Here is a 125,545-nt window from a genome sequence, read left to right as displayed (position 1 = left end):
AATCCTTACATATAGGTCTTTAATCCATTTTGCTGTACTTCTGTATATGGTGCAAGGCAGGGTCTAACTTCAGTTTACTCAATAAAGATAAAGATATCCCTTTGTCACAACATAATCTGAGTAAAAGACTATTCCTTTCCTCTACTGAACGGCATTGGTACTCTTGTCAAAAATCATTTGATTATAAATGTATGCATTACTTTTGGGTTCTATTCTACTCCATTGTTCTATATGTATAATTTTATGCTAATGCCACACTCTTCTATTTTAGGCTTGTAAAATTTTGAAATCAGGAAGCATGAGCCCTCCAATTTTGTTCTTTTTCATGATTATTTTGGCTACTCTGAGTCCTTTGCAGTTCTATATAAATTTTAAAATCAGTTTGTTGATTTCTACCAAGGAGAATTCTGATAAGGATTGTATTGACTCTGTAGATAAATTTGGAAAGTATTGCCATCTTTACAATATTAAGCCCTTCAATTCATGAACATGGAACATCTTTCTACTCATCTAGGTCTTTAATTCCTTTCAACAATCTTTTATAGTTTTCAGTGTACAATTTTTACACCACCTTAGTCAAATTTATTCCAAATTATTTTATCCTTCTGACATTAATGTAAATGGAATTGTTTTCTTGATTTTATTATTTATTTTATTTACCACTATTGTATAGAAACACAACTGATTTTTTTGGCTGATATTGTAACCTGCAACTTTGCTATAATAATTTATTACCTCTAATTGTTGTGGGATTTTTTTTTATGGATTCTTTGGGATTATCTACATTTAAAAGCAAGTATCTGCAAATAGACATATACATGCTCATCTTTCACCAAACTTGATGACATATTTAACCATTATTTTTTTAAATATTTTCCTGGGGCACCTGGGTGACTCAGTGGGTTAAGCCTCTGCCTTCAGCTCAGGTCATGGTTTCAGGGTCCTGGAATCAAGCCCCACATTGGGCTCTCTGCTCAGCAGGGAGCCTGCTTTCCCCTCTCTCTCTGCCTGCCTCTCTGCCTCTTGTGGTGTCTCTCTCTCTCTGTGTCAAATAAATAAATAAAATCTTTAAAAGAAATTAAGTCTCACCCTGGAATATCAGAAATAACAGAAAATATTTATTTAAAGTCCTATAAAATAAGAGTATGGAGAAGATAAAATATATTAAATACAAAATAAGAGGGACTTTGGGGAAATACATATGTGTTTGTTTTTCTTTTTTTTTTTTTTTTTTTTTTTTTAAAGACTTTATTTATTTATTTGACAGAGAGAGAGATCACAAGTAGTCAGTAGGCAGAGAGGCAGGCAGAGAGAGAGAGAGGAGGAAGCAGGCTTCCCGCTGAGCAGAAAGCCCGATGCGGGGCTCGATCCCAGGACCCTGGGATCACGACCTGAGCCAAAGGCAGAGGCCCAACCCACTGAGCCACCCAGGCGCCCCTGTGTTTGTTTTTCTAAATCTCTCTTCCACACAGAAAGAAAGGAAGAAGAAAGAACGAAAGAAAGAAAGGAAGAAAGAAAGAAAGAAAGAAAGACCAAGAAATAAAATTGTATTCCACTTGTATAGTCATATAAAATAGTTTCTTCAGGATGGGTGTAAAGCTCAGCTTATCCACAGAGAAATACCAATCTATAAAGTATTTCAAAATAAGGATGCAAGGCACCTGGGTGGCTCAGTGGGTTAAGTCTCTGTCTTCAGCTCAGGTCAATATTTCAGGGTCCTGGGATGGAGGCCCCTATCAGGCTCTCTGATCAGCAGCCTGATATGCTCTCTGCTAAGCAGAGAGCCTGCTTCTCCCTCTCTCTCTCTCTGCCTGTCTCTCTCCATACTTGTGATTTCTCTCTGTCAAATAAATAAGCCTTTATAAATAAATAAATATTTTCTCTGTCCCATTTTCTCTCTTCTTTCCCTCTGAGACTTCTATTATGCATATGTTCATATGCTTGATAGTGTCTCACAGGTCTCTTAGACTCTGCTCATTTTCTTCTGGTTTTTTTTTTTTTTTCCCCTCTTCTTGGTCCTCAAACCAAACAATCTAAATTGATCATGTTCCTTTTCATTGCTCAAATCTACTACAAAACTCCTCTAGTGAATTTTTCATTTCATTTATACTTTTCAACTCCAGAATTTCTAGTTGGTACCTTTTCATAGTTTCTTTCTCTGTATTGATATTCTCTCTTTAGCATAACACCATTATCCTGGTTTCCTTTTGCTCTTTGTTTTGGTTTACTATTATTATTATTAATATTATGTTAGTCATCATACAGTACATCTTTAGTTTCTGATGTAGTGTTCCAACATTCATTATTTACATATAACACCCAGTGCTCCATGCGATATATGTCCTCCTTAATACCCATCACCAGGTGAACATATCCCCCCATTCCTCTCCTCTCTAAAACCCTCCATTTATTTCTCAGAGTCCACAGTCTCTCATGATTTGTTTCCCTCTCTGATTTTCCCTCTTCATTTTTCCATTGCTTCTCCTAATGTCCTTCATGCTATTCCTGTGTAACACAAGTAAGTGAAACCATATGATAATTGACTCTCTCTGCTTGACTTATTTCATTCAATATAATCTCCTCTAGTCACATTCACGTCAATACAAAAGTTGGGTATTAATCCTTTCTGATGGCTGAGTAATATTCCATTGTATATATGGACCCACATCTTCTTTATCCATTTGTCTGTTGAAGGGTATCTCAGCTCTTTCCACAGTTTGGCTACTATGGACATTGTTGCTATGAACATTGGGGTGCAAATGGCCCTTCTGTTCTTTACATCTGTACCTTTGAGGTAAATACCCAGTAGGGCAATTGCCAGCTAATAGATAACTCTTTTTTAATTTATTGAAAAACCTCTGAGAAAGAGTCCTCAAAATGACTGCATAAACTTGAATTCCCACCAAGAGTGTAAGAGGATTCCCCTTTCTCCACATTCTCCCCAACACTTGCTGTTTCTTGCCTTCTTAATTTTGGCCATTCTAACTGGTGTAAGGGGGTATCTTAATGTGTGTGTGTTTTTAATAGACAACTTATTTTTATTTTATTTTTTCCTCATTATCATTTTTATTTTTTTAACTTTATTTTATTTTTTCAGTGCTCCAAGATTTATTGTTTATGCATCACACCCAGTGCTCCATGCAATACGTGCCCTCCTTAACACCCAACACCAAGCTCACCCAACACCCCTCCCCTCCAAAACCCTTAGTTTGTTTCTCAGAGTACACAGTCTATCATGGTTTGTCTCCCCTTCTGATTTCTCATATCTCCCTTCCCCCTCCTTTTCTCAGTGTCTTCCGTGTTATTCCTTATGCCCCCAAAGTGAAACTGTATGATAATTGACTCTCTCTGCTTGACTTATTTCACTCAACATAATCTCCTCCAGTTCCATCTGTTGATACAGAAGTTGGGTATTCATCCTTTCTGATGGGGGCATAATATTCCATTGTATATATGGGCCACATCTTCTTTATCCATTTGTCTGTCTGAAGGGCATCTTGGCTCTTTCCAGTTTGGTGACTGTGGTAATTGCTTCTATGAACATTGGGGTACAGATGGCCCTTCTTTTCACTACCTCTGTAACTTTGGGGTAAATACCCAGTAGTGCAATTGCAGGGTCATAGGGTAGCTCTATTTTTAATTTCATAAGGAATCTCCACACTGTTTTCCAAAGTGGCTGCACCAACTTGCATTCTCATTATCAGTGGAAAAGAGTTCCCCTTTCTCTACATCCTCTCCAACACATGTTGTTTACTGTTTTGCTAATTTTGGCCATTCTAAGTGGTGTAAGGTGGTATCTCAATGAGGTTTTGATTTGAATTTCCCTGATGGCTAATGATGATGAACATTTTTTCATCTCTCTGTTAATTATTTGTATGTCTTCATTGGAGAAGTGTCTGTTCATGTCTTCTGCCCATTTTTTGACATAATTATCTGGTTTTTGGGGTGTTGAGTTTGAGAAGTTCTTTATAGATTCTGTACTGTCTGTACTGTCATTTGCGAATATCTTCTCCCATTCCTTGGGTTGCTTCTTTGTTTTGTTGACTGTATCCTTTGCTGCGCAGAAGCTTTTTGTCTTGATGAAGTCCCAAAAATTCATTTTCACTTTTGTTTCCTTTGCTTTTGGAGATGTGTCTTGAAAGAAGTTGCTGTGGGCAATGTCAAAGAGGTTACTGCCCATGTTATCCTCTAGGGTTTTGATAGATTCCTGCTTCATGTTAGGGTCTTTTATCCATTTTGTGTTTATCTTTGTGTATACTATGGTCAAGTATCATTCTTCTACAGGTAGCTGCCCCTATTTTCCCAACACCATTTATTGAAGAGACTGTCTTTTTTCCATTGTATATGTTTTCCTGCTTTCTCAAAGATTATTTGACCATAGAGTTGAGGGTCCATAGCTGGACTCTCTACTCCATTCCATTGTTCTGTCTGCTTTTGTGCCAGTAACATGCTGTCTTGGTGATCACAGCTTTGTAATAAAACTTGAAATTAGGCAAACCGATGCCCCAAACTTTATTTTTCTTTTTCAACATTTCCTTAGTAATTTCAACATTTCCAGTTTCATACATATTTTAGGAATGTTTGTTAGAGCACTTTGAAGAATGCCACTGGTATTTCGAAAAGAATGAAAGTATAGATTGCTCAGAGAAGCATAGACAGTTTAACAATATTCATTCTTCTGATCCATGAGCATGGAATGTTTCCTATCTTTTTGTGCCTTTTCAATTTTTTCGTGAGTTTTTTGTAGTTTCTCAAGTATAGACCCTTTACCTCTTTGGTTAGGTTTTTTCCGAGCTATCTTGTGATTTTTTGGTGCTATTGTAAATGGAATCAATTCTCTAATTTCCCTTTCTACAGTTTCAATGTTAGTGTATAAGAAAGCAACTGATTTTTGTGCTTTGATTTTCTATCCTTCCACATTACTGATTTGCTCTATGAATTCTAGTAATTTGGGGGTGGAGTCTTTTGGGTTTTCCACGTAAAGTATTATGTCATCTTTTAAGAGAGAGACTTCTTCTTTGACTTCTTCTTTGCCAATTTGAATACATTCTATTTCTTTTTGTTTTCTGATTGCTGTTGCTAGGACGTCTAATACAATGTTGAATAATAGTGGTGAGAGTGGACATCCTTGTCATGTTCTTCAAGGAAAAAGCTCTCAGCTTTTCTCCACTGAGAATATTTGCTGTGGGTTTTTCATAGATGTATTTTATGAAGTTGAGGAATGTTCCCTCTATCCCTGTTCTCTGAAGAGTTTTAATCAGGAAAGGATGCTGCATTTTATCAAATGCTTTTTATGCATCAATTGACAGGACCATGTGGCTCTTTTCTCTTACTTATGTGTTCTATCACGTTGATTGATTTGTGAATGTTGAACTACCCTGAGATCCCAGTGATAAATCCCATCTGATTGTGGTATATAATCCTTTTAATGTACTGTTGTATCCTATTAACTAGGATCCTGTTGAGAATCCCATATTCATCTGGGATATTGCTCTGAAATTCTCCTTTTTGGTGGGGTCTTTGCCTGGTTTGTGGATCAAGGTAATGCTGGCCTCATAGAAAGAGTCTGGAAGTTTTCCTTCTGTTTCTACTTTTTAAACAGCTTCAGGAGAATAAGTATTTCTTCTTCGAATATTTTGTAGCATTCCCCAGGGAATCCATCAGGTCCTGGGCTCTTGTTTTTTGGGAGGTTTTTGATCACTGCTTCAATCTCGTTACTAGTTATTGGTCTATTCAGTTTGTCAATTTCTTCCTGTTTCAGTTTTGGAAGTTTATAGGTTTCCAGGAATGCATCCATTTCTTCTAGGTTGCTTAACTTAGGATATAGTTGCTGATAATAATTTCTGATGATTGTTTCTATTTCCTTGGTGTTAATCATGATCTCTCCCCTTTTATTCACAATTTTATTAATTTGAATCCTCTCTCTTTTCTCTTAGATTATTTTGGCCTGTGGTTTATCAATATTATTAATTCTTCAAAGAATCAGCTTCTAGTTTTGTTGATGTGTTCTACTGTATTTCTGGTTTCTAACTCACTGATCTCTGCTGTAATCTTACTTATTTCCCTTCTGGTGCATGGGTTAGGTTTAAATTTTATTGATTCTCCAGATCTTTAAGGAGTGGTTCAAATCCTTGATTTGAATGTCTGTTTCCTTTCCTAGGTTAGGAAAGTTTTCAGCCACTATTTCTGCAAATAAATTTTCTGTCCCTTTCTCTTGTCTCCTGAGAATCCAGAAACATGCTCTCCACTGAGCAATGAGCCTAATGCGGGACTCAATCCCAAGATGCCGGGATCACGATCCAAGTCAAAAGCAGACAATTAACCAACTGAGCCACTGAGGCATCCCACCATTGTTTTTCTGCATAAATTCCATTGCTTGATCTTCTAGTTTTTTTATCTACTTCTGTTTCATCGAGTGTGCTATCGAGCCCCACTAGTATATTTTTAAGTTCAGTTATTGAATTCTTAAACTCTGTGACTACTTTTTGGTATTTTCTTAAGTTTCTACATCTTTATTGAAGTTCTCATTGTGTTCTTCATTTACTCTTCCAAGTTCAGTGAGCATATTTATGATCATTACTTTGAATTCCTTATCAGGTACATTACTTATCTCCATATTATTTAGGTCTATTATTTAGGTCCTATTTCTTTTGTTTGGAACATATTTGTGTTTTCTCATTTTGCTTGACTCTCTTTTTATTTCTGTGTATTATGTGAAAGAGCTATGTCTCTCAGTCTTGAAGGCTTGTATAGATGATGACCTCATTCAACCTTACCCTACCTCTTGGTTCTCTCTTAAACCCTTGTGTTTGTCTAAATAGCTGATTTATTCTTGATAGTCCCACATCGCTGAGAGTGTTCTATGACCTGTCAGTGATTCAAAGGGAAGAATCTCATTTAGCACCTAGTTTTGGGCTGACCAGAAACCACACTCTCAGGCAGCAGTTTTAAAGTATGTAAATATATAGGTCTGGAGTCTCAATCATAATCCCTGCTAAGCTCCAGACCAGGAGATATGAAAGTGTCCCCTGGGTAATAGTTGCAATAATTGGGGCTCTAGGAGAGTGTATAAGCTCCTTTCCGGGAAGTCTCATCAACCTCTAGCAAGGCCAAGGGAGAGTGCAATGATGATGTATCCCTGCTTATATCCCTGGAAGCTCTCCTGACCATTTAGATGTGTGGGATACCTAAAGCCTGTCCCTCAGGCTGAAACTCCAAGCTAAATAAGTGGGCATTTTTTCATAGGAAGACTGGAGTTGTGTTTAAGTCTGATGTCTGTGCAGTGCCTTGGGGTTGATGACCTGCCAAAAACTGTCTTTCCATTTGTTACAGTCTTGGCGACCAGGGCCAGGCAATCAAGGAATGTCTCTTGTGTGGATTGTGTATACCCACTGACTTGGGCAAGGAAGCTAGAGAGTATATAGGTGGGCCACACTCACCAGCTTCAGAAATGCAGTGAACAAATGTCTTCACTGCACGCCCCCACAGCTTTCAGCAGTGCAGTGCAAGAGTACCTTGTCTGTGCGCACACACCAGTTTTGAGCTAAAAGCTGGAATGTGATAACTACTTGCTCTTGCCCACCCCAGCCAGAAAGTGAGAGAGCCCTACAACTACCTGTGCTCTCTGCCTCAGCACATGCGGTAACTTCTTTCTTGCTCACCCCCATCACAGCAAATGGGGGTACAAGGGTGGTGAGAAGGTGCTGCATCTGAGCTCACCTGCATGTTCTTACAGACTGTGTGAAGAGGAGAACAGTTGTGTCCACCAGCATCTTCATCTCTAGGAAACACCTCAGCTGTTCCCTGCCCCTCTGGCCAATGCTTCCAGAGCAATAAATGAATGTCCCTCATATAGTATTGGTTCTTTTCAAACTGCTGTTTTTTCACTGGGTCTTGGGGCAAGTAAGACTATATGTAAACTCTCCAAGAAGAGAATCTCAGTTTCTTATTGCATTCTCCAGAATGCAATCAGGCACACTGGTTTTTCTAAACCAGATTTCTGGGGGCTTGTCTTTCCAATGCAGATTCCACAGGCTGGGGCATCCAATATGGGATACCCTCAATCCTCTGGGAAAAGCACCTATCTAGTGACATCCTTCATGCTGGGTGTTGGCATTTTTTGAGATTGTGTCTCTGCCTCTCCTACCCATCTTGATGTGGTTCTTTTTTCTTTGCTGTATCCTTTGTTGTTGTTCTTTGTTGTGGAGAGCAGCTCATCTGATTTTCAGATCTTTTTCAGAGGGAATCGATTCATAGGCAGCTGTAGATTTGGAGTGTTCATGGGAGAAGTTCAGGAACTTCTCACTATCACCTTAAAACTCCCTCCAAGAATTTCCATATGAACAGTGCTGAAGGTGAACTTCAACTCTGAACAGAGCCAATATATGGCAGAGGCAGAGGAGGATTGTGAGTTGGAGATGGGAGTGGAGGTTACATATAAGATAATTCTGATGTGAGTTGGAAATAAAAAGAATAAATAAATCCATAATTTTTTTAAAAGATTTTATTTTATGTATTTGACACAAAGAGAGAGAGAGACACTGAGAGAGGGAACACAAGTATGGGGAGGGGGAGTGGGAGAAGCAGGCTTCCTGTTGAGCAGGGAGCCCTATGCAGTGCTCTTGGGTTTGATCCCAGGACCTGAGCCAAAGGCATACACTTAATGATTGGACCAGCCAGGCACCCAAAAATCCATAATTGTTGAATTACATTTTAAGATGGAGATGGGGAGAAGACAGAAAGTAGGGAATCTTGAATGTTGACAGGATTGTAGCTCTATTGGCTTTTTGCATGCAGTTAAAATCTGCCAAAATCTCATCCACTCAGATCTCCTTCTTACAGCGACTTGGTTCTCTGCCAAACTTTGGGTAATAAATAGAGTCTGCAGGCTCTCCAAACACAGAGCTGCAGCTTTTCGGAGGAGAAATCAAAACAAGATTACACGGTAAGAATAAAACTAATATTGTTGTACAGTTTTTGTCAGGTTTGGTAAAATAAGATCTTGGGAATCATGGAGAACTGGATTTTATTTCTATAAAATAAAGGATTAGGTTGGTTTGTTATTTAGTGCCGACACTAGTAAAAGTTGATAATTACAGTTGTTACTAGCTTATAGTTCCACTTTGATTTCCTTTGGATGATTTAGAGAACAATTAATAAATTGCTAAAATTGATTATAGTAGTCTTTATAGTAAGTTTCCATCCCCCACCACAAAACGTTATAAAACAAGTTGGTAATTCTACTTTATACTCCTAATGATTATCCAAAACAGACCTACTCACAATTGTTTACCAGTGGCTTCAAATAAGGGGGGCAAATAAAGAACTAAGAGGGGCAATCTCTTCAAAATCATCTGCTCAAAAAATAAATCATTTTTTAAACAATAAGAATTGGCATCCTAAATGAGTAAATTCAAAAGCTCATTAGATTTGCTACTATTCTTCATTTTGACACTGTCTTTAAAATACTCTTTTATTTTATTCTTTATTTCTTGCTGTCTCCCTTGTGGCAATTTTTTCTCCTTGTGCTTTTCTCTGCCTTATCTTGCCATACATAAATACTTGCCTCCAGACTATTTTAATAAAGAAAATGGTACAAATCCAAAAGTACTGTGGTTCACAAAGTTGATTCCGGACCTTTGGAAACTTAAGAGTTTAGGAGTAGGTGTGGTTGGATCTTCCTGACTCTCACTCCCTCCTCAGCTGAAGCTTGAATCATCCCTGTATGCCAATGTGGTTCAGTGCTGTTCTCAATATCCTTACCTATTGCTTCTCACATTTGTCTTTAGAATACTTTTTGCTCCTCTTTTAATTTTGTCCCCAAAAAGGCACAGTTCTGGGTTCAGAAAACATTAGAATCCTCTATTTCCCAAAGTTTGGAGTGCCTGAGAAGAATCACACAGTTGAGTAATATCCTTAAATAGTTAAGAACTCTCTGCATAAGCATCACTCCCTATAGCTCAAATTTCACATTTTTCACATTTTTCTCTGAAAAGATCTTAGATTTTCTACCAGTCCTTCACTGGCAGTTGCATAATTCATTTTCTCAGCAATGATCTAGATATTTTTCTATTTCCTATTGCTGTTTAGCTTACAATATCTACAGCCTAAATGTACCTCTTTCTCTTTCCCATTTATAAAGAAAGGAGAATTCTTAGGAGAACTTTTACTTCAGGTTTGAAACAGAGCTGAAAGTAAGGCGAGAGACTGAAAAATGGGAGCTGCCGCTCCTGGTTAGGGTCAGCAGAAGGTTAAAGAAACAGAGCTTACAACTAACTTCTGGGAATGTGTCTGAGATTTAATTGTAAAAAAATTCATCCACGGGGGAATTAAATCATTACAGAGATATACTGTGGGGTGTGTGTAAGTGTGTGTAGCACCAAAGGGAGGAAAAAAATAAACATCAAGGAATATTTATGCCAGTAAATTTGATAGCACAAGGCCTTTTTTGGAGATACACGTGCAGAATTAACTCTTTACAGAGAAGTTCTGCAGAACCTACTGGCATTGAGAGAAATTTTATGCCAGTAAATCTGATAGCATGAGGTCATTTTAGGAGATATGTGTGTGACTGTGCCAAAATCAATGTATCTTTTACTCAAACAAGTTGAAATTCTGGCAAACATGGTTGAAATCAAAAGTATCAGTAAGAATTTTTCTTCTTTATCTTACAGCTTGTACAGGGACATTTAGAAACATTAAGACCAAAAATAATCTCCTTGAATAGCAGAAAGAAATCTTAATTCCTTCCAACAAAATGATGCTTGGTTCAAGGATTTCGGGAAGTCATAGTAGAACCTCTTATCTTTGTTCAGTTTCCCTCTGGGTTCTCTGGTGCTGACATTTGCATGCAAAAATAAGATTTAAGGGAACATAGCCTCACAGGGCAGCCAAAGTTCATTGTTGCAGGATGGTAATGGGGAAGTAAAGAATTTGGGGCACTTCCTCCTTTTAACAGACTCCTGGCAGATACTCACATGTTGGCCTTGTTATTGTCAATAAATCATGCTGTATTTGGGAAAATTTCTGGTTTTGTTTTTGTTTTATGTGCAGAGCACAATATAGCATAATAGTAAAAATACACAGATTTTTTGAGTCAGACAGATCTTAAATCCATCATCTATCACTAACTACCTGTGTGATTTGGGATCTTACTTAATCTTCCTCACCCTGATTTTTTTTCCTCTGATACAAAATATAAAACAAAAAACAAACAAACAGTAACAATAACAAAACATCCTACCTTAGAGAGGTGTTCTGATACCTATGAAAATAAAGCAAGTCATCAGCAATCATTAAACGTAACTATTATTAATCACTGATCATGTACTAAATGTGAGATATTTTCCCCACATTATCCCATTTAATTCTCAGAGTATCTCCATGTGATAACATTCTCCGTTTATAAAGTTAAGCAAGAAAAATTTGGAAAGATTGTACTAACCCAAGATAATTCAGTCAGTAAATTTCAAATCTGAGGTTAAAACCCAGAGTTCAGTCCCATGTGGAAAAGAACCAAGAAGGAGGATGGATTCCAAAAACTTCATTTAATGAGACTTTAATCTTGTAAAGCCATTTTCTATTCAAAGTTTCCATAATTTTCAAACATAAAAATATTAGTGAGATCATATTAAAACCTTCCACCTATTGTTTTTAAGGTTATATTCATTGCCATCTGAGTAAAAATTTCCACTTCCTTATGTAATTTTCCTTCCCATTGGTATTGCCAGAACCAAGAAGGGTCCACCCACAAACTTGACTGGGTGCTTTCACTTTTAATTAGCACAACAGTTCACATCTAATTCTCTTCACTTTGAATACCTTATTAGTTAGTTGATTGCCACAATTTTCCTTAGCAACACTAAGGAACACTAGTGCATCTGAGACTTTTTGCAATTCTCTTAAATTTCCTAGCAAAGAGTCAATATTTTTTAAAAGAGTTTGATAGAATTTCATAGTTTTGCACATCTGCTGTGTTCAAATATCAACCACTCTAACCTCTTAGCCTGTTGGCTCTATCAGTCGCAGATGTTTAAGAAATGTTATCTAAGCAGTTAACTTTTTTTTCGTTAAGAGATTATGAGCTTTTTCTCTTGTGTTCTTTGGAGACTTATTATATACAAACATGAATATTCCTCTAGCCTGAATTTGTTTGTTCCAAAATTTTTCCTTTCTGAGGTTATATTTTTCCATTATCTTTTATGTATTAATGTATGTACATATATGTATTACTTGTCCACATTCTTTAGCAATCCTGTTTAAACAATACTTTATCAATAATCAGCATGACTGCTTCATATTGGTAAATCAGTAGTAGTTGTAGTATTCAGTTGCGGTGAGTAATATAATATTTCTTTCCAATCTTTTTAAAAAGTTTCAGCCAAAGGGGTGCCTAGGTGGCTCAGTTGGTTAAAGGTCCAACTCTTGATCTTAGCTCAGGTCTTGATATCAAGGTCGTGAGTTTGGGGCCCTCACTGGGCTCCACACTAGGCGTGGAGTCTACTTTAAAAAAAAATGTTTCAGCTACAGACATAGTTGTCAATATCTATTCTAATGTAATTTGGTAGATATATTCAGCTTCTTGTTTTTTTCTTTACTGTAACCTATATAAATCCATCTTACCTGAATGTAAATACAACACTCCTTTATCAAGGATGGCACATATTTCATCTTCACTGATTATTTAAGAATAATTGACATAATCATAATTGTCACAGTGTGGTGGTTAATAGAATATATTGGATATTATTAACTCAAAGAAGTACAAGCTCTTTTACTAAGAAAGTTTGGAGGGTCCTATGCTTAAGACATGGCATGTAATGCTTACATATGGTTGTCTAATTATTATTACCTGCATTATATTAAATAGTATGATTTCTTCTTGTTACTAAGAAGTCCATGAGATCAGACTCAGCATTTAAAGCATAAAAACAATTTGCACTGTGATGTGCCAATTGGAAAAAAACTGTTTTTCTAAATTCATAAAAATATAAAAATTAGATAGAAGTCTTTCACTTGCATGGAGCACTGGGTGTGGTGAAAAAATAATGAATACTGTTTTTCTGAAAATAAATAAATTAATTTTAAAAAAATTAGATAGAAGTCCATTTTTAGCAGCATCCAATTTTTTTTTCTGGTTATTTGTCATAAATGCTCCTAAAAGAGCATCTGAGTTTATTTAGACTACTATCTAGGCTGAACAGTGCAGTGACTCTTAACCGATAGGGTTGTTGTTCACTGTTAGGTTCAGATAACTTCTGTACCTATTATATGCAAGTCCTCTTCTCGGCAAAGGAAGGAACACCAGTTATAGTCTTTCACCCTGAATTACCCTGAATATACTCAGGAAGAGGTCCAAATCTTTACAAAGGAGGAAAACAATTAAGCATTATCTTGAAGAAGAAGAGAAGTGGTTAAAACAGTCTTTCCATGTTAGTAGCTTTCACCTCAAACCCAGCTACCAGGTAACCAAGGCTGAACCTACGTAGAAGCCCACATAATGAAGATGAAGTCAGCAGTTTGGGGAATAGCTGGAGCAGCCCATGAAGTAGGCAAAGTGGGAGACAAAGGCTTGTCATACCATCATGGACAAGTTTCCAGCCCTCTGAGTTATATTTTTTGATTGTTGCACAAGGAAGCTCTGTTTAAACTTGTACAGGAATTAAATATCCAGGGTGTGGATTGTAACTTGAGTTTTTTCAGGTCAATTGCCAGGAACCTCCACACCTGTGAGTGGCAAACTTCCAAACCCTTGGCATGGGTTGGGAAGCTTCCAGTGCCTTCTTCCTGCTGCACAGCTTGAGCATGGTGTAGGGCAGCAATTTCTAGTTGGTGGGCATGGGGGCTGTGTTGGCCATAAGGCTGCTCTGTGCTTGTGCCCTCAGTTTTTACATGGGTCAGCTGGAGCTAGATGTGAAATTGGTGCTCAAAGGAAGATGGGAAAGCCTCTGTTGAAGGCCCTGATGAAGTAGGCCAGCCACCACAGGCATGAGCACCTGGGCCATGAGGAATGGTTAGGCACTGGACAGCCCAGGGACCAAGAACTGGGACGTTAAAGTGTGACCCTTCCCTCATTCAAGGAAGGAAGGAAGTAAAGTAGGAATGAAGGAAGGGGAAAGAGAGAAAGGAAGGAAGGAAGGAAAGAAGGAACTTCCATACTCTTAATTTTTAAATTTCTTTTTAATAATCAAATTTAATATCATCTAATACATGACACAGTGTATTACTAGGTGGCTATTTGGTTGTGAAAAAAATATCCCACGGTTTATCCTGAGGTGATATTCTACAGCTGGTATGGCATAAACAGAGATAATTAGGAAAAGACCCAGCCACGTGGAGCCTGCCAGCTGAATACCAGCATGGGGAGGGACTCTCATTCTGGCTTTGGACTATACCAACTAATCTGGGATAACATGGTAGTGAGGATAGTGTGGAATATCTAAAAGTTCTACAGAACTTTTAACAACCTGACCAGTGTTTCTATTACTATTTGATAGGCATATCCCAAACATAGGAGAAAATTCCCATAAAAGTTATGCAAGGAGTAACTTCAGTCTTTGTATAAGGGAAAACTTTCACATATTATAAAAATATATTTACAATTAATTTTAATATATCATTTATATATCCATGTTATTATGCTATAGTTTTGTTTAAAATATAAAATTATTTAAATATTAAACTGTTTAAATTAGCTGATATAGAAAAAAGTATGATAATTCCTCAAAAAATTAAAAATAGAACTACTGTATGACCTTGCAATGCCACTTTTGGGTATATAGCCCAAAGAATTGAAAAGAGCATCTTGAAGGGATATTTGCACACTCATGTTCATCACAGTATTATTCAGAATAGCCAAGAGGTAACATCAGCCCAAATGTCCATTCACTGATAAATTGATAAAGAAAATGTGATATATACATACAATGGAATATTATTCTGTCTTTGAAAAGAAGGAAATTTTATTACATGCTTCAACATGGATGAACCTTGAGGACATTATGCTAAGTGAAATAAACCAGACACAAACATTCTATACTGTATTATCTCACTTATATGAGTGTCTATAGTAGTTAAACATATAGAAACAGAGAGTAGAACCGTATCATCAGGGGACTGGGAAAGGAGGAAACAGGGAGTTGTTGTGCAATAAATATAGTTTCAATTTTGCAAGATGTAAAAGTTCTAGATATCTGCTGCAGATCTAGTTAACATTACTGAATTTAATAAATTTAATAAAATTTGATAAATTTAATTAAACATTAAATTAAAGGGACAACTGTGTGGATTATTTGATTAAGTGTCGGTCTTCAGCTTAGGTCATGATCTCAGTGTCCTGCGATCCCCCTGCCGGAGTAGTTGTCAGGCTTCTTGCTCAGCAGGGATTCTGCTTCTCTCTCCCACTGCCCCTTATCCCTCTCATGTTCTTTCTCTCTCTCAAATAAATCAACAAAATCTTTTAAAAATAAAATAAAAATAAAAATTATATTAAAAGAGAAAAAGAAGCATTTTAAGCATGGATGGCAGGGGAAATGTTTAAATATCCCAGCTGTTTTTAAAGATATTATTCATTCAATGTCCAGAATGCATTAGTTGTTTGCCATTTAATTTTAGTGTTTAGAAAGAGCCAATGTAGATTACATTTAGACAAAAAACAAAGAGAATTTGTATCACTTGATATGCATTAGCTACAAAAATAGAATAATGAATTGAACATGGCTTAAAATATAAGCACACTTGTTGCTCACTGAACAAGAAGTTCTAAAGTGGGCAGTTCCACAAATGATGCAAAGAATCAAGGATATCACCAAAGATCCAAACTCTTCTCACCCTCTCCTCTGCAGTCCTCAGACTGTCCATGATCTCTGCCTTTATGGGAGAGCTCTGAGCTCTGAGCATCACATCCTCACAGAGGCCAAGTGAGTGCAAGTCAAAAAGTGCTTACTCTTAAGGAAAAAAAATTTCCCCAGAAGTCCCAGACATACCTCCCCTTTGTCTCATTGGCAAGATCTGAGTCACATGCCTACTCGTAAATGCATTATTGTCAGACAGATAGGATTACCATGAATGGCTTATGTTTCTGCATATCTAAATTTATTCTTTGGGGAAAGAAAAGAGATTTGTCAGCTAAAAAACAACATTCAACCCAGGTAACTTTCAACATCTTCCAATTCCCACAGAACTCCAGCCATTTTTGGTTTTTAAGAACTTATATATCCATCAGAAAGGATGAAGACCCAACTTTTGTAGCAACATGGACAGGACTGGAAGAGATTATGCTGAGTGAAATAAGTCAAGCAGAGAGAGTCAATTATCATATGGTTTCACTTATTTGTGGAGCATAACAAAAAGCATGGAGGACATGAGGAGTTAGAGAGAAGGGGGTTGGGGTAAATTGGAAGGGGGGGTGAATCACGAGAGACTATGGACTCTGAAAAACAATCTGAGGGGTTTGAAGCGGTGGGGGGGTGGGAGGTCGGGGTACCAGGTGGTGGGTATTATAGAGGGCACGGATTGCATGGAGCACTGGGTGTGGTGAAAAAATAATGATACTGTTATGCTGAAAATAAATAAATGAAAAAAAAAAAATTTATGGGGCAGGGGGCACTCCTAGGAAGGGCAGCCAAACTCTTTTCAAATTTACCATGAGGATTCTGCCTTATTTCAAAAACACCTCAAAAATCTCTTTTAATCTGAGCAAATTTCAATTCCTTCAGGTCAGAAAACTAAGTCTTTAATGAGGCATATCATAACCACTTATTTTGTACTAAGAGAAGAAGAGAATGTGTGCATTTCCCAACTGACCATTTTCCAGTCAGCTCAATGCATTCTTAAACACGGATGCTGACACTTCCTTAATTTTTTTTTTATCATGACGCATAGTGCTTACTTAATTCTGTCAATGAGTCTCTTTGACCACCACATTTAAGAATGTGGAACCTGTATATTTTAGAATTCACTGACAGCCTCTCTTTCTTTTAATTTAAAATTTTTCATTCATATAGCACACACACACACACTCAAAACTGCATGAGTCATGACTAGATATCTTAATGAATTGTCACAAAGTGAACAAACATAAGTAACCATTTAAAGAAATTGAAGTTTCTTTTGAAATTGAAGAAATTGAAGAACTCTAAGAGCCTCTCATGTCCTCTTCTAATCACCACTCTGTACCTTGAGAATAGCATTATGCTTTCTAATACCGTACATTCAATTTGCTTGTGGTGTTTTTGAACTATTTATAAATGCATTCGTCTAGCCTTTCACTCAACATTGCATTTGTGAGATCCATCCCTGTAGTTCCACATAGACGTAGCTTGTTTATTCTCATTAATAGTTAGAATTCTTCTAAGTAAATGTGCAACAATTTATCTATTATAATGTGGATAGACATTTTCAATGTTTCCAGCTTAGCATTATATGACTACTATTGCTATGAACATTCCCTTATTATGTATTTTGACATTTTTATGCCTTTCATATATTCCCTCAAATAGAATTGCTGGGCCAAAAGTATGCACATGTTCAGCTGTAGTGAATACTACCAAATTATTTCCCAAAGAGGGTGTAGCAATTTGTACTCTAATCAGCCCATGTATAATAATTCCATTTGTCCCAAATCTTTGCAGATACTTGATATTTTCTATCTTCCTCATTTTAGCCATTCTGAAAGGTGGGCATTGTGGTTCTCCTTTAATGCATGTATTTTCTTTACCTTCCCTAGAAATATGCTATGTCAGTCTGAGGAAGCTAGTAATTTTTCCCTGGAATTGAGTTAGCTAAGGAAACACAATTTAGAAAAAACATGACTTCACTATAATTGTAATTTTGGACTTGAGCCATTTGTCTATTGTTTATCAATTGCAAAGCAACATTAATTAGGGAATGAAACAAATCATCATATTGTATTTAGGTTTCAGAAAAAAAAGTCAGGAATCACTTTTTTTAAAGTATCATACCATAGTAGAAGAAGAAAAAGGATTATTCTCTTAGTTCCATAGTCATTTTGTTTTTATAGACTTTTTAAAAAACAAATCTATAGCTTTGTTTATTTACTTTTCAGTAAGTTTAAATCCTTCAGGGGTACAGAATAACATGGATTCTGTGGCTTCAGCAGAAACATTGCTTCAGAGTTTGGCATGAAACATGTCACTGGTTCCATGAGCATAAATTACTTTTCCCCAGGTTAGCCTGGTTTTCTTCATTTTGCTACCAGGAGTTACTGTATTTATCTTTTCTGTGTACACATAAGCCTATCTCTTGTCTAGATCGAATTCAATTTCATCTCAAGGATAAACACCTTTAATTTTAGTTTTTCCTTTTTTTTTTTAAACACCTTTAATTTTAAGAAGAGCTGTGTGCTCCCTCCAGTTCTAGAGACCCCACTTATAGCCAGCAAAAATGGTCTTGGACCACAGACTTCAGTCATTTTAGGAGTCCTGTTCCTGGCAGGCTTCTATAGGCTCCAAGATGGCAGAAAGAGCTGGTTTTTATAGACTTTGAATACAAAATACTTTCGAAAAAATTTTGTCAAGGTATTGTTGAATCATTATGAGTTAATAATAATCCACCCTGCTTAATGTCTTGAAGAAAACATTGTTCAAATGACATATAATTGAACACAATATTCGCTTTGTGTAATTTATTACAAGCATTTGGGGGTTGGTTTTTTTGTTTTATTTTATTTTATTTATTTGAGAGAGAGAGTGACCACAAGCAAGGGGGAGGGACAGAGGGAGAAGCAGACTCCTCGCTGAACAAGAAACCTGACATGGGGCTCAATCCCAGGACCCTGGGACCATGACCCAAGCCAAAGGCAGATGCTTAACTGACTGAGCCACCCAGGAACCCCTATCACAACTATTTGATAAACCAGATTATATCAAGGTTCTACATGTGACATCAAAATAAAGGCTGATTGACTGGTTTGTGTTTTAGCACAAGAACAATTCTCATCTTCTGGTTGGGTGTCAGGACCATGAAACTTATCTTTTGAAACTTATCTTTTACACCTATTTTTGAAACTTATCTTTAGTCTTCATAATACAATTAGCAAGAATTTGATGAAGCAGTAGTTGATTTCCACTCTTGAAGAGAAAATTTTTTTTATAATGTTTTTATTTTTAAAGAAAGTCTGCTACATTTATCTTCCACCAATACAAAGTTTTGTTACCTCCGCTGCTGCTTCAGGCTCCCTTCACTTGCTTCCAGATTTTAGAGACCAGAGCTCCTCTGTCCCCATTTCCATAAATATCTGGCTCATCCTTTTAGAAATTCCTCTTGCTATTCCTTAGTTTTCTAAAGCCTACTAGCTCCCAGGATCAATTCCAGAAGTATCTAAGTGGCATCCTTGTGCACTAGAAATTGAAGCTAGATATAACTTTCACTGGCTTTAAATATATATTGGTGGTATCTGGAAAAAAATTTCTCCTCATCAGTGTTTTATGTGGTTGAAAAATGTACCATGCCCAAGCCTGCCTCTTTACAAATGAGCCAATTTTAAGATATATATTTCATTCTACTCATTCTACTCTGAGCTTCAAAATTTAAATCTTTGCCTGTCTAAAGATCTCATGTTTCTCTTGAAAAACAAACAGCAAGTTACCTGATAAAGTTTAGGCTACTGTCCAGAGAATTGTATCCTTGTTAGGATTTCAAATTATACAAATATTAAAGTACGTCAGGGTTTGGAGTCTGGGCACTATTCCCAGAGCCAAAACTAACAATAACGTGCAAGTTTTCATGCTTGGTTAAACAATTCATGTTTCTTGTATTGTTGCTAATTCCAGATGTTCTTACACATGTTGGTATATATTTATAGAGAATTAGGCAAGACTCAGAAATAATTCTTCCATACATACATATACATAGATGCAATTACTATCTTTTAATGAGCAGAGATGATAGATTTTGATATATAAACAAATGATTTGTCTTGAGACACAAGCCTTGCCAGTTGTTTTCTGTTGTGGATCTCAGTATAAATAAACTTTTTAGAAAGTAAAAGAAGCTGGGTCTAAGGCAGTGAACTGAAACAAAACAAACTGTATTTCATCTCCAGTTTTGAGTGCTGATTTATGACTTAGTGACTCAGGTATATACACATCCTGTGGCTTGGTACCTGCTTTCCCTGTGTGTATTTCTCAAAAGACTTTCCCCAGATTGATATTTTTGCATCTATCCCTACTCGTTCTTTTGCCACCTTCTACAGAGTGCTATGCCAGAACTATTTTCTGTGACTCTGCTTTGATTACATCTTCTAAAACCTTTCTCATTCTACCCTCATGTTATCTTATAAGGTTAAAGGAAATGCTTTGTCTCCTTACCCCAAATGGAAAACTGAGCAGCTTCATTGGTTCCTAGTGATGGGACACTGCACTGTGTAAGAATGTATTAAAATAATTACTAAATTCCATACATGATACATAACAACAGTGCCAGAAAGTTCCCTAATAAACTGAAACTGTTCCCTATACTTTCTTCACACTTTGTTTTTCTTTGCTATTGTTTAGTATTTTAAAGAAACAGCCCCAGGTTAGAGAGGAAAGAGTAGTGACAGCTACCACTTAGTGAGTTGGGAGACCAGAGTTCTGGTCCTGACTCCACACAAAGCTCTCTGACTTTGAGTAAAGATCTGACTTAATGGCTCCAAAAACACCTAATGTTAATTTCTCAGGTTTGTGAAATTGGGGACTACTCTAGGACTAACAATCCATCCATAAGCCCTAACAAAATTTTCTTTTCCTCATCCCAATAGCTTCATTTTCCTCACCTTCTCTCTTTTTTCAAGGTTCTGCGGTTTCATAATTGATATATAAAAATATGGATTTCTTGAAATTTTTTAACTTAGTTGGGATTCTTAGACCCAAGACTCTTTAGACTCCTTAGAAAGACTCCTTAGAAATTGGAATCTTTCAGTAATTTTGGAAGTTCTCAGTCTTTATACCTTCAAATATTTTCCCTTCTCTATTTTATCATCCCCTTCTAAAATTCCAAATACATACACATTATCTGTCCTCGAAGTTTCTCACACCCTTTTCCATATTTTCCATCTTTACGTATCTTTGAATTGTATTCCAAAGAATATCTTCAGATATATTTTCTAGTTCACTGATTCTTCATCTAGTTCACTATGTCTAGTCTATTTAATCTGCTGTTTAATGAAGTTTTAATTTCAATATTACAATTTTTTATTTCTAGACATTCTATTTGGATCTTCTTTGAATCTAATTTTTCTTTGCTCCTGCTTTCAATATTTTTAGAATTCTACCTAAAGATATTAAAACTAAGTGTTTTATATGTCATTCCTGATTGTTCTAATACATACACCAACTTTGCAGTTTGGTTTCTGCTGTCTGCTCCTTCTGTGGTTCTCACCATGGTACCTACTTTTCTTGTTTGTTTTATAAATTTTAAATGCAAACTATTCATTTGGCCTGGAAATTTTTCTGTGCAAATGGATACTTTTGTGGCTTGGGCAGCAGCTGAGTTCAAGTTAAGACTTGTGTTTGCCTTTCCCATTTTTCTTGAGACACTACCAACCTAAAACCATTTTATATTTAATTCTCTATTTCAGACTTTTGGAAACACACAGGTAGTGTGATTCCAGACTATAAACCCATATGAGGGCTGACTTTTCATGAGGGGAGAAATCCTCAGAATTGTTTTCTTTCTATCCAGTGCCAGAGTTGAGTCAAACAAACTTCCTAGTGGTATCCTTCTGCAAGTGAGGTTTATTTATCTCAACCACCCTTCTACTGCAAGTGCAGGTTTTTGGATATTCAGGTTTAGGCCATGCATTATTAGAACCCCCATGTTAGGCATATCCAGGGATTTATCTCCTGAGGCCTGCATTTCACATAGTTGTTTACCCTGTCTCTAGCATTTGGTAGACAACTTTAGGAAAAAGCCAAGATTTCTTGCCTCCCAGTATTTTGAACACTATACATTCTTTACTTCCCCTCCAGTTCAACCATAAGTTTAAAAAGACATTTTTTTTTACTATTTCTTTCAATATTGCAAAAGTCAGAAGTACTTGTCATGGTAACTAATACACTATCATACTGAAAACAAAGTCTGATTAATTAACTTTATAATGGACAAACATTAAAATTTAAACATATAAACCATATTTATATTAATAAATAAATTAATGATTTTTTAAAAAATCTCTTGGGATTCTTTGCATTATTTCTTTTTCAGACAGGGTTTCTACTCCTTTTGGTGCTCCTAAATCTACTCACCAACTAGACTGCCAATGATGGTATATGAACTGGGCTTTAGTTTCACTCTCCCTTTACAAGGTTAAATAATCCAGATGACAGAGATTTATGCCATATTCTCAAAACTTTAATTTGTTTTCTTGTAGAAGAACCTTTTTGACCAAGTAAACTTTAAGCAGAAACCAAGTATGAATAAGGAGTTTCTGCTCTATGTGTGGGTAGGAATATCTGAAACCTGGAAGTTTACGTTCCTCCACCCCTATCTAGAGCACCTCATGAATCCTGAAAACATATGCGCTTCAGGTTTTAACCATGGATCCTTGGGCAAGTTACTTGATCTTTCTGTTCCCCAGTTTTCTCATATAAAATAGGGAAAATAATAATACCTCCCTGACAAAATTGTTGTAAATATATAAAGCGTATATATATACATATATATATCTATAAAACTTTTATTTTAAATAAAACTTTTATTTATATTTTATATATATAAAGCTTTTATTTTAACTCTGCATATGCTTATTGAATTTTTATGCTCCACTAAATTTTTATAAAATCCATAATTTATATATTACTTGACCAGTTTTACTCTAAAAATTGTAAGTAAAAGAAAAAAAAATGGATCTCAACTTCAAACTTCAGAATTAAACTAAAACCAAGGACCAGTTTGTTCCATGTTGTTTCTTTTTAAGTGCTAGTGTTTCTCTAGCAGTTATGAGTTTTCCAAATCCGTTTATGTATGCTACAGACTTAGTTTTTCTCTGTAATTGTGCCCTAAAACAGAATGTAGCCAAGTTCATGGTTTACTTGAATTTTAGATCTGCCTTTGCCAAAGACACGACTCCAGGTTACTTAACTCTCCCCTTGTCTGACCCTGTCATCCTATGTGCTGTGAGGCAGTGAAAGGAGAGGAGGGAGGCATAGGCAGAGTTTGTGCATTTTTCTGAGAATGACATCTTTTGTGGGCAAGGGACTGGTGCAGGCGCTAGTATTGAAGTAGCAAGCCCAGGGAAAGGGGATGGGAGGGGTTGAAGTGGGAGCCTGTATAGGAGCCTAAGAAAGTCAAAGGGATAGGAAGACCCTGGCTTTCATGCACCCTCTTCATTTTTGAGATGAGGAAACTAAGACCTAAAGAACTGAACAGCCCTGCAGGGAAGGAGAAAACCCTGATTGGAGGTCATTCTAACACTGCTTCTTAAAAAAAATCATCAATAAAGATTTGGATCAAAAGTATGTGAGGCATGGGGAGGGGCACCAGAGGGGAATAAAACAACACACTGAACTGACCAATTCGAAATGTTTGGTCACACTAAAACCACAGGGCCATGGCCAAGCAGAAAGTCAGCTTCTTTAAATGATTTAGAAAGACCATTGACCCAGGAACAAGAAGACCTGAGTTCTGTTCTCTGAGTCAAATAAAATTGTCATTTTGTATTACAGCCAATTCCGCACTGCTCAATTTATAGACTCAACTCCACCACTCAGTAGATCTTTGGGATTTGGACAGGGTCTCCATATCTGTTCAGTGGGAAATACTTGTCTAATCTATTATGTAGGGATTTTGCAAGGACAGATACAAAGTACACAATATTTACTGGGTGCCTGCTATCAATAATTGCTTGGGAAACAAAGATGACTAAGGTATAATCTTTGTTCCCAAGGAGCTAGAAGTCCAGCAGAGGGGATGTGAAATTGTATGTACTTGGATATGATAAGCAAGTAAGAAAGGAAGCAATAAATTCTGCTTGTGGGTCGTTAGGGAAACAAAAGCATTTGAACTGGGCTCTGAGGGTTAAATAGAAGATTCACAGACAAAGAGGAAAAGGGATCTCTAGCAAGAGGAAAAGCTTGAGCAAAAGTGTGGAGGTGTGCAAGTGTCTGGTGAATTGAGGAACAGCAAGCAATCCAATGGTGCAAATGTACAGTGGGGAGAGGAGGTGTTCTGTGATGTTAGAAAAGTTGAAGGGACAGGTAGTGCCAGTGAATAAAAATGATTAGGGAAACATGAATTTAGGAAAACTGTGGGAAGGCATAGATGTACTTTAATATGCTAAGTGAAGAACAAAAGTTTTCCTAAATACTCATAACATCCCTACCTCCTATTACATGGGTTTGGGTTGAGTCATATATTGATTTGCCAAATTTCTTCATACTCCTTCCTCTTTCTGGGAGAAATGTTCTCTCCTGGGTCCAGGTAAGGGGTATGTAGAAATTTTCAGAGTGTCAGTGACTCGGAGACAGGAAGTGATTGAGTTTGAGTAAGGACAAAGCTATCTCATTGTTCCCCAAACTTAAACCTCCTGTTCCTCCACATCATTTTTTCTGATCTCCCCCAAGAAAGAAGTGAAGCCAGTATACCCAAGGAAACAAAGGATAACGTGATCACTCTCCCATCTCACTCTCTCCCTCCTGCTCCCCTATAAAATATCCCAGAACGAAGTCATATAGTATTGCCAAGCTTAGTCATACTCCTCATCTCCTCTCCCTCCTACCAGCTAGGAAAGTTTGAGGACACTCTCTTCCTCCAGCAATTTTCTAGTACCCAACAATGGGTTTGTAAAATTGGACCATACCTTCATAGATCTTCTGACCATGCAAAAACATGCAAGCTTGACAAGGTGATGAATGGACCTTCAGGCTCAGGAATTTAATTATACCTCATTCCACCAATGATTACCATGGATTAAGAGAAAGAGCAAGATGGACTTGAGTTCAGATCCTAGCTTTGCTACTTACTAAGACATTTTTTAATCTCTCAATCTCTATTTCCTTACTTCTAAAATGAAAGCAATCATACTCAAATGCTAGGGTCATGATGACAATTAGAGATAGATGACCAAGATACTGTAACTGCCATCACTATTATCATCATCATCACCACCACTGAACTAATGCAGACTCCTTGCTGATTTCATTCCTTCCCTCTAATTGTCCTCTACCTGTTCCTCATACGGCAGCCAGAGCACTCTTTTGAAAACAAAATCCAAGTCACATCCCATATTAATTAAAACACTTCCTTGGCTTCCCATTGTATTTTGAATAGAATCCGAGTTCCTTTCCCTGGCCTTTTTGACCCAGCCCTAACTGGCTTCTCTCCCCTTCCATCACCGACCCCATGACATTATACTCTCTTCATTGTCCACTGAGTTCCAGCCACACAAGCCTGCTTAGTTCCGTAAATACCACAAGTTCTGTCATGGCCCTTGCCCTTAGGGTTTTCTCTGCCCAGAAGGCACCCTCTGTCCCCTCTCTTGCACAGATTTTTCACACGCTCAGAGTACAGCATAAATGCCACCTTCTGTGACCACACTACTTTAGTACTACTCCTTATCTTCATTACCAGACTAGTTCTTATTTATCACTGTTTATAAATTAATTATTTGTATGATTATTTGCTCCATATCTATCTCCCCAAAGAAAGTAAACTCCAGGAAGGTAGGAAAAGGTTTGTTTTGTTCACTACTATACCTCCAACACTTAGCCCAGCACTGGACAGTTGTTTGAGTTGTTACTATTACCATTACTAGGCAGCATTCTGTTGTAGTATAAATAGGTGTAAGCCCAGCATCATTTGGGACTTTGGGATCTTAGGAGGGCAGAATTTCCTTACAATGATTACTAGGTATCTTTCTTTCCAAAGCATTTAATTACTTTCTAGGGCATCAAATATTTTATATTCCAAATTTTCTATAATTAGCATGTATTTTAATAAAAATTTCTTACAAACTCTGTATGTTAACAAGAAGCCTCCAAACAGGAAATCAGTCTAATTAAATGAATTTATTTTAGAAGTAAAATTCACAGTAAGGAAAGAAAGACCAACAGGTTTAACATGATAAAGGGTATCAGTATTTTAAAAGAGGGAAACTGTTAATCAAAGGACATTGCCTGACAATTGAGAGTTGGTTAGTGATTTAATAACAGATTTTCCAGTTGATCAGATGTAGATAATAAGACAAAGTGAAATGAAAATTTTCATGCAGTGTTCCATGAACACTTTGATGCCTAGAAAGTAATTAATGCTGTTGGAGTACATTGTCTCTGACAAGTTATGTACACTTGATATTTGTTGAATGTAAGTTTCTGGAAGCCTTCCTGGGGCAGAGACAAAAACACATTGCAACTGTGGACATGATTATACTTCACACATTTTTTGTTGTTGTTCATATGTGAATCATCAACTAATGAATTTCTATGTAAGATATTACTTCTTGATAGATTAAAGTCTTACAGGTTGTTTGGTTTTTTTTTTTTTAATAATTTTTTATTTTTTATAAACATATATTTTTATCCCCCAGAATAAAGGTATGTGAATCACCAGGTTTACACACTTCACAGCACTCCCCATAGCACATACCCTCCCCAATGTCCATAACCCCACCCCCCTTCTCCCAACCCCCCTCCCCCCAGCAACCCTCAGTTTGTTTTGTGAGATTAAGAGTCACTTATGGTTTGTCTCCCTCCCAATCCCATCTTGTTTCATTTATTTTTCTCCTATTGTTTGGGGTTTTTTGTTTTTTGTGATTTAAATGTGTAACATTTTACCTGGAATGTCGTCTCCCTCCTTTTTTCTTTCTTTCTGTTTTTTTTTTTTAAAGATTTTATTTTTTTATTTGACAGAGAGAGATCACAAGTAGGCAGAGAGGCAGGCAGAGAGAGAGAGAGGGGAGTAGGCTCCCTGCTGAGCAGAGAGCCCGATGCGGGACTTGATCCCAGGACCCCGAGATCATGACCTGAGCCGAAGACAATGGCCCAATCCACTGAGCCACCCAGGCGCCCCTCCCTCCTTTTTTCTTAAAAATCTTCTTCTATTTCCCTTTATCATCTAAAATATGGCTTTCCCCTGGTGGTACCACTATCCTCAAAACCCAGCCATTTTCCTTGTGTATGCCCATCTCCCAGGGCCAACAGAGAAGTGGCACATTCTCATTTTCTACTTATGTTAATTTCTTTCCATTCATGTTGACAGAGACCCTCATGTTCTTTTCTAGTTAATGTTGCCTCTGCTGATATCAATCTTGGTGACTCCGTTGCCTGTTTTGATGACTCTTTAATACTCTTCCACAGTTCACCCACAAAACCTCATTGTGACAACCGTTAGCATCAGAACTTTTCTAACCTCCAAGATAGGGAACATTACAACTCCTTTACAAACAACCTTTCTCATTTTTCTCACTCCCATTTTGTAATCTTTTTTAAAATCATTTTTTAAATTATGTTAAGATTTATCATTTTAACAATTTTATGGATGTAGTGCAGTGGTATGAAGTACATTCATATTATTGAGTAACCATTACCACAACCCATGTCCAAATATTTTTTCATCTTCTAAAACTGAAACTCGGGTATGCCTGGGTGGCTCAGTTAGGTAAATGTCGGATTTAGCTTAGGTCATGATCCCAGGGTCCTAGGATGGAGTCCTGCATGGGGCTCCCTGCTCAGCTGGGAGCCTGCTGCTCTCCCTGCTTGTGCTCTCCTTCTCTCTGACAAATAAATACATAAAATCTTTTTAAAAATAAAATAAAAAATAAACTGAAACTCAGTATGCATGAACAGTAGTTCCCTATTCCTTGTAAATTGTTGTTTTTTTTTTTTTTACATTCTCCAAGGAACCACTTACCCTCAAAAATTAAAACTCATGCTTATTTCTCTTAATTTCTATAACTCTTCTCACAACCTACTTTATGAAGATTTCAGGCCACTTTTACAAGACTATCAAGTTCATGTCCCTTAAAATGCCATAATCTCTCCCATTCTCTTGCTCTTCCTCCTCCTCTAAAGAATTATACATCCTCCTTTTTAAAGCCAAACACTCCACTAGTATTCTTTCCCCTCTCCCTGTCTCCTCTGGGGCTTTATTACACCAGTCCTCTCCTTTTCATTTCCCTCTTTTCATTCTCCTTTTCTCTCTACAGTGAAACAAGCCTAAGAGAGCCATATTCCAATAAAAAAATCAATAATAATAATAAAGACATGTATTAAATTCCCACTATGTGCCAGCTTCTGTGCCAAAGGTTTAAAGTATGACTTCTCATATAATTCTTTCAATGAGCCACTGAATGGCTCATTTATTACATTTATTACTGCCCCATGTCAGATTCATTACCTGTGCCTGAAACTGAGAGCTTAGAAGTATCAAGTAACTTGCCCAAGGTCGTTGAACTAATAAGCAATATCTTCCATTCTCCACGGTACGGTCAAGATACAATTTTCTCTTTTTTTCCCTTTCATTATTGTATTTCTTGAAGAATTCTCAGTTCCTCCTCTCCACTGTGCAATCCACTGCAGTTTCTTGGAGATTCCCATGATTACTGGACTCTTTCCAAGGTCTCTAAACTCCACCTATGTCTCTGTAGTGATCATCTACCATATATTCCTTTTTGAGATGGTTTCTCTTTAAGCCTTCATAATATATGACTTCTTCTTTTTTCTAGTGTTCTTTCTGGTCTTCTTTGATAACTCCTTAGCTTCTCTCACCTCTTAAATGTATTCCCTATAGTTCCATCTAGACATAGCCTGCTCTTCCTGTTCCACACTCAGCTGAGACAATCTCATTTGTTCCTACATCATCAATTCTCATGCTGTAACAAATGAAATCCATATGTAGAAATCCAGATTGCTACTTCTGGCCTCCCCTACCCACCCATAACTTAATTCCAGCTCAGTGCTGAAATTTCCATATTTGTTCCTCAAGTATCTCAAACTCCATCTGCCCCATGTCAGATTCATTACCTGTGCCTGAAAAAGGGCACTGCACCTGAGTTTCCTACTCTAAACCACTGACAGCCCCCTCACTTCCCTTCATCTCTTCATTTCCCCAGTCCAGAGCTGATACAAACACTATCAAAAAGAGCCGTGGAGGCTCTGTGGTGGACACAACCCTGAGCTGAGAGTGAAACTTAGGTTCTAATCCTGATTCAGCCACTAACGACTAAGTGACTTAGTGGAACTGGAACAGGGATCTCTGGGGCCCTTTCTTACGCTAATATTTAAGGACTCTATGAAATGCCAGCAGGACTCGTCACCTTCATCTGCTCCTTACTGGCCTAACATTGCCCTAGTCCCTGACCTCACTGCTTTTTTGCCTAGGTATTTCAATTGGCCTTCTGACTGGGCTCTGTTTCCTGTCTTTCTCTTCTTTCATTCCTTCAGATATTCTTTCACACAACCATAAATTACATTCACAAAACACACTTTTTATAATACTTCTCACTTGCATAAAAAACTTTTAAAAGATTCCTGTTGACTACAGGATGAAATTCCAACTCCATATTGCTGCATTTACAGCCCTTTGCATGCTAGTCCCAACATAACATATGAAACTTCACTTTGTCTAAACTGGATTACCTGTGTGGTTGAGATAAGCGCTGGAAGGGAAAAAGTCCTATTCTTTATATACTAAAAATGATAGTGGGTTAATGATTTAGGTATGAAGTAGTAGACAATACAATTTTAGAAAATGGTGTGATAAATTTGTTTATAATTTTAGAGGAGGGGAGGTCTTTTGAAACAGGACACAAAATCCAGAAATTCTAAAACAATAATTAAATTTGACTACATGAGATTTGAAAATTTATATATTATCCAAAAAATGCCATTTATATAAGGACAAATGGTACTGGGGAAAATTTTCCAATACAGATAACACATGTTTCATTTCTTAATTCATAAAGAAGTCATATAAATCAATAATTTATAGAAACTGACAATAAATATACTTTTAAAGATGCTTAATTTCACTAAATATAATAAAATTCAAAACCATGAGATATTTTTCCACTCTTTAGAAAGGCAAATTTTTAAAAATTTTTATTTATTTAAAATCCAGTTAATTAACATACAGTATAAGATTAGTTTCAGGTATACAATACAGTGTTTCAACACTTCCATATATCACTCTGTTCTTATCATGACAAGTGGTGTACTTAATCCCCATTAACTATTTAACTCATCCCCCAATCCACCTCCTCTGGTAACCATTGTTTGTTCTCTATAATTAAGAGTATGTTTCTTGGTTTGTCTCTGTTTCCCCACCTTGGCTTATTTGTTTTGTTTCTTAAATTCCACTAGAAAAGCAAACATTTTAAAGGTGATGACACCCATTGTTGCTAAGGCAATGGTGAAAAGAACATTCCCTGGATCATTAAAAACCTATAAATCAATACAAACTTTTAGAAATTCAATAGAGTAACATTTTATCAATATATAAGGTACACAAACTCTTTGGTTCTGCAATCTTGCTACTAGGAATTTATGCTACCAGTGAACATGCAAAAGTTCACCAGGAATCACAACACACACACACACACACACACACACACACACACACATACAAGTGTCAGTTGTTGTGACAGTGGTAATTTTAGAAATAAAAGAAAAAAAAAGGAGAAAAACAGAAATAGTCAAAGTGTTAATCAATAAAAGATTTGTTATGCTATACTTACATGATTGAGGGTTTTATAAAGCCTCCTATAAAAGAATATTTGTGACATTAATTGGAAAATCAAAAAGGCAACTTACAAAATAATACTTGCAGTAGATTCTCTTTCTTATGAAAAATAGATATGCATAGTATTTCTGTATTGGAAAAAGAATGTCAGGAAATATAGCATACATGCTTTCCTATCATTTAACCATTTTCTGAGCACCCACACATTATTTTTACAATCAGAAAAAGTTATCTAAAGTTTTTGACTTCACAGTAGAAAAGAGAAAGGCAATGAAAGTCTTTGCCCTTATGCTTTATTTTGAGCAATAAACAGCACCTAGGGCCCATGTCATAGAGCTTTCATAAAAATTAAAGATTAACTGAGTATAACTCTTTGGAAGTGCTACAGTTAAAATAATCTAAAAGCTCTGTTTAGGATTTAGCTGTGGGAATAAGGTATACTCCCACTCAATCTAATCCATTCAACTGCTGCTATTTGCATTGCATCATTCATCAAACGCTGCCACCCAATATTGCTTAATCCAAGTGCGTATATAAGTAGAGTTGGAATATAGCATCAACCACTACCAAAATGCTGACAACAAGAAACTTCATTATTTGAGACGAGCCTTTCATACTCATAACTAAGGTAAGGTATCAGAACCAGTGTGCAAGAATATTTGCTTATATTATTGGGAAAAGCAGCATGAAAGAACTAGTGATTTTTATACTGCTATATATTCTGAAATGTTTCTGACTTAAAAATAGGAGAGTAGAGAGTAAATTTCAAGTCTGAAAAAATGGTGAAGAGTGATTGTATTTTTTTTTTAAGATTTTTGTTTACTTATTTGACAGACAGAGATCACAAGTAGGCAGAGAGGCAGGCAGAGAGAGGAAAGCAAGCTCCCTGCTGAGCAGAGAGCCCTATGCGGGGCTCGATTCCAGGACCCTGGGAACATGACCTGAGCCAAAGGCAGAGGCTTTAACTCACTGAGCCACCCAGGTGCCCCTTATCATTCAATTCTTAAAAAGCAGCTGACTTTTTCTGTGTCAATCACTCCATTGTAAATGTGGTATTTCAGTCTCTTATCTATGCTAATGTGGTTCTGACTTCAAAAGAAGTTGAATAATATACATAGGAACACTTCCCAGATTTATTTGAAAATGCAACAGTTTTTGGGTTAGGGGGTAGTTAATGTCCATCCAGGAGAACTTTTTTTCTGGGACATAAGGATTTTTGGATAAAAAAGGAAACAGAGAAACAAACAAAAACAACAATCCAGCATTACAATTTTCATGTTATCAGTAAAGTGCTACCTGGATACCTACTGTGTGCAGGGTATTATTTGAACTATTTTCTGAAAATTTAACTACAGTAAGATTACCTAACTGCACATGCTATTATTACATATTAACTATTATATTTAGAAATTCATTATTTCTAAAGAAGTTGGACAACTGGCCAAGCATTTGAAGTTAAATTGCCAGTTCTGATTATATTCTTCCTACAGCTGGAAGAAGGAGAGAGGAGACATGGCACAGAAGCTCTGGCATAAAGATGGATATCAGTAGACTAGATTCTCGCCCCAGTTTTGTTTTTATGATCCTGAGTAAGGCACTTCCCTTCAGTCTTAGTCTACTCATCCATAGATTTAGAGGCTCAGGAAAATGACAAATGACATCTAAGGTTCTCTGCTCCTAAGCGTTTTTCTACCTTTGAAAATTCTTGCTCATGAAACCAGTTGTAAATAGGATGGTTGTGTATAAGATTCTAGTTCCTTCTAAATAAGAAAATTTGGAATTTCAGTCCATTCAAGGTTGTTCAGAAACAAAAATAAAGTTGCGTGAAGTTTATCTTTCATGGAGTCCTCCAATGTAGTAACCAAATGTTCATCCCTTACCCTGCTAGAAGAGCTGATTCATATAAAGTTTGTAAGAGATTTAAATAGCAATCACCTCTGGAATACACCAATTTTTTTTTTAATCTAGGAAAAAGAAGACAAGGCTTAATGCAAATAGGAGTAAACTATTAGTAGAATTTCAAGCAATGTAAGGGAGAATTTAAGGCTGAAGAAGTCCTGCTCCCTTCACAAATCAAAGCACCACTACCTTACCTTGATGATGAAGCCAGACAATGGTACCCTACTGAATAAATATGGGGTATTCTGCAGTTTATAAGAGAAAATGCAATATTCTTTCAATAAGGTACTCTGACCCAGCTTGACATCAAGGCACAGCAACCATTGATGATCCTGGCTTGTATCAAGTATTACGCTGAGGGTTACAAGACTGTTATTTTTCTAACTCTACCATTCATTCTGTAATGAATAAATCCCTTGTTCATTCATTCTTAAGGAATGTTATGGACTGGTGGATTTCTTTTCACATTAAATGCTTAATAGTGAATTACCAAAAGAATTACCATTCTTTCTGATGCTCAAATTGTGCCAAATTTGGCCAGTGAGAAACCCTTTGAAGCGGATCCTGTGTTCTTTTGACACAAACACAAGTTTTTGAATGACCAACTGCTTTCTGGCATAACTGAATATTCCATATTCACTTTACATTCTCAGCCCAAACCTAGAGAGTCCTGGTTCCTTTTAGAGGAAAAAGTATCTAGAATCTAAGATAGGGGCACACTGATAGTTGATAGTACTGATTCAGATTTAACATTACAGAGATTTTCCCATGGCTTTTTATATTTTTTTATTTGTATCTCCTTTCCCTTGCAGTAAAAATCCTACAGTATCAACACATCTACTTATTTGTTCTGTTTTATAATACAGTAAAAATATTTCAGAATCCTAATATCAATATTACCAACAATAACCCACTATGTAAAGGTTTTTTTCCCACTATGTAAAGTTTAATACTTCTTTGAAGCTCTTTTTGTCCTCTGACTATATTTCAATATGGATATATTTTCAGAAACTAAATTCAAATTTTACTGAAATAATTGTTTTCTTTATGTGACTATGTTATTAATGTTATTTTGAGTCAGCCACAGTTATTTCTGTTTATTTTCAGGTTGAGGCATTTGAACTAATATTACATTTTAATCCACAGAAGCCTGAAAAATGAAGACTAAAATGAAGTATTCAACCACCAAAATCTCTCCTGCAAAGATGAACAGTTCAGCAAGCAAGGCTTTGGTAAAATCTCCCAAATTGAGAAGTAAGGACTTAGCATTTCTGATTGTTTTACAAACTATTTTTATCTGTTATCAAATTCTTATTCTGATGTTTATACATGCTACCTTGGCAAAAGCTACTAAGAATACAAGAGCTGAAATTAGAAGAGATAGCTCATAAGTTTGTAATACAGCAGTGTTTGTTTTTAAACAGACTATACATAGCTAACATTTGCTTATCTGATAAATCTCAGGACACGAATGGTTTAAGTATTTTAAACCCTTTAACAGTGATAAACATACATAGTCCTTCATATCCATCACTTTTCACTACCCACACCTCATTCCAACTAGTTCCAAAATCTTTTTCCTAGATTAATAAAATTTGAAATGATCTTCTTTTATCCAACATTTATTGCATATAAAATATACACCTTTGATGTATCAAGTTGTGGTTTTGACTTGCAACTTTTGAAAAAGGAGAGAACAGTAAGAGTGAAGATATTTGAATAATCCATGCCCCAAATAAAACAGAATTGATCAAATGATGCTCAAGTCTATCCAGTTGCAAACTCAAAGAATTGGGCATAAATTGAAGGGTAAATAAAGTCAGGTAGTAGTCATAGCTCTAAGAAGAAAGAGCTATATCTTTAATCCTGAAAATTATCCTAGGGGGCGGCTGGATGGCTCATTCTGTTAAGTGTCTGACTCATGGTTTCTGCTCAGGTCATGATCTCATACCTGAGGTTGAGATCAGGTCTCAACCTGAGGTCGTGACTTTGAGCCCCACAATGGTCTCTGTGCTCAGCAGGAAGTCTGCTTTAGATTCTCTCCCTCTGCCCCTTCCCCCACTGCTCTAGGACCCTAAGCAATAAAGCTAAATAAATAAATAAATAAATAAATAAATAAATAAAATAAAAGCTTGTTTTAGTTCCTTCTCCTCCTCCTTTGGGCTAGCAGGATCTGACACAATCACAAAGTCAAAAAACTCAATATTTACCCACTAGAGATATATATACACAATCAGCCTCCATATGAGTTTAGGTCACCACCAGAGTACTTCATCTATAGGACTAACAAAATACAGGACTTAATGAAATGGAGAAAAGCCTCTTCCCAAACTCATTCCCTTCCTAGTTTCCAGGAAGCTACTCCCAGAGTCAGGCCATCTTCCTCTGCTATTCCTCTCCCCTAAATCCATCAACACTTTCCCCCCTCTGACAATCCAGTTTCCTTATGTATCTAGCCAGAAGTCAGAATATGGGAACTTTGGGACAGATGATCCAGCAGAAGCTTTTGATTTGGCCTAAACAGTATTATGGTATTTTTTTTAATTGAGGAACTATTTAAAAATTAGAAGATTATGCATAAAAACCTGAATCTCTTGAAAAATCAGAAAATCTAGCAACACTGGGCACATATCCCTACATGGCAATAATTGGGCATAGAAATAAGTAAAGATCACACCCCTTAACTTGGGCCTGTCCATGAAATATCTTCTAAAGTTACAGTGACAGAACTTCAGATTTATCCTATAGGCAGTAAGCAACCATTGAAAACATTCAACTGGAGAATAACAAGATATTTTTATTTTAGAGAGATCACATGGATGGTGGTATAAAAATAGAGTGAGGGAGCAAGAATAGAAACCAAAACTGGTTAGAGGTCTACTGCATTCATCTAGGGGACAGAGAATGACCTAAGACAACAGAATGGAAATGAAGGACTAAAGGTCAGATACATTCAGAAACTGAAATCAATAAGATTTAATTACAGACCAAATAAATTGAGGGATGGACAGAAAGGGGAAAATAGGTGATTCTCAGCTTTCAGGATGACTTAAGATTTGGGCAGACAGTGTTAGAAAATGGTACTGGTTTTCAAGATAGATTGAAAATTTCAGGAGGAAAGTACTGTGGGTAGAGAAAAATAAATAATTTTTTTATTATGAGTATTTTTGAATTTGGGGTAAGTATAGGTCAACCAGGTAGAGATATCCAGAATTCTGGACACTCTTCATAAGTAGATATAGAGATGTCTGAAGCTAACTGAAGTGAAAATACCTTGTGGAGAAAGAGCAACAGACACAAAGCTCAGGAGAGAGACCTAAGGTAGAGTTACTTTTTGGGGAGTCATCAGCATACAAAAAGATGATTGAAGTCATTGGAGCAGGCAAGATTGCCCAGAAACAAAGTCTAAAGTGAAAGGAAAAGGCAAAGGACAAATCCTGCACAATGCCAACATTTTAGGAGCAGTCAGACAAGGAAAAACTAATAGAGCAACAGAGATGGATGATCAGAGAAAAACAAGGACCTAAGGAGACTGGTGACATGAAAATAAGGGAAGAATTGTTTCAGAGATGTGGTTCCAAGTCAAATGCCACAGATAAATCAAGGGTAATAAGCAGTCAGAAGAAACCTTGGTGAAATAGGTGTTCGGGAAAGAAATGAAAGATGAGTGATTCATTTATGTAGTTCCTCTCAGTCACAGTCTGGCTCTCTCAGTGGCAGAACTACAGGAAGAGTTCCAGGCCACTTCCCATGTACTCACCAGAAATGCGTGAGGGATTTTATCATGCTGTTGCTATGATGAAATCACTTGTGAGAATTTCCTTATAAACCATGTTGAGACACTACCTTCAGACATCAGGCAAGATAGAGACATAGGAAATGACAACAGTCCTTACATAAGCTTAAGAGGGGCCTTTCACCCCAGTTAGCATTCTCTCCCACAGAGTCCCCGAGGCCATGCCATGTTTATATTTCCCATCCGAGACCACAATCATCACACCACACTTTCAGCTGCTGCAAACACCAAAGTATACCTTCTGTTAGGTCCATCAATAATGGGTCCATGATTAAAGAAGCGAGTCTGATACAAAGGGAAGGTCAAGCAGAACTTTATTTCATGCCGAGCATCAAGAATCAAACTGACTGGCCAGGGCTGCACCTCTTACAGAGAGGCCGACCTCTCTCTGTTTCACAGACTAGCTTTTAAGGGCAAAGGCCATGCAGTTGGGCCTGGCCACCCACAGGTGGCCAATGAAATTGTAACACAGAAAGAAAGCTGCACAGTCATGCTAGGTGTCCAACTGAATTACAATTTACCTGAGTAGATACTTGAATTAGCCTATCACCTTGGTCAGAGTGGGTGCCCAAAAGCTGCCCAAAGGGTGGGACCCATACTCCTTGGTAACTAGGGAGACAGTATGCATTCCCCCACTGGTCCGATGTCTCCACCTGGCTTGACCCACCCTTGTATTTGGGCTTTGTTACCTGGGGCTGGTTTCTGGGACTTGTTTTTTAGTAAATCCCTCGGGGGAAGGGGCACAGGGAGAGTTTAAGGGTAAAACAACAAGGTTATTGTTTAACCTGGCTGGAAGCCTCTGGCTAAATAGGTCCTTACACTTCCATATTCTCCCAATGTGAAGTATCTTAAATACTTCAAATGTGATCACCCCTTGATATCCAGTGTTTGTCCCATTAAATGCGAGCCCCTATATCAATATCTTTAGCCCCTTTCTTCTTCTACATCCATAATACTTCCTTAATATAAGGACACTTACTCCTAGCTGCCCAGGACCCACATCCTGCTCCTCAGAAAGTCCATTTTCCATATTAGACATGTCTGTCAGTCATGTCCAATGGGATTCCGAATATAGCATAAAGTATATAAGGAGTGAACATCCTTAAAATATCATCTTATGCCCTTTATGTCTGGAGAGACAATGTGATACAGTTAATAAAGTATTGTATTAGATTACTTATTAGGAGACCAGGTTCAATGCTGGCTCTGGCATAGCTTTATAAATTTCTTTGTGATTGTAAAAGCACTACATAAAGGTAAGATACTATAGATGATATTTATAAGCTGTGATGCAATGTTGGAAAGTTTCAGGGTAGAGGTGAGTATAATTAAGTGGCCTCGCCTTGTTCAGACAGTAGAAAATACTTAAATGAAGGTGTCCATCTGAATTGGAGGCAAGATATGGATAATTCAAAATAGTGCCTAATGAAAGTTTACTCCACTTAAATTTGAAAAGCATATCAGGAAGGCAAATCTTTTAGAAAATTAAAAAAGAATCATAGAATGGGTTCCAAAGTCACAAGTAACTATTTTCATTTTCTGAATTACTATGAATAATTGAAATTTGGCTGTATTAAACAAATTGCTTGATAATTCATTTGCTATAATGTAAAAGTTTAGATGCCATGACTCAAGAGTTATGACTTTCTTTTCTATTTAAATTTGAAAGGCCTTTTATGAATTTCCAAATAGCAAATTTAATTTTTTACTTGAGACCTTTTCTTTGACTAAATGAATAAAAATTATTAAATAGGTGATGAAGTCCTTAACTGATATAATTTGTATTATGTTAGTTCACAAAATTGCAGTATAGCACACTAAGATTTGATGAGGGAGCCAAGAATACTCAAAGAAGAAACTAAAGTCTCTTCAGTAAATGGTTCTGGGGAAACTGGATATTCACATGTAAAAGAACTCACAAAAACTAACTTGAAAGGGATTCAAGATTTAAATGTAAGACCTGAAACCATGAAACTCCTAGATGAACATATAGAAAGCTCCTTAACATTAGTCAGTTATTTTTAGTATGAATAAACTCTAGAAACTATAGCTAGAATTATTTTTTAATTTAATTTTATTCTGTGTATGTGTGTATTAAAAAATTCATTGTTTATGCACCTCACCCAGTGCTCCATGCAATACATGTACTTCTTAATATCACTACCAGGCTCACCCTACCCCTAACCTCCCTCATCACCAAAACCCTCAGTTTGTTCCAAAATTATTAAAAGTTAATTCTAGATAGGTAAGAAATATTATAGATTTCATATGACCATAAAATTTCCTCCTCAGGCAAAGACTGATACATATTGGATGTAGATCCATACTCCCTTATATAGAATTTGGACAACGAAAATTTTTCTAGAGACCTAAAATTTTTCATAACTCATTTGGTAATAAGAAATTATATGAACCTCCATGACAGTTAAATCTTGATCTGAGCAAACATGAGGTGTTTATTTCACTTTGTGTAAATTTTCCTATATTTCACTATAAAATCATTAATTAATTTTTGATTATAAGAGTACTGCCCTAGTCCCTGCTGGAAGTACTACATATATATAGTATATACTTTACATGACAGTTCTAGAATCTTAAAAACTGTTAATTTTGAAACACACTGGTCCCAAGGTTTCTGGTAAGATGCTATAGACCTGAAGAGGGACAAGATGGTAAAAAAGTAGGAGACCCTGTTTCAACCAGTCCCCTTAATTGAGCTAAATATCTACCAGAACACTCTCGACACCCATGAGATCAGCCTGAGATTTAAGATTATACACTTCTGGATCTCTACAGGAGCAGAAGATCATCAGTGGAGAGGGACAGAGGAGTGAGAGTGTTTGGACTAATATCAGAGGATAAACAGAAGGGGGAGGGAGCCACCAGAAGCAACCCACTAAAAAATACTACCCCATTACAAAAGTACCCTATGCTTAGGGACCACCATTAGCTTGGAGACTGGTTAAAAGGATGGAAAGGAGAAGGGAGTTGGGGGAAATTGGAGGGGGAGACAAACCATGAGAGACTGTGAACTCTGAGATACAACTTTTTTTTTAATTCGTTCTCATGATTCTTGTTTTTAATTTTTTTAAACCTACTTACCATTATGGCTAGACATTTAATACAACATATTCCATAATAACTTTTTAACTTGAACTATTTTCATACATATACCTATGTTTTCTTTTTCCTTTTCTTTTAGATAGATAGATAGTTGATAGATAGATAGATAGATAGATAGAAGCTTCAAGGTACTCCTTTTTCCCTATTCAATACTGCCCCTATATATGAACCAGTATTAATTTCCCTGTATCTCTGTGATAGGTCTCCCCAAAAATGGGTCCGTGATTAAAGGAGCAAGACTGATATAAAGCAAAGATCAAGCAAAGCTTTATTCCATGCCAAGCATCAAGAATCAGACCAAACATTCAGGGACACACCTCTTACAAGAAAGGGCAACCTTTCTCTGTTTCACAGACTAGCTTTTAAGGCAAAGGCCATGCGGTCAGGCCTGGCATGCACAGGTGGCCAATGAGATTGTAACACACATAGGAAACTCCATAGTCATGTTAGGTCACACATAAGTGACCAATTGAATTACAATTTATCCTATAGTAGACATTTGACCTAGTCTATCACCTTGGTTAGAATTGGCACCCAAAAGGCTCCCAAAGGGCAGGGCCCATACTCCTTGGTAACTAGGGAGACAGTGTGCAACCCCCCACTGATCGGATGTCTCCACCTGGCCTGACCCACCCTTGTATCTGGGCTTTGTTACCTGGGGCTGGTTTCTGGAACTTGTTTTTAAGTAAGTCCCCTGGGGGAAGGGGAGCAGGGACAATTTAAGGGTTAAACAGCAAGGTTATTGTTTTAACCTTGATGGAAGCCTCTGGCTAAACAGGTCCTTACACTTTGGAAAGTTGAGTTCATTAACAAAGATAACATGATACACCCAGGAAGAACTGAGATAAATTTCCTCACCCACATTGAGGGTTTAAACCATCTTCCCATCTTATTCTTTTGTCAGTGTTTCTGTGTATTTATTTTTTTTCATTTATTTATTTTTTTCATTTATTTATTTTCAGCATAAGAGTATCATTATTTTTTCACCACACCCAGTGCTCCATGCAATTCGTGCCCTCTATAATACCCACTACCTGGTACCCCGACCTCCCCCCCCCCCCGCCACTTCAAACCCCTCAGATTATTTGTTTTTGTTTTTGTACTATTTTCTTATTCTTACAAGTCTTTTTGGCTGGGTTTTTTTCTTTTAATTTTGTTGACCCTTTTGTTTGCTCATTTTTGTTTTTGTACCTTATAAATCTTACTTTGGGGACTCATTTTGGCTGGTTTTCTTCTTTCTTTTTTTTTTTTCTCTTTCACACTCTTTTTTTCTTTTTTCTTTCTTTTTTTAATATTTTTTAAAATATTTTTTTTAAGATTATTTATTTATTTATTTGACAGAGAGAGATCACAAGCAGGCAGAGAGGCAGGCAGAGAGAGAGAAAGGAGGAAGCAGGCTCCCTGCTGAGCAGAGAGCCCGATGCGGGACTCGATCCCAGGACCCTGAGATCATGACCTGAGCCGAAGGCAGAGGCTTTAACCCACTGAGCCACCCAGGCGCCCTATTTTTTAAAATATTTTATTTATTTATTTGACAGACAGAGACCACAAGTAGGCAAAGAAGCAGGCAGAGAGAGAGAGAGGAGGAAGCAGGCTCTCCGCAGAGCAGACAGCCCAATGCAGGGCTCAATCCTAGGACCCTGGGATCATGACCTGAGCCAAAGGCAGAGGCTTTAATCCACTGAACCACCCAGGTGCCCCCTTTTTATTATCTTTTTGATGGTGACTTCCAATTGCTCTGAAACTTTCCAGAGTGCAATTTGCCTGGATTGCGGTTGATATTTTCAGCCATACCTCCTCTCAACCATCTCTCACCAAACTGACTAAAAGGAAAAATACACAATAGAGGAAAAATTCGGAGACTGTGACCTCTGCCAGAAAACTATTGGATATGGGCATAAACAATATGTCAGAAACAGATTTCAGGGTAATAATTATCCAGGAAATGGCTATGTTGGAGAAGATCATTAGTGGCAACATAGAATCTATCAGGGCAAAAGTGAGAGTTGACCTGACAAAACATTAAAATGCTTTCAGTGAGATCCAATCTAATCTAAATACTCTAACAGCTAGAGTAACTGAGGCAGAAGATAGAATTAATGATCTAGAGGACAAACTGATAGAGAAAAAGGATCAGGAGAAGGCATGGAACAACCAGGTTAGAAGCCATGAAAACAAAATTAGGGAAATAATTGATGCCATAAAATGTTCCAACATCTGAATTATTGGGATCCCTGAGGGGGTGGAGAAAGAGAGAAGACTGGAAAATATAGTTGCACAAATTTTCCCAGTCTGGGGAATGGAAGAAGTGTTCATGTCCTAGAGGCAGAAAGAACACCCCCCAGAATTAATGAATCTAGAAAGACCTAAAGGCACTTGATAGTAAAACTGACAAATCATAATTTTAGACAAGAGATTCTGACAGGAACTGGGGGAAGAGAGTACTTATGTACAGAGGAAGTCCATCAGAATAACATCAGACCTGTCCACAGAAACCTGGCAAGCCAGAAAGGGCTGGCAAAACATACTCAGGGCACTAAATGAGAAGAATATGCAGCCAAAAATATTTTGTCCAGAAAGGTTGACATTCAAAATGGACAGAGAGAAGAAGAGCTTCCAAGACCAGCAAGGTTTAAAAGAGTATGTGACCACCAAGCTGGCACTACAAGAAATACTAAGGGGGGTTCTATAAAAGAAGAAAGAACCTAAGAGTAGCAGAGACCAGAAATTTACAGAGACAATCTATAGAAACAAGGACTTTGCAGGTAACATGACATTAGTAAAAACATATCTTTCAATAACCACTCTCAACATGAATGGCCTAAATGCTCCTATAAAATGACACAAGGTCACAGATTGGATAAAATGACAGGACCCATCTAATATGCTGTCTACAAGAGACCCATTTAGAACCTAAAGATACATCCAGACTGAAAGTGAAGGGATGGAGAAGAATCTCCCATGCCAATGGGCCTCAAAAGAAAGCTGTGGTAGCGATTCTCATATCAGATAAATTAGATTTTAAACTAAAGACTGTAGTCAGAGATACAGAAGGACACCACATTATTCTTAAAGGGTCTATCCAGCAAGAAGCTCTAACCACTATAAACATTTATGCCCCCAATATGGGTGCAAACAAATACATGAGCCAACTGTTAATCAAAATAAAGAGTCGTATTGATAAGAATACATTATTGTAGGGGATCTTAATGCACCACTCTCAGCAATAGACAGATCATCCAAGCAGAAAATCAGCAAAGAAAAAAGAGCTTTGAATGACACACTAGACCAGATGGACCAGAACATTCCACCCTAAAACAACAGAATACTTATTCTTAAGCACACATGAAACTTTCTCCAGAATAGACCACATACTAGGTCACAAATCAGGGCTCAACTGATACCAAAAGATTGAGATTATTCCCTGCATATTCTTAGACCACAGTGCTTTGAAACTGGAATCTCAACCACAAGAAGAAAGATAAGAAAAAATCCAAACACTTGGAAGCTAAAGACCATCCTGCTCAAGACTGTTCAGAACAACCAGGAAATAAAAGAACTTAACAATTCATGGAAACCAAAGAGAATGAAGACACATCAGTCCAAAACCTATGAGATATGGCCAAAGAGGTCCTAAGGGGGAAATATATAGCCATCCAAGCCTCACTCAAAAAAATTGAAAAATCCTGAATACACCAACTCTCTTTACACCTTAAAGAACTGGAAAATCAACAACAAATTAAGCCAACCCTACACACAAGAAGGGAAATAATCAAGACTAGAGCAGAGGTCATTGAGTTAGAAACTAGTGATACAGTAGAACACATCAACAAAACTAGAAGCTGGTTCTCTGAAAGATTTAATAAGATTGATAAAACACTGACCAAACAAATCCAAAAGAAAAGAGAGAGGACTCAAGTTAATAAAATTATGGATGAAAGGAGATAGATCACAACTAACAGCAAGGAAATAGAAACAATCATCAGAAATTAGTATCAATAGTTATATGCCAATAAGTTAAGCAACCTAGAAGAAATGGATGCATTTCTGGAAACACATAAACTTCCAAAACTGAAACAGGAAGAAATTGACAACCTGAATAGACCAATATCTAGTAACAATATTGAAGCAGTGATCAAAAACTTTTCCCAAAAAAACCCCAAAAATCCAGGACCTGAAGGATTCCTTGTGGAATTTTACCAAACATTCAAAGAAGAAATAATACCTATTCTCCTGAAGCTGTTTCAAAAATGGAAATGGTAAGAAAACTTCCGGACTCTTTCTATGAAGCCAGCATTACCTTAATCCCCAAACCAGGCAAAGACCCCATCAAAAAGGAGAATTTCAGACCAATATCCCTGATGAATATGGATGTCAAGATCCTCAACAAGATCCTAGCTAATAGCATGGTACTGGCATAAAAACAGACACATAGACCAGTGGAACAGAGTAGAGAGCCCAGATATGGACCCTCAACTCTATGGGCAAATAATCTTCGACAAAACAGGAAAAAATATACAGTGGAAAAAAGACAGTCTCTTCAATAAATGGTGCTGGGAAAACTGGACAGCTATATGTAGAAGAATGAAACTCAACCATTCTCTTACACCATACACAAAGATAAACTCAAAATGGATAAAAGACCTCAATGTGAGACAGGAATCCATCAGAATCCTAGAGGAGAACATAGGCAGTAACCTCTTCGATATCAGCCACAGCAACTTCTTTCAAGATATGTCTCCAAAGGCAAAGGAAACAAAAGCGAAAATGAACTTTTGGGACTTCATCAAGATCAAAAGCTTCTGCACAGCCAAGGAAACAGTCAAGAAAACAAAGAGGCAATCCACGGAATGGGAGAAGATATTTGCAAATGACAGTGCAGACAACAGATTGGTATCCAAGATCTATAAAGAACTCCTCAAACTCAACACACACAAAACAGGCAATCATATCAAAAAATGGGCAGAAGATATGGACAGACACTTCTCCAATGAAGACATACAAATGGCTATCAGACACATGAAAAAATGTTCATCATCACTAGTCATCAAGGAGATTCAAATTAAAACCACATTGAGATATCACCTTACACCAGTTAGAATGGCCAAAATTAGCAAGACAGGAAACAATATGTGTTGGAGAGGATGTGGAGAAAGGGGAACCCTCTTCCACTGTTGGTGGGAATGCAAATTGGTGCAGCCTCTTTGGAGAACAGTGTGGAGATTCCTCAAGAAATTAAAAATAGAGCTTCCCTATGACCCTGCCATTGCACTCCTGAGTATTTACCCCAAAGATACAGATGTAGTGAAAAGAAGGGCCCTCTGTACCCCATTGTTTATAGCAGCAATAGCCACAGTCGCCAAACTGTGGAAAGAACCAAGAGGCCCTTCAATGGACAAATGGATAAGCAAGATGTGGTCCATATACACTATGGAGTATTATGCCTCCATCAGAAAGGATGAATACCCAATTTTTGTAGCAACACGGACGGGAGTGGAAGAGATTATGCTGAGTGAAATAAGTCAAGCAGAGAGAGTCAGTGATCATATGGTTTCACTTATTTGTGAAGTATAACAAATAGCATGGAGGACATGGGGAGTTAGAGAGGAGAAGGGAGTTGAGGGAAATTGGAAGGGGAGGTGAACCATGAGAGACTATGGACTCTGAAAAACAATCTGAGGATTTTGAAGGGGTGGGGGTGGGAGGTTGGGGTACCAGGTGGTAGGTATTATAGAGGGCACGGATTGCATGGAGCACTGGGTGTGGTGCAAAAATAATGAATACTGTTATGCTGAAAATAAAAAATAAATTTAAAAAAAAGATCCTAGCTAATAGGATTAACAGTACATTAATAATTTACATTAATAATAATTGATTATAATTAATAATAATCATTACTATAAATTAAGGATTATTATTATTTATAATTAATAATTAAATCATAACCAAATGGGATTCATCCCTGGGATGCAAGGGTGGCTCAGCATTCACAAATCAATCAATGTGATGGAACAAATCAACAAGAGAAGAGAGAAGAACCACATGGTTCCCTCAATTGATTCAGAAAAAGCATTTGACAAAATACAGCATCCTTTCATGATTAAAACTGTTCAGAGTATAGGGATAGAGAAAATATTCCTCAACTTCATAAATCCATCTATGAAAAACCCACAATGAATATTATTCTTAATGAGGAAAAAATGAGAGCCTTCCCACTGAGACCAGGAAAATGACAAGGATGCCCACTCTCGTCACTGTTGTTCAATATAGTACTAGAAGTTCTAGCAACAGCAAACAACAAAAGTAAATAAAATGTATTTTAATTGGCAAAGAAGTCGAACTTTCTCTCTTCACAATGACATGATACTTTATATGGAAAACCCAAAGAATTCCACCCCCAAATTACTTGAATTTATACAGCATTTTATACAGCAGGATGCAAAATCAATGCTCAGAATTCAGTTCCCTTCCTATACACTAACAAAGAAACTATAGAAAGGGAAATTAGAGAATTGATTCCACTTACTATAGCACCAAAAACAATAAGATGCCTTGGAATAAACCTAACCAAAGAGGTAAAGGATCTGTACTCAAGAAACTATAGAACACTCATGAAAGAAACTGAAGAAGACACAAAGAGATGGAAAAACATTCCTTGCTCATGGGAAGAAGAAACCTTGTTAAAATGTCTATTCTCCCCAGAGCAATCTATATTTTTATTCCATCCTGATCAAAATTCCTGATCAGGGACGCCTGGGTGGCTCAGTTGGTTAAGCAGCTGCCTTCGGCTCGGGTCATGATCCCAGCGTCCTGGGATCGAGTCCCATATCGGGCTCCTTGCTCCGCAGGGAGCCTGCTTCTCCGTCTGACTCTGCCTTCCACTCTGTCTGCCTGTGCTCGCTCTCGCTCGCTCTCTCTGACAAATAAATAAAATCTTAAAAAAAAAAAAAAATTCCTGATCAAAAATGGGAATTTTTCAAAGTGAAGGAACAAACAATCCTAAAATTTGTATGGAACCAGAAAATATCCTTAATCACTAAGGAAGTGTTGAAAAAGAAAAAACAAAGCTGGGGGCATCATGTTGTCTGATATCAAGCTTTATTACAAAGCTGTGATCACCAAGACAGCATAGTACTGGGACAAAAACAGACACATAGACCAATGGAACAGAGTTGAGAGTTTAGAGAAGGATCTGCATCTCTATGGTCAAGTAATCTTTGACAAAGTAGAACAAAATATCCAGTGGAAAGAAGACAGTCTCTTCAATAAATGGTGCTGGGAAAATTGGGCAGCTAAGTATAGAAGAATAAAACTTGAACATTCTCTTACACCATACACAAAGGTAAACAAAATGAATGATAAACTTCAAATTGAGAGAGGAATCCATCAAAATCTTAGAGAAGAACATAGGCAGTAACTTCTTCGACATTGGCCACAGCAATTTCTCTCAAGACATGTCTCCAAAGACAAAGGAAACAAAAGTGAAAATGAATTTTTGGGACTTTATCAAGATAAAAAGCTTCTGCACCACAAAGGAAACAGTCAACAAAGCAAGAGGCAGCCCATGGAATGGTAAAGGATATTTGCAAATGACACTTCAGACAAAGGGCTCATATATAAGGTCTATGAAGAACTTCTCAAACTCAACACCTCAAAACCAGATAACCCTGTCAAAAAATGGGCAGAAAACATGAACAGACACTTCTCCAAAGAAGACATACAAATGCCTAGCATACACATAAAAAAATGTTCATCATTAGCCATCAGGAAGATTCAAATCAAAACCACATTGAGATACCACCTTACACCAGTTAGAATGGTTTAAATTAACAGGAGAGGAAACAACAAGTGTTGAAGAGTATGTTGAGAAAGGGTAACCCTCTTACACTGATGGCAAGAATGAAAGTTGGTGCAGCCACTTTGGAAAACAGTGTGGAGATTCCTTATGAAATTAAAAATAGAGCTACCTGCAATTGCACTACTGGGTATTTACCCCAAAGATACAGATGTAGTGAAAAGAAGGGCCATATATACCCTGACGTTCATAGCCAAAGTGTGGAAAGAACCAAGATGCCCTTCAATGGATGAATGGATAAAGATATGATTCATATATGCAATGGATATTATGCAACCATCAGAAAGGATGAATACTCAACTTTTGTATCAACATGGACGGGTCTGGTGGACAGAGAGAATCAATTATCATATGGCTTCACTTACTTGTGGGGCATTAGAAATAGCATGGAGGAGACTAGGAGAAGGAAATTAAAAGTAAATTGTGGGAAATTGGGGGGGCAGGGAGAGGAACCATGAGAGACTGTGGACTCTTAGAAACAAACTGAGGGTTTGGGAGGGTAGGGGAGTTGGGGGATGCATGAGCCTGATGGTAGGTAGCAAGAAGGGCGCATATTGCATGGAGTCTGGGTGTGGTGCATAAAAAATGAATCTTGGAACACTGAAAAAATAAAATTAAATTTTAAAAAAGATGCTATAGACCTTTTTTTTAGCAAATAGATGTGCTTTTTAAAATATTTTATTTATTTGTCAGAGAGGGAGCATGAACAAACAAGAGGAGCAGAGGGCAGAGGGAGAAGCAAGTTCCTTGATGAGCAGGGAACATGATGTGGGATTCAATCCCTGGGATCATGACCTGAGCCAAAGGCAGATACTTAACCAACTGAGTCATCCAGATATCCCACTACTATAGACCTTTAGTTGCTTTCTTGGTCTCCTACATTCAGTGCTTGTAAATGGACAAAAATGGATGGAATGAAATAATATCAAAAATTTTCAATTGTTTAGAATCCCAACAGAAAGCTGAAGAAGTTTGCCAGATGTATTTTATGCAGCTGCGCTCTGGCCTTATCATAGAAAAGACGGCCTGTTATTTTAGGAAAGAAATCACCAAAAGGCATTCCCCAAGAACAGGTAAGGGGAAACTACATTTCCTGGTAACTCTTCAATATTGTAATGGGTTTCTCTCTGCCCTTATTTACCACATAGTGAATGTATAATTTTTTTCCCTTGAGCAAATTTTCCTTCTGAAAAAAAGTAAGGATGCTGAATTACTTTCTAGCCATTTTCAAAAGGACATATAAAACTTTTTTTATAGCATGGGAGAAATGGCATTGTTACAATATTAAGTGAAAACAGATGATATAAAAATTATAAATATGTTTATAGTATTTTAAGTTTTTTTTTATTTAAAGGAATTAAACTAAAATGTTAATAGCAGTTTTTTGGGTGTTGATTCCATGAGTAACTAGTTTTCTTCCACCTGGGCTCCAACGGGTATGCCCTACTGGGGTATAAGTGTGCCAGGAGGTATTGATACTTCAAACTATAGGGCAGCTAAAGCCCTGGGATCAGTCCCAGCAATCAGCTTTGACTGGGAATCCTCAAAGAGGAGTAAAAAAGTTTGGGCAGAGTGGGTACTGACAGTCCACTCCTACTCTCTCCCTGTCCTCGAGGTGGAAAGTACAAAGAGCAACGTCTGGTATTCACTGCTTGTCATCAGCAGCTAAAGGAAGACTTTGACTGTGATGTACCTAGGACCCAGAAATGTTTTAGGGCAACTAATTTTCCAAGTATCCAAGGTATGACTGGTGCTGAGGGTGATATGGGTGTGAGGAGGGAGGAAAGACACAGGACCAGAACCACTCTAGGAAGCAGCTCCAAGTCAATGCTTACCTGTGTAACAGAAACTTCTGTCCATTTGCAGCCCACAAATCTATTCAGTGGTATTCAAACTAGGTACAGAGTAGCTGCTCTAACAATGAATGTACACTTTAAAGTTAGCCCTCCATTATTATTTTGAAATACTTGTTATGAATTGTAATCCCATATCATTATTCCTGGGGAAAATAAGTTATCCTTTGGGGAAAAAATCCCCACATTCCCCTCCCGCAAATTCCAACATTGACAATGAAAGAAAATTAAGAACTATTATATTTTTAAAATATAATTTCAACTCCTAAAAATTTTAAATGTTCAAATGGATTTAAGTATCACCTACTCATGCAAATAAAGTCCAAATTGATGGTGACCATGACCATCAAGAAGTGAAGAGATCATTATGAAAATTTGACCAGGAGTTGCATGTTGCCATTTCAAGCATAATCCTGATATAAATGTCTTTAAGTTCCCAAAAGCATACTTAAGTTTCTCATTCATTAAGTATCTTTTTTATAATTTTTTTTTATTTTTTCTATTTCTTTTCAGTGTTCCAGAATTCATTGTTTATGCACTACACCCAGTGTTCCATGCAATACATGCCATCCATAATAACCAACACCAGGCTCACCCAACTTCCCACCCCCACTCCCCTCCAAATCTGTCAGTTTGCTTCTCAGAGTCCACAGTCTCTCATAGTTCATCTCCCCCTCCAATTTCCCCCAACTCCCTTCTCTCCATCTCCCCATGTCCTCCATGTTATTCCTTATGCTCCACAAATAAGTGAAACCATATGATAATTGACTCTCTCTGCTTGACTTATTTCACTCAGCATAATCTCTTCCAGTCCTGTCCATGTTGCTACAAAAGTTGGGTATTCATCCTTTCTGATGGAGGCATAATACTCCATAGTATATATGGACCATATCTTCTTTACCCATTCATCTGTTGAAGGGTATCTTGGTTCTTTCCACAGTTTGGTGTCTGTGGCCATTGCTGCTATGAACATTGGGGTACAGATGGCCCTTCTTTTCACTACATCTGTATCTTTGGGGTAAATACTCAGGAGTGCAATTGCAGGGTCATAGGGGATCTCTATATTTAATTTCTTAAGGAATCTCCACACTGTTCTCCAAAGTGGCTGCACCAACTTGCATTCCCACCAAAGTGGCTGCACCAACTTGCATTCCCACCAACCACCACTTCTCCACATCCTCTCCAACACTTGTTGTTTACTGTTTTGTTAATTTTGGCCATTCTAACTGGTGTAATGTGGTATCTCAATTTGGTTTTATTTGAATCTCCCTGATGACTAGTGATGATGAACATTTTTTCATGTGTCTGTTGGTCATTTGTAAGTTTTCTTTGGAGAAGTGTTTGTTCATGTTTTCTGCCCTTTCTTTTGACATGATTATCTGTTTTGTGTGTGTTGAGTTTGAGGAGTTCTTTATAGATCTTGGATATCAGCCCTTTGTCTGTGCTGTCATTTGGTAATATCTTCTCCCATTTTGTGGGTTGCCTCTTTGTTTTGTTGACTGCTTCCTTTGCTGTGCAGAAGCTTTTGACATTGATGAAGTCTCAAAAGCTCATTTTCACTTTTGTTTCCTTTGCCTTTGGAGACATATCTTGAAAGAAGTTGCTGTGGCCAATGTCAAAGAAGTTACTGCCTATGTTCTCCTCTAGGATTCTGATGGATTCCTGCCTCATATTGATGTCTTTATTCATTTTCAGTTTATCCTTGTGTATGGTGTAATAGAATGGTTGAGTTTCATTCTTGTACATATAGCTGTCCAACTTTCTCAGCACCATTTATTGAAGAGACAGTCTTTTTTCCACTGCATATTTTTTCCTGCTTTGTCAAAGATTATTTGACCATAGAGTTGAGGGTCCATATCTGGGCTCTCTACTCTGTTCCACTGGTCTATATGTCTGTTTTTGTGTCAGTACCATGCTGTCTTGGTGATCACAGCTTTGTAGTAAAGCTTAAAATCAGGCAACGTGATGACCCTAGTTTTAAATCACTTTATTTCAGAAGTTCAGGAACAGACTCAATATTTAACATTCTTCTGTTTTGTACATTATTTTTCTTGGCACAATGCTATAACATAAAGAAAACATAACATTTTTTTTCTCAAGACCAACATAAATGGTCCCTAATTCTACACCAGTTTACACCAGCATGCCTTAGAAATACTTTACTTTTCTATGTGTGCTGGGACATTTTTTTTTTTTAAGTTGGGAATACTGTTCTAAGTGTCTCTGCTATTTAGCTAGAGGACAGAATGGTACTCACACTCTCCAGGATTGTTGGAAGTCTTTGAATAACTCCACACCTTACAGATTGGTATCCATTTAACCATGTCTATCAAAATACAGTCTCCTTGTCCACAGTCCCCCTGACTATAAGAAACAAGGAAACAGAGATGTCTTTAGGCAAAGTCTGTCACTTTTCCATCTTCTTTCTTTCCACCAAATCCTCCCCTAAACACACACATGACCTCCTATGGTTTTCAACCAAGAGACTAGCATCTCTAATCCCATTCAAGTGGTACACCTTACCCTTTGAGCTACATTAAGCTTGCACCCAACTTTTGTATCAACATGAACAGGACTAGAAGAGACTATGCTGAGTGAAATCAGTCAAGCAGAGAAAGCCAATTATCATATGGTTTCACTTATTTGTGGAGCACAAAAAATAACACGGAGGACATGGGTAGAAGGAGAGGAGAAGGGAGTTGAGGGAAATTGAAGGGCGAGATGAACCCTGAGAGACTATGGACTCTGAAAAACAATCTGAGCATTTTGAATGGGCCGGGGGTGGGAGGTTGGGGGAGCCTGGTGGTGGATATTACAGAGGGCACGTATGCATGGAGCATTGGGGTGTGGTGAATAAACAGTGAATTCTGTTCACTGAAAAGAAATAAAATAAAATATAAAATAAAAAGCTTGCACCAAAGGCTTTTATCTATCCAATGATGGTGGGCAAAGTGCAGCTCAAATTGTAAAGAAAAACAAAAATCAAAAACCTTTAAGGAAGCATTTCCTTTTGATTGCTGAAAGATTGTTCATGGGAAAAAGTGTGTTTGAATTCTTAATGACAAACTTTTCACTTGTTACAGAACATTCTGCTTCCCTGAGCACATACAATGATCAATCTATTACTTTCGTTTTTGAGGATGGAGGTTATGAGATCTATGTAGAAGACTTGAGAAAAGACCAAGAAAAAGGTAGAATATTTCTTTTGTCTATAATGATATAATGATGACTAGTAAAGTAAAAAATAAGTTTACCAAGGGGTGTCTGGATTGCTCAGACAGTTAAGTGTTCAACCCTTGATTTCAGCTCAGGTCATTGATCTCAGGGTCTTGAGATGAAGCCCCATATCAGGCTTTCACTAGGTGTGAAGCCTACTTAAGATTCTCTCTCACCTTCTCCTCCTGCTCTTGCCCCTCCAACTCCACCTCCCCCTAATAATAATAATAATAATGATGATGATGATAATAAATTTACCAAACCATAAACAGTGGACTACTTCAGACATAGCAAATAAATTCCATGCTGTGTACTAACTCCAATGCATTGGCAGCAGGTGCCTAAATACACTAAGTTGAGGAGAATTTAGAAGCTTTTAGGCCTTTCTTAAAATCACAAAAGTTTTGCTTTTATTGATATGTAACAAAAGAGGATATTTTCTGCTGTTAGGTATATGTTGAAATTGAAATCTTTTGATAAAATTGTATCTCGCCAAAAGGATTTTATGCATTCTCTTTCAGATAAGGTGCTATTCCGTTATTATGATTCCCAATCCCCCACTCATGGAACAGGTAATTTGGAGGGCTGGGCAGTTGTAGTGCTTGCATTCTTGAATTTGGGGGTAAGGACAAATCCAAAAATGCTCCACGTAAAAGACAGTCTCAGAAGGTTCTCTCCAGCCCACACTCATGGCAAAATCTTAGATTCTTACAGGATTTATTCCACCCATCCATTGCAGAATAATAGTGGCTTAAGCTACACAAAACTTTATTTTTATCTTAGCCAGTGCTGGAATAGCAGCTCTGTTCAACAAGTTGTACAAGGACCAAACTCCTTCTCTGTGACTCTGCCAACATCTACATGGTTCAAGATTACTTGCTACCATGACAATGCCCAATCAGCAGGACAAAGGAAGACATGACACATGAATTCTCTTTCCCTTTAAGGACAAAACTTTAAGTTGCAACTGACACTTCCATTCACCTCATATTTGTCAAAACTTAGTCACATTGCTATACTTTATTATAAAAAAACAGACTGGGAAATGTTCTATTATACAAGGAGGATAGTTGGATATTGGGAAACAACTATCAGTAGCTTTACATGCAGACAGGGAAGCTGACACCCAGATAAATACCAAATAGAGTCACAATTCTACAATTAGAAAGCAAATAAGGAAACCAAGGAGCTTAAAATTACCCCCAAATAATGGGGTGATTTTACTAAGTTTAATTTATTTTAATGGGGTAATTTTGCTAATTTTACTAAATGGGGTAATAACTAAGGAGCTTAAAATTACCCCAAATTGTCCAATAACTCTTTAGGAAACTAAACTTAATCCCATATTGTCCAATGATTCTTTAGTTTCACTTGGGTACACATACTTCTAAAAGACATGTAGGTTAATGAAACAATTATTTTACATCATATCTTGGACTCTTTTCCTATGTGTTAAACTCATTTAAATTAAAATGAGCTAAATTCTCAACTTTATAATTTAGATTTTTCAATTTTTTATTACTTTTTAAATTTACTTTTTTTTTTTAATTGCAAGGTGATGGTGTTGATGGCCAGACATTATTGGTAAACCTGAGCCCTACAAAAGACAAAGACTTTTTGCTGCATGCCAACAACAAGGAACACTCTGTGGAGGTAAAAGAAATATGCACTTAACTGTCATAACTAACTCCACTCACTCATGCAGATTTGGGTGTCTGGCATATTTCAAAGAAATTTTGCTTCTGCTATTGTACCTAAGACACGATCAGTTACTGCTAATAACTTGCTTCTAGCGTAGGAAAGGGAGATAAAGGGCATGTATAGCCTTGCTACAGAAATTCTGTTCTCTGCCAGCAGTGCACCTGGGAGCTATGCAGAATTTCAGGTTTCCTCACAATTAAAGCAGAATCATAATTTTAACAAATCTCCAGGAGATTCATAAGCACATTGAAGTTTGAGAAGCACTGCTGTATACAATGATCTCAAATCCTTTCCATTTTACTTCAGGAACTACTTTGTTCTTCCAGGAAGTGTTCCTGATAAAATATAGTTTTCTTAGGCAAATGTAAAAACAAGTTTACACTCTGACCCTGCTAAAGGGAAAGTCATAAACGTTTCTATATGCCAAGATTTAGGTTACAATGTTGTTACAAAAAAATGTAAATGGAAGTATATAGGTCATTGTGAAAATTTATAAACATCTTCAGGAATAAACAAGCCAAAGATAGAGACCAGAAAGAAAACATAAAGACTATAATATAGATGACAAATGACATAAATACAAAATTATGAATCTAATACAGTCATATAAGGTATTATCATAAACACTGGATGGTAACCAGCATCTTTCTTAACAAACATTCCTAAATGTATATAGTGTTGGATGTATATAATTATTCAGTGATAAGAGCTGACCCCATACAGAGCTCTGTTACATGCCAAATACTATGCTAAATATTTTACAAGCAGTCTCCTTTAGTTATTGCAGTAATTCCATAATAGAGTTGTTTTATTAGTCAAATATTACTATAATACAAACCATCCCTACCACTTATTGCCCTAAAATAATAATCACTTACATCATTCACATATGTGCTGGAAAGTTGTTGGTTGACTGATCTAGAAAACTGATTAGACTAAAAAATTGAGGTTTGAGAAGTAAAGCAATGTGCACACGTCTCAGAGATAGTACATGGCAAAAGTCAGGCACAAATCCTGAGCTGCTGCATCCAAACCCAGTCACTCTAAGCTACATTTCTCAACTATCAATGAATCAAATAAGACAACCCCCCCACTTTAGCCCTCTACCCATTTCTTCCTACTACACCCACCACTCCCATCCCCTACTTAGTAGCATCCTTGCTAGAAATACTAGTTATAATTATTCCCTTTTAGTTTCTATTGCAGGGAGGTAAGGTTGATTTTGGACTTCCCTCTTACATGATGGTTGCTTGCTTTCTTTTTTCCTCAGCTACAAAAATGTGAAAACCAATTGCCAGACCAGGCCTTCTTCCGCCTTCATAGAAAGTCTTCTAAATGTGTTTCTTTTGAATGTAAGAATAATCCTGGAGTGTTTATAGGAGTAAAGGATAACCACCTTGCTCTAATTAAAGTAGGGGACCCAACTGAGGATTCAAAGAGTATAGAGAATACCATATTTAAGCTCTCTTAAACTTCATGTGATTAAAAGCTGTGGAGCCTCGGTTGGGTAATCCAAATAACCAGTGCTGGAGAAATGTTGAGAGATAAAGAAAGAGCCAGACAATGTTTAAGAGAAATGAAGGGTACTTAGTATGCTATGGAATATTTTTCTTATTATTTGTAAAAATGTGTTTTTAATATATTCTGTCTGTTTTTTACTAACCTTTGTCTCACTACATATTCAAACGTGTATTGTTACATAGACCTCAGAAAATATACAACCTGACTTCTACTTTTTTCTACTTTCAGCCCAGAAAACTTGATATTTAGAGCTGATATCTTTGGGGAGAAGCAAGGGCCTTAATCCAAGTTTCATTTTAGACAGGGATCCATTTTAAAAAGCTACATAGAGACATAATTTTCCCTGGTTCCAAACAACAAATTCAAACCTTAGAGCTTTTGGGAAAAGACAATCAGATCTACTTAGATTGACCATTTCACAAGTGGAATAAAACACCAAATTTGTTTGAAGATGCCCCAAACCAAGACACCTGCTTGGCTCAGCTGGTTAAGCAGATGCCTTTGGCTTAAGTCATGAACCGGGGTTCCTGGGATCAAGATCAAGTCCTGCTTCAGACTTCCTGCTCAGCCAGGAGCCTGCTTCTCGCTTTGCCTGCCACTCCCCCTGCTTGTGCACTCACTCTCTCTTGCTCTCTCTCTCCCTCTCTGACAAATAAATAAATAAATATAATCTTTAAATAAAATGCCCAAAACTTCAGACACATTGATAGGTAGGCAGATAATATGAGAAAAGAGACAGGTAGTTGAAAAATTAAGAAAAATAAATGTAGTATTTGTAAAGTAAATAATTTTACATCTAATTATTTCATTTAAAAAATGCTGATTCTTATAGAATAAGGTAAATTTAGCAGGGCATTCTTATATTACAAAGTAAAATAAATTTTAGTTCAGACATATAATTGAAATCTTTGGGAATATCTAACAAACTAAGTACCATGGTGAGGCCACAAGTCCTTTAAACTACTAGAGCCTAGGTGGGACACATAATTAACATTGCAATATCAATAACTGACTATTCCTTATGTTTGTGTTATACAATGTCCTTCTGACATTATGCTCCAGGGATCTATGACCTGATATACATGTCACCCTGGACAAAATTTCTTCTAATCCTTTCTTCCCATGTGTACAGTGTTTTCCTTGTCTAGCTTCCTGATTAGCGTGCCTACTATAGAATGTTTTTATGACTTTTCTTCTTTCTTTTGACCAACTGTGCTCTTGATATACATTTTGTGATCCCTGAGCTTTATTCCATATTACCTAACCTCTGGATGGCAACATCTTTTTCTACTTTGTCTACCTGGTGTAGAATTTCACATAAGCGTAATGATGGCAATATTTTTTATTAAACACCTTTGCATTTTACACTACTAAGGTAGTAAAATTTATACTTGACTATATAATAAAATTTTTCAACCACTAAAGCAATATTTTTTGCTTACTTAAGGCTTCAAATTCTACTATAACTTTTTCATAGGTTTAATACTGACAATAAATGCTAAACTAAACAGTACCTATGAAATACAACTTTTTCTGAAAGTGTAGGCTTTTAAATTTCTAATTTGTTGAGATCTATTGGATAAAATGCTGGCAGAACATAAGATTAAAAAGGCTAAGAATTACTGTGTGAGGGTAAAAAACTGTAAACAACAATATATCTTTTATTACATTGTCAGTTTTATTATGGAGACAAAAATAAAGCAGAATATATATCATCTTTTCTGAAAAACACTAAGTGTTAATCATATTCAGCTGTATGATATACTTAATATACTTTAAAATAACCTATCTATTACATTGTTTAAGTTCTTGAATAAACTGTATTTTTAAAAAGTGTGTGAGGCCATAATGGTTTTATCATAAAATGACTATTGTGAAATTTTTATTTTTATTTTTTTAAAGATTTATTTATTTATTTGACTGAGATCACAAGTAGGCAGAAAGGCGGGCAGAGAGAGAGGAGGAAGCAGGAGGCTCCCCACTGAGCAGAGAGCCCATATGGTACTCGATCCCAGGACCCTGGGATCATGACCCGAGCCGAAGGCAGAGGCTTTAACCCACTGAGCCACCCAGGTGCCCCTATTCTGAAATTTTTAAGTCAAAATAAGCATAGCTTAATCCACTAATGTTACTATCTGGAGTAAGTCATTTGTCTGGTAATTCAAAACTAAGTAAGATATTCCAGAGAATATCTCCCAGAGCCCATCATAGGGGCCAGCACAAAGGACCTATTCAGCAACTTTTACCTGAGATCAAACAACCAAAATACACCTGCAAAAGAAAATTTAACCTGACTTCTGACTCAGCTAAGTATCTTTCAACCTGATTATTTCTGCTGTTCAATTTTCTTTTCCTAAAAATACTTTCTACCATCACTATGGTGATTTTTATTTGATTAAAATATACAAATGTGTGGTGGTCTTTTGCTATTCGTTTTTATGTGTTTTGTGTTATGTGTTTGATAATGTAGATTATTGGAAGGAATTTGGTCATTTCTTTTTTTCTGGAATAACAATTATGTTAAAACTTACTTTTCCCTCATTTTATTTATATTTGTTAAATTTTTATGTATTTATTAGATACCTTGAAATACGGTCAAGAAAATTTTATTTGAATGAGTAATGTGCCTTAGAATTGGAAAAGAACAGTAAAAATTGAGATTCCGGGGATTTTGAAAGAAAATTGCTAGTTATAATACAGTAACTTGGTTAAAGTCTAAAAAGATTAACTTATAACCCCCACATCTGCAAAACAAGTCAAAAAACAAAAACAATTTCAACCTTTGTGCTGCATGCCAAGAAATTGTATGATAGAGAAATCTTAAGCTAGGGTATCAGGTGGGAATTGAGCCAGGCTTGTCCCAAAATTCCTTTCCCCCATCGTACAGTGACCTGTACAGCCCAGAAATCTTGTCTTTTAGCACTGGTTTCTTAAACATATGCCATGTATATTGGACTTTGCTAAGTACCATGAAAGCACCAAACAAAACAAAACAAAACAAAACAAAAACCCAAGCTATGCTTCTTGTCCGCATAGAACTTGAAACTTGTACAATTTATGTATTAAAACTCCAACACCGCAGTACACAGTTGCACAAGGGTAAGAGACGTCAGTGTGAGTTTCTCATTAGAGAAAGAAATAGGACTGAAGACTCTATCCCCATACCCTAATACCCACCCTGATTGATTCCTATATCCATTCTCAAAATCATGTTAAATAGGTTCCCTGTGCAGGTGCCGGGCAAAATCAGTTCAATTCAACCAGGTCAATTCAGTTGCTCCAAATTCCTTAATACTCAGGGTTGGGATTAGGGGGCTTAGGAATCTGAGAAACAGATGCAAGAGATAAAAGTTAAAGCCAATTGGTAGAGTTACAATCAATGAGCTGCTTCCTGTTGAGATGCCAAGATGATGAAATATTTGTCCAAGTTCAATTGTAGTCTCTAGCCCATAGGATACTCCCATAAGAGGACACATGAATCACAATCTAGCATATTAAAAGCATAGGTTTGCCTCTTGCACTGTTAATGGGAATACAGACCGGTGCAGCCTCTCTGGAGAACAGTATGGAGGATTGTCAAAAATCAAAAAATAGAACTACCCTATGATCTAGCAATTGCACTAATCGGTATTTACCCAAAGGATACAAAAATGCAGATTCAAAGGGGTACATGTACCCCAATGTTTATAGCAGCATTATCAACAATAGCCAAACTATAGAGAGAGACTAAATGTCCATTGACTGACAAATAGATGAAGAAGATGTGGTATGTATGTATATATATATGTATATATACACATATATTGGATATATGTATATATAGGATATATATACACATATATAATATATGTGTATATAATATATACACATATATATGTATGTATACATATGTGGTGTGTGTGTGTGTATATATATATATATATATATATATATATACCACATCTTATATATAGGATATATATATATATATATGTATATATATATACATATACATAGTGATATTTTGATATATATGTATATCAAAATATTACTCAGCCATCAAAAAGTGATATCTTCCCATTTGTAACAATGTGGATGGAACTGAAGCATATTATGCTAAGTGAAATAAGTCAGAAAGACAAATAAATAACAGATGAACATATGGGAAGGGGGGGGAAGGAGAGAGGGAAAAATACCATAAAAGAGTCTTAATGATAGAGAACAAACTTAGAGTTGATGGAGGGAGGTGTGGGGAGGATGGGCTAATGGGTGATGGGTATTAAAGAGGGCATTGGGTGTTGTATGTAAATGATGAATCACTGAATTTTCCCCCTGAAACCAGTATTGCACTGTATGTTAACTAGAACTTAAATTAAAAATTTAAAATAAATAAAGAGGGGCGCCTGGGTGGCTCAGTGGTTAAGTCGCTGCCTTCGGCTCAGGTCATGATCTCAAGGTCCTGGGATCGAGTCCCGCATCGGGCTCTCTGCTCAGCAGGGAGCCTGCTTCCTCCTCTCTCTCTCTCTCTCTGCCTGCCTCTCTGCCTACTTGTGATTTCTCTCTGTCAAATAAACAAATAAAATAAATAAATAAATAAATAAATAAATAAAGAGATTATCCTGGTTGAAAAGAGTGAGTGAATGTAATCACAATGATCCTTTAAATGTGGAAAAAGAAGGCAGAAGAATCAGTCACATTATGATGTGAGAAACACTTGAACAGCCATCACTGGCTTGGAAGATGGAAAGGCACCATAAAACTAAAACTTGGGGACAACCTCTAGCAGTTGGAAAAAGCAAAAAATGAAAAAAAAAAAAAACTTCTCTAGAAATATATTAAAACATCTGCAACATATTCAGTTATGTTTTAAAATCTCTGTAATGTGATACTGATGAAGGAATGGACAGATAGGCAAATTGAATAGAAAAACATTAGGTAGTCTCAAATGCACGTGCAAATTTAGCATATGATAAATGTGACACCTCAGTTAAGTGTGGAAAAGTATAACTTTGTGATGCAGGTATGGGGTTAATTGGATATCCATAAGGGGAAAAGTAAAATTGCTGATACTAAGAGAAATCCCAAATGGGTTAGAGATCTAAATATAAGAAGTGAAACGATGGGAAAAAAATCAATAAAATCTTCTAATATCTGTTATTAGTAGAAGCTTTTGCTAACTATGACTCAAATTCCAGATGGGGTTAATCAAAATATTGTTAGACTGATTATATATTTTTAACTCAAGAGGTGTAAAATGTTATATGAGAAAAATAATTGCAGTTATACCATGAGTAGTTAATATGCTTAAAATATAGTTTCTAAAAATAGAGAAACAGTCAATAACCCTATAGAAAAAAATAAAACAAGATATGGGCAAGTCAAAGAAAAAAAGTGCAAATGGCCCTTATTCCAATCGTACTTCCAGAAATCACTTGTAAAGACACAATTTTATGTGTATACTACCCAAAGTGATCAACACATTTAAAGCAATCTTGACTAAAACATCAATAGCATTTTTTTTACAGAACTAGAAAAAACAATCCTAAAATTTATATGGAACCATAAAAGACCCCAAATAATCAAAGCAGTCTTGAAAAAGAAAAGCAAAGCTGGAGGCATCACAATTCCAGACTTCAGGTCATATTACAAAACTGTAAACAAAACAGCGTGGTAATGATACAAAAAGGGTACATAGATCAACAGAACAGAATAGAAAATCCATAAATAGACCCACAATTATATGGTCAATTAATCTTTGACAAAGAAGAAAGATTATCCAATGCATAAAAGACAGTTTCTTCAACAAATGGTGTTGGGAAAACTAGATAGCAGCATGCAAAAGAATGAAACTACTAACTTACACCATACACAAAAGTAAATTCAAAATGGATTAAAGACTTAAATGTGAGACCAGAAACCATAAAAATCTTAGAAAAGAGCACAGGCAGTAATTTCTCTGACACAGACCATAGCAACTTCTTTCTAGGTATGTCTCCTGGGGCAAGGGAAACAAAAGGAAAAAAAAAAAAAAAACTATTGGGACTTCAAAAGCTTTTGCACAGCAAAGAAAACAATCAACAAAACTAAAAGGCAAAAAATGGAATGGGAAAGGGTATTTATAAATGACATATCCAATAAAGGGTTAGTTTCCAAAATACATAAAGAACTTATCAAACTCAACTCCCCAAAATAAAATAATCCAATTAAAAATGAAAAGACATGAATATTTCTCCAAAAAGACATACGGAAGGCTAATAGACACATGAAAAGATGCTTATCATCACTTATCATCAGGGAAATATAAATCAAAACTACAATGAGATTGAGGAGTTCTTTATAGATCCTGGATATCAACCTTTTGTCTGTACTGTCATTTGCAAATATCTTCTCTCATTCCGTGGGTTGCCTCTTTGTTTTGTTGACTGTTTCCTTTGCTGTGCAGAAGCTTTTGATTTTGATGAACTCCCAAAAGTTTATTTTTGCTTTTGTTTCCTTTGCCTTTGGAGACATATCTTGAAAGAAGTTGCTGTGGCTGATATCGAAGAGATAACTGTCTATGTTCTCCTCTAGGATTCTGATGGATTCCTGCCTCACTTTGAGGTCTTTTATCCATTTTGAGTTTATCTTTGTGTATGGTGTAAGAGAATGGTCGAGTTTCATTCTTCTACATATAGCTGTCCAGCTTTCCCATTTAATGAAGAAACTGTCTTTTTTCCACTGTATATTTTTTCCTGTTTTGTCGAAGATTATTTGCCCATAGAGTTGAGGGACCATATCTGGGCTCTCTACTCTGTTCCACTGGTCTATGTGTCTGTTTTTATGCCAGCACCATGCTGTCTCAAACTCAACATACACAAAACAGACAATCATATCAAAAAATGGGCAGAAGATATGGACAGACACTTCTCCAATGAAGACATACAAATGGCTATCAGACACATGAAAAAATGTTCATCATCACTAGTCATCAGGGAGTTTCAAATTAAAACCACATTGAGATATCACCTTACACCAGTTAGAATGGCCAAAATTAGCAAGACAGGAAACAACATGTGTTGGAGAGGATGTGGAGAAAGGGAAACCCTCTTCCACTGTTGGTGGGAATGCAAGTTGGTGCAGCCTCTTTGGAGAAAGTGTGGAGATTCCTCAAGAAATTAAAAATAGAGCTTCTCTATAACCCTTCCATTGCACTCCTGGGTATATAGCCCAAAGATACAGATGTTGTGAAAAGAAGGGCCATCTATACCCCAATGTTTATAGCAGCAGTGGCCACGGTCACCAAATTGTGGAAAGAACCAAGATGCCCTTCAGCGGACAAATGGATAAGGAAGATGTGGTCCATATACGCTATGGAGTATTATGCCTCCATCAGAAAGGACGAATACCAAACTTTTGTAGCAACATGGACGGGACTGGAAGAGATTATGCTGAGTGAAATAAGTCAAGCAGAGAGAGGCAATTATCATATGGTTTCACTTATTTGTGGAGCATAACAAATAGCATGGCGGACATGGGGAGATAGAGAGGAGAAGGGAGTTGGGGAAAATTGGAAGGGGAGGTGAACCATGAGAGAATATGGACTCTGAAAAACAATCTGAGGGGTTTGAAGTGGCGGGGGGGTGGGAGGTTGGGGTACCAGGTGGTGGGTATTATAGAGGGCACGGGTTGCATGGAGCACTGGGTGTGGTGCAAAAACAATGAATACTGTTATGCTGAAAATAAATAAAAAATAAATAAAAAAAAAACTACAATGAGACACTTTACACCTGCAGAATGGTTAAAATCAACAACACAAGAAACAGCAGATGTTGGTGAGGATATGGAGACAGGAAAACTGTTGCGGTGTTAGTGGGAGTGAAAACTGGTGCAGCAACTCTGGAAAACTGTATGGAAGTGCATCAAAAAGTTAAAAATAGAACTACCCAGCAATCACAGTACTCGGTATTTACCCAAAGAATACGAAAACATTAATTCAAAGGGATTCATGTACCCCTATATTTATAACAGCATTATTTATAATGTCAAGATATGGAAGCAGCCTGAGCCTGAGTGTCCATCAATTGATTAATGAATAAAGAGGATGTGATACACACACACACGCACACACACACGGGAATATTATTCAATCATAAGAAAATAATGAAATCATGCCATTTGCAACATAGATGGAGCTAGAGAGTATAATGCCAAGTGCAATATGTCAGTCAGAGAAAGACAAATGCCATATGATTTCACTCATATGAAACAAAACAAAAGCAAAGGGGGAAAAAAGAAAAAGACACAAACCAAACCACAAAAAAAGAGACAAATATAGAGAAAAAATTGGTGGTTACTAGAAGGGAGGTGGTTGGAGGGATAGGTAAAACAGAAGATGGAGAGTAAGTAGTGCATTTGTCATGATGAGCACCAGGTGATTAAAATAAATACTTAAAAAATAAAAATGATAAATTTTAAAATAAAGATACATTTTAAATATAAAAAAAGATGTATTTTAACTGAAAACTGTTGGGGAAAAAAAACAACAATAAGGTTATAAAATCCAGGGACTATAAACATGGAATATTATACAACTGTATAAAGAATAAGGAATACAGGCACCTGGGTAGTTCAGCCAGGTGAGCATCTGACTCTTGATTTCAGCTCAGGTCATGATCTCAGGGTCATGGGATCAAGCCCATGTTGGGCTACATGCTTGCACATGGAGTCTGCTTCAGATTCTCTCCCTTCTGCTCTCTATCCTCCCCATTCACATGCACACACTATCTCTCTAAAGAGAGAAAAAAAGGAAGGAAGGAATGGAGAGAGAGAGAGAAGAGCTTCATGAAAAGGCCTTTAAAAAAAGAATGAGGGATATGTGCTACTATGGTGTCATCATAATGTATGCCTTAAAATAAAAATGGCAAGATGGCAAGATGACAAAACTATATGTTGTGTGCCACAAAAACAACAACAACAACAACAACAACAAAACCACTAAGTTTGAGGTACCTGGCTGACTCAGTTGGAAGAACCTGCAACTCTTGATCTCAGGATGGTGAATTTGAGCCCCATGCTGGGTATAGAGATTATATACATTCACACAGTACATATACACACACACACAAGAAAAAAAAAAAAACCTTAAATCTTCTTTATAAAAGAACATTAGTTTGGTTTACTGCTTACAGGCTCTGCAACTTCAGTAAATTATGTGACCCTGCTCAATCTCTCTATCCTCTGTAAAATGAGGAGGTATCAAATATTGCAGTTGTTTACCTTATATCTGTCACCACTATCCCTACTTTCTTATCAACAGAACCTCATTTTGTACTGGACACCAATATTCTGAACTTGAAATATACACCTTCCCAGAATCCTATGCAGTAGATATGGTAACCATTTGACGTTTTTCTGAACAATAAAATATAGGCAGGATAAGGGGTTGACAAAAGCTTTTGTAAAAGGGAGATATTCAATTAAAATGCCTTTTTTCAGTCTTACCCTACTTCCCTTCTTCCTACCTAGACATAGATATAAGGCTGAAAGTAGAACAGCCAACTTCTTTCCATGAGGCAATGAGCATGGAGAGAAAGGCCAATACTTTAAAAATGGTAGGAAGAAAATATGGAAGAACCCTAATGTGGTGAGCAATACTGATATTCTGCCCAAATACACTTAGATCCTTTTATACTGAATTATTTTATTACATTTCTGTATGTACACCTCTATAACCATTGCCACCACCACCTTCTACACACTTTCAATATCCAGCACTTGCAGCTCTTTTTACAAGGATTGTCTTTATGGTACTAATGTTGCTTTGCTGTCTTGCACAAGGAGATGAAAGTTTCTGTGAGTTTGCATTCCTTCATCAACCTCACAAAGCTTTTGCAAGTCCTTGTCTTGGATCAAACTATTCTGCCAATAATTCTCCTATAGGCTTCATGCTGCTCTGCCCAAATCCCTTAGCAGTCTCTCTTGGGGATAATTCTTTAGTAAATCACATGCTTATGAATCTCTAACTCAGGGTCCACATCTGAAGAATCCAATGCAAGACAGCAGGTGAGCTAGAGTTGGGTTTTCTGTTGAGTATGGCTTAAAGCAAACTTCAACCATAAAAAAGATGATAGTAACACCTGCTTCTGAGGACACTGATAAGAACTGCAGAAAGCAGTCAGTGAATGTTAGCTTTAAAAGGCAGGCAAATTTGACTTAATGTTAACTGAGAACAATTTTTCTTAGGTACAATTAGTACATAGAAAAACATAATCAAATTCCTCTACAACTTTTTTAAAGATTCATTTATTCATCTTAGAAAGAAGGAGAGAAAGTGCACAAGCATGAGTGGGAAGGCATAGGGAGAGGGAGAGAGAATTTCAAGCAGAATCCACACTTAAGTGAAGCCCACCATAGGGTTTGATCTTACAACCCTGAGATCAGGACCTAAGCTGAAACCAAGAGTCCGTTGATCAACCAAATGTGCCACCCTACTGCCCCCTTCTACAACTTTAATTGAAGTTACCCTGTAAAAGATGAAGGAGGGGAATCAGTATTAATAAGATCTGATGGGTATAGATATAATCCACTAAGGTCATAGGTGTTTATTTTATTGTACTTCTTTTTCTTTTTAATTTTTTTATTTTCAGCATAACAGTATTCATTGTTTTTTTGCACCACACCCAGTGCTCCATGCAATCTGTGCCCTCTCCAATACCCATCACCTGGTTCCCTCAACCTCCCACCCCCCGCCCCTTCAAACCCCTCAGATTGTTTTTCAGAGTCCATAGTCTCTCATGGTTCACCTCCCCTTCCAACATATTGTACTTCTAACCTACAAGTTACATACAGTCTTTCTAAAATATGGATGTTTATAATTAAAAATTTAATATTAAAAATGAAAAGGCTTATATTTCTTCAAAAGATAATGGATAAAATTAAAGAAGTTCCAGAATAATAAAAATGGGATAACTAAAAAAATTATGTAATAATTTATTAATATTAAGTAGTTCAGAAAAATAATAGATGAATCAATGAAAACAAAAGCTGTATATCAGAAAAACAATAATAAGGTTGATAAGACTTTAGCCAGACTGATTAGAAAAACAAAAAGAAATAACACAAATTACCAATATCAGTGATAAGAGAGTTGATATTATTATAGTGTATAAAGATATTAAAATGATGAAAAGGAGAATACCATAGACAATACTTCAGTAATTTTAGTGAAAAATAGAGAAATTCCTTAAAAGGCACCAAATATGATGACTCACTCAAGAGCAGGAGGGAAGAGCAAGATGGCAGAGGAGTGGGAGACTTAAATTTCATCTGGTTCCAGGAATTCAGCAAGACAGTTATCAAACCATTCTGAATACCTACAAACTCAACAGGAGATCCAAGAAAAGAATAATAGCAATTCCATGAGCAGAAAAGTGACCATTTCTGGAAGGTAGGATGTGTGGAGAAGTGAATCCCAGGTGATATTTGGAAAGATAGACTGAAGGAGGGAGGGAGATGGCTACTGGAAGGCAATAGAGATGCAGAGCACAAAATTCAAACTTTTAGAAGTGTGTTCCACGGAGAGACATCACTCCAGTGGCTAAGGGGTTGGGGTGGGGGGAGAGTGGAATCCTCACTGGGACAGTGTGGTCTAGGCATCCTCAGGGGGACAGGAAGACCAGGGGTGTCTGAGACTGACAGAGCACCCAAATATCAAGCAAGGCAACTGGCTGAAAAGATGAAGTCAAGGGGTGTGCTCCCACCTCGGGGATACTATAAAACATGATCCATGGCACAGTCAGGACACTGCTCTTCAAGCAGGGGCCCAAAAAGCAGCAGATCTGGGAAAACTCCCCTTCCTCCCCGAGGAAGAGCCACATAGGAGTGCACCACAGGGATCTGCTGGGTTTGAAACTCCAAATGGTGTCGTATACCAGAGATAGAAACACTTGGTCACAGGCCACGTGAGCACGGAGTGCTGCAAGACCAGGGAGACAGGAGTGATTGATTCCTTTTCTCTAAGGGCTCACTGAGGGCAGGAGGGCTAAGTTCTCAGCTCCTCCAGGGCCAGAGAGTGGAAAGCCACCATCTTCATTCTCATCCTCCAAAGCTATATGGAAAGCTTTCAAGGAACAAAAGCTACTGAGAACAAACCCAAGAAGATTGCTTAACCTGCCGCCTAGCAAGGACAGGGCAGTTCTACCTCAGGCAAAGACATTTAAGAATCATTGCAACAGGTCCCTCCCCCAGAATATCAGCAAGAATATCCAGCCAAGGGGCGCCTGGGTGGCTCAGTGGGTTGGGCTGCTGCCTTCGGCTCGGGTCATGATCTCAGGGTCCTGGGATCGAGCCCCGCATCGGGCTCTCTGCTCCGCAGGGAGCCTGCTTCCCTCTCTCTCTCTCTCTCTCTCCCTGCCTCTCTGCCTACTTGTGATCTCTGTCTGTCAAATAAATAAATAAAATCTTTAAAAAAAAAATATCCAGCCAAAACCAAATTTACCAATCAATGAGAATTGCAATATTCCAGCTCTAGGAGAATACAGCACATAGAATTCATGGCTTTTCCCCCCACAATTCTGTAGTCTTTCAACGTTAATTTTTAAAATTTTCATTTTTTTATTTTCTATTTTTCTTAAATTTTCTCCTTTCCTCTTTTAACCAATATCTTATCAATTCCTTTTTTTTTAATGTTTAAACTAAAATATAATGTATTATTAGCTCCAGGGGCACAGGTCTATGAATCACCAGGTTTAAACTTCACAGGACTCACCATACCACATACCTTCCCCCATGTCCATAACCCAACCACCCTCTCCCTACCCCCCCTACCCACAGCAACCCTGTTTGTTTTGTGAGATTAAGAGTCTCTTATGGTTTGTCTCCCTCCCAATCCCATTTTGTTTCATTTATTCCTTTCCTACCCCACAAACCCACCACATTGCCTCTCAACTTCCTCATATCAAGGTGATCATATGATAATTTTCTTTCTCTGATTAACTTATTTTCTCAGCATAACTTCTAGTTCCATCCATGTCAGCACAAATGGCAAGATTTCATTTCTTTTGATGGCTGCATAATATTCCATTGTATATATATACACACCACATCTTCGTTATCCATTCATCTGTTGATGGACATCTAGGTTATTTCCATAGTTTGGCTATTGTGGACTTTGCTGCTATAAACATTTGGTTGCACATGCCCCTTCTGATCACTACATTTGTATCTTTAGGGTAAATACCCAGTAGTGCAATTGCTGGGTCATAGGATAGCTCTATTTTCAACTTTTTGAGGAATCTTCATGCTGTTTTCCACAGTGGTTGCACAAGCTTGCATTCCCACCAACAGTGTAAGAGGGTTCCCCTTTCTCTGCATCCTCGCCAACATCTGTAATTCCCTGACTTGTTAATTTTAGCCATTCTGACTGGTGCGAGGTGGTATCTCATTGTGGTTTTGATTTGTATTTCCCTAATGCTGAGTAATGTGGAGCACTTTTACATGTGTCTGTTGGCCATCTAGATGTCTTCTTTGCAGAAATGTCTGTTCATGTCCACTGCCTATTTCTTGATTGGATTAATTTTTCTTTGGGTATTGAGTTTGATAAGTTCTTTATAGATTTTTGATACTAGCCCTTTATCAGATATGTTGTTTACAAATATTGTCTCCCATTCTGTCAGTTGTCTTTTGGCTTTGTTGATTGTTTCCTTTGCTGTGCAAAAGCTTTTGATCTTGATTAAGTCCCAATAGTTCACGTTTGCCCTAGCTTCCCTTGCCTTTGGCAATGTTCCTAGGAAGAAGTTGCTGTGGCTGAGGTCAAAGAGGTTGCTGCCTGTGTTCTCCTCAAGGATTTTGATGGATTCCTGTCTCACATTGAGGTCTTCCATCCATTGAGTCCATTTTTGTGAGTGGTGTAAGGAAATGGTCCAGTTTCATTTTTCTGCATGTGGCTGTCCAATTTTCCCAATACCATTAGTTGAAGAGACTGCCTTTTATCCATTGGACATTCTTTCCTGCTTTGTCAAAGATTAGTTGACCATAGATCCATTTATCTATATGTCTGTTTTTGTGCCAGTACCATACTGTCTTGATGATTACAGCTTTGTAATAGAGCTTGAAGTCTTCAATTGTGATGCCAACAACTTTGGCTTTCTTTTTCAACATTCCTCTTTTTTTTTTTTTTCGAACAGGTCTTTTCTGGTTCCATATAAATTTTAGGATTATTTGTTCCATTTCTTTGAAAGAAATGGATGATATTTTCATAGGGATTGCATTAAATGTGCAGATTGCTTTAGGAAGCATAGACATTTTCACAGTATTTGTTCTTCCAATCCATGAGCATGGAACATTTTCCCATTTCTTTGTGTCTTCCTCAATTTCTTTCAAGTACTTCATAGTTCTATGAATACATATTCTTTGCCTCTTTGGTTAGGTTTATTCCTAGGATTCTTATGGTTTTGGGTGCAATTGTAAATGGGTTTGACTCCTTAATTTCTTTTTCTTCTGTCTTGTTGTTGGTGTATAGAAATGCAACTGGCTGCTGTGCATTGATTTTATATCCTGACACTTTACTGAATCCCTGTACAGGTTCTAGCAGATTTGGAGTGGAGTCTTTTGGGTTTTCCACATAAAGTATCATACTATCTGCAAAGAGTGAGCGTTTGACTTCTTTGCAGATTTGGATCCCTTTAATTTCTTTTTGTTGTCTGATTGCTTAGGCTAGGACTTCTAGTACTATGTTGAATAACAGTAATGATAATGTACATCCCTTTCATGTTCCTGACCTTAGGGGAAAAGCTTTCAGTTTTTCCCCATTGAGAATGATATTCACTATGGGTTCTTCATAGATGGCTTTGATGATACTGAGGTATGTGCCCTCTATCCCTACACTTTGAAGAATTTTGATCAGGAAAGGATGTTGTACTTTGTCAAATGCTTTTTCAGAATCTATTGAGAGTATCATATCATTTTTGTTCTTTCTTTTATTAATGTATTGTATCACAATGATTAATTTGCAGATGTTGAACCAAACTTGCAGCCCAAGTATAAATCCCACTTGGTCATGGTGAATAATCCTTTAAATGTACCATTGGATCCTATTGGCTAGTATTTTGGTGAAAATTTTTGCATCCATGCTCAGGGATATTGGTCTGTAATTCTCTTTTTTGATGGGATCTTTGTCTGGTTTGGGGATCAAGATAATGCTGGCCTCATAAAATGAGTTTGGAAGTTTTTGTTCCATTTCTATTTTTTGGAACAGTTTCAGGAGAATAGGAATTAATTCTTTAAATGTTTGGTAAAATTCTTCTGGGAAGCCATCTGACTCTGGGCTCTTATTTGTTGGGAGATTTTTGATGACTGCTTCAATCTCCTTACTGGCTATGGGTCTGTTCAGTTTTTCTATTTCTTCCTGGTTCAGTTTTGCTGGTTTATATGTCTCTAGGAATGCATCCATTTCTTCCATATTGTCAAATTTGCTGGCGTATAGTTACTCATAATATGTTCTTATAATTGTTTGTATTTCTTTGGTGCTGGTTGTGATCTCTCCTCTTTCATTCATGATTTTATTTATTTGGATCCTTTCTCTTTTCTTTTTCATAAGTCTGGCCAGGGGCTTATCAATCTTATTAATTCTTTCAAAGAACCAGTTCCTAGTTTTGTTGATTTGTTCTACTGTTTTTGTTTTTTGGTTTTGTTGTTCTTTCTTCAGCTCCTTTAGGTGTAGGGTTAGGTTGTGTATTTGAGACCTTTCTTGTTTCTTGAGAAAGGCTTGTATCGCTATATACTTTCCTCTCAAGACCGCCTTTGCGGTGTCCCACAGATTTTGAGCAGTTTTGTTTTCATTTTATTTGTTTCCATGATTTTTTTAATTAAATTTATTTATTTTCAGCATAACAATATTCATTGTTTTTGCACCATACCCAGTGCTCCATGAAATCCGTGCCCTCTATAATACCCACCACCTGGTACCCCAACCTCCCACACCCCCAATTCGAACCCCTCAGATTGTTTTTCAGAGTCCATAGTCTCTCGTGGTTCACCTCCCCTTCCAATTTCCCCCAACTCCCTTCTCCTCTCTAACTCCCCATGTCCTCCATGCAATTTGTTATGCTCCACAAATAAGTGAAGCAGAGAGAGTCAATTATAATATGGTTTCACTTATTTGTTTCCATGAATTTTTAAAAATTCTTTAATTTCCTGGTTGACCCATTCATTCTTTAGTAGGATGCTGTTTAGCCTCTGTGTATTTGGGTTCTTTCCAAATTTCGTCTTGTAATTGAATTCTAGCTTCAGAGCATTGTGGTCTGAAAATATGCAAGGAATGATCCCAATCATTTGGTACCAGTCGAAACCTGATTTGTGACCTGGGATGTGATCTATTCTGGAGAATGTTCTATGTGCACATAGAGAAGAATGTATATCCTGTTGCTTTGTGATGGAATCCTCTGAATATATCTGTGATATCCATCTGGCCCAGTGTGTCATTTAAAGCCTTTAACTCCTTGTTGATCTTTTGCTTGGATGATCTGTCCCTTTCAGTGAGGGGGATTGTTAAAGTCCCCTAGTATTATTGCATTATTGTTGATGTGTTTCTCTGATTTTGTTATTAACTGGTTTATATAGTTGGCTGCTCCCATGTTAGGGGCATAGATATTTAAAATTGCTACATCTTCTTGTTGGACAGACCCTTTCAGTATGATATAGTGTCCTTCTTCATCTCTTATTACAGCCTTTGGCTTAAAATCTAATTTATCTAATATAAGGATTGCCACCCCAGCTTTCTTTTGATGTCCATTAGCATCGTAAATTTTTTTCCATCCCCTTACTTTAAATATGGAAGTGTCTTTGGGTCTAAAATGAGTTTCTTGTAGACAGCATATTGATGGGTTTTATTTTTTTTATCCATTCTGATACCCTGTGTCTTTTGATTGGGGTATTGAGCCCATTTACAGGGTAACTATTGAGAGATATGAACTTAGTGTCATTGTATTGCCTGTAAGGTGACTATTACTGTATATTGTCTCTGTTCCTTTCTGGTCTACACTTTTAGGCTCTCTTTTTGCTTAGAGGACCCCTTTCAGTATTTCCTGGAGAGCTGATTTGGTGTTTGAAAATTCTTTTAGTTTTTGTTTGTCCTGGAAGCTTTTTATCTCTCCTTCTATTTTCAATGATAGCCTAGCTGGGTCTAGTATTCTTGGATGCATACTTTTTTCATTTAGTGCTCTGAATATATCATGCCAGTTCTTTCTGGCCTGCCAGGTCTCTGTGGATAAGCCTGCTCCCAATCTAATATTCTTACCATTGTATGTCACAAATTTCTAGTCCTGGTCTGCTTTAAGATTTTCTCTTTGTCACTAAGACATGTAAGTTTTACTATTAGATGATATGGTGTGGACCTATTCTTATTGATTTTGAGGGCAGTTCTCTGCACCTCCTGGATTTTGATGCTTGTTCCTTTTGCCATATTAGGGAAATTCTCTACAATAACTTACTCCAATATACCTTCTGTTCCCCTCTCCCTTCTTCTGGAATCCCAATTATTCTAATGTTGTTTCTTCTTATGGTATCACCTATCTCTCGAATTCTCCCCTCGTAATCCAGTAATTGTTTGTCTCTTATTTGCTCAGCTTCTTTATTCTCTGTCATTTGGTCTTCTATATCACTCATTCTCTCTTCTGCTTCATTTATCCTGGCAGCAAGAGCCTCCATTTTTTATTGCACCTCATTAATAGCTTTTTTTTATTTCAGCTTGGTTAGATTTTATTTCTTTTATTTCTCCAGAAAGGGCTTTTATTTCTCCAGACACCTTTTCTCTAATATCTCCCATGCCTTTTTTTAGCCCAGCTAGCACCTTGAGAACCGTCATTCTGAACTCTAGATCTGACATATTACCAATGTCTGTGTTGATTAATTCCCTAGACTTTGGTACTGCCTCTTGTTCCTTTTTTTGTGATGAGTTTTTCCACCTTGTCATTTTATCCAGATAAGAATATATCAAAGAGAAAATACAATACTAAAAGGGGGAAAAAGAGCCCAGAAAAATGTGATTTAACTAAATCAGAGGAGATCCCAAATCATGTGGGGAAGAAAGAGAGTAAAAAGAAGTTCAAAAAAATTTTAAAAGAAAATCGGGGGGACAAGATGGCGGGGAAGTAGGAGAAGGCACCTTTTAAACCTGTACCCTAAAGTGAGCTGATTACCAAACAAAGAACTCTGATCACCCATGAAATCAGCCTGAGGTCAGAATTATACATGTCTGTATCTCTACAGGGGCAGAAGACACCAGTGGGCAGGTAAAGCAGAGTGGAAATGGCAGACTGATATCAGAAGATAAACAAAAGGGGAAGGGAGCCACCAGAGGCAACCGGTTGGAAAGTAATACCCCTAATAGGAGCAAGAGTGCCCTGCGTCTGGGGAACAGCATTAACTTGGAGACTGGTTGAAAGCACTTCAAAAGAGCAAAGGATCACTGGGGGGAAATTGTGGAAATCGGGGTGGCTAGGGACAGGGGCTTAAGTCCCCGGTCCCAGGACAGCCTCCCCTAGTGCTGAGCCAGAGAGAGTGTGGTGGAGAAACCAGGTCTTGGTCCCTAAGCTGCCAGCGCGCCCGAGAACACATGGGGTCCAGCTCCTGTGAGGGGCTGGAAGCCTCACCAGAGGACAGAACATGCAAGCCCTGCTATACAGCCTGAGATGCGCGTGCCCCTCATTCTCCCCTGAAAGAGGTACGCAAAGGCCCAGCCTGGTGCTTTCAGACCTGTGCCCCGTTCTCAGGGCATGAAACACGTGTGCGACCCACAGCCTCCCCTGAAAGAGATGCGCACAAGCTGGGCGCTCTTATACCCAGAAAGACCAGGCACTCCCAGCCTGGGCCAGCGGGAAAATCTCAGTGTGCAATCACTGCTTGGAACCTCTCTGGCAGTCTGGAGCTGCCCATACAGCCACTGCTGCCGTGGTTTTGGATACAAGCAAAAGATCCTGCGTCCCCAGGGACCACGACTTGGAACCTGCTCTGCCAGCGGCCAAGGGAGAACTTATATGGGTTATGCAGCCAGACTGAGGCTTCTCTCTGAGAGGGAGGTAGGAAGCAGTTTGTTTTCCTCTAAAACTACAAAAACCATCAAAAGTGGTCAAGGTGAGAGAAAAAAACAAACAAACAAACATAAAAACCGCCAGAGAACAGAAGCCTGAAAAAACCGGTTTCTTCAGAGCCCACTCCCTTGAAGGGGGGTGGGGGAACTTAACTCAGGGAACATCATTGACTGAAAACCCACGTGGCAGGCCCCTCCCCCAGAAAACCAACCAAGAAAGGAAAAAAAAAAAAGACTACAAGAGAACCACCACCACTACTTCATGGGACAACTTTTATTTTTAACTCATTCCCACTATTCTGGTTTTTTTTTTTCTTATATAGATAATTTTTTAACCTATTTACCACCACAGTGAGATGTCCAGTACATCAAATTCCATAATAACCTTCTAACCTGAACTTTTTGATACATACATCTGTGTTTTTCTTCTGGATTTCTATTTTTTGAATTTTTTTTAATTTTTAGTTTTTTATTTTTTATAAACATATAATATATTTTTATCCCCAGGGGTACATGTCTGTGAATCACCAGGTTTACACACTTCACAGCACTCCCAAAGCACATACCCTCCCCAATATCCATAACCCTACCCCCCTTCTCCAAGCCCCCTCCCCCTAGCAACCCTCAGTTTGTTTTGTGGGATTAAGAGTCACTTATGATTTGTGAATTTCTTTTTTTAATTTTAGTTTAGTTTAGTATAGTTTATTCCTTTTTATTTTTATTTTCTAATATTCATATAGAGTTAAACTTCAAAGTAATCCCCTTTCCCCAATCAATACTACCCCTATAGGTAAACCAATTTTTAATCCCCCTTTATCTTAGGAAAGTTGAGTCATTTAACAAAGATATCAAGATACACCCAGGAAGAATCAAAACAATCTTCCTTGCCCACACTGAGAATTTATAACCACTCTCCCATCTTTTTCTTCCACCACTGTTTCTGTGTTTTAGTGTTTGTCCTGAGTATATATATCTTACACTTGGGGTTCTTTTTGACGAGGTTCTTCCTTTATTTCCATATATATTTTTTTTCTCTTGTCATATACTTTTATCAATCTTTGTGCTGTCTGTTTTTGTGTGTATACTTCATAAATCTTACCTTGGGGCACATTTGGGCTGAACCTTCTCTTTCATCTTCCCTTTCTTTCTGATCTCTCTCTCTCTCATTTTCATTTTTTTTTCTTTTCTTTTGTTTCTTTTGTAGGGGTGGGGAATCCTGATTACTCAGAAGTGTTCCAAGGTGCACCATGGTCGATACATCCAGCTACATCTGTTCAGTCATCTCTCACCAAAATGACTAGGAGGAGAAATGCCCAACAGAAGGAAAAATACAGAGGAGGGACCTTCAGCAACAGAGCTTACAGCTATCAACACAGACAATATGTTGGAAAGAGAATTCAGGCTAACAATTATCCACGCAATAGCTAGGTTGGAGAAAGCCATGGATGACCAAATGGAATTGATTAGGGCTGAGCTGAAAGCAGCCAGAGAGGATGTTCAAAATGTTAGGGCAGAGTTAAAAGCTACCATGGCTCAGGTTCACAATGCTCTCAATGAGTTCCAATCTAATCTAAATTCTCTCAAAGCTAGGGTAACTGAGACAGGAAATAGAATTAGTGATCTGGAGGAAAAAAAGATAGAGAGAAAGGATCAGGAGGAAACCTGATTACAAAAACAGAATCAGGGAAATAAATGAGGCCATGAAATGTTCCAATGTCAGAATTTTTGGAATCCCTGAAGAAGAGGAGAAAGAAAGAAGTCTAGAAGATATAGTGGAACAAGTTCATGAAATTTTTCCCAATCTTGTGAATGGAACCAGTGTTCATGTACTAGAGGCTGAAAGGTATCCACCCAAAATTCTACATTCCAAAAAAACACCAAGGCACCTGATAGCCAAATTGAGGAATCATAATTGTAGGTATAATCTCTTGAAAGCCGCTAGGACAAAGAGGCTCTTTACCTACAGAGGAAAGACAATCAGAATAACGTCAGACTTGTCCACATAGACCTGGCAAGCCAGAAAGGGCTGGCAAGATATATTCAGGGCATTAAATGAGAAGAACATGCTACCAAGAATACTTTATCCAGGAAGACTAACATTCAAAATGATGGAGAGATAAAGAGTTTCCATGACCGGCAGGCTTAAAAGACTATGCAACCACCAAGCCCACACTGCAGGAAATATTAAGGGGGGTTCTATAAAAGAGGAAAAATACTAAGAATAGCATTGAACAGAAATAAAGAGACAATCTACAGAAAGAAAAGGCTTTAAAGGTAACACGATGTCAATAAAAACGTATCTATCAATAATCACTCTCAATGTGAATGGCCTAAATGCTCCCATAAAATGAAACAGGGTTGCAGATTGGATAAAACAACAGGACCCATCCATATGTTGTCTACAAGAGACCCATTTTGAACCTAAAGATACACTGAGACTGAAAGTAAGGGGATAGAGAAGCATCTTTCATGCCAATGGACCTCAAAAGAAGACTGGGGTAGCGATTCTCATATCAGATAAATTAGATTTTAAACTAAAGACTGTAGTCAGAGATACAGAAGGACACTCCATAATTCTTAAAGGGACTATCCACCAAGATGATCTAACAATTGTAAATATCTATGCCCCCAGGATGGGAGCAGCCAATTACATAAGAAAACTGTTAATCAAGATAAAGAGTCATATTGATATGAATACACTAATCGTAGGAGATCTTAACACGCCTCTCTCAGAAATAGACAGATCTTCAAAGCAGAAAATTAGTAAAGAAACAAGAGCATTGAATGACACATTGGAACAAATAGACCTCATAGATATATACAGAACATTCCACCCTAAAACAACAGAATACTCATTCTTCTCAAGTGCACATGGAACCTTCTCAAGAATAGACCACATACTGGGTCACAAATCAGGACTCAACAAAAGACTGAGATTATTCCCTGCATATTCTCAGATCACAATGCTTTGAAACTGGAGCTTAATCACAAGGAAAAGTTCAGAAGGAACTCAAACACCTGGAAGCTAAAGGCCACCTTGCTTAAGAATGCGTAGATCAACCAGGAGATCAAAGAACTGAAACAATTCATGGAAACCAATGAGAATGAAGACACTTCGATCCAAAACCTATGGGATACAGCAAAGGTTGTCCTAAGGGGGAAATACATAGCCATCCAAGCCTCCCTCCAAAAAATTGAAAATTCCAGAACACAGCAGCTGTCTCTACACCTAAAAGAACTGGAGAATCAACAACAAATCAAACCAACTCCACACATAAGAAGGGAAATAATCAAGATTAGAGCTGAGATCAATGGGGTAGAAACAAGAGATACAGTAGGACATATCAATGAAACTAGAAGCTGGTTTTTTGAAAGAATAAGATCGATAAACCATTGGCCACACTAATCCAAAAGAAAAGAGAGAAAACCCAAATTCATAAAATTATGAATGAAAAGGGAGAGATAACAACTAACACCAAGGAAGTCGAAGCAATCATCAGAAGTTATTATCAACAGTTATATGCCAATAAGCTAAGCAACCTAGATGAAATGGATGCATTCCTGGAAAACTATAACCTCCCAAAATTGAACTAGGAAGAAATTGACAACCTGAATAGACTGATATCTAATAACAAGATTGAAGCAGTGATCAAAAAACTCCCAAAAAACAAGAGCCCAGGACCTGACGGATTCCCTGGGGAATTCTACCACACTTTCAAAGAAGAAATAACACCTATTCTCCTGAAGCTGTTTCAAAAAATTGAAGCAGAAGGAAAACTTCCTGACTCTTTCTAGGAAGCCAGCATTACCCTGATCCCCAAACCAGGCAAAGACCCTACCAAAAAGGAGAATTTCAGACCAATATCACTGATCAATATGGATGCTAAGATTCTCAACAAGCTCCTAGCCAACAGGATCCAACAGCACATTAAAAAGATTATCCACCATGACCAGGTGGGATTCATCCCTGGGCTACACGGATGGTTCAACATTCTTAAATCAATCAGTGTGATAGAACAAATTAATATGAGAAGAGAGAAGAACCACATGGTCCTCTCAATCGATGCAGAAAAAGCATTTGACAAAATCCAGCATCTCTTCCTGATTAAAATGCTTCAAAGTATAGGGATAGAGGGAACATTCCTGAACGTCATAAAATCTATCTATGAAAGACTCACAGCAAATATCATCCTCAATGGGAAAAAGCTTGCAGCCTTCCCGTTGAGATCAGGAATACGACAAGGATGCCCACTCTCCCCACTCTTATGCAACATAGTATTAGAAGTCCTAGCAACAGCAATCAGACAACAAAAAGAAATAAAAGATATCCAAATTGACAATGAAGAAGTCAAACTCTCTCTCTTCGCAGATGACGTGATTCTTTATATGGAAAACCCAAAAGACTCCTCCCCGAAACTACCAAAACTCATACAGCAATTCAGCAACGTGGTGGGATACAAAGTTAATGTACAGAAATCAGTGGCTTTCTTATACACTAACAATGAAAATACAGAAAGGGAAATTAGAGAATCGATTCCAAGAACCATAAAATACCTGGAAATAAACCTAATCAAAGAGGTAAAAAATCTGTACTCTAGGAACTACAGAACACTCATGAAAGAAATTGAAGAAGACACAAAAAGATGGAAGACAATTCCATGCTCTTGGATTGGAAGAATAAACATTGTTAAAATGTCTATACTGCCTAGAGCAATCTATACTTTTAATGCTATTCTGATCAAAATTCCACCAGTATTCTTCAAAGAGCTGGAGCAAATAATCCAAAAATTTGTATGGAATCAGAAGAGACCCCGAATCACTAAGGAAATGTTGAAACACAAAAATAAAGCTGGGAGCATCACGTTACCTGATTTCAAGCTTTATTACAAAGCTGTGATCACCAAGACAGGATGGTACTGGCATAAACAGACACATAGACCAGTGGAACAGAGTAGAGAGCCCAGATATGGACCCTTAACTCTATGGTCAATTAATCTTCGACAAAACAGGAAAAAATATACAGTGGAAAAAAGACAGTCTCTTCAATAAATGGTGCTGGGAAAACTGGACAGCTATAAGTAGAAGAATGAAACTCTACCGTTCTCTTACACAGTACACAAAGATAAACTCAAAATGGATAAAAGACCTCAATGTGAGACAGGAATCCATCAGAACCTTAGAGGAGAACATAGGCAGTAATCCCTTTGATATCAGCCACAGCAACTTCTTTCAAGATATGTTTCCAAAGGCAAAGGAAACAAAAGTGAAAATAAACTTTTGGGACTTCATCAAAATCAAAAGCTTCTGCACAGCAAAGGAAACAATCAACAAAACAAAGAGGCAAATGACAGTACAGACAAAAGGTTGATATCCAGGATCTATAATGAACTACTCAAACTCAACACACATGAAACAGGCAAACATATCAAAGGATGGGAAGGAGATATGAACAGACACTTTTCAAATGAAGACATACAAATGGCTATCAGACACATGAAAAATGTTCATCATCACTAGCCCTCAGGGAGATTCAAATTAAAACAACATTGAGATATCACCTTACACCAGTTAGAATGGCCAAAATTAGCAAGACAGGAAACAACATGTGTTGGAGAGGATGTGGAGTAAGGGGAACCCTCTTCCACGGTTGGTGGGAATGCAAGTTGGTGCAGCCTCTTTGGAGAACAGTGTGGAGATTCCTCAAGAAATTAAAAAATAGAACTTCCCTATGACCCTGCAATTGCACTCCTGGGTATATACCCCAAAGATACAGATGTCATGAAAAGAAGGGCCATCTGTACCCCAATGTTTATTGCAGCAACGGCCATGGTCACCAAATTGTGGAAAGAACCAAGATGCCCTTCAACGGACAAATGGATAAGCAAGATGTGGTCCATATACACTATGGAGTATTATGCCTCCATCAGAAAGGATGAATACCCAACTTTTGTAGCAACATGGATGGGACTGGAAGAGATTATGCTGAGTGAAATAAGTCAAGCAGAGAGAGTCAATTATCATATGGTTTCACTTATTTGTGGAGCATAACAAATAGCATGGAGGACATCTATGACATTGCAAATGGCAAGATTTCATTCTTTTCTTGTAGATGAGTAATATTCCATTGTGTGTATGTGTATGTGTATATAAATTTTTTTTTTCTGCATCTTCTTTACCCATTCACCAGTGAATGGATACTTGGGCTGTTTACATAATACCACTATTGTAGATAATGTTGTTAAGAACATCAGATTGCATGTATCCTTTTGAATTCATATTTTTGTATTCTTTAGGTAAGTACCTATTCTGTAATTGCTAGATCGTAGTAATGTTTTACTTTCTCTCCACATCCTCTTCAGCTCCTGTTGTTTCTTGTTGCTGACTTTAGCTATTCTGTCAGGTGTGAGGTGATATCTCATTGTAGTTTTGATTTACATTTTCCTGATAAGTAATATTGAGCATCTTTTCATGTGTTTGTTTGCCATCTGGTTGTCTTCTTTGGAAACATGTCTATTCATGTCTTCTGCCCATTTTTAATTGGATTATATTTATTTGGGGGGTGTTAAGTTTGATAAGTTCTTTATATATTTTGGATACTAAACCTTTGCAAATATCTTTCCCCATTCTGTTGGTTGCCTTTTAGTTTTGTTGATTTCTCTCTGCTACTCACTAGGATGAAGTTCCATTTCTCAGCACTACATTTCCAGATTTATTTCTAGCCATCCTGTTCCCAAATACCTTCAACCTTGCACCATTCCCAACTGTGTTATATATTTTCATGCTCCTGTGACATTGAATATTTAGTCCTTCCCCTTGTCATATAACTAAGAATCCTAACCATTCATTCATTCAACCAACAATTACCAAGAGCCTAGAATGTGGCAAAAGTTGTGGTAAGCATTGAGGTTGCAATGGTGAAGAAAATAGAATTAGTCCCAGCATTTGTCACAGCTTCAGAGAAGATTTTGTTATGGCAGAGGAATAGGAGAAAGAATAGCACTATTCTAATTGTCTTTACATTTGCTTTGAGTTTTTATTGTAAACTGGGTTAACCATGCTGAAGTCCCCTCTCTTATCTTCACTTCTTATTTTAGTCAGGGTTGTCCAGAGAAAACAAGAGAAGCATAAATGTACTTATGTGTGTGCATGTATGTGTATACACATATATATGTATATATGCATAAACATATATGTACAATAAGGATGAACACACATGTGTGTATATATATATATATATACACACATATTCACAATGCACATATACATAGATGTGTATGTATGTATTCAGAGGGAAAGAAAGAGAAAGAGGGGAATTTATCTGAAGGAACTATACATGACTGTGAAGGCTTGGTAAGTCCAAAATGTGTTGGGTAGGCCAGCATGCTGGAGACTCAGGGAAGAATTACAGATTGAGTTTAAAGACAGCCTACTGGGGTCGCCTGAGCTGCCTTCAGCTCAGGTCATGATCTCAGGGTCCTGGTATTGAGCTCTGCATCAGGCTCTCTGCTCAGCAGGGAGCCTGCTTCCGCTTCTCTCTCTGCCTGCCTCTCTGCCTGCTTGTGATTTCTCTCTCTCTCTATCTCTCTCTCTCTCTGTGTGTCAAATAAATAAATAAATAAAATCTTAAAAAAAAAAAAAAGACAGCCTACTGAAAAAATTCCTTCATATTTGGGGAAGGGTTGGGGAGAGAGGTCAGTCTTTGTTCTGTTAAAGTTTTCAACTAATTAGATGAAGTATACCTAGTCATATTATAGAGGGCAATCTGCTTTACTCAAAAATCTACTACTTTTGCATCAACATCAACATGGATGGGACAAGAGGAGATTATGCTGAGGGAAATAAATCAAGCAGAGAAATGCAATTATCATATTGTTTCACTTACCAGTGGAACATAAGGAATAGCATGGAGGACATTAGAAGAAGGAAGGGAAAAATGAAGGGGGGCGAATCCAAGGGGGAGATGAACCATGAAAGACTGTGGACTCCCAGAAACAAACTGAGAATTTTAGAGGGGTGCAGGGTGGGGAGATGAGTTGGTCCAGTGATGGATATTAAGGAGGACACGTATTGCATGAAGCACTGGCTGTTATATATAAACATGATGTACTGTATGGTGACTAACATAACATAGTAAAAAATAATAATAATTAAAGAATCTACCAATTTAAATGTTAATCTCATTCAGAACTTATAAATGTTAATCTCAAAAAACATCTAGAATAAGATTTGACCAAATATCTGTGCACCATGACCCAACCAAATTGACATATAAAATCAACTTCACATTTCTGATTTTTTCTTTTCTTTCTTACACCCTTGAATTCATTTATTTAAGGAGAACTGAGTAGGAGGAGGAAAAGCGGGATAAAAGAAATAAGTGTTCACAGGCAGTAGTAGGATGACTCTGAGCTTGTCTTGTCCCTTGAACACAGCTAGATCAACATCCAACTATTTTGAATACCTAGGAAATTGATCTGAGGATTAAGAGAACAATCTGCGCAATCAGAGGAAGAGAATATGGCAGATGCAAGGTTCAGAACAATGAGCTGGAGGAGGGGACTGCGGGGCCATGAAGCAAGTAGGGGGGACCCTTTTTGCAGGGCAAAGTCAAAGAGAGGGATAGAGTGGGAGATAGCACAGTGGGTAGGGATCACACAATAACTGGCCTTTGGGAGATCCCTGGGTTATAATGAGAGAGATTGTTCCCCTCCCCAGAGTACATTAAGAAGAGTGTATTTTGCCTCCTAAAGGACAAAAGGTCAACTGGGAAACATTGAGCTGATGCTCAACAGCAGGGAGAGCTGTGTGAGCCACAATAGGGTTAAACCTCTGTGTTTGCCCTGAGTGGCTGCTTTTCTGGGAAGAAATGAGCCAAAAAACAGAGACCCAGACAGACTGAAGAGAATCTGGATACTGCTTGTTTTGCTGTCTGCCACAATAGATTTAAGTCTCCGAGCAACTGCTTTTCTGGGACAGAACAGAATAGATGACTGAGTCATGCACAGACAGCCAATAAATTGGTTCCAGCTTTTTGCTGAGCCTTACAATAAACTACAGCCTCCAAGAAAAACTATGCAACTGCTTCTCTGAGACAGTATGGTGCTGAGTATGTTGCAAGGCTCTCCTCCAGGGGAGGGGAGTGGGTCTTTACTTTGCCAGACCCTTTAAAACTTGAAGTTTTGAATCCAGCCACCAGCCAGAGATAAATTACAGATCTGTGGCACCAGGTGCATGGATGTCTCAGGAACAGACAGGTTAAGGACAGGAAACAGGAAAGCCGAGGGACACAAAAGATTGTTTATAGTTTTCTGGGAGGACCTCCTGAGTATCTGTGGCCAAGTGTTCCCCTCCCAGGGACAAGAGGGCAGAGTGATGTCAAATTCTTCCTCCCCCATCATCTGTCCTTTCCCCACCTCCCCCCCACAGCCCACCAGCACAGTCAGACTTCAGATAGAAAGGTAGTGTGTCCAGTGGAGCAAACATCAGGTTCTGTTGGATATCAGACCAGACTTCCTTCTATTATTTTTCTTTGTTAATTTTTAAATTTTTTTCACTTTAATTTTTCTATCTCTTATTTTTAGTTTTTGTCATTTATATATTTTTTCTTTTTTTTTTTTCTTGTTATCAGGCTTATAATTTTTTGTTCATTTGTTGGTTTATTTCCTATTATTTTTCAGATTAGGCTCCTTTTTTTTTCTCTTTTCTTCTTTGCTTACTCTTTTCCCCTTCTTTTTCCTTAGTCTTTGAAAGGACACTTAAAGTTATTTGTCTTTTGGCATTTTTTTTTCATTTTCCTTTTCTCTTGTCTTGGATCAGGCATTTTTTTTATTTTACTTTTCTTTTCCAAACTTATCTGAACAAACAAATCAAAGCACACCTAGTTAAAGTTCCAAACACCACCCACTACAAATAAGAAGGAAGTCTGTAGAGGACGAACCAGTGGGGAAAGCAGCCAAAAAACAATAGCAGAGTGTATAAAGCATACAAGAGAAACATTTCCTGAAGTTTTTGTTGGTGGTAGTGATGGTGGTGGTGGTGGGTTTTTCCTTTTTCTTTCTTCCTTACTTCTTTGGTCAAAATGACATGATGGAGAAATTCATCACAAAAGAGAGAACAGGAGGTAGTACCCACTGCCAGGTTCTTCATCAATATAGATATAAGTAAGATAAGTAAGATGTCTGAGCCAGAATTAAAACAATGATAACAAAGATGCTAGCTGGGTTTGTTAGGGTACCAACCACCCCTCAATTAGACAGAGAACACACTCGATAATGCAAGTCACACAGCAAGGTTTATTTCCAGCTAGCTGGGGTCCAAGTATCTGCCTGGTGCAGCGGGTTTCAACAAGGACCCCGAGCACTCAAAGCCAAGGATTTATATAGCATTTTTAAAAAACATCTGATCTCATAGTAATTTTCCATCACTTCAGAGACCATACATACTTTTGCCTTGCGCCACTCTGGTGGTTTAGTAAGATAAGTTGCTGCTGGGGTGTTGCAGGGTGGGGTACTTTCTTGGAACTAAAGTAGGGTGGGAGTCCATGGAACTAAAGTAAAGTAAAGGAAAGTTCAGCCCTTGGTCACAGAGGCCTGAGATGGCTGCTGAAGCTAAGATGGCTGTACTTATGCTAAGGCTAAACCTGAGGTGGGATGGCCTTAATTTTTCTCAGCCTCCACAGGCTTTAAAAAAGCATAAAAGACATTAAAGAATCCCTTTCTGTAGAAATAAAAGAACTAAAATCTAGTCAGGCCAAAATTAAAAATGGTATTACTAAGATGAACTCCCAAGTGGAAGCCATTAAAATGAAAATGAATGAAGCAGAAGAGCAAATAAATAATGTAGAAGTATTATAAGGAACTGAAAGAAGAGGAAAAGAAACCTTTTAGATCACAAAGGGAGACTTAGAGAACTCAGATTCCATAAAGTAAAATAATATCCATATAATAGGAGTCCCAGAAGATGAGTAACAGGGTAAAAGGCAGAAAGCTTAACTTAACAAATTATACCTGAGAACTTCCCTAATCTGGGGAAGAAAACAGACATTCAAATCCAGGAGGCACTGAGAACTCCTCCTCAAAATAAACAAAAATAGATCAACACCTCAGCATATTATAGTGAAGCTTGTAATTTACAAAGATAATGAGAAAATCCTGAAAACAGCTCAGGACAAGAGGTCCTTAACCTAAAAAGGTAGACACATAAGGCTAGCAGCAGATCTGTCCCAAGAGATCTGGCAAGCCAGAAAGGGCTGACATGATATATTCAACTTGCTAAGTGGAAAAAATATGCATCCAAGAATACTTTATGCAGCAAGGCTTCATTCAGAATGAAAGGAGAGATAGTTTCCAGGACAAACAAAAACTAAAGGAATTTGTGGGCATTATACCAAAACCTGAAAGAAATATTAAAGGGATCTTCTGAGCAAAGAAAGAACCCAAAAGTAACAAAGAACAGAAAGGAACAAAGACGATCTACAGGGCCAGTGACTGTACAGGCAATATAGTGCACTAAACTCATATCTTTCAATAATTACTCTGAATGTAAGTGCACTAAATACTCCAATCAAAAGACATAGGGTATCAGAATGAATTAAAAAAACAAGACCCATCTATATGGTGCTTACAAAAGACTCATTTTAGACTCAAAGACATCTTTAGATTGAGAGTGTGGGCACCTGGGTGGCTCAGCAGGTTTAGCATCTGCCTTCAGCTCAGTTCATGATCCTGGAGTTCCAGGATCAAGTCTGGAATAGGGAATCCCTTCTTGGCGGGGAGTCTGCTTCTCTCTCTCCCTCTGCTCCTCCCCCACTCACACTCCCTCTCTCTGTCTCAAATTAATAAATAAAATCTTTAAATAAAAGAAAATGAGGGTGTGGAAAATTGCTTATTATTCTAATGGACATCAAAAGAAAGCTGAAGAAGCCATCCTTTTATCAGACTAATTAGATTTAAATCAAAGACTATAATAAGAGATGAAGAAGGACACTATATCACAATGAAAGGGTCTATCCAATAAGATCTAACAGTTGTAAATATATGTATGCCCCTAATTTGGGAGGAGCTAAATACAGGTCTTTGAATGACCCATTGGACCAGATAAACTTCATAGATATATGCAGAACACTTCATCCTAAAGTAGCAGTATACATATTCTTTTTGAGTGCACATAGAACATTCTCCAAAATAGATCACATCCTGTTTGGGTCACAAATCAGGTCTCAACCAATACAAAAAGATTGAGATCATACATGCATATTTTCAGACCACAATGCTATAAAACTTGAAGTCAACCACAAGAAGATATTTGGAAGGCCACGAAACATAGAGGTTAGGGAAATTAAAGATGAATTTTAAAAATACATAGAAACAAATGAAAATGAAAACATGACAATTCAAAATCTTTAGGATACAGCAAACATAGTCCTAAGAGGGAAGTACATAGCAATACAGGCCTTCCTCAAATACACAACCTAAACTAACATTTCAAGGAGCTGGAGAAAGAACAGCTTATAAAGCCAAAATCCAGCAGAGGAAGAGAAATAATAAAAATTAGAGCAGAAAACATAATATGGAAATTAATGATATAAAAATTTTAAAAAATTAGAACAGAGCAACAACACTAGGACCTAGTTCTTTGAAAAAAATAGTAATATTGGTAAAACCCTAGCTAACGTTATCAGAAAGAAAAGAGAAAGACCCAAAATTAATAAAATCATCAATGAAAGAAGAGAGATCACAACTAATACCAATGAAATACAAACAATTATAAGAACATATTATGAGCAACTATATACCAAAAAATTAAGCAATCTGGAGGAAATGGGAGCATTCCTAGAAAGATATAAACTACCAAAACTGAAACAGGAAGAAATATAAAACCTGAACAGACTCTTACCCAGCAAGGAAATGGAAGGAGTAATAAAAAAAAAAAAAAAATCCCCCAGCAAACAAGAGTCCAGGGCCAGATGGTCTTCAGCAGAATTCTACTAAACGTTTAAAGAATTAATACCTATTTGGGAAGGGAGGCAAGATAGAAGATTAGGGGACCTCCTTTCATCTGGTTCCTTAGATTTATTTTTTTTAAGATTTTATTTATTTATTTGATAGACAGAGATCACAAGTAGGCAGAGAGGCAGGCAGAGAGAGAGGTGGAAGCAGCCTCCCTGCTAAGCAGAGATCCCGATGTGGGGCTCAATCTCAGGACCCTGGCATCATGACCTTAGCCAAAGGCAGAGGCTTTAACCCACTGAGCCACCCAGGCACCCCTGGTCCCTTGGATTTAGCTAGATAACTCAAATCATTCTGAACACCAATGTGAAATGTAAGAAAATAATTTCTAGAATTCTACAAATAGTAAAGTGAACACTTTTTGCAAAGTAGGAGATGCAGAGAAGTGAGGGGAAATATCAGGAAATAAACCGTGGGAGGGAGGGAACTTCTGTAAGCTAGTTACTGGAAAGGGATATAACTCCAGAGCACAAAATTGGAATTTTTATAAGTCTGTTCCAATGAAAGACAGTGCTGCCTGAAAGGTGCTCAGATGGTGAAGTAGGGCAGCATCCTTGGTGTGACAGTGTGACCTTAGGATCCCTGGAGTCATAAAAAGAATGGGGGTGCATGAGCTGCAGAGTTTACCAAGTATTGGAGTAGGAAAACTGGCTACAGTCAGGGATCCCAGGTAGGAATTCTTAGCTCAATTTGTCATAAACAGTGAACCTTGGCAAAATTGGGTGACTGCTTTCCATGCAGGGCCCTGCAAAGGGCAGAACTCTGGTGACCATCTGCTTTCCCCCAGGAAAATTGATGTGGGCACATATGGCAGGAGTCTGCAGATTTTCACCACACAAAAGTGAATACTATTACCCGAGAGTTTTTTTACAAGACAGGGCTGTGATCTTTCACCTTTGGGGCTGGAGATCAGAACATGGCCATTTTTGTTTCCACTCTCTAAAGCAGCTTGGAAAATCTTCAGGGAGTAAAGAAATTAAATATAGAGCTACCCTATGACCCTGCAATTACACTACTGGGAATTTACCCTAAAAATACAGATGTAGTGTAAACAAGGGCTCTCTGCACCTCAATGTTCAGCAGTGGCCACAGTCACCAAACTCTGGAAAGAACCAAAATGCCCTTCAGTGGACGAATGGATAAAGAAGATATGGTCCATATATACAATGGAGTATTATGCCTCCACCAGAAAGGATGAATACCCAAGTTTTGTACCAACATGGACAGGACTGGAAGAGATTATGCTAATTCAAGCAAGGAGAGTCAATTATCATATGGTTTCACCTATTTGTGGAGCATAAGGAATAACATGGAGGACATGGGGAGATAGGAGAAGGCAGTTGGGGGAAATTGGAGGAGGAGATGAGCCATGAAAGTCTATGGACTCTGAAAAACAAACCAAAGGTTTTGGAGGAGAGGGGAGTGGGAGGTTGGGTGTGCCTGGCGGTGTGTATTATGGAGGGCAAGTATTGCATGGAGCACTCAGTGTGGCTCGTAAACAAAAAATTTTGGAACACTGAAGCAAAATTTTAAAAAATAAAAATTAGGAAAAAGAAATTTGCCCAATGTTAAAATAAAATAAAATGGAAAAAGAAAAGATGATTTTAGGAGCATCATGCCCCATGCTGTAAAGTCCTTATTTCTATAGATTGTCTCTGCAAATTTTTAGTCTGTACTACTCTTGGGTTCTTTCTGTGTTTATAGACCCCCCTTAATATTTCTTGCAGGGCCAACTTGTTAGTCACATATTCTTTAGTTTCTGCCAGTCCTGAAAGCTCATTGTCTCTCCATCCATTCTGAATGACAACCTTGCTTATTTTGGGGTGCATGTTCTTTTCATTTAGTACCCTGAATATGTATTGCCAGCCCTTTCTGCCTTGTCAGGTCTCTGTGAACAGGTCTATTATTCTGAAGTTCCTCCCTCTGTAGGTAAGAAATCTCTTCTCCCTAGCTGCTTTCAGGATTGTTTCCTTGCATCTCAGATTTGTTAGTTTTATTATTATATGTTGAGGCATTAATCTTTTCTCCTTGATCTAGGGAGAGGTCCTCTCTGCTTCTTGGACATGAATGGTTTTTTCCTTCCCCAGATTAAGAAAGTTCTCAACTACGATTTGCCCAAATATGTCTTCTAGACATATCCCTCAGGGATGCCAATAACTCTGACATTGGAGTGTCTCATGGTACCATTAATCTCTCTCTGTCTGATCTCTTGGGCTTTAAGCTGTTATTTCCCAGGCCTCCTCAGTTTCCTTTTTTCTACAATCTTATCTGCTAGCTCACTTATCTATTCTTCTGCCTCATTGACCCTGTCAGTCAGAATATCCAGTTTAGACTGCATTTCATTTACACTATTTTTAATTTTGGCCTAATTAGATCTCATTTCTGCTCCTAGAGATTCTATATTTCCACTAATGTTTTTCTCAAGTGTAGATATCAACTTCATAATTGTTACTCTGAAGTTAATCTCTGACATCTTGCTTATATCCATACGCATTATGTCTGTGGCAGAGGCCATAGTCTCTGATTCTTTTCCCCCTCTTAGTCATTCTGTTAGGGGGTGGTTGAGGGAATGTACAGAGTCCAAAGTATTAACCACGACCCAAGCAAGATGGACCCGCTTTATAGGGACTCTAGGGTTGTCATCCTCTTGTTCTTCCAGCCTGGCTCTCAAGAAGGAGCCTGCAGAGCTATTACTCAGGACCCCTGTCAAAGGGAGGGGGGTAGACTCAGTGAAACCCAGTTGTTTTGAGCTTTTGTTCTCTGCTGGCTTTCCACATATTTTCCGAGAGTCATAGCAGAAGGGACCACACCAAAACCTCTCTCCCAGAACAAAGAAATTGCAGTCTGCTCTTCACTGAGCTCTCAAGCACTGCAACCACCCCAGTTGTGCACCCCATAGCAACTCTCCCAGAGGTTGATCACAAGGCTGGGCCTATCTCTGCCCTTTGTGCTTCTAGAACAGCAAGCCAAAATAATAAAAATAAAAATAAAACAGAAAGCCACCTCCAGTTTGAGCATGCACATGCCCCTCTTGAATCATGTCTGGGGGCTGGACTAAAATCCGTTCCTCACCATTACCAGTCCACAAGTCTGTGCCTGGTCCCCAGTGTGGGATGCTTTGGTGCTCTGGTGTTAATATCACCTTCCTGGTACCAGTTCATGGTGGCTCTCTCCCCCTTCTGTTTACCTTCAATATCTGCCCACAGAATCACCACTCCACCCTTCATACCTCACGACTACCAGAGATTTTCTGCTTATAGAGATCCAGATATGTATTTTTAACATCTCAGACTGATTTCATGGGTGTTCATAATGGTTTGGTAGATATCCAGCTAAATTCAGGGAACTGGTTGAAATAGGGGCCCTTACTCCTCCACCACCTTCCCTCCTTTCATTGCCCTTTTTAAAATTTTATTTCTTGGTTTCTGACCTCTTCATATTGTCTAGCATGTATTTTTGCTTTGTTCATGGTTGATATGGTTGCTATTTTTTATTTTTTTCTCTTTTCCATCCATTCTTCTCTGGGCAAAATGCCTAAAAGGAGGAACTCACAACAAGAGAAAGAACCAGAGATAATACTTTCTCCCACAAATATAATCAATATGGATATAAGTAAAATGTCAGAGGTTGATTTTAGTTAAAGTTATTACTTGGGCTCAGAACAGGCAAAAAGACACTAAAGAATCTTTTAGTGCAGAAATAAAATCTATTCAGGATGAAATTTAAAATTCTTTAACTGAGATGCAGTCTAAAATAGATACTCTAACATTTAGACTAAATGAGACAGAAGATTCCGTGACAAAGATGACAATATGCTGGAAAGGAAGAAATCTGAGGAAAAGAAAGAAAAACAAATAATGCACCATGAGGCTTCAAGAAATCAGTGATACCATAAAGCAAATCAATATTTTGAATTATTTATTTGAAATTATTATATTCAGAATTATTGAGGTCCCAGAAGAAGAAGAAAGAGAGAGGGATAGATGATATATTTGAAAAGATCTTAGCTGAGAACTTTCTTAATCTGGTGGTAGAAACAAGCATTCAAGTCCAGGAGACACAGAGAACCCACCTCAAAATCAATAAGAATATATCAACAGCCCAACATATAATAGTGGAGCTTACAAAGGCCTGAAAGCAGGTCAAGACAAAAGGTTCTTAATGTACAGCGGTAGGAACATTAGATTGGCAGCAGACCTATCCATAGAAACCAGGCTGGTCAGAAAGAGCTGGCATGATATATTCAGGCTACTAAATGAGAAAAACATGCAGCCAAGAATACTTTTTATCTAGTAAGGCTGTCATTCAGAATGGAAGGAGAGAGAAAGGGCTTCCAAGACAAACAGAATTTGTGATAAATTCTGTTTATCACAAATAAGTCTGATTACAAATAAAGGAATTTGTGATAATTAAACCAGCCCTGCAAGAAATATTAAAGGGGTTCCTGCACATGAAAAGAGAGCCCAAAGGTGACATAGAACAGAAAGAAACAGACAATATACAGAAATAGGGACTTTACAGGAAACAAATTTAAACTAAATTCATAAGTTTCAATAGTTACTCTGAATATAAATGGGCTAAATGCTCCAATCAAAAGACACAGGGTATCAGATTGAATAAAAAAGTAAGATCTATCTATACAAGAGACCCACTTTAGACCTAAAGACACATTCAGATTGAAAGCAAGGGGGTGAGGGACTCAGTGAGTTAAGCACCTGCCTTTATCTCAAGTCATGCTTCCCAGGGTCCTAAGATCAAGTCCCAGCTTCCCTGCTCAGCAGGGAGTCTGCTTCTCCCTCTGCCTGCTGCTCCCCCTGCTTGTTCTCTGTATTTCTCTCTCTCTCTCTCTGACAAATAAAATCTTAAAAAAAAAAAAAAAAGGAAAGAAATTCAGGGGATTCATGCTAATGGATATCAAAAGAAATATGGGGTAGGAATTCTCATATCAGACAAATTAGATTTTAAACCAATGACTCTAGTAAGGAATGAAGTGGGATATTATATTAATACATAAAAGGGCCTATTCCAAGGGCCTATCCACATAAGATCTAACAACTATAAATATTTATGCTCCTAACTTGGGAGCAGCCAATTATATAAACCAATTAATAACAAAATTAAAAAAACACACACAATGATACTAATACAATAATAGTAGAAGACCTTAATACCCCACTCACAGCAATGAACAGATCATTTAAACAGAAGCTTGATAAGGACACAAGGACTTTGAATGACACACTGGATCAGATGGACTTCACAAATATGTTCAGAACATGCCACTCTAAAGCAACAGAATACACATTCTTCTTGAGTGCACATGGAACATTCTTCAGAATAGATCACACACTGGGTCACAAATCACATCTCAACTAGTAACAAAAGACTTGGATCATTACCTGACTATTTTCAGACCACAATGCTTTGAAAATTGAATTCAATCACAAGGCAAAAGTTGGAAGGAACTCAAACACTTAGAGCTTAAATAGCATCCCACTAAAGAATGGATGGGTCAACCAAGAAATTAAAAAAGAATTTGAAAAATTCATGGAAACAATTGGAAATGAAAACACAACTGTTCAAAACTTTGGGATATATCAAAAGAGGTCCCAAGAGGAAGTACAAAGCCTTTTTCAAGAAACAAGAAAAGTCTCAAATACACAAGCTACCCTTACACTTCAAAGAGCTGGAGAAAGAACAGCAAATAAAGCCTAAGCCAAGCAGGAGAAGAGAAATAAGAAAGATTAGAGTAGAAATAAATGAAACAGAAACCAAAAGGGCAGTAGAACAGATCGATGAAACTAGAGGCTGGTTCTATGAAAGAATAAATAAGATCAATAAACCCTAACCAGACTTATCAAAAGAAAAGAGAAAGGACCCAAATTAATAAAATCATGAATGAAAGAGGAGAGATCACAACCAGCATCAAGGAAATATAAACAATTTAGAGAACATATTATCAGCAACCATAATGCCAAAATATTAGGCAATCTGAAAGAAATGGATGCATTCCTGGAAATTTATAAACTACCAAAACTGTTGGCTAACTGAATTTAAATAAAAATGTCCATTTTTCAACCTTAAAAAAAAAAACACCAAAACTGAAACAGGAAGAAATAGAAAACTTGAATAGACCCAAAAGAGACAGGAAATTGAAGTACTAATGAAAAATCTCCCAACAAACAAGAGTCAAGGACTCAATAGCTTACCAGTAGAATTCCACTAAACATTTAAGAAGAACTAATAAGTATTCTCCTGAAACCACTTAAAAAAATAGAAAGGGAAGGAAACTTCCAAACTCATTTATGAACCCAGCATTACCCTGATCCCAAAACAGACCAAGACTCCACCAAAAAGGAGAATTATAGACAAATATCCCTGATGAATATGAATGCAAAAATTCTCACCAAGATACTAGCCCATAGGATCCAACAGTACCTTAAAATGATTATTCACCACAACCAAGTGGGATTTATTCCTGGGCTGCAAGCATGGTTCAACATTTGCAAATAAATCGTGATAAATAACATTAATAAAAGAAAGGACAATCGCTTCTCTGCCTTTTGGCTAAGATCAAGTGTAGTATCTGTTCTTATCAGTTTAATAAAAGAAAGGACAAGAACTATATGATCTTCTCAACTAATGCAGAAAAAGCATTTGACAAAGTGTGGCATCCTTTCTTGATTAAAACTCTCTTGATTAAAACTTTCTGCAGTGTAGAGATAGAGGGAAAATACCTTAATATCACAAAAGCCATCTTTGAAAAGTCCACAGTGAATAGCATTATCAATGGATAAAAACTGATAACTTTTCCCATAAGTTTAGGAACATGACAGGGATGCCCATTCTCACCACTGTTTTTCAACATAGTGCTATAAGTCCTAGCCTCAGAAATCAGGCAACAAGAAGAAATAAAAGACAGTCAAATCAACAAAGAAGACGTCAAAGTCACACTCTTCCCAGATGACATGATACTCTATGTGGAAAACCCAAAAGGCTCCACCCCAAAATTGCTAGAACTGATACAAGAAATCAGCAAAGTGGCAGGATATAAAAATGCACAGAAGTCACTTGCATTGTCACTTGCATTTCTTTTTTTTTAATTTTTTAAATTTCTTTTCAGTGTTCCAGAATTCATTGTTTGTGCACCCAGTGCTCCATGCAATACATCACTTGCATTTCTATACACAATGAAGCAGAAGAAAGAGAAATTAAGGAATCAATCCCATTTACAACTCCACCAAAAACCATAAGATACCTTGGAATAAACCTAACCAAAGAAGCAAAATATGCATACTCTGGAAACTACAGAACACTCATGAAAGAAATTGAGGAAGACACAATGAAATGGAAAAATGTTCCATGCTCATGGACTGTAAGAACAGATATTGTTAAAATGTCTATGCAACAGTTAGAATGGCAAAAATTGGCAAGGCAGGAAACAACAAATATTGGATAGGACATGGAGAATGGGGAACTCTCTTACACTGTTGGTGGGAACGTAAGTTGGCACAGCCACTTTAGAAAACAGATTCCTCAAAGTGTGTGGAGATTCCTCAAAAAATTAAAAACAGAGCTACCCTCTGATGAGCAATTGCACTACTGGGTATTTACCACCAAAGATACAGATGTAGTGAAAAGAAGGGTCATATATACCCCAATGTTCATAGCAGCAATGTCCACAGTCGCCAAACTGTGGAAAGAACCGAGATGCCTTTCAAGATGTGGTCCATATATACAATGGAATATTACTCAGCCATCAGAAAGGATAAATACCCAACTTTTGCATCAGCATGGATGGGAGTGGAGGAGATTGTGCTGAGTGAAATAAGTCAAGCAGAGAAAGTAAATTATCATATGGTTTTGCTTACTTGTGGAACATAAGGAATAACATGGAGGATATTAGGAGAAGGAAAGGAAAAGTGAAGGGGGGTGGAAATTAAAGGGGGGATGAACCATAAAAGACTGTGGTCTCCCAGAAATAAACTGAGGGTTTTAGAGGGGATGGGGAGGAGGGATGGGTGAGCCTGGAGATATTAAGAAGGGCATGTATTGCATGAAGCACTGGAGTTATAAGTAAACAATGTATCTTGGAATACTACATCAAAACCTAATAATGTATTGTATGGTAACTAACATAATACAATAAAAGCTTAAAAAAAAGAAAACCTAGAAAAAAAAATCTAATACTATCCCAAATGTGTGACATGTATTCACAGTGCCTGGCACTTAACTCGATCTCCTGGTTTCCTTGGAAATAACAGGAAACACGTTTTAAGTTCAAATTTCTTTTTTACTTCCTTCATATGTCAATACCACAAAAATCTATTCAATAAAACTGGTTAGATAAAAAAAAAAAAAGTCCATGCTACCCAAAGCAATCTACACATTCAATGCAATCCCTATCAAAATGCCATCAACATTTATCAATGAGCTAGAACAAATAATCTTAAAATTTATTGGGAACCAGGAAAGACCCCGAATAACCAAAGGAATGTTGAAAAAGAAAACCAAAGCTGGAGACATCACAATCCAGGACTTCAAGCTCTATTACAAAGTTGTAATCATCCATGCAGTGTGGTACTGGCACAAAAACAGACACATAGATCAATGGAACAGAATAGAGAACTCAGAAATGGATCCTCAACTTTATGGTCAACTAACCTTTGACAAAGGAGGGGAAAAAAGACAGTTTCTTCAATAAATGGTGCTGGGAAAATTGGACAGCCACATGTAAAAGAATGAAACTGGACCATTTTCTTACACCTTACATAAAGACAAACTCAAAATGGATGAAAGACAGAAATGTGAAATAGGAATTCATCAAAATCCTAGATCAGAACACAGGAAGCAACATTTATGACCTTGGCTACAGCAACTTCTTGCTAGGCATGTCTCCAAAGGCAAGGAAAACAAAAGCAAAAATGAACTATTGGGACTTCATCAAGTCAAAAACCTTCTGCACATCAAAGGAAACGGTCAAAAAAATTAAAAGGCAAACTACAGAATGGGAGAACATATTTGTAAACAACATATCAGATAAAAGGCTGGCATCCAAGATCCATAAAGAATGTAACAAACTCAACACCAAAAAAACAAATAATCCAGTCAAGAAATGGGCAGTAGACATGAACAGACATTTCTCCAAAGAAGATATTTAATGGTAAATAGACACATGAAGAAATGCCCTCCCACTCCCCTCCACTCCAGCAACCCTCAGTTTGTTTCCTGAGATTAAGAGTCTCATGGTTTTTCTCCCTCTCTGGTTTCATCTTGTTTCATTTTTCCCTCCCCTCCACTATGATACTCTGTTGTGTTTCTCAAATTCCTGATATAAGTGAGATCACATAGCACATCATTAGTTTTTTTATGTAATATTCCATGATTCATTGTTTGCATAAAACACCCAGTGCTCCATGCAATCCATGCCCTCCTTATACCCATCACCAGGCTCACACTGTATGGTGACTAACATAATAAAATAAATACATACATACACAAATACATAAATAAACAAGGAGATTTAAATAAATCAGTGAGATCATATGATAATAGTCTTTCTCTGACTGACTTTCACTCAACATAATACCCTCCAGTTCTCTCCATGTCATTGCAAATGGCAAGATTTCTCTTTTTGATGGCTGCATATATATGATAACTCCTTTATAGCAGAATGGGTTAAAATTAACAAGCCAGGAAAGAAATAGATGTTGGTGAGGATGCAGAGAAAGGGGAACCCTCTTATGCTCCTGGTGAGAATGCAAGCTGGTGTGGCCACTCTGGAAAACAGAACAGAGATTCCTCAAAAAGTTACAAATAGAGCACCCCACAACATAGAACCCACTACTAGGTATTTATCTACAGAATATAAACATAGTATTCCAAGGGGCACGTGTACCCCAATGTTTATAGCATCAATGTTCACCATAGCCAAATTATGGAAAAAGCCCATATGTCCATTGACAGAGATGAATGAAAAAAAGATGTGGTGTATATATGCAAGGGAGTATTGCTCAGCCATCAAAAAGAATGAAATCTTGCCATTGGCAATGCTATGCACAGAACTACAGGGAATAATGCTATGCAAATAAGTCAGTCAGAGGAATAAAAATACCATAGGACTTTAGTTGTATATGGAATTTAAGAAACAAAACAGAGGATCATAGGGGAAGGGAGGGAAAAATAATATAAGACAAAATCAGAGAGGGTGCAAAACCATAAGAGACTCTTAACTATAGAAAATAAACTGAGGGTTACTAGAGGGGTGGTGGGTAGGGGGAATGGAGTAACTGGGTGATGGGCATTAAGGAGGGCACTTGATGGAATGAGCACTGGGTATTATATGCAATTGAGAATCACTGAATTCCACCTCTGAAACTAATACTGCAGTATATGTTGACTAAATTGAATGTAAATAAAATAAATTAAAATTTAAGGGGGGAAAAAAAAGAAGGAATAAGTGTCAAGGATAGCCATTTCATTCTCTTTTTCTTAACCTCTGAGGAAAGTGTAGTTAAGGAAGGGCTCAACTGTATAGTTCAACCCTGAAACCCCAACACCCAGCAATGTCTTTATGATCTCCTTCCTCAGAGGCTCCTGGTATAGGCATAGATCATTCTGCCAACCTTGCTGCAGCTAAGCAAAAAAAATCTTACAAAGCAGAATATTAATTTTCTTAATTAAGAGATAATAAATATAAAATTGTTGGGAGTTTTTATTCTTTTATGGTAGACCCAAAAGGGTTTGATTTCCCACATTAAAAGAAATTAAGTCTTGGGGCGCCTGGGTGGCTCAGTGGGTTAAGCTTCTGCCTTCAGGTCAGGTCATAGTCTCAGGGTCCTGGGATTGAGCCCCACATTGGGCTCTGTGCTCAGCAGGGAGCCTACTTCCCCTACTCTCTCTGCCTGCCTCTGTGCCTACTTGTAATCTCTCCCTCTCTCTGTCAAATAAGTACATAAAATCTTTAAAAGAAATTAAGTCTCAACCTGGAATATCAGAAGTAAAAGAAAATAATTACTTAAAGTCCTATAAAATAAGAACGTGGAGAAAATAAAATATATTAAGTACAAAACAAGAGGGCCTTTAGGGAAGTACATATGTGTTTGTTTTTTTCTAAATCTCTCTTCCACATGAAAAAGAAAGAAAGAAAGAGACCAAGAAACAAAATTGTATTCCACTTGTGTAGTCATATAAAATAGTTTCTTCAGGATGGGTATAAAGCTCAGATTATTCACAAATACCAACCTATAAATTATTTTAAAATAAGGATGCAGGGCGCCTGGGTGGATCAGTTGGTTAAGCCTCTGTCTTTGGCTCAGGTCATGATCTCAGCATCCTGGGATTGAGGCCTGCATCGGGAACCTGCAGGGAACCTGCTTCTCCTTCTCTCTCTCTCTCTCTCTGTCTCCCTCTCTGCCTACTTGTGATCTTTCTCTCTCTGTCAAATAAATAAATAAAATCTTAAAAAAATGAAATAAGGATGCAAATATACAAATCTGAATTCACCTTAGTTCAAGTGAATAGTCCACCATCAGAAGAGTTTATACCACCATCTAGTGGTTGCCTCAGGAAAAAGACATTTGTACCCTTCAAAATGTTTCAACTAGATAGACAATCTAATAGATATTAATAGATCTTTTTTCCTGAGAGAAAACAAGCTAAAAGCAATAAAATAAACACTGAAATATACAGTAGGCCATGACAGACAGGTTATTTAGTTAACAGTCTGAGACCTATTATGCTGAGCAAAATAATTCAAATCAGAGAAAGACAATTATCATACGGTTTCACTCATACGTGGAATATAAGAAACAGAGCAGAGGACCATAGGGGAGGGGAGGGAAAATAGAATGGGAAGTCAACAGAGAGGTAGAAAAACCATTAGAGAGTCTTAACTCTAGGAAATCAACTGAGGGTTGATGGAGGGGACATGGATGGGGGAGGGAGTAATTGGGTGATGGGCATTAAGAAGGGTATATAATGTAATGAGCACTGAGTGTTATACAAAACCGATAAATTATTGAACACTACATCTGAAACTAATGATGTACAATATGTTGGCTAATTGAATTTAAATTTTTAAAAATCCTGAGAACTGAGTTCTAGCTTTGACCTCTACTATTCACAGCTGTGTGATTTTGGACAAGTTTTACAACTCCAAGCTTGTTTCTCATCCATAAAATAAAGTTACCACACTTAATTGGTATTTCTCTAATGACATGGTGATCTTACAATCAATTTAGTGACTCATGACCTTGATTATTTTATTTAAATGTAACATCCCCCAAAATAAACAATCAAACAAAAACTATGAGAGTACACCACAGATCGTAAGAGTATTACTTGATGAAGTGAATAAATGTACACATTATATGTTGTGTCAGTGTGTCTGTGCATGTGTATGTTTCCTGGAACACAATATAAAGTGTTGTGACTATGGGTCACAAACAAAAAGGGTGGAAAGCCTCTAAGATTCCATGTTCCTATGAATTGTGACCAAGAGTACTCATCAGGGTACTAACACAGAGTTAGAGCCTATATAATTTACAGTTAGATGTCTGACAGACCTCTCTGCTGACAGTGGGATGTCTTTTTTTCTCTCTTACAGTAACTCAAAATGACTCCAACTAAGATAGAAATATTTTCCTGGTTTTGTTTAGGTGTTTTGCTTTATTTTATTTTCCTAAAGACTACTGTTCATGTTTCTAACACAATTTTTCAAAATAACTGTCCAGGGACCACCTGCATTGACTTTATGTCAGGTGCTTATTTAAAATATACTTTTTTGCCTCCCCTGTCCCACTCAATGCCAGACCTAGTGCAACAGAACCTCAGGGCATAGTAGTAATCTGCACAGCCTTCAAGTACCCCCAGTGACTCTTATATGTCCTGAAATTTGAGAAATATTAGTTTAAATTTTTATTTTTATTTTTATTTCTTTTCAGCGTAACAGTATTCATTGTTTTGGCACCACACCCAGTGCTTCATGCAATACGTGTCCGCCCCAATACACACCACCTGGTTCCCCCAACCTCCACCCCACACCCCTTAAAAACCCTCAGGTTGTTTTTCAGAGTCCATAGTCTCTCATGGTTCACCTCCCCTTCCAATTTCCCTCAACTCCCTTCTCCTCTCCATCTCCCCATGTCTGCCATGCTATTTGCTATGCTCCACAAATAAGTGAAACCATATGATAATTGACTCTCTCTGCTTGACTTATTTCACTCAGCATAATCTCTTCCAGTCACATCCATGTTGCTACAAAAGTTGGGTATTCATCCTTTCTGATGGAGGCATAATACTCCATAGTGTATATGGACCACATCTTCCTTATCCATTTGTCCGTTGAAGGGCATCTTGGTTCTTTCCACAGTTTGGCGACCGTGGCCATTGCTGCTATAAACATTAGGGTACAGATGGCCCTTCTTTCCACAACATCTGTATCTTTGGGGTAAATACCTAGGAGTGCAATGAAAGGGTCATAGGGAAGCTCTATTTTTAATTTCTTGAGGAATCTCCACACTGTTCTCCAAAGTGTCTGTACCAACTTTCATTGCCACCAACAGTGTAAGAGGGTTCCCCTTTCTCCACATCCTCTCCAACACATGTTGTTTCCTGTCTTGCTAATTTTGGCCATTCTAACTGGTGTAAGGTGATATCTCAATGTGGTTTTAATTTGAATCTCCCTGATGGCTAGTGATGATGAACATTTTTTCATATGTCTGATAGCCATTTGTGTGTCTTCATTGGAGAAGTGTCTGTTCATATTTTCTGCCCATTTTTTGATATGATTATCTGCTTTGTGTGTGTTGAGTTTGAGGAGTTCTTTATATATCCTGGATATCAACCTTTTGTCTGCACTGTCATTTGCAAATATCTTCTCCCATTCTATGGGTTGCCTCTTTGTTTTCTTGACTGTTTCCTTTGCTGTGCAGAAGCTTTTGATCTTGATGAAGTCCCAAAAGTTCATCTTCGCTTTTGTTTCCTTTGCCTTTGGAGACATATCTTGAAAGAAGTTGCTGTGGCTTATATCGAAGAGGTTACTGGGTATGTTCTCTTCTTGGATTCTGATGGATTCCTGGCTCACATTGAGGTCTGTTATCCATTTCGAGTTTATCTTTGTGTATGGTGTAAGAGAATGGTCGAGTTTCTTCTACATATAGATGTCCAGTTTTCCCAGCACCATTTATTGAAGAGACTGTCTTTTTTCCACTGTATATTTTTTCCTGTTTTGTCAAAGATTATTTGACCATAGAAGTTGAGGGTCCATATCTGCATCCATAAAATGACACAGGGTTGCAGATTGGATAAAACAACAGGACCCATCCATATGTTGTCTACAAGAGACCCATTTTGAACCTAAAGATACACCCAGACTGAAAGTGAAGGGATGGAGAAGCATCTTTCATGCCAATGGGCCTGATTCCCATATCAGATAAATTAGATTTTAAACTAAAGACTGTAGTCAGAGATACAGAAGGACACTCCATAATTCTTAAAGGAACTATCCACCAAGATGATCTAACAATTGTAAATATCTATGCCCCCAGGATGGGAGCAGCCAATTACATAAGAAAACTGTTAAAGATAAGCAAGTCAAGATAAAGAGTCATATTAATATGAATACATTAACAGTAGGAGATCTTAACACACCTCTCTCAGAAATAGACAGATCATCAAAGCAGAAAATCAATAAAGAAACAAGAGCATTGAATGACACATTGGACCAGATGGACCTCATAGATATATATACAGAACATCCCACCCTAAAACAACAGAATACTCATTCTTCTCGAGTGCACATGGAACCTTCTCCAGAATAGACCACATACTTGGTCACAAATCAGGACTCAACCGATACCAAAAGACTGAGATTATTCCCTGCATATTCTCAGATCACAATGCTTTGAAACTGGAGCCCAATCACAAGGAAAAGTTTGGAAGGAACTCAAACACCTGGAAGCTAAAGACCACCTTGCTTAAGAATGCTTAGATCAGGGTGTCAGGATGGCCGAGTGGTCTAAAGGCACCAGACTCAAGAATGCTTAGATCAACCAGGAGATCAGAGAACTTAAACAATTCATGAAACCAATGAGAATGAAGACACTTTGGTTCAAAACCTATGGGATACAGCAAAGGCAGTCCTAAAGGGGAAACACATAGCCATCCAAGCCTCCCGCAAAAAAACTGAAAAATCCAGAATACACCAGCTGTCTCTACATCTTAAAGAACTGGAGAATCAACAACAAATCCAACCAATCCACACATAAGAAGGGAAATAATCAAGATTAGAGCAGAGATCAATGAGGTAGAAATCAGAGATACAGTAGAATGTATCAATAAAACTAGAAGTTGGTTTTTTGAAAGAATCAATAAGATCAATAAACCATTGGCCACACTAATCCAAAAGAAAAGAGAGAGAACCCAAATTAATAAAATTATGAATGAAAAGGGAGAGATCACAACTAACACCAAGGAAGTCAAAACAATCATCAGACGTTATTATCAACAGTTATATGCCAATAAGCTAAGCAACTTAGATGAAATGGATGCATTCTTGGAAAAATATAAACTCCCAAAACTGAGCCAGGAAGAAATTGACAACCTGAATAGACTGATATCTAGTAACGAGATTGCAGCAGTGTTCAAAAACCTCCCCCCAAAAAAGGGCCCAGGACCTGACGGATTCCCTGGGGAATTCTACCAAACTTTCAAAGAAGAAATAACACCTATTCTCCTGGAGCTGTTTCAAAAAATTGAAGCAGAAGGAAAGTTTCCATACTCTTTTTATGAAGCCACCATTACCCTGATCCCCAAACCAGGCAAAGACCCTACCAAAAAGGAGAACTTCAGACCAATATCACTGATGAATATGGATGCTAAGATTCTCAACAAGATCCTAGCAAACAGGATCCAACAGCACATTAAAAAAATTATGCACCATGACCAGGTAGGATTCATCCTGGGGTAGTTTAATTTTCAATGACATTTTCAAAGAAAGCTCTTAGCAAGTAATTTTGTTGATACTTGTCTATCTTAACATCCTCTGTGCTTTCTTTGTCATTCCTCCCATTTATCCCTCCCAAAAGGAGGTAATTCTTTCTCATTCCCATCCCAAGAGGACAGATCTCTAATATCTACAGAGAATTAGGCTAATTGAAGCACTGGTAATTTCCAGGTATAAGATCTATAGTATCTAACATACTATCTTAGACAAAATATGATTTAATATATACTAAACATATATTATATATAATTTTATATATAATCTATACTGAACACATATTAGACAGCAATTGTTTGCATGTACTCATGTTTGATACTTTTTAAGCAAAATCCCAATTTTCCTAATAAATACTTCTGAGTATGTGTGGTTACATATATTCTTACCACTCACTCAAAGTGTTGTCCCTATTCCAGCAATATCAGCACTGCCTGAAAGATTGTTAAAAATAGATAAGCTCTACCCCAGAATCTGAATTATCTGCATTTTAACAAGATTCCACAAGATTAACTGAAGTTTAACAAGTACATAAGTAGTGGTCATGAAATAATCAATACATGCAAAGTAACTACAGCCAGAATTTTTGATGACACTCATAGGAAGAAAAAAAAAAGTAATGGCTTTTATGTATTGTTATGGACTGAATGTTTGTGTCTGCCCCAAATTCATACATTAAAGCCTTAAGCCCCCGGTATGATGGTATTTGGAGGTAGGGGTCTTTCAGAAGCAATTATGTTTAAATGAGGTCATGCATGTGGGTTTCTTTATTAAGATTAGCATCCTTAAGAAGAGACACCAGAGCTTTCTCTTCATCATGTGAGGATACAATGAGAAAGCAGTTATCTGCATACCAGAAAGACAGCTCTCACCAAGAATCAAATCTCTGGAACTTTGATCTGGACTTCTCACCCTCCAGAACTGTAGCTGTAAGCCACCTAGTCTATAGTATTTTGTTATAGTAGCCTAAGCTGTCTAAGACTATGCACTAAACTTTCTTTTTAAATCTGAAATATGCTCTTTTTTTCAAAAAGTAAGGACCCAAACACCCTCCTGTCTGTGTAGGAAAGCTCAGATTAAAGCATAAGATAGAGACAGAGCCTGAGAATATTTTAGAGAGAAACACAAATCTTCATGTAACTATGGAAGGCTCTGCACTAAATGAAGTGGTTGCAGATGGAGAGATGGAGAAATAGCTAATATCAATATGAAATCCTTGATACAAGGATGTGAGCAAATCAATCCAGGAAAAATAGACACAGAAAAAGATCAAGGCCAACATAAACCAGTAAGATGTCATAACAAGACTATAGTAATATTGCTTTAATTGCCAATTGCAGTCGTGATTCCATTTAAAAGTTGAGTCTGTTTGGGGGAACTATCTAGACAGAACAGACACAACTTTAAGACTTAAGGTTTAAGGGCTCAATGTTTTTGGTCCAAATGTATAGTGATAATAAAACCATAAGTATAATATCCTTGATATCAAAGGCCATTTGTTCTTAAGAAGTGAGGTATAAAGGACCTGTATAGGAATCAAATATCAATAAATACCCCTTCTACCCTGCTCAAACTACCTTTCAGGTCTGAATCCAGTTTTTACTTTCTTTCTGGTTTTATTTTGTTTCCCTAGTTTGAATTAACCTCCAACTCTACCAATAGTGTGAATCAGGACTTGAAACATTCATAAGTATCAGGTAATCTATCATTCACATCTTATTAAGTCTTTTCCAGAGCCATTTGAAATGCTCCATTCTGGGTTTGTTGCCTTCAAAGCCTTGGCGCATAACTCTCATCCTGGGATATTTCTTCATCATCAATCTCAGGAATTCCCTTGACCTCATCTGTATCACCCATTTCATGGACACTTTGTCTTCCTCCTCTTTGATTTAGTAGAACATATCCTCCAGTAACTTCTGGGGAAGGATGAATTGTAGATTAAATATATTAAAGTGTTTTTATTTTACTTTCACAGTTGATTAAGTTTGACTGGGACGGAATTCTACACTAAATCTTGAAGGCATTGCTCCATTTCCTTCTAGATTCCCCTATTGCTTTTGAAAAACCTGATCCCTTTCTGATGGAGGCAATATACTCCATACTGTCTATGAACCACATCTTCTTTATCCATTCATCCATTGAAGGGCATTTTGGTTCTTTCCAGAGTTTGGCCACAGTGGCCATTGCTGCTATAAACGTTGGGGTACAGATGGCCCTTCTTTTCATGACATCTGTATCTTTGGGGTAAATACCCAGGAGTGCAATTGCAGGGTCATAGGGAAGCTCTATTTTTAATTTCTTAAGGAATTTCCACACTGTTCTCCAAAGTGGCTGCACAAACTTGCATTCCCACCAACAGTGGAAGAGGGTTCCCCTTTCTCCACATCCTCTCCAACACTTGTTGTTTACTGTCTTGTTAATTTTGGTGGTGGGTTTTATGGAGGGCACATATTGCATTATGTAAGATGGTATCTCAATGTGGTTTTGATTTGAATCTCCCTGATGGCTAGTAATGATGAACATTTTTTCATGTGTCTGTTAGCCATTTGTATGCCTTCATTGATGAAGTATCTGTTCATGTCTTCTGCCCATTTTTCAACATGATTAGCTGTTTAGTGTGTGTTGAGTTTGAAGAGTTCTTTATAGATTTTGGGTATCAGCCCTTTGTCTGTACTGTCATCTGCAAATATCTTCTCCCATTCCATGGGTTGCCTCTTTGTTTTGTTGACTATTTCCTTTGCTGTGTAGAAGCTTTTGATCTTGATGGAGTCCCAAAAATTCATTTTCGCTTTTGTTTCCTTTGCCTTTGGAAACATATCTTGAAAGAAGTTGCTGTGGCCGATATCAAAGAGGTTACAGCCTCTGTTCTCCTCTAGGATTCTGATGGATTTCTGCCTCACTTTGAGGTCCTTTATCCATTTCGAGTTTATCTTTGTGTATGGTGTAAGAGAATGGTTGAGTTTCCTTCTTCTATACATAGCTACCCAATTGTCCCAGCACCATTAATTGAAGAGACAGTCTTTTTTCCACTGTATATTTTTTTCCTGCTTTGTTGAAGATTATTTGACCATACAGTTGAGGGTCCATATCTGGGCTCTCTACTCCGTTCCACTGGTCTATGTGTCTGTTTTTGTGCCAGTACCATGCTATCCTGGTAATCACAGTTTTAATGAATACCCAACTTTTGTATCAACATGGACGGGACTGGAAGAGATTGTGCTGAGTGAAATAAGTCAAGCAGAGAGAGTCAATTATCATATGGTTTCACTTACTTGTGGAGCATTAAAAAATAACATGGAGGACATGGGGAGATGGAGAGGAGAAATGAGTTGGGGAAATTCGAGGGGGAGATGAACCATGAGAGACTATGAAGTCTGAAAAACAATCTGAGGGGTTTGGAGGGGTGAGAGGTGGGACTTTGGGTGAGCTTGGTGGTGGGTATTATATAGGGCACATATTACATGGAGCACTGGGTGTAGTACATAAACAATGAATTCTGGAACACTAAAAGAAATTTAAAAAATAAATTTAAAAGGGTGCCTGGGTGGATCAGTGGGTGAAAGCCTCTGCCTTTGGCTCACTCAGGTCATGATCCTGGGGTCCTGGGATTGAGCCCCGCATTGGGCTCTCTGCTCTGCGGAGAGCCTGCTTCCTCCTCTCTCTTTCTCTTTCTCTGCCTGCCTCTCTGCCTACTTGTGATCTGTCAAATAAATATTTTTTTAAAAAAAATTAATTAATTAATTAATTAATTAATGGGGAAAAAAAGAAAAACCTGATGCCTCTCTGATTCCTAGCCTATTTATTTGACTTTCCTCTGCCTCAGCCCCTCCATGTTTATAGGATCTTCTCTTTGTCTCTGAGTACTAAAATTTCACAATGATGTGCCTTATAAAATTAGATTGAAACTGATTCCTTCAGTTCTGGAGAATTTTCTTCACCTATGTCACTGAAAAATTTCTTCCCTCAACTTTCTCAGTTCTCTTTTTTTTAAATATCTGACACTCAGCTACTATATCTGCTAGCATGACTGAAATGCTCTTCTATATCCTCTTTTATTTTTCATTTCCTTTATTTTTTATTCTATATTCAATATGTCTTCAATTTCATTGCCTAACCCTTCTATTGAGTTTATTATTTTTGTGACATTTTTTGTTTCTAGAAGTTCCTTTTTTATTCTTTAAATACTCTTTTTACAATGTTCTCTTTTTGTTTCATGATTATAATATTCTCTCTTTTTTAAAAGATTTTATTTATTTGTTTATTTATTTATTTGTCAGAGAGAGAGTACATGCAGGAGAAGCGGCAGGCAGAGGGAGAGGTAGGCTTCTCACTGAGTAAGGAGCCCAATGCAGGACTTGATCCCAGGACCCTGGGATCATGACCTGAGCCAAAGGCAGTCACTTAACCAACTGAAACACCCAGGCATCTCCCTTAATTATAATATTCTCTTATCTCTCTCTGAGAGAGAATTGATAACTTTATCAACAATTTTAATTGATAATTAAATAATCTCTCTCTGAGAATATTGATAATTTTAAAACTTTTTTTCTTCTCTCTATATTGTCTCTGATTTCTCCAAGTTATTTTTTATGTTTGTATGCTTTGGTATCTTTGTGTATACAGTTTTACTCAAATGTCTGATAATCTTTGGTTGTCTACTCATAGTTAAGAGAGGAGGACTAAAAAGCCCATTGGAAGCTGAGTATCTGAACACTTGCCCACTGTAAACTTCTTCATTAGACATTTTGGAGGACCTTTGAGTTGGGAATCTCCCATGCCAGTATGTGATATGATGGGCCAAAAGCTATTTGATGGATAACCACTCTTCCCTTCATCCTTGCTAATGGAACACCAATTTTTTCATAGTGATAAATTTGCTCAATCCAATGTATAAAACATAATCCTGTGGGATCAGCTGTACAGCCTATAATACATCATCCAGAGTTCACAGAAATACTTGGCTGTGGATTGGACAAACATCAATTTAATCTAGGAATAAAAATCAGCACAGAGGTGGCAGGTGTCCTCAAAGTTCCATAGGAGATTTATCATGATTCTAAGCTATATCTGTCCATTTGCAGCAAGAATACAGAAAATGAATGGGGAGAGGGGAATCAAAAGAAGTAGAATGTACCAAAAATTATTAGCTACCAAGAATACTAGGGAGGGAAACTGAGGCAGAATTCTACTCCACAAACAAAGCCAAGATTGGGATATGGAAGGGAAAACTACAAGTCAAGGATTACCTAGATAACCAGGGCTCGTGTTGGAAAGAAAGCACTAGGTTGCTGATGTTACTGACTACCACCATCTTCAGGATTGGTTCAGAACTGGTGACGGCCTGAATCTAATAGATGGGATCCATCATGTGTAGAAAGCTGGGAAAGATAATATGAAATAGGGAGTGGCAGGCAACATAGATAAAACATAGGTTAAAATAACATCTACAGCATCCCTGAGAGGATAAATAATTTACATTAGGGCCCCCCATGGTTGGAGGAAAAGGGAAAGGTTCAAAGTTAATAATTAATTATATATGCCATTGTGGCCTACCCACCATAAAATATGAAAATACCTCCATGCTAGTTGGCAAATAGTAGCTGCACTCAACCCTCAAAGTGTCCCCCTCTCTTCGCTGTGCCCTCTTGTAGGATTCTCCAGTGGCCCAATAATCTCATGATCCAGCATATAAATGGCCCAAATAAATAGGTCTCCTGGACCCTATTCTAGGCACTGACCATTCTGATTATCAGTGCTCATGTGTCAATTATTAAATAGTTTGTGGTAGTCTTAAGAGGCTTAACCTGAATTGTGAATATAATAAATGTGTACTTATCTGATGAATTAGGCTGCATGCAAATAAGCAACTTCACAAGTTTTTTGCATGAGCAAACCCATCTGTTTGATTCCTTTATAAATGTGAGTGCAAATATATTCTAAGAGGTCGTGACTAGAATTTTCATCAGTAGAGGAGATTTCATTATACTGATCTGGGGTAACTACAAGGCTCCTTGGTCTAAACAGCTATCCTTTATATCCCTTTTGAATCTATGAGACATCTATAGTATTTACTAACCTTACAAGGCCCACCAAAACACTTTCAACTTCAAGATACAAATTAAACTCAGGCCTTCCCTGTTAAAACTCCCTGTCCTCCAATAAACTCACTAAAATAACAGTAGAGGGGTGGCTCAGTGGGTTAAAGCCTCTGCCTTCAGCTCAGGTCATGATCTCAGGGTCCTTGAATCAAGCCCCGCATCTGACTCTCTGCTCGGCTGGGAGCCTGCTTCCTCCTACTGCCTCTCTGCCTACTTGTGATCTCTATCTGTCAAATGAATAAATAAAATCTTAAAAAATAAATAAATAAAAATGAAATAATAAAATAAAATAACAGTAGAGTGAAGTATATACTTTTAAGACATAATCTATAAGGGCAAAAGGAAGATGGTCTTGGGTCCCCCAATAATGGGTCCATTGTCAAAGGAGCAAGACCAATACAAAGCAAAGGTCAAGCGAAGCTTTATTTTGGGCCAAGCATCGAGAATCAAACCGACCGTCAAACTGACTGGTTGGGGCTGCACCTTACAGAGAGGGCGACCCCTCTCTGCCTCACAGACTAACTTTTATAGAGCAAAGACCATGTGGTTGAGCCTGGCCACACACAGGTGGCCAATGAGATTGCAACACACAGAGAAAGCTGCACAGTCATGCCAAGTCACACATGGATGACCACTTGAACTACAATTCACCCCATAGTAGCTATTTGAACTAGCTTATCATCTCGATCAGAATTGGTGCCCAAAAGCTGCCCAAAAGGTGAGGCCCACACTCCTTGGTAGCTAGGGAGACAATATGCATACTCCACTGATTGGAAGTCTCCACCTGACTGAACTCATCCCTGCATTTGGACTGTTACCTCTACCTGACCTGACCCACCCGGGCTTTGTTACCTGGGACTGGTTTCCTGAACTTGCTTTTAAGTAAGTTCCCGGGGGGGGGGGGGGGGTTAGTTTAAGTTTTACTGCATAAACAACAAAATGGCTGTTCAACTGAGGTGGGACCACTCTGGCTAAATAGGCCCTTACAATGGGAAACACAAGGGAGAACATTAACTTATTAGGAAGACCTGAGAAATTTGAATCTTAAGCTGGCAGTGAAGAAAGTCAAAAAACAAAGCAAAGTGCATTGCATAACCACCACAAAGCTTGGGAAATGGAGGCACCAGGTATCTCTGGAGGTACAAAGAGGAGGGTGGTGGTGTGAAATGGGGTTAAAACATTAAGATTGGTTGAAAATTCAGTTGAGGAGTTAAACATCTTTATAGCTCTCCCAAAAATCTAGTCGAGCAACTGTGGCAAAGATCATCACTAAATACCAAAAGTTTACTCTCTGGCAAGGGTAAAATGGAGGATCTATGGATTGAAGGACACTAGTACAAATGAGACCATAGAATATAACAAAACAAGACATCACAGCCACAGATGTTAAATGAATATCTTTTTTAATTTCAACTAGTAATCAAGAAATATAAATCAAAATAGTAAGATGTAATTTTTTCCCTGTAAATTGACAGAGACTAATGATAATACCTCATGTTAATGAGAATGCAGGGGAACAACCTCTCTCATATTCTCCTGGTGGAGGGTAAATTAAAATTTTTATGAAGGGGTTCTAGTCCAAGATGTCAATGTAGGAAGATTCTGAACTCATGTCCTCCAAGGACACATCAAATCTCCCCTAGTTACAGGAGAAATTCCTCCTGAAGAACCAACACAACAAAAGAAAACATCAAGAGAGAGAGGAGAAGGGAGTTGGGGGAATTTGGAAGGGGAGGTGAACCATGAGAGACTATGGACTCTGAAAAACAATCTGAGGGTATTGAAGGGGCGGGGAGTGGGAGGTCGTGGTACCAGGTGGTGGGTATTAGAGAGGGCACGGATTGCATGGAGCATTGGGTGTGGTGCAAAAATAATGAATACTGTCATGCTGAAAATAAAAAGTAAATTTTTTTAAAAAGAAAGAAAACATCCTTTGCACAACAAAAGAAAACATGAAGAAAGAGGCAAGGTAACAAAGGGAACCTCCACCTGTGATCCTGCAAACTGCAGAGAGTAGGAATAGTACTGAGAGATAGGATGGCAGAGTCCTATGCTCTGAGGCACAGGGAAAGAAAAAAAACCACCTTGGTTTAAGAGAAAAACTAGAATATAAAGGAACTAGAGCGCTGAACTAGATGGAGCCCGAGAGTCCTGCCAAACAGTGAAGGAACTACTGAAACCCTCTCCAAGTCAGAAAGGCTGGCAATTGTCACAGTTTATGTTCCCCTTCTCCCCTTGACAGCATGAATAAGAGCAAGGTCTGGAGACCCTCACTGACCTACTGCCTCAGTGAACCCTGAGCCCCTAGCTCACACCAGTCCAAGCAATCCTAAGGCAGTTGCATGGCAGTGTACACTGGAACACCACAGTCAGCACTCACTACAGCTCCAGCCATCCCCTCAAGGTAATACAGACATAAAAAACCTTGGATACTCCAGGCCCCACTTCAGTTTCAGATATCCAGGTTCCTAGGATACCCCCTGAAGTAGAGCACTCTGGGGCCTTTCAGCTGACACCTGCTTCAGTTCCATCTGCCCCACATCAGGACACCCCAGCTTGCATCCACTTCAGCTATTGTTGTCTTGCCAAGGCATCCTCCACACAAAGAGCCCTAGGACCACCTCGGTCTGCAACCACTTTAGCTATAGCTGTCCTGCAAGGCCCTCCTTATGCAGAGCACCCTGAGATCCCCTGGCCTGTGCCCCATTTTAGCTCCAATTGTCCCACTAGGGCACTCTCTATGCACAGAGTCATAGAACACCCAGCTTAAACACACCTCAGCTTTAGCTATCTTCCCTTCTGTACATAATGCCTTAGGATATCCCAGCTTATACCTACTTCAGCTTAAGCTGTCTTGCCCTCTGCACAGAGAACCTTCAAACTGCCTCTGGTCCATAACCACTTCACCTCTGGCCATCCCACCAGGGCAGACACATCACAAAGTGCCCTGCAACATGCACTGCATACCAGCAATAACTCCAACCATGAAAGTCAACAGGCAAACACAGTCTACACAGGGATGACCATACACAAGACCATTCTTCAAGTTTAGGAGAAGTAGATCTTCCACCTAATTCATAGAAACAATACAAAATCAAGCTAAATGGGAACAGAGAAATATGCTCCAAATGAAAGAACAAGACAAAATTTCAGAAAAACAACTAAATGAAATGGGGATAAGGAATATAGCTGATAGAGTTTAAAGTATGGGTCATAAAGATGCTCAGCAGACTAGAGAGGAGAATATTAGAACTCAGTGAGAACTTCAATAAAAAGATAGAAAATATAAAAAATAAAAATAAAAATACAATAAAAAATACACTAGAAGGAATCATCAGTAGATTAGCAGATGCAGAAGAACAGATCAGTGATCAGGAAAACAGGGTAGTAGAAAGCACCCAAGCTGCACAACAAAAAGAAAAAAGAATTTTTAAAAAATAAAGATAAGTTGAAGAATCTCTTGGGTAGCATTAAGCAAGCAAACATTCATACTACAGGGATTGTAGTAGGAAAAGAGAGAAAAAGTGGCAATTTTTTTTAAGATTTATATATTTACTTCATAGAGGGCATGAGTAGAATGAGGGACAGAGGGAAAAGTGAGAGAATCTCAAGCTGACTCCCCACTGAGCATGGATTCCAATGCAGGGCTTGATCCCACAACCCTGAGATCATGACCTGAGCCAAAATCAAGAGTCAGATGCTTAACTGAATGAGCCACCCAGGTGCCCCCAGAAGTTATTTGAAGAAATAATATCTGAAAACTTCTCTAACCTAGGGAAATAAATAGTCACCCAGGTTCAGGAAGTACAGAGAGTTCCAAACCTGATAAACCACAACATGATACAAAATAATTAAAATGTCAACATTTAAAGATAAAGAAATTTAAAAGTAGCAAGAGAGAAGCAAAAAGTTATGTACAAGGGAAACCCCATAAAGCTATCAGCTGATTTTTTAGCAGAAACTTATTCAAAGGAAAAAAAATTTATTTAAATGGACAGAAGACATGAACAGACACTTCTCCAGTGAAAACCTACAAATGACTACCAGACACATGAAAAAATGTTCATCATCACTAGCCATCAGGGAGATTCAAATCAAAAGAAAGATACCACCTTGCACCAGTTAGAATGGCCAAAATTAGCAAGACAGGAAATAACATGTGTTGGAGAGGGAGTGGAGAAAGGGGAACCCTCTTACACTGTTGGTGGGAATGAAAGTTGGTGCAGACACTTTGGAAAACAGTGTGGAGATTCCTCAAGAAATTAAAAATAGAGCTTCCCTATGACCCTTTCATTGCACTCCTGGGTATTTACCCCAAAGATACAGATGTCATGAAAAGAAGGGCCATCTGTACCCCAATGTTTATAGCAGCAATGGCCACGGTCGCCAAACTGTGGAAAGAACCAAGATGTCCTTCAAACGGACGAATGGATAAGGAAGATGTGGTCCATATACACTATGGAGTATTATGCCTCCATCAGAAAGGATGAATACCCAACTTTTGTATCAACATGGTTGGACTGGAAGAGATTATGCTGAGTGAAATAAATCAAGCAGAGACAGTCAATTATCATATGGTTTCACTTATTTGTGGAGCTTAACAAATAGCATGGAGGACAAAGGGAGATGGAGAAGAGAAGGGAGTTGAGGGAAATTGGAAGGGGAGGTGAACCATGAGAGACTATGGACTCTGAAAAACAATCTGAGGGTTTTGAAGAGGCGGGGGGTGGGAGGTTGGGGTACCAGGTGTTGGGTATTAGAGAGGGCACGGATTGCATGGAGCACTGGATGCAGTGCAAAAACAATGAATACTGTTACACTGAAAAGAAATAAAAAATTTTTTAAAAATAAAAAATAAAAACAAAAACAGGACTTATGAACAAGAATACTATATTCAATAAGACTATCATTCAAAATTGTAAGAGAGATAAAGGGTTTTCCAGACAAACAAAAGCTAAAGCACTTTATCACCACTAAACCAGCTTTACAAGAAATATTAAAGGGACTTCTTTAAGTGGAAAAAAGGCCATAATTAGACATAAAAAATGAATAAAATATATAAAATATGAAACATATACATAAAATGTGGAAGGGAAAAGTAAAAAGGGTTTTTTTAGAATTTGTTCAAACTTATATTTTTTTTTTTTTTGTGTATAATATGACCCTACTTTTTTTTTTTTTTTTAATTTTTTATTTTTTATAAACATATATTTTTTATATACATATATTTTTATCCCCAGGTCTGTGAATCACCAGGTTTACACACTTCACAGCACTCACCAAATCACATACCCTCCCCAATGTCCATAATCCCACCCCCTTCTCCCCAACCCCCTCCCCCCGGCATCCCTCAGTTTGTTTTGTGAGATTAAGAGTCACTTATGGTTTGTCTCCCTCCCAATCCCATCTTGTTTCATTTATTCTTCTACCCACTTAAGCCTCCATGTTGCATCACCACTTCCTCATATCAGGGAGATCATATGATAGTTGTCTTTCTCTGCTTGACTTATTTCGCTAAGCATGATACGCTCTAGTTCCATCCATGTTGTTGCAAATGGCAAGATTTCATTTCTTTTGATGGCTGCATAGTATTCCATTGTGTATATATACCACTTCTTCTTGATCCATTCATCTGTTGATGGACATCTAGGTTCTTTCCATAGTTTGGCTATTGTGGACATTGCTGCTATAAACATTCGGGTGCATGTGTCCCTTTGGATCACTACATTTGTATCTTTAGGGTAAATACCCAATAGTGCAATTGCTGGGTCATAGGGCAGTTCTATTTTCAACATTTTGAGGAACCTCCATGCTGTTTTCCAGAGTGGCTGCACCAGCTTGCATTCCCACCAACAGTGTAGGAGGGTTCCCCTTTCTCCGCATCCTCGCCAGCATCTGTCATTTCCTGACTTGTTGATTTTAGCCATTCTGACTGGTGTGAGGTGATATCTCATTGTGGTTTTGATTTGTATTTCCCTGATGCCGAGTGATATGGAGCACTTTTTCATGTGTCTGTTGGCCATCTGGATGTCTTCTTTGCAGAAATGTCTGTTCATGTCTTCTGCCCATTTCTTGATTGGATTATTTGTTCTTTGGGTGTTGAGTTTGCTAAGTTCTTTATAGATTCTGGACACTAGTCCTTTATCTGATATGTCGTTTGCAAATATCTTCTCCCATTCTGTCAGTTGTCTTTTGATTTTGTTAACTGTTTCCTTTGCTGTGCAAAAGCTTTTGATCTTGATGAAATCCCAGTAGTTCATTTTTTCCCTTGCTTCCCTTGCCTTTTGCGTTGTTCCTAGGAAGATGTTGCTGCGGCAGAGGTCGAAGAGGTTGCTGCCCGTGTTCTCCTCAAGGATTTTGATGGACTCCTTTCGTACATTGAGGTCCTTCATCCATTTTGAGTCTATTTTTGTGTGTGGTGTAAGGAAATGGTCCAATTTCATTTTTCTGCATGTGGCTGTCCAATTTTCCCAGCACCATTTATTGAAAAGGCTGTCTTTTTTCCATTGGACATTCTTTCCTGCTTTGTCGAAGATTAGTTGACCATAGAGTTGAGGGTCTATTTCTGGGCTCTCTATTCTGTTCCATTGATCTATGTGTCTGTTTTTGTGCCAGTACCATGCTGTCTTGATGATGACAGCTTTGTAATAGAGCTTGAAGTCCGGAATTGTGATGCCACCAACGTTGGCTTTCTTTTTCAATATCCCTTTGGCTATTCGAGGTCTTTTCTGGTTCCATATAAATTTTAGAATTATTTGTTCCATTTCTTTGAAAAAGATGGATGGTACTTTGATAGGAATTGCATTAAATGTGTAGATTGCTTTAGGTAGCATAGACATTTTCACAATATTTATTCTTCCAATCCAGGAGCATGGAACATTTTTCCATTTCTTTGTGTCTTCCTCAATTTCTTTCATGAGTACTTTATAGTTTTCTGAGTATAGATTCTGTGTCTCTTTGGTTAGGTTTATTCCTAGGTATCTTATGGTTTTGGATGCAATTGTAAATGGGATTGACTCCTTAATATCTCTTTCTTCTGTCTTGCTGTTGGTGTAGAGAAATGCAACTGATTTCTGTGCATTGATTTTATATCCTGACACTTTACTGAATTCCTGTATAAGTTCTAGCAGTTTTGGAGTGGAGTCTTTTGGGTTTTCCACATATAGTATCATATCATCTGCGAAGAGTGATAATTTGACTTCTTCTTTGCCGATTTGGATGCCTTTAATTTCCTTTTGTTGTCTGATTGCTGAGGCTAGGACCTCTAGTACGATGTTGAATAGCAGTGGTGATAATGGACATCCCTGCCGTGTTCCTGACCTTAGCGGAAAAGCTTTCAGTTTTTCTCCATTGAGAATGATATTTGCGGTGGGTTTTTCATAGATGGCTTTGATGATATTGAGGTATGTGCCCTCTATCCCTACACTTTGAAGAGTTTTGATCAGGAAGGGATGTTGTACTTTGTCAAATGCTTTTTCAGCATCTATTGAGAGTATCATATGGTTCTTGTTCTTACTTTTATTGATGTGTTGTATCACATTGACTGATTTGCGGATGTTGAACCAACCTTGCAGCCCTGGAATAAATCCCACTTGGTCGTGGTGAATAATCTTTTTAATGTACTGTTGAATCCGATTGGCTAGTATTTTGTTGAGTATTTTCGCATCTGTGTTCATCAAGGATATCGGTCTATAGCTCTCTTTTTTGGTGGGATCCTTGTCTGGTTTTGGGATCAAGGTGATGCTGGCCTCATAAAATGAGTTTGGAAGTTTTCCTTCCATTTCTATTTTTTGGAACAGTTTCAGGAGAATAGGAATTAGTTCTTCTTTAAATGTTTGGTAGAATTCCCCCGGGAAGCCGTCTGGCCCTGGGCTTTTGTTTGTTTGGAGATTTTTAATGACTGTTTCAATCTCCTTACTGGTTATGGGTCTGTTCAGGCTTTCTATTTCTTCATGGTTCAGTTGTGGTAGTTTATATGTTTCTAGGAATGCATCCATTTCTTCCAGATTGTCAAATTTATTGCCGTAGAGTTGCTCATAGTATGTTCTTATAATAGTTTGTATTTCCTTGGTGTTAGTTGTGATCTCTCCTCTTTCATTCATGATTTTATTTATTTGGGTCCTTTCTCTTTTCTTTTTGATAAGTCGGGCCAGGGGTTTATCAATTTTATTAATTCTTTCAAAGAACCAGCTCCTAGTTTCGTTGATTTGTTCTATTGTTTTTTTGGTTTCTATTTCATTGATTTCTGCTCTGATCTTTATGATTTCTCTTCTCCTGCTGGGCTTAGCGTTTCTTTCTTGTTCTTTCTCCAGCTCCTTTAGGTGTAGGGTTAGGTTGTGTACCTGAGACCTTTCTTGTTTCTTGAGAAAGGCTTGTACCGCTATATATTTTCCTCTCAGGACTGCCTTTGTTGTGTCCCATAGATTTTGAACCGTTGTATTTTCATTATCATTTGTTTCCATGATTTTTTTCAATTCTTCTTTAATTTCCCGGTTGACCCATTCATTCTTTAGAAGGATACTGTTTAGTCTCCATGTATTTGGGTTCTTTCCAAACTTCCTTTTGTGGTTGAGTTCTAGCTTTAGAGCATTGTGGTCTGAAAATATGCAGGGAATGATCCCAATCTTTTGATACCGGTTGAGTCCTGATTTAGGACCGAGGATGTGATCTATTCTGGAGAATGTTCCATGTGCACTAGAGAAGAATGTGTATTCTGTTGCTTTGGGATGAAATATTCTGAATATATCTGTGATGTCCATCTGGTCCAGTGTGTCATTTAAGGCCTTTATTTCCTTGCTGATCTTTTGCTTGGATGACCTGTCCATTTCAGTGAGGGGAATATTAAAGTCCCCTACTATTATTGTATTGTTGTTTATGTGTTTCTTTGATTTTGTTATTAATTGGTTTATATAGTTGGCTGCTCCCACGTTGGGGGCATAGATATTTAAAATTGTTAAATCTTCTTGTTGGACAGACCCTTTGAGTATGATATAGTGTCCTTCCTCATCTCTTATTACAGTCTTTGGCTTAAAATCTAATTGATCTGATATAAGGATTGCCACTCCTGCTTTCTTCTGATGTCCATTAGCATGGTAAATTCTTTTCCACCCCCTCACTTTAAATCTGGAGGTGTCTTCGGGCTTAAAATGTGTTTCTTGGAGGCAACATATAGATGGGTTTTGTTTTTTTATCCATTCTGATACCCTGTGTCTTTTGACAGGGGCATTTAGCCCATTCACATTCAGGGTAACTATTGAGAGATATGAATTTAGTGCCATTGTATTGCCTGTAAGGTGACTGTTACTGTATATGGTCTCTGTTCCTTTCTGATCTACCACTTGTAGGCTCTCTCTTTGCTTAGAGGACCCCTTTCAATATTTCCTGTAGAGCTGGTTTGGTATTTGCAAATTCTTTCAGTTGTTGTTTGTCCTGGAAGCTTTTAATCTCTCCTTCTATTTTCAATGATAGCCTAGCTGGATATAGTATTCTTGGCTGCATGTTTTTCTCGTTTAGTGCTCTGAAAATATCATGCCAGCTCTTTCTGGCCTGCCAGGTCTCTGTGGATAAGTCAGCTGCCAATCTAATATTTTTACCATTGTATGTTACAGACTTCTTTTCCCGGGCTGCTTTCAGGATTTTCTCTTTGTCATTGAGACTTGTAAATTTTACTATTATGTGACGGGGTGTGGGCCTATTCTTATTTATTTTGAGGGGCATTCTCTGAACCTCCTGAATTTTGATGCTCGTTCCCTTTGCCATATTGGGGAAATTCTCCCCAATAATTCTCTCCAGTATACCTTCTGCTCCCCTCTCACTTTCTTCTTCTTCTGGAATCCCAATTATTCTAATGTTGTTTCGTCTTATGGTGTCACTTATTTCTCGAATTCTCCCCTCGTGGTCCAGTAGCTGTTTGTCCCTCTTTTGATCAGCTTCTTTATTCTCTGTCATTTGGTCTTCTATATCACTAATTCTTTCTTCTGCCTCATTTATCCTAGCAGTGAGAGCCTCCATTTTTGATTGCACCTCATTAATAGCTTTTTTGATTTCAACTTGGTTAGATTTTAGTTCTTTTATTTCTCCAGAAAGGGCTTTTATATCTCTCGAGAGGGTTTCTCTAATATCTTCCATGCCTTTTTCGAGCCCGGCTAGAACCTTGAGAATTGTCATTCTGAACTCTAGATCTGACATATTACCGATGTCTGTATTGATTAGGTCCCTAGCCTTCGGTACTGCCTCTTGTTCTTTTTTTTGTGGTGAATTTTTACGTCTTGTCATTTTGTCCAGATAAGAGTAAATGAAGGGGCAAGTAAAATACTAAAAGGGTGGCAACAACCCCAGGAATATATGCTTTAGCCAAATTAGAAGAGATCCAAAATCGTGAGTGGGGAGAAAGGGGATAAAAAGAGGTTCAAAAAGGAAGAAAGAAAAAAGAAAAAAAAAAAAAAAGAAAAGAAAAGAAAAGAATTTTTTTTTAAAAAAGAAAACACCTAAGAAAAATGTAAAAATATATATATATATATATATTAGATAAACTATTAAAAAATCGTTAAAAAAGAAAAAGGTAACAGTTAAAAAAAATAAAAAATAAAAAATAAATAAAAAAAAATAAAATAAAAAATAAAATTTTACCTGAAGGCGAGAAAAAAAAAAAAAAATGAAGAAGAAAAAATTAAATTAACTGCAAGACTAAAAAAAATCACAGGAAAAAAGCCATGAGTTCCGTGCTTGGCTTTCTCCTCCTCTGGAATTCTGCTGCTCTCCTTGGTATTGAAACCGCACTCCTTGGTAGGTGAACTTGGTCTCGGCTGGATTTCTTGTTGATCTTCTGGGGGAGGGGCCTGGTGTAGTGATTCTCAAGTGTCTTTGCCCCAGGCGGAATTACACCGCCCTTACCCGGGGCCGGGGTGAGTAATCCGCTCGGGTTTGCTTTCAGGAGCTTTTGTTCCCTGAGCGCTTTCCGTAGAGTTCCAGAGGACGGGAATACAAATGGCGGCCTCCTGGTCTCCGGCCCGGAGGAGCCGAGAGCCCAGGGCCGCACTCCCCAGTGCACCCTCAGAGAACAGCGCCCAGTTACTCCCGTCTGCCTGACCTCCGGCCGTGCCCCGAGCTCACCGAGCCTGCGACCGGTTCAAGGTAACACGGAGCTGCGAGCTTACTGTCGGCTCTGCCTCTGTAGCCGGCTTTCCCGTTCCAATACCCGCAAGCTCTGCGACACTCAGACACCCCCGATCCTTCTGTGACCCTGCGGGACCTGAGGCCACGCTGACCCCGCGTGGGCTTCGCCCCGGTTTAGCCTCTGGAGCGATGTCCCTCCGCGGAACAGACTTTTAAAAGTCCTGATTTTGTGCGCGGTTGCTCCGCCGCTTGCCGGGAGCCGGCCCCTCCCCCCGGGGTCTATCTTCCCGTCGCTTTGGATTCACTTCTCCGCCGGTCCTACCTTTCAGAAAGTGGTTGTTTTTCTGTTTCCAGAATTGCTGTTCTTCTTCTCTTCGATCTGCCGATGGATTTTCAGGTGTTTGCAATCTTTAGATAAGCTATCTAGCTGATCTCCGGCTAGCTGAAGCAGTCTCAGCTTGCTACTTCTCCGCCATCTTGACTCCTCCCCATCCAAACTTATATTTTTAGAATAAGTTCAAACTAACTTAAACTAGATAGTTATCAAATCATTCTGAACACCTATGAAATTAACTGGACATCTGAGAAAAGAATTGCCGCAATTCTACATAGAAAAGTGACCACTTTTGGCAAGGTAGGAATTTCAGATAAGTGAATCAGAGGTAATACATCAGGAGATAAATCAAGGAGGGAGGGCTCTTCCATAAGTCAGGTACTGGAAAGTGTTATAAGCAGCAGAGCACAAAATCAGAACTTTTAGAAGTCTGCCTGAATGGTGCTCAGGCTATGAAACAGCATAATCCCAAGAGGGACATCGTGATCTCAGGATGCCCAGGATCACAAAAAGAATGGGGAGGGGAAGGCATAGAGGGGTGCCTGAGTGCAGCAGAATTTGTAAGCATTGGAGTGGGGAAAACAGTGAGTCCAGGTGGCACCTTCGCCCTCGGTGTTGTCGTAAACCACAAACTACTGCACAGCTAGGTGATGGCTCTCTGAGCCGGGGTCCAGCAGGAGGCAGAAATGCATTGAGACTTCCCTCTTTCCCCTGGGAGGAATGGTACAGGTGCTCACTGCAGGAGTCTATAAAGTTTAGAGGAGGAGGGGCAAGGTGATGGAGAAGTAGGAGACCCTGTTTCAACTGATCCCCTAAAGAGAGCTAAATATTTATAGAACACTCTGAACAGCCATTAAATCAGCCTGAGATGTAGGATTATATACTTCTGAATCTCTAAGGGGGCAGAAGACACCAATGGAGAGGTAAAGCGGAGTGGAAATGCTTGGACTGGTATCAGAGGATAAGCAAAATAGGGAAGGAGCCACTAGAAGTGACCCATTGGAAAGTAATACCCCAATATGAAAATGCCCTGTGGTTGGGGACCAGCATTAACTAGGAGTCTGGTTAAAAACACTCAAAAAGAGCAAAAGATCTTAAGGAGCAACTGGTGGAATTGGGAGCTCATAGGCATGGGCCTAAGCCCAGAGACCCAGGACAGCCACTGCCAGCAACCACCCATGCCAGAGGGAGTGAGGTGGAGCCTCCAGTTCCTGATCCCTGAGCCCACAGCTGTGTGCTGCTTGCACCACCACCAGTTTGGGTGCACTCCCACTTGCATGTGAGAGAGTCTGGTGGGCACTCTCTAAAACCATACCCTTTTGTGCTCTGCATGCACTGTGCAACTGGGGTCGGACCATGCTCCCCAACCATATCTAAGAGATCTTGGTGTAGGCGCTAGCCGGTGGTCTCAAGGACTGACTGAGGGGCTGGATGGTCCCAGTCTGCTCCTGAAGGAACTCGGGATGATCTCTAGTCAGGATCCCTCAGTGGCGGCAGCCTTCTGTGACCTGGGTGACTGAGCACACCCGGTGGCATGGGCCTGGTCCCCAGACAGCAGTCCCAGGAAAGGCAACCATGGGAAGCAGGCTCCCTAAACCAATATCGCTCCCAGTTTTAGTGGCATGGGGTTGCAGAATAAAGTGGGCGCTTTGGGTGACCCCTGAGACAGTGCCTGGGGGCACACACCATCTGTGGGAGGTTGAACTGTTCAGTGGAGTTTGCAGAGGGGGAGTCTGTGTATTCTGGACCACCAAGAGGGGAGCAGACTGAAGCTTCTCTCTGAGGCTGAGGTCTGGGTGCAGTTTGCTTTCCACTAAACCTCCAAAGAGCTGCAAAAGGCCACCAAAAAGACAAAAACCTCCAGAGAACAAAATCCTGAAAAACTTATTTCCACAGAGCCCAGCCCCTTAATAGGGGGCAGGACTACTAAACCCAAGCAAGACTGACTAAAAAACAACATGGCAGGCTCGTACCCCAGAAGGCAAGCCAAAATAATGAGAGGACAACCAACACAAGGTCCCCACAAAACTGGAAAGCCCCAACATCAGGAGAAAACAAGCTCCTGGTATTTTCCTAAACCTGTATATTTCATAGACACAACTTTTTTTTTCAGCATAACAGTATTCATTGTTTTTGCACCACACCCAGTGCTCCATGCAATCCGTGCCCTCTCTACTACCCACCACCTGGTATTCCAACCTCCCACCTGCCCCCCCCCGCCACTTCAAACCCCTCAGATTGTTTTTCAGAGTCCATAGTCTCTCATGGTTCACCTCCCCTTCCAATTTCCCCCAACTCCCTTCTCCTCTCTAACTCCCCTTGTCCTCCATGCTATTTGTTAAGCTCCACAAATAAGTGAAACCATATGATAACTGACTGTCTCTGTTTGACTTATTTTTTGATATGATTATCCATTTTGTGTGTGTTGAGTTTGAAGAGTTCTTTATAGATCCTGGATATCAACCTTTTGTCTGTATTGTCATTTGCAAATATCTTCTCCCATTCTGTGGGTTGCCTCTTTGTTTTGTTGACTGTTTCCTTTGCTGTGCAGAAGCTTTTGATTTTGCTGAAGTCCCAGAAGTTCATTTTCACTTTTGTTTCCTTTGCCTTTGGAGACATATCTTGAAAGAAGTTGCTGTGGCTGATATCGAAGAGATTACTGCCTATGATCTCCCTTAGGATTCTGATGGAATCCTGTCTCACATTGAGGTCTTTTATTCATTTTGAGTTTATCTTTGTGTATGGTGTAAGAGAATGGTCAAGTTTCATTCTTCTACGTATAGCTGCCCAGTTTTCCCAGCACCATTTATTGAAGAGACTGTCTTTTTTCCACTGTATATGTTTTCCTGTTTTGTCAAAGATTACTTGCCCATAGAGTTGAGGGTCCATATCTGGGCTCTTTACTCTGTTCCACTGGTCTATGTGTCTGTCTTTATGCCAGTATCATGGCATAAAATTGGTGATCACATAATCATTGGTGATCACAGCTTTGTAGTACAACTTTTTTTAAAATTCATCTCACGATTCTTTTTTTTTTTTAAGATTTTATTTATTTATTTTACAGAGAGAAATCACAAGTATATGGAGAGGCAGGCAGAGAGAGAGACAGAGGGAAGCAGGCTCCCCGCTGAGCAGAGAGCCCGATGTGGGACTCGATCCCAGGACCCTGAGATCATGACCTGAGCCGAAGGCAGCGGCTTAACCCACTGACCCACCCAGGCACCCTCATCTCACGATTCTTGTTCTTTTATTTTTTTCACATGCTTACCATTACAACTAGAGGTTTAACACAACATATCCCATAACTTTTTAACTTCAACTTTTTGCATATATAATACCTGTGTTTTTCTTTTTCTTTCCTTTTTCTTCTTTTTTAATACATGTAAATTTAAGCTTCAAGATAATTAAGCTTCAAGAAATTAAGCTTCAAGATAATCCTTTTTCCCTATTCGATACTACCCCTATATAAAATCCAGTTTTAATCTCCCTTTATCTCTGGAAAGTTGATTCTTTTAGCAAAGATATCAAGATACACCCAGAAAGAATGAAAATAACCTTCCTCATGCACATCGAGAATTTATAACTACTCTCCCATCTTTTTCTTTTGTCAGTGTTTCCGTGTATTTGTTTTTAATGCTAGTATTATATAAATCTTATTTGGGGGGTTCATTTTGGCTGGGTTCTTTTATTCTTTTTCTTGTCATTTACTTTTGTTGGTCTTTTTGTTTGTCTGATTTCATTTATATACCTTATAAATCTTACTTTGGGGGCTCATTCTAGCTGAGTTTTCTCTCTCTCTCTCTCTCTTTTTCTTTCTTTTTTTGTGGTGAATTCTGATTGCTTGAAAGCATTCCATGGAGCACCATGCCAGGATTGTGGTTGATATATTCAGCAATACATCCCCTCAACCAACTCTCATCAAAATGACTAAGAAAAGAAACACCCAATGGAGGAAAAATTTGGAGACTGTGACCTCCCCATCAGAACTACTAGATATGGACATAAACAGTATGTCAGAAAGGGAATTCAAAATAACAATTATCCAGGCAATACAGAAGATCATCACTGGCAACATAGAATCTCTAAGGGCAAAAGTGACCTGAAAGAACTTAAAAATGCTATCAATGAATTCCAATCTAATGTAAATAGTCTAACAGCTAGGGTAACTGAGGCAGAAGATAGAATTAGTGATCTAGAGGACAAACTGATAGAGGAAAAGGATCAGGAGAAAGCATGGAACAAACACCTTAGAATCCATGAAAACAAAATTAGGTAAATAAATGATGCCATAAAAGGTTCCAACATCTGAATTA

At 37.9% G+C, this 125,545-nt stretch overlaps 1 protein-coding gene and 1 non-coding gene across 3 annotated transcripts; both read left to right on the top strand.

Moving 5' to 3' along the window:
* The first annotated feature begins 8,790 nt into the window (after positions 1 to 8,790).
* Positions 8,791 to 77,276, top strand: IL33 (interleukin 33). 2 transcript variants are annotated; one of them, XM_059142298.1, is made up of 8 exons: positions 8,791 to 8,944; positions 33,718 to 33,825; positions 48,293 to 48,418; positions 48,961 to 49,086; positions 52,282 to 52,389; positions 52,936 to 52,986; positions 53,970 to 54,067; positions 75,883 to 77,276. In XM_059142298.1, the coding sequence occupies exons 2-8, from the start codon at positions 33,729 to 33,731 to the stop codon at positions 75,973 to 75,975; spliced, it is 699 nt and encodes a 232-aa protein (XP_058998281.1). In that variant the 5' UTR covers positions 8,791 to 8,944; positions 33,718 to 33,728; the 3' UTR covers positions 75,976 to 77,276. The 2 variants fall into 2 exon arrangements, with proteins under 2 accessions (XP_058998281.1, XP_058998280.1); XM_059142297.1 differs by lacking the exon at positions 75,883 to 77,276 and adding an exon at positions 55,386 to 58,049 and having other exon boundaries at positions 8,792 to 8,944.
* Positions 77,277 to 94,232: 16,956 nt separating this feature from the next.
* Positions 94,233 to 94,425, top strand: LOC131813411 (U2 spliceosomal RNA). The gene has a single exon (XR_009346811.1). It is a non-coding gene; the product is annotated as a U2 spliceosomal RNA (small nuclear RNA).
* Positions 94,426 to 125,545: the final 31,120 nt, after the last annotated feature.

The sequence above is a fragment of the Mustela lutreola genome, chromosome 12 (genome assembly GCF_030435805.1).
Source record: "Mustela lutreola isolate mMusLut2 chromosome 12, mMusLut2.pri, whole genome shotgun sequence".
Classification (NCBI taxonomy): Eukaryota; Metazoa; Chordata; class Mammalia; order Carnivora; family Mustelidae; genus Mustela; species Mustela lutreola.
Note: the sequence above shows the minus strand (reverse complement) of the source record. Positions and strands in the feature narration are given on the sequence as shown.

Coding starts and splice junctions, on each gene's coding strand:
- IL33 (XM_059142297.1), top strand. CDS start 33,729: ATGAAGACTAAAATGAAGTATTCAACCACCAAAATCTCTCCTGCAAAG. Junction 33,826..48,292: donor AAAATCTCCCAAATTGAGAA/GTAAGGACTTAG, acceptor TCAATTGTTTAG/AATCCCAACAGAAAGCTGAA. Junction 54,068..55,385: donor ACAAGGAACACTCTGTGGAG/GTAAAAGAAATA, acceptor TTTTTTCCTCAG/CTACAAAAATGTGAAAACCA.